The sequence below is a fragment of the Tyto alba genome, unplaced genomic scaffold, assembly GCF_018691265.1.
Source record: "Tyto alba isolate M040663 unplaced genomic scaffold, T.alba_DEE_v4.0 Super-Scaffold_2, whole genome shotgun sequence".
Lineage (NCBI taxonomy): Eukaryota > Metazoa > Chordata > Aves > Strigiformes > Tytonidae > Tyto > Tyto alba.
The window spans coordinates 86,466,228-86,610,406 of record NW_024881282.1 but is presented as its reverse complement, the minus strand read 5'-3'; the positions used below and the strand labels follow the sequence as shown (position 1 = coordinate 86,610,406).

Below are 144,179 nucleotides of genomic sequence, written 5' to 3'. Positions count from 1 at the left end.
ACAGCTTGTTTTCTCTGAATTCAGATGCTAACTAGACCTGGACCTGCTCAGTGCTTGCATATGAAGACATCACAAGCATAACTGAAGAAGTCAGGGCCAGGCATATCAGGATCCACCCAACAACAACAACATCTTTTCAGAAGCTTTGGGCTGGCAGAGGGGAAATGAGGAGAACTTTGCAGTGCTGACTCACAGGGTACAGACTGTGTGTAGTTGACTTTGCTCCCTGTTTGCAGGGATTTCCCTTCTATCAGCAAAGAAGCAGCTGGGCCTTAGCAAAAAGGAGAAACAGATATTTTTGTCACATGCCAGTGGTGAAGACAGGCTTCACAATGGGCTATTTTCTTCTTGCATTGAACAAGGAACTTCAGTCACAGAGAGAAAACAATATCATCTGAAAAACTCTCTGTTTCCTGGGCCAGCAGAGGCTATCAAGAGTCAGGGTGGCTGGGAAATGCCTAGACAGAATTACTTGCAACCCCAGAATATCAGATCAGATGTTTCTAGACTGTGGTGACCACAAAGTGCTGGGAGATGAAATGGGATGTGGATTTATAATAACCCCTATGTGACATACTGTCTTGCCATATCCCACTAAATTCCCAGGGGCTTTCAAAGTGCATGGTACCAATTCTCATGCCTCAGAACAGAGGAAAAACTCACTGGACTGATGTTGTTCAACAGGTATACAAGAAATGATGGAGATCTTCCTATTTTTGGGGTGAGAAGAGCAATTTCATAAGACAGGCTGGTTGTATGAACTTCCCTTTGAGGGCTTCTGGACTGGAGGACTTTCTACAAAATATATGAGCATCCTCAGGTACAGAAGGAGAGAATTCACTCTCTGCTGTCTTGTCCTGGCATGGGGTTAGGGGGCCAGGTGGCCCCCAACATATTTTCACTAGCTCCTTTGTAACACACAGGATAGGTATGAAGAAGAGTCTGCTCAAGGAACCTTTCCCTGGATATGTCATCAGGACTGTACATTGGCCAAAACTTCTTCCCTTGTAAAAATTCCTTCTGTTTAATTGATGACACATTATTAATTGAATCTGTTTAGGTCTCTATGTTTCTGCAAAACTGGTAACACTAAACAAGACTTAGCATTCCCTGCAAGAGGCTAATTCCCCCTTCCTCCCCAGGGCCTTTTGAAATGGGGAATGTAGCCATGTGTGTATAAAATGGAGTTCATGACAGATTTGCAGAGACGACTCAGCCTGCTGCTCATGCTCCAGGGCTGATGTGTTTGGCAGTCTCTTGGACTTGCTCCTTCACCAAGAGGGCACGTAGGATATGGTGAGGTTGGGGGAAGCTTTCACATTCTATGATTCCTCCAGGCTCCATGAAAGCAGTACTGTGTTCAGTCAGAGACAATTTGTGGGACACCTCGTCAAGAGGCAGTTCAGCAGAGAGCACCTTACAAGCTGTCTCCAGTGATGGTTTTGAAGAGCTGAGGTCTCAAAAGAAGTGGGCAGACACCTTTTATAGTCTGAGAGATAACTGCCTGGCTGGAAGTATTGAGCAAAGCAATCTTTTGGAGTAGATCTCAAGAAAAAAGCTCTGGCTCAGTAATGATCTCAAGTGGTAGCCACAGGGGTTCTCCTGCTGATGTTCATGGTCCATCCTAAGCTCCCAAAAGCCATAACGTAGTCAAGCCTTATCCCAGTAGAGAGACTGTGAATGCCCTGATATCTTGGTCATGGATGCATGCATGGCTGTGCTCTGATGAACTGGGTGAGTGGTTGGCAGATCCATTTCCCTGGAGGGGGCTGGGCCATACCAAGGGACAGAGAAGGTTGGTAATGTGTCACCACCTGGTGTTCATGCTCCTGGGGTCCATCTGGGGCCCTATGGACGTGTGTGTTAGTGCCCCCATCTAGTGGCTGTCCCCAAGTCTGCATCATGTCCCCTCCTCTTCCTCAGGTGTCATTCAGCTCAGTGAGGAGCACTTTGACTCTGCTGTTGATGATCTTGGGGTACTACCTGGCTTGGGACTGTGCCTTTTTAAAGCTGGGCCTTGTGGCACATTCCCTCTTGGTAAATTACTCAAGCACAAAATTCCTGGGGGGCAGAGAAACAAAATCTGATGGCAGTCATGCAAGCGCAACAGGACTGTGTTTCTTACTCCTGTCCTGGTTCCCAACATATGATCTGACATTGAAGAATATGTCCTTGCATGGAGCCCATCACCTCAGCTAAAGCTGCAAAAAGGGGGAAGAACATTTTGGTGTTGATACATCAGAATTCCCCTCACCCTCATGCTTATGGCTTGCTTTTGTGTAAGCAAAGTTTGTTTTGCAATGTGATTACAAAAAAAAAAAAAAAAAAAAAAAAAGAGTCCCCCCAAACCCACCACCAGTAGCAAAAGAAGAATGATTGGTTAAGATGTGAGCTGTTTCCCCAGGCACGTGATGAGCTTTCAGACAGAGATGACATTGTCTGAAACAAAAGTGGATCTGTGTATAAACATGTGGCTGTTCTGTCAAAGGCAAGGAAACAAAATGATGTGATTTGGGTGCCACATATAGCTGGAATACCCCAGTGAACCTGAGACACTACAACGGTCATCTGCCTTTTACACAAGCATGCATTACTCATTGACGCCAATGGTAATATAAAGGGGGCTCTATTTTCTGTAGGTATTTTTACAGCTCCTGTTACAGGTTATAGTGTTATCTCAACTCTTTACAACCTTTATTGTATTTCCCCCACAACTCTTCAGGCAAGGCATCAGAGTTATTCTTTGTTGACTGCTGGGAAAATTGAAGAACACAGAGAGACATACTGAAGAATCTATATGAAATAACCAGGAAAAAAAGTAGGGAATATCTGCTTATAATTGAGCTTCCTTACCTTAGATAAATCCTAAACAAAAGCCACAGTATCTCTTGAATTCAGCAAGTCACAAATGTCACCCCAGACATTCCCAGCATTGCTCAAATATTTCCTTGAAGCTGAGGATAACTGAGAGAGCAAAGCACTGCAACTGGTGCTCAGTGGGTTAAGAAGCACCACTCGCTTGGCACTTCAAAGATGCCCATTGCACTGGTTGGAAATCACCTCCACAAAAGATGGTGGTAGCCACTTGGAAGAGAGAAGAAAAAGTCCCTGCTGAGCATGACCTGAACTCAGCTGCTCCTGGGAGATTTCCTCAAGCAGTTACATAAATGGCTTCTGATAGTTACTTAAACCCACTGGAGAAAGACATAAATGAAAGGAAAAATGATACTTTGCCCTCTGCTCTTTTCTCCTTTGCTCACCACCCCAATCTGGCTAAGATGGGCTTCCCATGCTAGAGCAAGATCAAGTTCCTAAAGACCTTAAACTTGCTTAGTGAATAGATGTCCTTTAGGTACATCCCTAGGGCTTTCTGGTTCATTTTGCATAGCATGCCTTGGCTACTTTTGAAGGTATAAAATGATTTTCAACAGAAAACCCATTATATTTCTGCTATAGGCCTGATTGTGTTAGCAAGTTCCTTGTGAGGAAGGACCACTTGTCAGGACACACTTATCAGAGACTGACAGCTTTGTCAGTCAAATATGGTGGCAGGGCCAAGGATCAGGAGCTGAAGATGGGGTTAATATTTACCCTGGATTTTGGTCTTTTCCCAAATTTTGATTTTTTTTTTTTTTCCAAAGCATTGTTTTTAGCTCCCTGATGTACTCTTTTGGGCTGGTTTGAAGAAATCGGCTGGGCTCTCCAGGAATTTCTTCAATAGCTCCTCTGCTTTCTCTGTGTAGAACTTGGTGGACTTTATGTACCAGGAGTGCTTTGTGCAATGCCTATCACACATCACAATATAGTACAGGAGTGGTTGTGGTACGGAGGGCCAAGGGGCTCTCTGAGTACCCTGTACTTTCTCTGTTAATAGCAGGGATGGAGTATCAGTGATCAATCACTCCCTACTCACCTCTTTCAGGTCACTCATGATCTTCTAGACATCTTATTTCACTTGCAATACCCCATTTCTAGCTGAAATGCTTAATTTCTTGATGTGGAGAGTTAGATCCATATCTCAGTCTTCCGTATTGCTCTTCTCTGTATCTCTTCTTGTTTTGCTTGTCTATTTTGGAGAGCAAGAATTATGTTTCATACTCAAGATGTGGAGAAGGGCCTAGATGTCTATGGTTCTCTAGACTTTCTGTTTACATGCTGTCTTTCATTCCTGTTCTTCCAATGTTCTTCTTTACCATCCACCTTGAGTTCTCCCCACATTGATCCCCCATCTCTCCAGGCTCTAATGTGGGGAAATGGAGAGGTGGGTAGTTTCTGGTATACACCCTTCTCAGGCCTTTTTCTCCCAGAAAGAACAACAGCACTGAGTAAAGTCTCCCAGAGTTAAATCATGCAGTCAACATCTTTCTGTGGGCATGGCAGGTAGCAGGATGGCTCCGTGAATCTGTTTCACTGTCCTCCCAACCAGAGGTCACCAACTGGGGAGCTGTCTTGGCAAGAAAAGGCCATTTCAAAGACTAATAAACAAGCCCTCTTGGATTCAGGCAGGTTTACAGTTGGTCTGGAAGAGAAAAGAAGGATTGCTTTCCAAGACCTGCAGTGATCCCAGACTTGATAAACCCACTCTTTTCCTTTCCTCTCCTTCCCTCACCTCCCAGGGTACATAAATACTCAAGCATTTATGAATGCAAATGCTTCTTGGGTCAAAAGCAGGTCAGAAAATGCTGTTCAAGCAGGATAGTATGTCCTCTGTTCCACTAGGGCACATACTGAAACACAAAAAAATGCTGCCCATACCCCTTAAGTGCTCTGTTCTCACCCTCCCTCCTCCAACTAGAACCCTGTCCTGCCCTGTGGAGAGTTTGGTTTTCTGAAATCATGAAGACTGAAACAATCAATATCAGACTGATCTGCTAAGCAGCCCTGGGTCTGTGTTTCTAAAAATGGATGGGGTTATATAATTTTTTTTTTGTGGGGAAAGTAAAGGATGGAAAAACACCGCTGAAAGCTAAGGCTGTGCTCATTGACTGTGACTCGCAGCAAAGGCAGGGAGGTTTCTCAGGAAATACACAAACTTGAGCCCTCTGTGATAACATGCATTTAATGCCAATGGCTTTTGGAAGAGAAAATATGATCCTTGGCTCCCAAGGCACATCACCTTATTCAGACTGTGGCCTGGGTCAACACCTTGCTTTGGCTCCTTGTTCACCTGCCTAAAAGCCTCTTGAAGTCACTGGGGATTGTTTTGACCCTTATTCCTTGCTTTTGTCAACTGAGTGCAGAGGACCAAGGTCTTCTGCTCCTTGGCAGGGAACAGCCCGAGCCTTTTCTTTCCATCTCTCTTGGTTGCTGCAGCAGTCCTGGTGATTAAATGAGGTCCCTTTGCTGTGTGAATGGTGCTGCGGGCCCTAGGAGACACACTGATTTGGCTTTTGTTGAATCATGAACCCAGAGAAAGTCCTCCAGAACCATGTCAACATCTCTGCCTTCATAACACAGCCCGAGCCCGTCCCTGCATTGATTCATGTTTCTGCCTGCCTGGGGGACGTCAGTATCTTATTAATTGGTCCACATGACAGTCCTGTGCTGCATCTGTTCCAGGTCAGGGGGGAGGGAAAATCTGATTTCCATCATCGCTCAGGGAGTCAATGGCAAATGGGGAGTTCAGATCCACCCTCCTCAGCTGGCAAGCATCCAGCCCTCTCCTGTCTGTCCGTGGTGTCTTCAGAGATGCCTTGATGCTCATAACAAGGTCATTTATGAATGCTCATTATGCTCAGCCCTCTGCACAGATTGTGCAGGAAATACAAGTGGACTCTGAGCATGATCGTAGTATATTTATACAGTTGTTATTCTTTTAACCTTGGTCACCAGCAGTATCCTGATCTGTAACTACTGATCCTATTTATATACTGGCTGTCATGCTAAGCAGTATTGTACTGACCCATCTGCCCTCTGATTAGATAATCTAACTTATCATCTTGCTTCCTGCTTTTAAGACTCAGAAACGTATTTAAACACTGGCAGCTAGAAGGACAGGGTTAGTTGTAACTCTCACTGATGCTTTAAGAACCAGTTTGTAGGTAACCCAAGAAATCCAAACCTAGTCTGTAGGTAACCCAAGAGATCCAAATCCTTCCTTCCCTGTTTGTTTTCTGCTGAGCAATAGCTGACACAGGTCATTCTGCTTTGTGAACAAAGGAGGCCACACTCAGTGTAGAAGAAAGATGACTCCTGAGATTGTAAAGTCACCTCTGGACTAAATTCAACTATTGATGTCAGTGGAAAAGCATTTCCAGCCTGGACTGCACATGACACTGCCCTGCACTACAGTATCCCATGTGTAGATGAGCCTGGAATTGCACTGGTTTCTTAGAATAAAGTAACATGGAAAACCTTGTGGATCTGATTGAAATCATCCTATTCAGTGGTAAGGCTAGCAGAGGAAAGTCACCTTCCATATAAAGTAGTTGCTTTTGTCACTTTTGCTTCATTCATGGTTCTTCTTCCTTCCCCATCAAAAAACGAACTCATACTTGAAGAGTAGCTCATCCTGTGCATGGATTTGGGGGAGAAGAAGCTGAAGACCTTGTCCTGGTGTATGAGGAGGCCAAATTACAGTTCCCCAAACATCAATCATCTCCTAGCTTCCAACACTTTACCATTGCAACATGGAAGATCATTTATCTGATGGAAAAACATAAGAATGTAATCTGTACCTAGTTGCGCAGGCACAGATTAACTTTAGTTAGAACACTCATGGCCTTTATAAAGAAAAAGATAGCCAAATGCAATTCAGTGGATGTATTTCTATTAAAACTCATGTGCCTGCAACTGTCTGGGTTAGAACATGCACAGGCTGACTGTAATTCCACTCCAAATGAGGTCATTTGAAACGGTACAACAAACATTACTAATGCTGCTGCATCGTGTAGGGCTGTCAGAGAGATCCCAGGGCTTTAATGTAATGCTATATATGAATTTATACAGTTGTCCATACTTCTTTAATTAGGAGATGCAAATGTTAGTCAGAGACAAAGCAGAAAATGCCAACAAAGGCAGATCATGCTTCCGTTCACATCGAGGCGTTCACTGCTGACAAGATACAGCTGCATCAGCTGTTTCTTTCGGGGTTGTATTTGGCTCTGTTAAATCCTATTGATTAATAGTAAATTGTCTAGAGTGATGTCATTTTCCAGGGGAGGCAGAAGGGTAAGTTTGGAGGGTTGGGGCTGTACTTTCACTGCCAGATCTGTGGGGAGCTGTACTCCAGGCATAAGACACCACAGACTGGACTGGAAAAACTCACGATCTCAGATAAAGGTTGGGAAAAGCTGCCTGGCATGGGACAACATGGAAGTGACTCTTCCTCCTTGTTATGGGTCAAAAACTCCTGGTCCTGCAGCTGGGGATAAATAAAGGAATGAGGCTGGTGAACACATTGTCCTTTCCTAAGCACTGTGTGGACAAGTGTGATGGGACTACAACAAGAAGCCTGGATGAAATGTGCTTCAGAGCAGCTGAGCCCGATCTCCCTATCTTCTCTCGGCTGGTGTGCGTGGTCATCTGTACCATGTAGTGGTGGGAAATGTCCAAGATAAGGATAGGGAGTTGTTCATATTTTCATTGCTTGCTGTGAAAATGAGAAAGAAAGGAAGAACTGAATTGTGATACTTTGACAGGATATCCAGAGATCTACCTGCAGGCAGGCTCAACTCCAGCCCTGATAATGAGCAGCTATAAGCATGAAGATTGGGAGCAACCATAGCTCTCCTGGCAAAATCTCTGGTGCAGAGGCAATTAGGCTAGTAGTGCTTGTGTTAGCCTAGTTTAGATCACTGTACAGAGGTGGCAGAATTACCTCAGCAACTAAAAAGCCTTTGTCAGCATACGTTGCCTCTACAGGTCTGCATTTCCTGGGTTGGTGGGAGGTGAGGATGGTGTAACGGGTGGGCAGCAGTCCTCACGCCCGCTCTGCTGCTGCAGAGTGGTCATCTGAGTCCCTCTCTTGCAGCCCCTTGCTATGGCTTAGACCATCACACATCGTTCCTCTGTTCACAGCAGCTTGTGTCTGTCCCAGTCTGTACTGGGAGGCATTGTTCTCCCAGCAATGGCAATGTCCTCTGATGTGGACAGGTCCTGCAGGGACAGCGCCCAGAGGTGCAGGAGTGGCTTGATGGTCAAGATGGAGGTTGATATAAGATGACCTGATTAACCATTATGACACTCCCAGTGCTCCCATTTATGGTAGATTTCCCTAGAAAACTGTTCTCGTGCCATTAGGAGCAGAGTAGCCAAGGAGCAGAGTGACTGAGGTCGGGGACCAATTACAGGGCTGTGTACATATTTCAGACTATGGAAGTACACTGTAGGGAAAAAAGCCCATGGAATCAACCTGAGTCTAGTTTCATCCTGAACAAAAAATAAAACCATGGCCTATCAAAATCCTCATTTGGCATTGAAGTAGGATCTGGAGTGAGACCTTCACAATTAAAAATATCACCCCTCCATCCCTTGGCCTAGAAGGCTAACTTATTTCACATTTGTAGGATGCTTGTGTTCTTCTGTATGGGACAATTCAAAACAGAAAGACTCAATAGTCATGATTCTACTTTCCCAGGGCTGTGTCTTGATGGTAGTTAAAATAAATGTTGCTGACTAGCTACAGAAGTGCTTCTCCTACAAAAAACAGAGTGCAAAGTGTGGCTACAAGAGAATGTTGTTTAAACCAGAAGTCTAGTGTAGACAAGCCCTTGGTGTGGAGGCTTTAAACTAGGATTCAACCCTCGTTGAATTTTCAGAGAGCCTGAAGTTTTTAACTCCTTTATTTTTCTTATCAAATGTGTAAACCCTGAAGTTAATAAGCTTGCTTCTCTAATCTCAGAGAACTAGGTGTTATTCTATTGAAACAGATCCTAAAGTGTTTGTTTGTACTAAATCCCCAGTGAGTTTTACTTTGAAGCAATATTGCTGGGATAACATTTAGTACCCAGGAAAAGATTAGGAGAAGAGACATTCTTCTGCCAAATTTAAAGTTAATCAGAATTGCTACTATACAGATTTAGAACAGAATGAAGCTTTTTGCAAGATTTTGTTATGTTTCACTTTGGCAAGCCATTCTGTTTTGAGCTGCCTCCTATTCCCCAAAGAATCCTGAAAGTAAAAGAGAAAATTGTTTCCAAAGAAGAATAATTATAGCTTGCATAACAGTCTTGCATTCAGTTACAGAGTCAAAAAAACCAATCAGGGCATCTCACTTTTACAAACAATGTCATAAATTGCAAGAAGGAATGTGTCGTGATACCCCAAGTTTCACAAAATATCCGGCTTCACTTTGCTCTAAGTTTGAAAGTTCAAAAGATTCACAAAACTTAAACAATTCTTACACTTTTCCCCACTCCCTCTTGTCAGAGACCTGTCCTGAAAGTGAATTCTGAAAGTCTTGGGTAGAGAAAATATGAGTAAAAACATCACAGTTTTGTCCTTGAATTTACCTGTGCTGATCCAAAGTCTTTAAAAAGTAAGTAATTTTGCACTTTTTCTGCACTTCTTACTTCCCTCTATTTATCTCATCTTTTTTAGTCTGCGTATTCTCTGGGACATGGGTATCCATGCTTCAAGCTTTTTTTTTTTTTCCTGAATAGTGTCTAGGGAGACAGGGATCTCAAGTTCTCTTGGTGTAACTCAATAACCTCAATAAACAAATAATAACCAATTCAGCGGTAGTTAGTTCTTTAGTGCAGAACACTATAATATAGCCGATCCTAAATAACTCTGCCTAGACATGTTTTGGGAATAGGGCCTAATATGATAATTCTGGGGAATTTTCTTTTTCAATCAAAGGCTTGCGGAGAAATGCCCTCCTACTCTATAGTGTATCTGCCAATACCCTGGGATGCTGCACTGTGGTGGCCATTATTGAAAAGGCAGAATACATTTGCAGTAGTGCCAGCAAATTCCATCCTGTTGAGAAAGAAGGGTGGCAGTCTTGGTAAGAGATGGATCCAGATAAGCAGAACAACTGTTTTTCAGTAGCTGGCATCAGTGAACTGGTGCACCGTTATGCTGCCACTTGCACATACTAAAACTCAGCTGTCTACAAAGATTATTCTAATGATGGCAATCACAGAGGTCCTTGCCAGAAGTTTTGCAGCTGGGCAGGCCAGGACTCCAGGGCAGTGTGTGCAGTTAGGGATGAAATGCATTGCAGGTCCTTCTTCTTCAGATCTGAGATATGGTGTGATGTGACAACAGATCTGACAGCAGTTTCTGTGGTTGTCCACAATCTGGAATACCTGGAGGACCTGTCTTGTCCTCATTGCCTATTTAGAAACCAAGTCACCATTTCCAAATAACTGAACATCCCTGCGGAAAACCGTAGTTTCACCTCTCCAAACTTCACCTCCACTGACTTAAGTAGGAGAATATCAAGATATTTTTTCAGGTGCTGCCATTTCAAGGGAGAATAAATGCTGGGTTCTTGCATAGTCATGTTGGAATCCTGTAATGCAACCTACCATAAAGATAATCTAATCTGTTTAAAAACAACTTCTATTTTTTCAGTAGTGATGAACCTACCTGTTGTGTCCATGGAACAAATAAATCTGCAAATCGCAGGGCCATTTGCAAGGCAGGAGAAATTTCCATTTACCTTTTTTGTTTCCTTTCTGTGAAGGTCAGAGACCACAGGGGTCATGACCATGCTGTTCCTTCCACCTTGGAAAGCCAACATAGGGATCAGATTCGTCTTACTGATATAGACACCCAGGTAGGCATCTGGATGGAAGTGTCTCCATGTGATTTGGTAGCCCAATGGAGATTTAGTTAAAATAACTAACATAAACTTGGCAGGGATTCAGCTAGTCGTATGTAGATATAGAGTGAGTTATGTCACTCTCCAGACTACTGACTGTGTTGTCTAGATGTTTGATGCAGTTTTCTAATACAGATGTGTAGTGGATAAATTGTGTACTAGAAGCTAGAAGTGGTGGCTTCATTGTCTGTGGAGGCAACCTAACCCTGGTGTTTTTTATGCAGGAGTCATCTGTGGGTGGTTGATGAGCTCCATCACAGTGAGTAGGGTAACAGCTCAGTCTCTATAGAGCAAGCAGTCTCTGCTGCATTACTTTGACAAACATACAGAAGGACAGACAGACAGATGCTTGTCCCACTCTTCAGATTATGATAGCATCTTCATTCTGAGCCATTCATTGTCAGCCCAATGTCCGTGTGTGCTACTTAGATAATTAGGGATAAATATCTTTGTTTTTCTTGCCTGTTCCCTTTTACTCCAAATACAAGAAAAAAATGGAGTTTGAACATCCCCAGGGAATATTTTCTACAGACAAAGTGAGCTTTGGCAGGGAACTCTTCACTGCTAGTGTAATTTTCAGATAGTTTTATGAATTCCTGCAGTTCATTTTTATTTCCAGAGGAAGATGTTAAGGCCCTGACTTGTTCCAACATGAGTAAGACCCAGGTCCTGTAGATGCAGGTGACACCACATATAGTGCCCTTCATGATTTGCCTTGAAGCCCTGGTCACCACCAACACCCCTTTGCTCTATACTGGGACATGGGGCTCCCCTGTGTCCCGGCAGCTTCAGTGTGACACTGAGAGCATAAGACCATGGCCTGGGCAACTGGAGGACCAGGACTGTGGAGCACACATCCCATCAACACAGACAGGGATCCTTCTCAGTCCTTCTCATGACTATCTTAAACTCTCCACAGTCCTTCCCAGCCAGAGGGAGCTTTGTAGGCACAAGCTGGATAATTGGGGAGCCCAAAAGGGAGAATGACTGCTGGAAAGGGAACACCTTGCTGGCCCACCAGCCACGTTTGCCTCTTATATTTACAAGCTGTCTTAAAACTAAAGGCAAAACAACAGTGTGAACCCTACAGAATTCCCTCCTAATGGAGAGTGTATTGATGAAGACCACCTAAGGGCAGGAGAAGGCCTCTGCTACATCCAGGAGTGCCAATAAAAGCTAATGTGCGACAAGCCCTTGTCACTTATTTTCCATCAGTATTTTCTGCATCAGAAACATTTTAAATTGAAGGTTTCCTTAATTGCAGTGTACTCTATGTTCAGAGCCAGACACAGGAATCTGTTTTGCTTTTGGGCCATGTCCCAGCTTGAGAATAAAGTACCTTTTGGTGGACATAGGGAAGGAGAAGGGTACGTCGTGTCCTTCTGAATTACCCCTTGGCTTCCAGGTCAGACTCAGGCAAGAACAATAAATAAGACCAAGACCCAGTGCCCCTCCTGCCTGAATTCCCATGGCACATGCTGCTCTCATGCAGCTCCTGCCTGAGACCAGAGAGCTTCGGAGTGAGTTACAATAGCTTTAGTCAGTGCCTCCCTTCCGCCCTGCGCCGTTTGATCGTATCTGACTGCAAGAATGACAACAGAAAATTTTTTCTTGTGGAGGGGAAAATATCAGAGATGTTATGAAATATGTTCCTGGCACTTCCCTCACACTGCGGTGGGTGGAATGATTTAAAAACACAAGCACTTTCTTTCTTTTACCTGGCTCCTCTCTTCATGAGGCTCCTAAACGTTGCTGGAGGGGATTGAAGAGTCTCTGAGCTGGAAATGCCCAAGTGTCTTGCAGACTTGTGGCTCCTTCAAAATTGTCTCCATGCTTAGGCCCTGGGCCTACTCATCTGTCAACAGGGCAAAACACATGTCTGACAGCTTTTCCCACGAGCACAGTGAAGCTCGTTTCCCTCTGCCTGGCCCCAACTTGTTTCAGGTCAGTTTAAAAGCTACATAAGCCTGATGCTGCCCTTTTAATGCATAGATGTAAGTTGATTACCAGGGATCAATCACTTTGCCTCTGCTTTCTTGGTAGGGGATAAGGAAAGACAGGGAAGAATACACTGGAGAGGAACAATCTGCCCTGCAAGCACCTCTTCATCCACAAATAAAGAGCATTTCAGATATGCAAGGTGAATTGGAGACTAAAAAAACTGTTGCAATTAATGTCACAGGAAATCTAACTTTTTTTTCCTGGACTTTGTGAGGCCAGTAACTCTGACACATTAATGGGAACAACCTCATTTTTGAAGCACACCAAAATCCCAGATTTTGCCAGCTCCGTCCCTCGTTTCTGGGTGTCAGGATGCTGGACAGCTGAGGTGAGTCCTTCCACTCCAATAGCTTTGGGATGCTGCCAACTGTTTAAACTGAACTTGGCAGGGAGGTAAAAGCCACAAAAGTACTAATTCCAAGGAATTTAATGAATATAGGTAGCCAGAATAAAGACAGATAAAATAATAATATCCCTATTGCTGGAAGGACTGTGCCAGGAACTCAGTACTTACAAGGCCTAAAGAATTTAAATTAAAACCTGAGTTAGAGGAAAAGCCCCACTGGAGTTCACAGACACTGAAAGTCCAACCACGAACTTCAAAACAACAAATCCAGGCAGGTTCTGTCATCCAGAAACAGCTTGTTTAGCCCTGATTAGAATAAAATGGATTTAGAAATAATAAATAAGCTTTCCCTCCTACCCCACCCAGCTTAGGATCTGCTAGAGGCTGAGATAGTCTTACATTTTCATAGATGCCTTTCATAATAACCTAAAGGCTTTGGGCTGCAGCTGCTCAGTCTTGCAGAAACATTGCTGCTGCATTTGTGATGATAAGAACAGTATTATTAAAATGGCTTTCTGTGATTTGCCTACCCATAAATAATACCAAGGTGCTGTGCTTACACAATGACTCATTTTTAGACCACTTCAAGGAAGTAATATTCAAAATCATGACTTCTGCCAATGTGGGGAGAGGAAGCAGTCACTCTCTGTTCTTTTGGAGAGAATGCATGAAAACTTGGTAGTAGCAGGTGTAGAAGAGTATGCTGACGGAATTTATGGAAGCCTGGAGATGAAGCAAGATCATATTGCAGAAGAGGTTTTAACCTATATAAACTAAAAAGATATGCAGGAATTCAACAGTTGCATGGGAAAGGAGAAGAAGCCAAACAGCTCAAGGTCTATGGCAGAAGAAGGAGGGTGTTCTAGATCTGGACACTGAAGCTGCAGGGTAGTAAAGTAATTTAACAGGCAACTGTACAGGGAATCGCTGGAACTTAATGAAGAGCTTCAGCTCTCTCATTGAACAGAAGAGTGTAAAACAACTCTTGCAGAAGAGTGATGGTCTCAGGGCTGGATGCAGCTTATGGCGAGGTGCAAACACTTATATATGCAACTGCGAGTCCCATGTTACAGTGGGTGGTGTGAAAGAGCGTTGCATCTCCCTTAGTAAATGTCTTGTAAATAAAGTCCTTGGAGAAGTAGCTAATGTTCCCAGTCCTGGCATTTATTTATTTATTTCAACCCCTGCTTATTCATCTCCTTCGTCTACCCAGTCCCCTTCTGGATGAAGTTGCCAGGAGAAGCAATCAGCACAACCATCAAACGTCTTCTCCCGTTCTCCTGTTCGGAAAGGGATATTACTGAGGATGTAGCTCCATCTACTGTCATAAGGGGAAATGTCAGTTCTCCACCAGCATCGCTTTTGGGCCCTTTTCCTGATGCATTAAACAAATTAGACTCAACATAGAAATGACTCATTCACACCAGAAATTTTTCTTAAAAAAAAAAAAAACCAAAACAAACCCCAAACCCAAAACAAAACAAACAAAAAAACCCCCACCAAACCCCAAAACAATAAGGAGCCATTTATAATTTCTGGACATTTAAAATTCCAGTGAAAAAATTTATAGAAATGTAGAAAACAACAATATATAAAGTTTTTTGGTGCCCAGATTTCCAATTCACCCTAGAAAAGATATCTTACCTGTCATAATTATCCAAAATTGAAGAAAGTTCTGAAAAATCTGGCCCAAAACACTGTAGCTTAACCTTAAAGAAGAAATTTAAGATACATGGTTTGGTCATGGTCATGGGTTAACTTTCAGTGGGTTAGTTTTTACCTGGGTTCTGTCACTGAAAAAGTAAGAACTTAGTGTAAAATACTGCCTTAGTTCTTGTAGCCAATATGACGAAGATAACAACTCTAGAGGGCAAATCATTCTCCTTCTCTTGGATGCCTGACTCCGGGTTCCATGCTGTCCCTCTCTCTGAAGAGACACAGTGGGTGAAAACAAGAGCAAGAGATATCCAGAGATGGAAACAAGACTTTTTAACTGTGATAGTGGAAACAACTCACAGAAGATGAAGAAACGGAAACAAGATTTTTCCTTTTTAACTGTGATAGTGAGAACAACTCACACCAGACAGTGCCATTGGAAAGGAAATATGAATTAGGTCTCCCCCCCTTAAACACACAGTCTTTTGGACCTGAGTGTGAGGAAAGAGCTCTTGGCTGAGCCAAGAAGAGCTGTGAGGGTCTGGAGAAGGGAAAAAGCCATAAGCAGTGGGTCATGAGCAATAGGGCACTGCTGGTGGGCAGAGCATGCTGGATATAGATTATCACATCATTAATCTTGCCAAGAAAGCCAGCTGCATCTCTGAAGGCCTCAAATCCCTTGTGACATGTCCCTGGTAGCATGATGTTGCCCTACATCTTGGTGAAAGTTCTCCATCACTCAAAGTCCTCCAGGAAAGGACCAGCAGACATTGGCCAGTTGCAGGAATCACAGGGTAAAGTTCTTTGGCTTTGTGTGTTTGTTTGTTTGTTTGTTTTTGTTTGTTTGTTTGTTTGTTTGTTTGTTTTTCCCAGATCTGAGAATCATTCTAATCTTTATTGAGGACTACTTCATATCAGTGATATTATTAATGACACAAAGCCAGTGAAAGCAGAGGAGTATCCAACAGTCCAGGAGAAGAATCTTGCTCAAGGCTGTAACCCAAGGGACTTTGCTTCTAATGCTAAAACACATTCTAAAACAAGTAGCTGATGTTTGTTTGCCTAACCTCTCGTTTTCAAGTTCTTTCTTGCACTAAAAAGGTGTTGCTATACCTCAATAGTGTTTTCACATCACACCAGAAGCAATTTCCAGGAGATGCAAGCAAGCTTTGAAAAACGGTTATACAGGGGTAGGACAAGGAGTATGTGATCCAGGTGTGGCTGTAAGAAGTCCCTCTGAGGGTAAAAGACACCTAGACAATACTAAATAACTGATGGAAATCTAACCCTTTATTCTACATCCTCTAAAATGAGTGGAAAAAGATACCCACAGATTTCAGCATCACTGGGACTCCAGAGGGACACATGCTATGGTCCCATTTGGATTCAGCAGTGGTCACTGGTAATACTTGTATTGATTACAACAAAAGCAGAAGCCAGTCTAATTTTGCAGAATCCAGGGACAGTGCATTGGTCACCAGAGACAATGACAGCCTTTCTATTGACTTCATTGGGCTCAGGATACGGCTATGAAAGCTGGTCTTGTGTTGCATAGAAAGGGAAGGGCTTTGGGACTGCATAGCTCCAGAGATTAGTAATAAACAAAGAGCCTTTAACTTCTAGGTCACTGCTCCGAACCCCTGCCAAGCTTCTGGCAAGGGAATGCTACTACCATTTGTACAGAGGCAGCTGATGAATGAGTTTGACAGTTCTTGGTGTGGTCCTGGACAGACAATGTCCATATCATTGCAGAGTTAGTCTCCTGTGCCTTCCTTTAAGAGTCAGGGGGGCTTGTGAGGTAGATCATTTTGCTGCTGGCAGTATTCCCAGATGTATTGTACCTGCTGGTGGGGAGCACAGAAGTGCTTGACCTTTGAAGAGAGATGGCCATTTGGATGGCCACTGATATGGCCAGCACAACATATTCCTGCTTAGCATCTGGCCCAAAGGTTTCTAGTGATACAGCAGATTATAACTACCTAAAGAGGGCAGATTTAGATTAGATATAAGGAAGAAATTCCTCATTGTGATGGTGGTGAGACACTGGCACAGATTGTCCAGAAAAGCTGTGTCTGCCCCCTCCCTGGAAGGGTTCAAAGCCAGGTTGGATGGGACTTTGAGCAACGTGGTCTAGTGGAAGGTGTCCCTGCCTGTGGCAGGGGAGTTGGAACCAGATGATCTTTAAGGTCCCTTACAACGCAAACCATTCTATGATTCTATAAATGAGCAGCTGTACAGATCTGGATTTCTGACCAGTCCATGCTGAGAGCTGTGTCTTCTCCTGGACAATCCCTGTTGCTGTGTGCCTCTACCCCAACACATCATGTTCAACCTGAGCTATATGTAGGTCCTTTCAGGGCTAGGTGAGTCCTGGATCCCTAGGAGGCCAGGGAGCAGGCCAGCTCTATCGCTGATGATCTTAGAGTTGGTATTCATTTTTCCCTGCTCAGAATATTGTTAACTTCCATGCTTTAGCCCTATTTCATAAGATCATTGGATAATTCCTTCAGGTTTGTAGCCTGATCATTGGATAATTTGGGTTTGTAGCCCACTCATCCTCTTCACTGGGAAGGGTTGGATAGAGCAGTATGACATGAAGTGCAATTGTGGTATTGAGAGGAATCACAGCAGGTTGTTTGCCTGGTAGGGAATTGCTTTTTGGCAACTGAAAGTTCAAATGTGTATTTTTTGCAACCTCTCTTCTACTGGTTTCAATCTCATTCAGGATTTGGCCTTGCTGGTATAATTTCTTCTGTGTCACTAATAGGAACAAGATGGGCCATGCATAGAAAGAAGCATGACTATCACAGCTTGGGACTCAAACACAGTGTGCCTTATGTGCAACACTATATTGCAACACTATATAAAGGTCTTACCTTTCAGCATCAGCTTTCCTGTAATACCAGGACCTGACCCAAAATGCCGTGATATGGGACACTTCCAAGCATATTATCATCCTCTCCATCTTTCGTTGATGAGATAAAGTGGTACCAGTAGGTAGGCAAGAAAAGCAGATGTTCTCTCAGCCACCAGAAGTTCTCAGACTTGATGTGATTTGTACCCCAGCAGCTTTTCTTGGTCTACATTTTCCTTTCTAAAAGCTGGTCACCTACTTAACAATATTTTTAAAAATCCAGAGCTTAGAACTAGTGAGTTGTGTGAGTCTGCCTGTGAAGGGATTTTCTCACCACATCCCCACTCATGCTATATTTATTTTAAAAGTATAGGTTGTCACAGAAATAGGGACAGAAAGGAGGATTCTTGTGTGACAGTGGAAAAGTATCAGGTAATTGCAAGCAGCCTTTTCAGAAGGGGCGGGTCTTTCCAAACAAGCAACCATGAAGACAAACCAGCACAAAGAAGTAGATTGGCCACTACCAAAAGTCAAGGTAATGGCAGGGAAGGTATCTAAGTAAAGATCTAAAGAAGGATGAGGCTTTGGCCATAGTATTCAAGGTCCACTCACTGAATTGGGGCACATTTGATCCATACTGCAATTTTCTACTGACTGGTTTATTCAGTTTCAGCCACTCTGTTATTAACTTGATACATTATCAAATTGCAAGTGATTCTCAGAGCCTAGCCTAAAATTATAGGCATTTTCAGGGGAGGACGGACTTTTAGTAATGTGTGTATGTGCCTTGTAAAAGGAAATTTGAAGTGGAGACTTCTAGGAATAGAATCAAACCAGTTTGTGGGGGCTGAGAGGAGAAGATTGGTGTGGTTTAGGTTGTTGTGCAAATATCAATAACAGCTTGCTGGTTTTCCCTGTGTCACTAACGCCTGTTCAGATTGCAATTCAGATGCTACCAGGATGGCAACTTGAGGCACCTCCACTGATCCAATGGCATGGCCGAGTGAGGGGGAAGACATTCAGGTTTTGATGGGGAAAAAAACACCTGAGAAAATGTCAAAGCCACATCTCTGTAAGCCACAGCCCCTACTCCTGCCACAGCAAAGCCCCCATAAGAGTGGTAAAGATGCATGTGTTAATTATTTACTCTGCACTGGGAAGACAATAAATTAGGATCAGGAAAGGGCTAGTGCAGTGCTGGTCACTGTGAGCCTCAGAATCCAAAAACACAGAGCAGCCCTCTCCCTCTTCATGACAAGGGCATCTGCGTATGCTTTTTAAACGTGTCTCCCCAGTGAGGAGAGAGATCTCCCTTTAACCTTGTTTCCTTCGTAAAGAGGCTTATGCAATTCTGCATGTCCCACAAAGAACCATTGAACCAGTTGGCTGGTTTTAATCACACTCAACAGCAAGGGAGATGTCTACTGGGATATATTCCCATGGATTTTGCAAGCAAGTGGCTTGGTAGAAAGAAGAGTCTCTAAGGTCTTTTAAGAGCTCCTAATGATGGGAATGCCAAGTTACTGGGCACAAAGAAGCCCCATGCAAGAACAAAGGAAACAGTTGTGTGGTTCATAAAGGTGTAAGTCACCTGCCCACAGGGTTTAGACACAAAAGTCAGACAAGGAAGGTTTTTGAATCTATGAGGAATTGGATTTCAGTATTTTATTTAAAATTTGTTAGTCTGGCACATCTTTTTCCTAGTGAGTGTCACATAATCACATGACTCTGGGAGCTGTGAGTTGCTGTCTGCTCCATCTCCCTACTAGGTCACATCTCTTTTCCCCGTGCTCCTTTTGATGCTGGCTCAGCTTTGTCCAGTGGTTCAAGTCTCATAAACATCAGTCATTACCTTTTCCTTAGAGAGGGGCAAAGAGCTGGCCTGGGAGTTTGCATTGCATCCGCAGTGGATTGAGAAGTCTTTCCCGAACGCTGACTGCAGTGGGAACACTGCAAACACAGCAGATCTGAATTTGGTTACAGTATAATCCCGGACAGTGTATTTTTTGTTGCTAGTTTTTGCTCAGCTTGTATTGCATTTACCATCTGGCACTTTCTGCCTGGACTAACGAGGATTTTGCTGGGCATTGTGGCATTAACCCAGGTCATCTAGGCAAGGGATTGTAGTCATCATCTCCTACAGAGACTCATCACAGAAAATAACTGTGGTGGTCATTGTTCCCTGGGGAATTTTCTCCCCTGGATGAGAGCTGAGTCCTTGAGAAATATATCACGGCATCTTTGCTTGCAGCTCTCGTGCAACATGAGTTTAACCCTGCTTGTTTGAACCAGGCTGCCAGATAGATGTTTTAGTTTGTACTTCTCAGTATCCCAGAGACTTCTTGGCAACCTTCATCAACAGAGGATCCAAATTGTTTTAAACACCCCAAGAAGTAGAAACAGGGTAAAGCTACATGCGAGGCTGGCTATCGGTGGATGGCAGCACCATCTTGTGTTCATTTCTGGAGAAGGGACAGAGACTGTTTTCATCACTGAACAGGCTACAGATTCTCAAATCTCTTTGGCAGTTCTCCGAAGAAAAATAATAACTATTGGCAAACCAGGGATTGACAAAAGGCAGAGGCATAAAGTCTAGGCCAGACTCCAAGCCTCCATCGCACCCAGAGTCTCCAGCCAGCACTCTTCTATTGTTTGTACATCAGAATTGATTAAAAGTGTGTGCCACTTGTATCCCAGGAGATGCTTCAGTTTTGTGCTCATTCCTATCACATATGCTCTGGCAAGTCACTAGAACCAGCCTTTAGAATCAGGCATCTGAGAATTTTTCCCACCCTGTAAAGTTTCAATGCATAGAAACTTTGCATTATCTAGTCTGATGGGCTGTATCTGGACTTGATTATCACATCATAAAACCAACCAGCAACTGCCTCCCAGAAACAGCTCTTGGAACAATTAAAAACAGTTTCAGTCTGTTTTAAAAGAGACTTTGTACAAAAAACTTTTACTTCAGGCTGCTGATATGGTACAATAAGGTTAATTAATAACTCCTAATATTTCACATTTGAATATTTGAATAGATCTCCCAAGTCTCTTTCCCCAAGTTTGTAACCTCTGTGTAGAATCAAGTCTCAATCATTTATAGAGCAGTACCGAGACACATCAGTTTTGATATACCAAATCACATTGTAGGCATCTCTATGTGGTGACAGAGGGATGACAGGGAAAGGAAGGGATTGAAATGTGTGCAGGAGAACACAAGGAGGGAGAAGAGATCAAGTACCTCTTTGGTATGTGAGATTTCACCTATCTGGTCAAAGAGGTTCTCAATATCACCTACATGTTTTGATCACCAGGCTGTCAGAGAAGAGGACCTAGGGGAAATGGGGGTAGGAAAGGTGGATTCACCTTAATCACAGAGAAAGAATGCATAATTTTCTGGGTACCCAAAAAAAGTCTGCAGGAGAGCAGGTGTGCAAAGCTCTTTTGGGTATGTCCATGTAACACACCGGCTGCTGGTGTGAAGTGATGGGACCATGGCACAGCTCTACACCAGCTGGGCAGGGCTCACTACAAGGTCCTGAGCCTTTGGGGGTCCCTGCTCAAAGGGACTTTCCCAGGCTCAGCCTGGTGCTGGGACTCTGTTTTCCTACCCCCTGGCCTCACTGTCCAGTATCTTCTGCACTGGAAAAGTACCTCCAAAAGAAAGCCAAGTATGTACTAGTTGGCCAGAAAAATGGGGCACTGTCAGATTAAATCTTGCCCAGTGAACCTATATATGAAAAAGGTGCTCCTAACAATTTTTGTACATACCATTCTATGTAATTTTTACCATGCTGCCACCTAGGTGCCTGGTTTTTGACCTATATCTGCACTAGACATTTGCAAGAGAAACCAAGTGACATTTAGCCAGATTTGAAGCAATGACAAATTTGCTGCTGGTTACAAAATATATATGTCATAACTGTTGTTTGTGAAAACTGTGAGATTAGAGACCACGGTTTTGGAACAATGATAAGATTGACCATGTACTATTATTTCATTTGTTATGTGATCTGTTTTAAGGCATAACTAGGAATTTCCACTGTGGAAGAGATCCCCTTGGATGTACCTACACCAGTATATATATATACACTCCATGTTTAGCTATGTAGATAAAAAATTGGCAAGTGTGTTGGGAACATTGTTAGTCACTGTCTATGTTTGTGAAATATTATAACATTCCCTGGTACAAATTTGGCCTATTTCTACTAAGAGTTACCCTCTAAACTATTCCCACATTTGGCAATTAGTCCAGTCCAGGGACCATTCCCAGCTGGCACTGCTCACAGCCTTGCTTTGGTGGCTGGCAGGTCAGTAGCACAGAGCCAAGCCACAACATGCAGGGTGGTCCCAGTACATGGGAGAATCCCCTGGCATACTTTGATTGTTAGTGTGGATGGTTTTAACTCCAGTGCACTAGAAAGATGGGCAGTTTTATAATCCAGATGGAAAATAGGAGAGAAGAGGTTGATACAGGAACAGGGAAAATGCAAAAAATATAGCCAACCTGTTTTGGGAATGACCTCGTTTCCATCCTTATTTCTTTGGATAATTTCAGACTTTCTAACCTGTCTCATTCTTTGTCCAGAAATCTTATCCAATGCAAAACCTGTGACAAACTGATCTGTTTTCTTAACCAACCTTTTCCGCTGCAATCTGGTTTCACCACCACATCTGCAGGCAACTTTACTCATTGCAACCAGACAGAGTTTTGCCCTGCCTGCAGGCACCTTGCACGACAGGACGGTGCTGGGAAACCATGCTCACCTCTGCAGAGCTCACCCAGCAAGCAGCAAGGCAAAAATCCCCCCTCTGATGAGTGGGAAGGAGATTTTGCACTGATGTTACCAGACATGTTGCCCACCAGGCCATGCCAGCGTGGGAGAAGATAATGCAGCATTTGTAAAAGCCTCCCCACTCATTCCCAGCCCCATGGTTTGGGCACTGGGTTGGACCCTCAATTATTTCTAATCTAGGGACAGGGCAAGTTGCAATTACACCTCTTTTTTTTTTTTTTTTTTTTTAAAAAAAAAAAAAAAAAAAGCCTCTCTGATGGTTTTGCTTCAGTTGAGATTTTTCCAACCATCTTTGTTGAAAAGCTGTCACCAAATTCCCAGGACAGATTTAACAACTGTTACTGGATGGATTTGGGCTTAATGAGGTAGTTCAGGGTGAAGAGGCTGGGGCTGAACAGATATATCCATGAGGACAATCTATCAATCTGTAGCAAGGAAACAATTTCCATTGATGAAGGCGTTTGATGCCACAGGGCCCTCAAGGAGAGGAATAAAGGGGTTTGGAAAGATGTTGAGGGTAAGGTTATGTGAATTGAGGAAGATGAGCAGAAAGGGGACTGGATGCTGGACAAGGGCATGTCCAACACCTAATGCGGGTAGGGGCTGGGAGCCCTCTTAGGGCAGTATAGCAAAACTTAAAGGTTTTGCTTCCAACCTGCCACATATTCCTCATTTATCATGAGTTTTACCACTGGCTTTTGCTGAAACCAGGCTTTTTTTAGTCATTTTAAGTCTTCAGGACAGAGATGACTGCCTTTTGCTGTGCTGTGACCTCTGGTGTCGTGCTGACCTGTGATATTAGCAGCTAGGGAAAAGGAGGAAGAGGCAGTGTTTTATGGTCTGGGAGTGTGTGGTGTTATTAGATAGGGTTGTAATATAAATAAATTGTATTCCTCAGACACGCAGCTCTTGCGCAGGCAGCACAGAAGAGGTCCAGGGTGGGAAAAAGTCAGTTGTGGCCCTCCTGTATTAGAGTGAATCATCATGTAATAATTCAGAGGGGTGTGAGCATCCTGTTGTCCTGCCCTGATCAGGGGTGGCAGCTCTCGCTGCCCCTGAGCTGCCCCTAAGCTCAGAGGGGACCTGGGAAGATGGACGATGGGACTGAGGTGCAATCACCCTGCTCATCCAGCTTCAGGCTTCTCTGCAGGGAATGATGTTAGGGTTGGCAATTATTGTTATGGCCGCTCAGCAGCAGGAAATTAGCTATCATTGCCAGATCATTTTATTTAAGCCAACGAATGGATGTCAGATGGAAATTACTTTTCTTTCATGTCCAACCACAATTCAGCATCTGTACAAGTGTATGTATATAACGCTCCTACTTATTCAGTACTTAGGAATCATGTTTCCAAGTATAAAAATACCCCAGATTTACTACATCATGGCAATTACTGTCAGATAAGTACTGTGGATATTCACTCTAATTTCAAGTCACACTCACAAATTATATTCTTTTGCATTTACCTTCCATGTGTGTTTTAGCAAATGAGTTTGCTGGCAGAAAATTCCACTCAAATAGCTAATTAAAGCAGCTCATTAGGAAAGCAGGTTTCAAATTTGCAAGCACAAAATACAGCATGCTGGAAATATGCTCTAACAGTCACCCAGGTGGGCACAATAAAAACTGCTGTGACCTACCTCAGTTGGGCTCACAGTCTCAGAAGGATGGCCAGCAAGCAATTACAAATCAGCAGGTTTGGTTGCCTGGAGCAACAAAATATCCCCTTTACTTCCTTATTTTCTCAGCAAAAAGCTTTGCTGAAAAGCTTTATCAAGGTCATGAAGTTAGATCTATTTCCAACCAAATGGCATCAGATCACAATTCATGTGATCTACACCTACAGTCAGCCCAAGTTTGTGACAGAAAGTGCTGCTTGTGGAAGAACTATAAATGATTCAAGCAAATTAAGCAATAGCTGACCACCAGCTGGGTTTCAAGTTTGAAGAAAAATGCCCATCTGCTGATTCCAAGAACACAGAAAAACAGGGAAAGAAGCCATTTGAGAAGATTATTGGTCACATGTTCTCTGTGTAGCTGGTGCTGTCCTTCATGTTAGAGCAATTTGGTAAGGATGAGCATCTTTCAGAAAACTCTCCTCTTCCCTCTTCAGTATTCTCTGAACCTTTGAGGTTCTCATTGGCCAAAATCAGAGATAATGGAGTGATCTGGCAATATAAATATGCTTACTGACTTGCCAGCCCATATTTGCTAACTGTTCAGTTGGTTGCTACAAAGCAAAACTTGCAATGGTTCATTTACTGGAATGATCTTATTTTTAAATTTTTAAACCCTTCCTGGCTGGCATTCTTCCAGAGAACCTCCATTGTCCAAAACTTAGCACGGGTCAATGGGCAATTCAAAAGTCAGTTTTGCTTGGACCTTTCTTGAGAGTGAATGGATTGAGCTTGATGGAAATGACCAGATTGTTGCATGGGATCTCAGGACCGTAGGAAGGTCACCATGGTGACTTTCCTTCTAGGCACTCTTATTCTTCTATTATTTCTGTCTACTAATTTTCTTTTAAATAGACGCAGAAGTTGAATTGTAGCACAAAGAAAGAGAAGAAGATTGTAATTCTTATTTAGCTAGAAAAGAAAGAGGAAAATGAAGACTAAAATCCTTCCTTTGCTCAAATTGCTTTCAATATGGTATCCGGGGTGCTAATTTTATGGGCAGATTGTATTTCATGAAGTCTGCTGAATATTTCTGCAAAACCATCCTGTTGAATCTGAGGAGTCCTTAAGTCTGGACTACATCCTGACTTCAGCTCAGGTGCCTGAACTTTAATTACTGGTTTTCTCTTGTCTGTGGAGGATAGCAGAGTCTGTCAGATTTGTGTTTTAGGTGGCCTTAATCACTTATCAGTGCTTTCATACTGGAAGTATAGTAGTCATGTTGATAGAGTTAGATCACAATGTTTGACTTTAGGAAATATGTAATTATCCAAGTGACTGAAATTAGGCTTGGGAACAGGGTGCTGTCCTGAACTGGAGTCACAATCCCTGCAAGTTATCATGGCTTTAAGTCACAAGTCTAACTGGGATTTTCTTATTTTTCTCTGCCTTGCATGGGAGCTACTATGGGTCATGCTAGAAGGAGAGAATAAAAGTAGTAACTTGTCAAAGCTTCATCTTGCAGGTTTTTTCTGATAAAGGAGAAAAATCGGTCTTGAAATAGACTGAAAATGGAAAAAACCTCACAACCTTCCCTCTCCTTGTGAGTCAGAGAGCAACAGCTTTGAGGGAAAGGACATGATTTGTTTCCTTCGGAAGGTGTGACAGGAGTGCAAAGGGAAAGGTGACAAACTAAGTCAAGACATGCTCTTTTTCTGTGGGTGCATCCCTCAAACCACCAGGATCTGCTGGACTTGGCCTGTGTCCTCATATAATTTTAAGCACATATATTGTCTTCTCATCAAAGGACTCTATCCAGACATCCCAACATTATGTGTTATTTGTAATCACACCAGTGACCAAGGAGCTGCTTCTTCTCCAAACAGATGATTTTGTCAAACCCTCTGTGATTGGAGAGGTGTGATCACAAAGGCGTTATACTGGAATTGGTCTAATTTGACATCATGGGAAAAGAACCCTCACCACCTCTGTCCTGGCCACTATCTGTTGCCACCTTCTTTCCTTTGCCAAGAAGGCACTGACACAGAAGTGTTTTGAGCAGAAGAAAGTGACAGTAGGTGGGTATTGCTGGATCTATCCTTTAATATGCAAAGGGGTTAAGGAGGGAGCTATTTAGAGTCAGTACAGTAACATCAAATATGCTGAGATTAGATTAGTGTCCTTGAAGGCTTTATTTGAAATTGTGCTGGAAATGGATTGATTATGAGTCAGCCCTGTCTTGGAGAGTCTTCTTTCACGCCATTGTTTGGTTTTGAACTTGTCTGTTGTTCATTTTGAATCTGTCTCAACTATACATAAGGATGATCTACTTGCAATGTGTTTTATTTTTTTCCGTTTCAGAGAAAAAATATCTCTGTACTGTAAAAAAAAAAGAAAAAGGTCTGGTGCCACTGTCATGTGAATAAGTAGTTGTAGTTGCAAGGAAGAGGAGTTCTGAGAAGAGAGGACATTTCTCTGGTACACAAGAAATAGAAATTTCATAAGAAGTTATCTGCAAGACCAGACTTCAGTGCTGCAGGGACCTTCCACTGTTTACAAGCTCAGATCAACAATGAGCAAGTCTCTGCAATGTTAGCTTGTTTAATTACTTCTTTTAATTTCATTATTTTATCAATCTGAGGAGAATGACTTCAGGAGAGACAAAATTAATAAACAGAAGTACACCTGTACCAATTCTCAAACTATCATCCACCAGAACGCTATGGGGAAGCTTAGAGTGGACATGATCTTGGATTTAGGATTACCTCTGCACTCAGGCAGGGCTGTAAATGAAACCAGATTTTTTATAGCTGAACACATAGTTATTCCCGTAAATGGAGCATTCCTTTTAGCCAGAAGAGTTGTTAGTTCAAGTTGTTTGCCAAATAGGGATGCCTAGAAGTGAAGTGTGTTATGGACCAAGGATCAGTGGATGAAGGGAAGGTTTACAGTGAAAGCATCACCCAGGCAGGCTAACAAAGTGCAAATGAAGACAGCTTTTGCAAAAGATTAAGCTACAAAGATAAATGATGAGATGGCTGCACAAAGCACTCCTCACATAATGGTGACAGACAAATGAGTTGGTGACAATTAAAAGTCTGTGCACAGACAATTCTTGAACAGAAGATGCTGTGTTTTGTTTTGTTTCGTTTTGTTTTGTTTCATTTTGGTTTTTTTCCTCCCTAGTATTTTGATATTTTATCTGGCTCCAGAGCTCCAATGACCAGATGCTAGACATGCAGCTTTGGAGATTCTGTCCTTGCATGTGTTAGTTACCATGTGGTGAAAAGTAAAAAACATTATTTCTTAACTTCTAATTTTGTCTAGAGTCCATTCATGACTATTTTGAGTTTTTCTAGATATACAGAAATAGAGAGACTAGATCTGTGCTAGAGAACTTAGGGTAATCACATTTTGATGAATCATCTAAGGCGTCTTCATGTTTCCAGCTTCCACTTAAAGGAAATCAAGCATTTCAATATCCTGAAAGAAACAAGGCAGTGAGTTACAGTCTGGCACCTAAATTCTACCCAATTCCCCTCAACTAGTCTTTCTGACTAGATAGAATCTCTGAAGGCTTTGAAACACCACTGGCAAACACTAAACACATGGGATGAGAAAGACTTTAAGTTAATTCTGTCTTGAGTGACTTCAGTCCTCTTTTTACCTGGGGACCTGGGGATCTAGAGGATTCAGTGATGGGTTTGGGGGGGTCACAGTTTCTTCCATTGTCTGAGCACTCCTGGAAACAAAACTGCAACAAGCCAGCCATGCATGGAGAAGGCAAAAGGTACATGAGAAAGGCTGTGGTTCACAAGAATTCAGATGGCATTTTGAGGCCTCATGTACATTTTCTTGGTTGGTTTAAAATCTGGCTGTGGTCTTCTGTACATCTATATAGTGTCTGTCCTGCTGTTTTTCCATCACTGCACATGCTTTTTGCTAGTCTTTGATTTTCTCTGCATCTTCAGAATTTGTTTACAGACATCCACATTTAATGAGATTAAAAGAAAATACTGAATAATTCATTTGAATGAATAATTGAACTGCAGTGACCTTTATGTTAATAAAAGTGTCCCTTTCCTCTGTGCAAACACTTTAGCCTTTGCAAATCAGGGAATTCACTGCATCTGTTGAATTCACAAGTGGCTTTTTTTGTTTCTGTTTGTTTTGTTTTAAATAACAGCCTAATAGCTGGAACCAGCATTGTGTTCCTCCTGCTGACTCACTGGTTTCCAAAAGCTCTGCAATGAGTGTGACATCTTTAAACACCACAGAATATACTGTTTCCTTTCAACTGGACATAATCTGCAATGATTCAACTCACGTAAAAGAACCATGTGGGTAGAAGTATCCCAATTGAATACATCAGCCTCTATACTTCCAGCCTCTGTGCCTTGTGCCCAATGTGCTACGCCATTTAAATACTATTTACTATGGCAACCTATAAAAAGATTTTGCCTTTGTTTCAAAAATCATGTATTGAATGTGGAATTTGGCTAAGGCAAAATAGTCCATGCTTATTAAAGTGAGTAATGCCTGTTCTTGCCTCTACTAGGATATGAAGTGTATTGTCACTAACTGTAAAGTAGTTATGTAGGGTACCATTTATGGGGTAGCAAATTGCTTGGAGTTATGAAAGAGTGTAAGGTCAAAAAAAACATACACTAAAAAGTCCCTAAATCACTGCCTAGATTGTAGAAAGTATCTAGATCTGAACGTGGTGCAAGGATGGGAATTCAGAGAGAGTAGAGGTTAATTCTGTGATTCTAATCTAATTTAGGGCAAGTGTCTCCATTGTGGTCAACATCAGTTCCTTGTCTGTAAAAAGAGGACAGTATTGTGTCATTTTTTTGTGCACTTGGATGAAACTCTTCAGGAAAGAGGTAATTTTTCATCCATGCATCTAAAGAGTTGAACACAAGAGGGCTTTTCTTCTGGGTGAGATTTTAGATAGTGCTGCAAAATAAATAATCTGTGAACGTTCTTGTGTTTATGTGCAAAACCTTTTTATTTGCTTTTTTGAGACTGTTTGAATGTTTACTTGTAAGAATGTCTGCAGAAAGTTAAGTTGTCAGGAGAATTGGTGAGAATAAATATTCATGAGAATACTCTTGCTGCAAAGGCTTTTGTGGCCATCTGTAAAAGCTTTTTATTATTCAAACAATGCTGAGCTTTTTGCAGATAATTTGCCGACACAAAAAAAAAGGAAATGTTTTTTTCTCCTTTTTTTTTTTTTTTTTTTTTTTTTTTTTTTTTTTTTTAAGAGGCAGCTGATGCTGTAGTGGCACAGTCATCTCTGCTGTGTGATTTAATATCCAACATGTGTCATAAACATCCAGGAAGGAGTAATGAGAAAACTACTGTCCTGTTAGCAGAGACACTAAAATATGTTTACACCAACTATTTTGAATAAAGAACAAATTAGTAAAACTACCACCTGTTTGTGAATAATTAAGACGAACAAACAAAAGATTCTTAATTTATCAGATAACTTGTTTATAGCAGCAACTCCCTTTAATGTTGGTGTGATGCCTCAGTGTTGTTACACAGCATCCTTCTGCTCAAAAAGAAAATTCTTCATTGTGGGAATTACTTTCTTTTTTTGATGTGAATCAGGAGTAACATGACTTAACTTTTCCTTTTTTGGTCTTTTCATCTAATGTCTGTGTTTTTCATCACCATATTAGCAGAACATCTCCAAAGTGCTGTGGCTCTATACTTACCACTCTTCCTTTTAAAGAAGACTTGTTTTCTCTTTTTTATAGGAAAGGAGGTGTACAGAGGTAATATATGCCCTTTGTTAAGATCACCCTGGAAATCTCTGGCGAATCTGGGAAATGGAATTTTACCCAAATCCCTCCTGTATTGTCATTGTCACAAAACCAGCTTTTCTGTTGTTCATTCTGTTCCTTCTTTACTTTATGTTTGGAACTGAAACAGAGGAAAAATTGGGAGGATCCCTCTGTTCTTAGGCTATTTCCCTGCACAAGGACTTCTCACCATGGTTGGAGAGATGTTGGCGCACCATGAGGACTATCGATTTGACACAGCTGTTGGTTTTCTCATTATTTTTTTTGCCTATTCCACAAGCATTTCGCTAAAAATGACTAAAACATTTGGTGTGCTGTTAAACTCCATACTATCTTTCAGCAGCAAGTGCCACAAGTTAGTTATTCATTGCAAGCAAAGTGATTTAAAAATTTTTAACTGATTTTTTTTTTTTTTTTTTTTTTTGCTTATGAGTGTATGTAGGAATTTTTGCTTCACTGCACTGATCTGTATTCCAGCCTGTCCATATTTCACATTCCCAGGCTGTGGCTTCTGCTGAAAGTCCTGGGGCCAGATATTTATCTCTGCATTGGAAGGGCAAATCTGCTTGAAAAGACAGCCTTTGAGATGTCTAATTTTTTCTTTAAGTGGGGATTTTTCCAAAACACCCTGAATCTGTAAGAAAATTCAGCAGAAAACATCTCAACCAAAATCTGTTTATGATATTTCAGCTTCTCTGAAACCAGTCATTGAAAACTCTCAAAATGTCATAAAAACAAAGGAGAGTTTCCTTCTAGCTCATTACATCAGGGTGGGAAAAAAAGGCGGGGAGATACTTCATGGTGCCCAACCCCATGTCATGGATGAAAATCAGGGCAAATGGCTCATATTGTTCAGCAATTAAGGGAGCTCCATACTCCCTGAATTCCTGCTCTGTTCAGGCAGTTGTCTCTGGGGAGATGAATGTGGTATGATCCCAGCATATTTCCTTCTGCACCAGCAGTGATGAACACTTGAGGGAAGCAATGTCCTTCTGGAGGAGGCATCTGCAGCATTTCAGGGGAAAGGGCCAGCCTTGTCATCAGTGTGGGTGTCTCTGCATGGGTGCAGGTTCTTGTGAGCCTGCTTGAGTGTCTGCAAATGTGTTTGTGCTGCTGCACCGTCTCTTGGTTACTTAGCTGCAGTTAAAATAGGTTAATGTGGAAAAACCAGGGAATCGGTCCCCTGGAAAACTCTGTTTTCTCCCAAACAAATAGTTTGCAAGACCCCTTTTTTGTAAAAATATTCTGTTCTCCAGCTTGGGCTATCATTACAGCTTTGAACACTTCACACGGACTGACTCCGTCTCTGCTGCAGACTCTGTCCCAATTCTGATTGATCAACATAGACATAAATCAAGAAAGTATGACATTTACACCAGTGGTAATAGCAGCCCAAGCCCAAAACAATTTTTCTTTCTCCAAATTTCCTCTTTGTTGCTTAACCTTAAAATTTGAATCTATCCTTCTACCTGACATGACCATTCAGAGTCATGACCATTTGGAGTAGCCGGGTACTTTGTATTTAGTGGATGGAGGGACAAATGCATTTTGAGCATGCACTTCACAATACTTTCAGCTCAGAAGGGTTTTATACATATCAAACCTGAACCTAAATCAATAAGCAAACATTTCATCCATGTCTTTATACTGTGCCCTGCCTTAGACCCTAATTTGAATGTCACACACAACAGAGTGAGTTTGGGCCCAGCCTCTGAATTTATGATGAAAAATAAATTTCTCTCTCTACTCAGAACAAAACTGGCTTGCTCTCTGCAGCTCCTGTCCTCCTGCTCTCTCTCCCTCATCAATTCTCTTTCCCCTTTCACACATCAGCTGCAAACATCTCATTTGGCTGGGATGTTGAAGGCAGGCTCATCTCTTGCAGTTCCAGACTGTTAATTCAATCAACTCTTATATCAGCACTAACATAAGTAAGTGAAAAAGGCTCTTGAATTTCATCACCTTGTTAAAAACTCGGATAGATTTCTGTAAGGATTATTTGATTTGCTTCACTAGGTTTTATAAAGGTTTGTACATAGCATTTAAACCATTATTATTTACTTTTAACAAGCTATTTATGTCCTACTCTCAACTGTATAATCAATATTGCTCTTCCATCTGTTCAGAGATCCTGACATCAGCAAATTTCAATTCTCCGCTGACTGAGTAAAAAGGAAGGAATAATTTAAACACAGTGAGTGAATGAGAGAAAAAGAACCCAAGAGAGAATGATATGAACTAAATCTTCATGTCCAAGGATGACCAGGCATTCAGGAATTGTGGATCCAAGTCCTAAACTTGCTGAGAACATCGCTGAGAGCATTGAAGGAGGATGCTATGCCTGGGAGTAGATGAAAGTGACTTCTAACCCTGACAAAAAAAATACTTTGATAGCCATTAAATATGTTTGAATGTGTTTTCTTTCAAATTAATTTATTGAGTCTTCTGGAGGCTTTTTGACTAAACCCTAGAGCAGACCAAGGGGTTTCACCTGGGCATATCCTGCCCCTCCGCTGCATGGCTCACACAAAATAACTTTTGAAATCATTTTGGTTAGATGAAATCACCCATCTGTATGGTGAAAGGTGAGAGAAGGATGAACATCTTCATGTGCAGAGGGATGCAGAAGCACAGATGGGTGATACAAAGGCAAGAGATCCCAGTCCATTGCTGCCTTGCCATTATCAAGGCCTCAGGAGATACTTGAAATGATGGGAACTGAAGAATTCTGTATTAATTTACAGTGGTATAAATCTGGAATAAAAACACTGAGGTTTTTGGATAAAGCCACTTCAGGATTTGTTGATTTCTCCTTATTCAGAGATTGCAGGCTAAGGGAGTGAGGGACTGGGGTAATATCTGCAGCTTGTTGGGGTTATCACCAGAAACACAGCCAGAGAGAGCAGAGAGATCACAGGAGCTGGGTTTACTTCACAACATTTCTGGTGCTTGCTATCTAGCTAATAAATACTTAGCACTTTAGGGGGAGGCTTAGTCAACCCACACAGAATGCAAAGTCCATGCAGTCACTCTACTTCCAGTACAGCTTCCAGTTCAATTAGTGCAGGGTGTGAACTTCCTGTTCTGATCTCACCTGGAAGGGGACTCATCTCTCCTGATTTGAAGTGACTTGACTTTAGGTCCCTACATGGGTCTCAACTCTCCTGGTCCTGTGATAGTCAATGGAGATCTCGTCAAAGCAGCTGATGAAGTGTAGGGTATGAATTATGCAGGTATCTATTTAAAGGCAAATTGACTTACAAGTTTCTCTGACAGTAATATTTAGTCCTTAGTGACTACAGAGGGAGCTGAGGTTATAATTGTTCAGGCACAAACATCTATAGCATATACTCTAGTACATATATAAATCACATACTTGATTTCTATGGCGCTTATTTTCATGTTACCTGGACGGCAAGTGTGTTGCAGACACAGACAGTATTGTCTAAGTCTCAGTGTTTGAAAAGTTCTGTTAGTCTTACAGGCATCTGAAGAGTGTTTCATCCAAATTGTTTGCTGATCCCCCATTTGAGATAAACGTCCCTCTACATGTGCCTCCACTGACTTCATGGGGAACCTCCCTGACTTGCTAGACTAGAGCCTAGCATTCCAATAGCTGAAGTCAGATGAGAGAAATACGGCTTGTGCTACTATAAAAAATGGGTTCCAAGCACCTAATATTAAACTCAGATCTACAGACCCTGAAGAAAAGGGATCTTCGTCATATTAAGCATGATTTGCATTGCCTGCAGAGCCACACTCAAGTAAAAATATTTTCCAGACTGCTTTTCCACCCTTCTGTTTTAGTGTCCGGCCAAGGTCACTCTGTAGCAGCAGTCTCCATTGAAGAACAAGAAGATTAATCCGAAATCTCTAATCAAAGGAATAGGCAGATGTTTGGGTCTGGCTCCCTGATGTAAACTGGACATTATACTAGGGATGCTAAGAGTTATACCTGTGCTAGGACATGATAGAAAGTTGCCTCCATTTGAATGCTTAGCTATTTCTTCCAAAACCGAACTTGCTCTTAGCTTCACCACTATTCAACGTCAGTGTTTGGCTGAGCACTGATGGCAAGGAAGAAATGTATATTTCAGAGAGCTACACCATAGTGATCAGATTTTATTATTTCTTTGTACCAAGAACAAATGCATCTTTTCTCTTGTAGTGTTCCTCTGCAGCCCTTGCCTGTATCTTCTCTAGTCACATTCTCAGCTATGTCTAGACCTAAAATTTTGGCAGACTTTGGGGACAAGAGATCTTAATCTCCCATATGCTCCTGTGCTGATGAAGAACGACATCACATCTCATCTCCCAAGAGGTCCATTGAAGACCCTCCATCTGGAATATGGGAAGTGCCTCAAGGTGGCTGCTGCTGCTAAAAATAGTGTCTTGAGCTGATAATCTGTCTCTCTTTTAGTGGTTGGTCCAGATAAGTGTGTGAAAGTGTTTCTGCTTTTCAGACAAGGTATTTAATTGAAATCTTAAGACAATGGCTCATTTTAGCAGGTTCAAACCCTGCTTTTGGCGCAAAGATGGCTGTTTTTCAGCTAAACTTGTTGTAGTCTTTCGTGTAGACTTTCTATTTATTCCTTTCATTTCAGTCCACCCAAAGAAAGAGAAGCAAGTGTATGATTTGGTGTGGAGAAATCCCAGCACAAAGAAACATGTAACATTCCTCTTCCTATCTGAATTCCAGTGTCACTGGGTCTCCTGAAGAACTAAAATGCATTATTAAGTTTTAACATCATCTTTTCCAAGAAAGGCCACTTTGTGTCACTGCTCCTACCTTTCTATCTCAAAAAGGTTACTGCGCTCTGGGATTTATTATCCTTATGATAACAGCACGCTCCATATTCCCCATTTTGTCAGGTTTTCTTACCTTTTTTGTTATGCCTAGTATGACCAGAACTGAGCTGATTTTCTGGGTGGATTATTGTTTCTTTTGAATGAGGGTTGCTATTTTGTCCCCTTTTCTCCACTACTTTGGTCCCATGACATTTGAAGGGGGGGAGGAGGGAGGCAATGAGAGCTTGTATCTTGAAGAATTTCACCCTGGTGGAAAATACCAATGATTTAAAATAAATATACCCTCTGAGAGATCACATTACCCTGCTGAGCTCATGTACAGCAGAGATAAAATGTTTTTTTTAGAACTGATTTTTCTTTCTCCACCAGCTGAATGGAATATCAAAGTACACAATTTAAAGTAACTGTTAGAAAAAAAGGTTATACACAATGCTATCAACAGAAAGGAGCTGAAAATTAAATGGAAATGATTACCAGAGAAATCATTTCCTTTGCTACTAGGAGGCTAACAACAATAATAAAAAAGAATTTAGAAGTGAAAGCTGAGATTCTTCCTTTGATGTCTGAATATTTTCTGTTTAGGTTTCTTTAAAATAGAGGGCCACATCATAAATTAAATGTGATGCTTAATTTTTATTTTCTCTCCACTCAAACAGAATGTTTTCTTCTAGGTGATCATTAAAATAATGATTCTCCTCTTCAGCTATTGTATACTGGAAGGTTTTTGTTTAGGCAGCGGAGCAGCATGGGTTGAGTAATAGCTGGGTCCCAGACAAACTGAATCCAGTTGCCTCTTGGAACAGAGATTAAGGGGGCTTTAATTTAATATGTAAAAATGTAGATTGAGAAAAAGCCTTAAGCCTTTCTGTAGGTTCATCTTAACTGAGCATCTTGTATGATACCCAAGTTATTTAGACAAGCTTTCAGCTTACTTGAGCTTCGGAAGCAACATCATTGCTTTGATGAGAAATCTCAGGCTAAGTGATTGATCACACTCCGGGATGATACACTTCAGTTACACTGAGGTCGTGGATGGTTTTAAAGACCAGTGCATCACTCGCTGACCCACAGTCACCCTTGGGTGCAGCTGCAGGTTGAGCTGCACTGAAGCTGCGAGCACACCAACCACAGCATCGACCCAGGCTCTGCCCAGGCAAGGCACATATGGGCAGAGTCTTGCTAGATCCCAACCCACCAGTGGCTGTCCAAGGCCCTTACCAAATATTCCTAAAAGGACTTCAGTTTCTTTATGGCAATGAAATGTGGGAAATGTCTGTGGCTTAGTAGCTGGGGCTTTCTAAGCTAAGCTGCAGGCAGACTACAACCAGGATATATCCAGCCACATAGACAAACATGCAGGAGCTTTTTGTTTTGAAGTGATCAAGACCTATATCGTGAGCCTGGTCTTCAACTGGAGTGCAGAACAGAAGAAAGTAAATGTCACTCCTGTCTTCAAGGAGGGCAAGAATGAGGCTAAATGGTCTACAGGCTGGTAAGCCTCACCTCCATCCCTGAGAAACTGATGGAGAAAATCCTCTGGGAAGCAATTTCCAAACTTGTTATGGACAAGAAGGTGATTAGGAACAGTCAGCATGGGTTTACAAAGGTGTATTCACATCTGACCAACCTGCATAAAAGCCTTCTACGATGCAATTATTAGCTTGGTCAAAGAAAGGGGAGAGCAGTTGATGCTGTTTATCTTGAGTTTAACAAAACTTTCAGCAGAGTCCATAACAGTTTTATAGACAAACTGATGAAGTCTAGACTAGCTTGGTGGTCGGTGAGGTGGATCAACCCCCTGACTGTTCCTGACTGTAGTTACCAAACCAGGGTGTCACAACAGAGACCTGAGTACCATGACACTCACAGCATAGTCATTCAGCACCAGTCTTGGGAGAACCAAGCCTTATTCACAGTCAGCTGAGGCATTTTTATATTCTCCTTATTTATACAATGGTACTATTACATCTGCCTGAGAGTAGGGCCCCACAGAACACCAAAGTGATGCACAGAGTGATGTACAAATACATACAAGGCAGCACTTGCCTACTTTTCTAGAAAGTGGAGAGAGAGAAAGTTCAGTCGACAGCTCTGGTTATCTGTCTTAAAATTGGATGAATCATACTCTTAGACTCTTTCCACTGATAATAGAGGAAATGTGAATGATTACTTTGGATACAGTTAGTTAAATTTTAATGAACTTTAAGGATTACATACTTTTAGGCTACTCTGGTTAGTCAAGCTTGAATTCCATTCCATGAGCCTCTGTTCTGAACAACTTAGAGCAACAGAGTATGAACTATGTCCATTCAGAGGAAGAAAAATCAAAGCCTAGCAAGGTAAGTTGCACCAGGCCACAGGAGATATATATAGCAGAACTTGAAAAAAAATCTAGGTCAATAAAGACTGAGTAGCACCTTAACCACAGGATTGTCTTTCCCCTAAGACATGGCTCTCTTCAAAGTTGTGCTGAATATTTTCAGTTCAGTTTTGCTCTAACATAACCCCACTGAGAGATCAGCTAAACCTTGTTGACCTTTTGAGAAATCTCAAAAGTTGTTAAGTGTTTGTCCACTTCATGGAGGTGTCATGGAGGTAGACAAAGATTTTTGGAAGAGCTTTGCTTTGAATTTTTAACTCGCCAGATCCTCAGACTCAAAATGAAACTGAGTGTCCTTGTGGAGGTTTAAAGCAAAGACAGTTCTCAAAAGACCATAAATCCCGAGCTGTGTGCCTCTCTGGTTATCACTGCTTTAGTATGGGAGAAGGGAAGATACTTGTCAATGGGAACAGGAATGCAATGTCCTCTGGTCCCCCTTAACAGGGATGTACCAGGAAGATAGAAAATCTTCATACAGTTTATTTAGCAACTCCAGAAAACATGTTGATGACTAATTCTTGATGTTTCTCCTCACAAGGCTCTTCCTTGACAGGGTCAAACCATGATGACATTACCAGCCTCTAGTTCAGGCAGTTTCAATAGCTCAGTGCCAGCAAATGTCCCACAAGCAACTACCACACACATGTAGATCCAGTCTGCCTACCATGGGGCTCATGCTCTTCACTGCCAGCAGCTGCAGATTTCCTCTGGCTGGGAGGCTGGTGAGCACCATGGCAAAGGCTATTTGTTTCTGGTGCTTTTCAGGACAGGAGCCAAGGAGACGGTATTTTTGCAAGTCAGTGGCAAAAGTGAAAAAATCCCACCAAAACAATCGTATGTGTTGAGCAGTCACATGCTGCCCCCACCACGAGTGATTTAGCTGGGTGAGCCTAAGTGCTCGTTGTAGGGTGAACTCAAGCACGGGGCTTGATTCAGCTGCTTTTGCAGAGGTGTCCACTGTTTTTGGGGGTGCTTTGGGGTAATAGGGCTGTGGGATATGCCACAGGTTGTAGGAGAGACCCAAGTTCAATGGAATTCCTCCGGGATACCCCAGGGTGTCTCAGTGATGCTAGATGACTAAAGGTAAGCAGTTAAACTGCATTCCTATGCCATAGATAGATGAATTCAATTATTTGAATTGGGACCTGAATCCAGATTCAGGACAGAAATACTTGGATTTCTGGGGGAGATGTCAAGGTAGGAGTGGCTGCTCTGTGTTACCTGGGAGGCCAGGTTAAAGCCATTCATCTGTTCTAGTCTCAGGCTGTCCCATCCCTCAGAATCTCTGAAAATCCTGTGCTTCAGCTACAAAAGCAACTCTAGGATGGTAGTGGTGGCTTTGAAGAAAAACAATAGAGTTATAATTGAAACCATTGAATGAAGGGAGGTGTTGCATAAGATTATACCAACCTGTATCCTTCCTTTCCTACTTTCCTTTTATGTGCTTGTTTATTCTTCCACAGCTCAATGTTTCTTCTTTGTTTCACTTTCCTTTTATTTTTCAACAATTTCATAACCATGTGTAAATAAACGTTAAGGTAATATAGAGGATAAAGGACTTGGTTGCTCCTGTTACCAAACAGCAGACTGGACTCCAGCACGTCAGGTAGAGTTTCTGAGCAGTATGGGACCACTGGCTTGCAACTAGCACCTGTTACAGAAGAGCCAAAAATACATTGATTCCTGTATTTCACCAGCTCTGAATGTGCTTTCTTGGCTGCTGTGATACAGCAAAGATAAAACTTCTTTGTAAGCATGGAAGGTAGAAGAGCATCCTGTGGTCTGCACTGAGAACTCTGCTGGCTTCACAGCACTGTAAAGCACATTTTGGGCCACATATTGATTATGATCTTAGCTGCTGTATGTGATATCCTTGCTGAGCTCGTATGTCTTGGAGTGAGAGAGCAGTTTAGATTCCAGTTGTGATCTCTCACTTGGGTTTTAAGTATCTAAGGTACAAATTTAGTAGTAAAGGGATGAGCACACCTACTTGCATTACTCACTATTTGGAGCTATACTATCAGACTTTTGGTGATATCTCTCCACTGCAAGATGTGCCTGGTAACCACTGAGCAAAGCTGCCTCTCCTGTCTGCATGGGCAACAAAGGGCATGGTGGGGTGCAAGATGGTGCTTGGTCTGCTCTATAGGTTAGGGAATCATACCCCTGGGCTGTATGCTGAGGAGTTGTGAGATCAATCAGCCTACACTGGAAGAACCTTAGAGGCCTTTGCAGGAGGGTTGAAATCAGGGCTGTCACTCACTGGTGACTCCCACTCGTCCTGACCTGTTTATCAGCCTGAGGTTTGATTTGATGAATGCCAACAAGTAGGAATTTGTGCATCTGTGGAGTAAATCACCAAGACTGGGGAAGGGGAAGTTGGGTGGTGAGGATTCTCAAAACCTGAGCTGAAGTAGGTGGTGCTGGAGGTCAGACCCTGATGTTTGCAGGTGCCATGCTCCTACTACAGTGCTGTGATCCTATGGGGCTCCTGAACAGGATTGGGCCTTCAGCAAATGAATAACCAAACCTGGCAAACCCCATCTACTATGCTATAAAACGATCTTTTTATGGAGGAGGGGAAAGAAAAAAAAAAAAAAAAAGAAATAAAGAAGAAAGGACAAGATGGGTACAGAGGTGCCAGGTCTAGCCAAGTCAAGGGAGCTGGGATCCTGCTCGTTTCTGTGTTGGTGTTTGGCTTTCAGCCCTCACCTTCTCCTATCTCTCAATCTCTGCCACCACAGGAAAACGCTTGCTGCTTACCACGTCACTCTTTGCACACCACGGGCACAGCTGGGAGGGTTTTCAGGCTATGGCACCGGTGAAACACACAGCATGCATGTTCATGGTGGCTTGTACCCACTTCTCCCTGTCTCCCTTCCCCCCTCCTCAGTGGGTTTTTTTGGTTTTTAAACTGAAGACTCCTTGCAGAGAGAAGCAGGCACTTCTTGTGGTTTGCATCAAAAGCCCTACAGTAAGCCTAATGCCATGTCTGCTCTAGCAGTTACTAGAACGTGTTCCTTTACATGTCACTCTTACATTTGTCTGCTTTAGCTACACGGGACCGCAGCTGGAGTGCACAGAGCCCTGTCTCTGGTCAGAGAGGTGTTAAACCCTGTTGCTCCTCAGTTACTTAACCACAGGAGGTGATTCAGCACCCTCCTTCCTTAGTCTATGCTCTTGGGGTGTCCCCACATTGGTGTCAAGCACAAACCACCATGCCATTGCGAAGTAAACATCCCTAACAGTCATTTAGAGTGGGATACTGCCAGTCTTCAAATGCTTAGAAATGCAGTCTCTGGTCCAGATCAGGCCATCCAGACTCCATCCATAGCACGTGGACAAAGTCAGGGCCCCTGAGGACTTGGCTGATCCAGCCTCATTCAGGTGTCAGAGGAAGATGGCCCGAATCATCCTCTAATATTAACAATTTCTGCACATCTGGCTCTGAAACCCCTTTGAGGTACCAGACCCCATGTACAGCAGTGTCACCTTCTGGTAGTGAAAATGAACATTTTACTCTCTTCTTGGATATCTTTGTACAGTGCCAAATCTTTGTTTTAGATACAGATCAGTGGAGTAGTTACAGTTGTTCAAATGCTTGCTGAGCCTCTTTATTTATGGGTTAAAATTCCCCTGGGGAACATCCCCCAGAAACCTCAGAGACATTTTAATAGCTTTTCTAAGCACCTCTGTTCTTAGTCCCTATTAAGTACTTCAATGCCTGTTTTCCAATTGTACACAACGTTTTATTAAACTGTACAAACAGCACTGGCATTTAAAAAATTCATGTTAACCATTCTAATTAAATATGATGACCAGCGGCACAAACTGTGAGCACAGATGCTCCCTGCATTTCATACAGCACAAACAAGGATTTCATGAGAGTCACTGGACTGAAACCTTTTCCAGGGCACTCTGCTTTTCTTGTCAACGTTAGGGACCTCTGCTCTTGGCCCTACAGGATTCAGTGCCGGCAGCCACTGCCAGTGATGTCCCAGCATTGCCTGCAAGGCTGTATTTGTCCTGTTGGGAGGTCCAAGTTGACAGCCTGGTCCAGCAGAGCCAGGAAGACACCTCTGGAAGGAATCTGATTTTGGGATGACTCACCTTCTAGGGCTTTTCTTCTCCATGGACTGGAGAGGTTGATAAAATGAAGCTCCAAATGTGTACACTTCAATTAGAGCCTAACACCAGCTTGGGTGACTGCCTAAGTCTAACCTATTACAGAATCTTCTATTTGGGCTTTGACGTAATTTCGACCCAGTATTTAACTGGTATCTCAGTGACAAGCAGTAAGTGGGCAGTTCTATAACTCTCCAACCTCAGAAAACAGTGCAGCTTTATTTAAAAGGATCCCGTGATGAAAAGATCACAGAAAACACTTTTTTAAACCCGTCTACATTTCCACAGACTGCAAAGGGATAGAACACACAGCAAAATGTCAAGGTGAAGGAGAGGACTACCCTCACCTGATGTGATGTCCTGCCCTGTGACTGCTGAGTGCAGTTTGTTGACTTATGTCCACCACACGTGCAAAGAGTTGGGATGTCATTTAGAGCAACAGAGAGTATATCAGCCTTTGCAAGGACTGATTACTACCTTTCAAGTAAAAGATGCCAATGCTGTGACTGGAAGGCCAGTTTTACAATGCTTAAACAATGGTTTGAGGAAACCTCTTCCAACTTTCTCATGTGGTTTTAGGATAAAACTCCAGAAAGCCCAGTCCAGATTTTGCTCTGAGTCCGGTGGGTGTGAGGACAGTTAAAGCTTTAGAACAGGGGTTCTTGAGGCTTTCTGCTGGACTGCAATTTCCCATCCTTCCTGCTCAAGTGCTAAGCGTAAACCACTAGTTTTCTGTATTGAACTTGACACTTGCCATGGTAATGGTCCTCCTTTGGGGTTGAGTCCTTAGCTCCGGTGCCTCTGATTGAGATGTACGAATGCTGGAATGGGCACCTGCAAAGTCTTTGTCCCAGCAGAGCAAAATTATTTTTAAAGTGAGCATTATTTTTAAAGTGTGTAGGGAGTAAAATTGCTTCTCCAAAACTGTGCACACATACACAGTTCTGCACACGTACAAGTAGAGGTTACCACAGCATCCAGTCTGAAGTCTTCCCAGATACTCTCAGGCCTTGAGCAAACCACTTGTCCAGAAGAAGGTGGGCCTAGGTGAGAACTGAAGAAATGGGCACTGACATCACCAGAAGCTCATACTTGTTTTTTCTTACAAAGAAACCCATTGACTGTGTGTATAAGTAGTGGGAAAGAGCACCTTCTCATTTTCAGGTGCTCTCAACTTCAAGAACATTCGGAAAAGAGAGAAGAGAGACCAAAAAATACCACAAAGAAACTTCATCATTTCTGAAGAGTGGCTGGCATCTACTACGGACTGGAATAAGCTGGAAGCCTCCAGGAATGGTACAAACTTTCACTGAGGTGTTTTTCTGGAGGGTTCTTGATAAAAAAACCATGCACAGTCTTCAGTCGACAAAGTGTTACTCAAACCATTACAGCGAATTCCTTCAGTAAGGCAGATCTCAGGAAAATATTTTCTCCATTTTAGGGTTCACAAAAGAAAAGTTGCTGAACATATTTTGGTCCATGCTGTTAATCAGTGCTCTGTCAGCACAGGACAGTCTAGGTTTTTCATTTAGAAATTCCTTGTCGAAGTTGCTACAGTCACTTGGAGATTTCTTCAAGAAAAGGGGAAAAAAAAAATGGTGTCAAACCATGAATTTTCAGATCTTCATTACAATGGTACTGGCCCTATCAGGCTGCTTCCTATAGGCTCGGTTCCACTAGTTGGGAGCAAGCTCAGCACAGCCAGGGAATCTGCAATGCATTTGCTCTTAGCCTTTTGCTCAATGATTTGTTACGCCAGTCCAAATGATGCACAGTAATATGTCAAACTGCAGTAACCTTCTGCCTGAGCTGTTAATATCCAGCAACCAGTGTTAATCACTTGCTTATTACCATCCCACTGAAGTAATAATGGGAATAAATATTGTATAGGAGTCACTAAGCCTGTGATCCATGACTTCTGCCAGGCAGGGATGTTACAGCTTTGTAATATGGCAGACTGGACCCATCAATTAAATAACACTTGTGAAGGATTGTAAAATGAAAGTATGATGCACTTGTCAAATTAAATGATATTATCATTTTTAATAGGACTTTAATAGTTTAACAGGACTATTATTAAAATAGTCAGGACTATCCTGATTTAGCTGACCACCTGGTTACCTCAACTGCTTTTCCTTCTTTACGTTCTGCAGTGTAGTGAAAAACAATCCCTACAGAATAGACTGTACTTATGTTGTTAAGGGAAGGTGTTTTAAGTCACATCCAGACTCCTCTATGGTAACTGAGAAAGTGATGAGTATTTTATGGTTTCTCAAGTGTTGGCCTACCAAACCTGGGCTTATAGCCATCAAAAATTAGTAGTCATGATGATTAGGTCAGGTAGCCCAGCCAATAGACGTATATAGTTCACAATTATCTTTCCAACAACTGTACAATAAATGAGGCTGTGGTAGATCCAAATTATAGAAGGTTTCAGCTGCTTGTAGTTATCTAATCTATACAATATGTCAGACAGACCGTGAGCAATCTAATCTTCACTTGTACATTTAAGTAAGAGTCAACACTTTCCATTCTGACTGCCCAAGACCAAGGACCTCCATCTACTTTTAGACAGAGAGACTGCACGTGCAGAGAAACACCAGAAGATAACCATGAAAGTTTGAGGGCATTTTGAAAGCTGTCTTTTGGTACCTAAAGTTTTTAGTTCCTGTGCGAATCAGACATTTATCCACCTTTAAAATCCTGACTCTGTGAATCTAAACAGGATTTGAGGTCTTTGAAATTAAAGGCCCATGTCTGAAGATTTTGGACAGAGACCCTAAATATGTGGGTTTATAACATCACAGTGGGTCCTTGCTTTGGTTTACTGTTAGCATGTGCTGGACAGTTTAAATATTTGGGGAATTAATGAGTCAGAAAAGAAATACATGAGATGGGTGGAATGGAAAGAAGATGCATCCTTACCACTTTTGGTTTGAAAGGAGGTTCCATCCTTCTTTCTTCTAAAGCTTCCCAGTTTATGTCCCGGAAAAAAGCATGCTGGCGGATGTTCCCTTTTGCTCCTAGTCTCCTCTCAGGTTCTCTCACAAAAAGCTAGAATGTTGAAGAAAGAGAAATACCTTAGTCTTTTATCAATAACCATGTGTTCTTTAGGACAGTCCTACCAGATAGGGTCTCAGACTTCAAACTCAAGCATGGCTGGTGAGAATGTGAAGACTCTTCTACCTTACTAGATTTCTGAATGGGGAACCATTCTGGATTCTCAGCCTCAGATAGCAAAACTGAGAGACCCTGGTCATATTTTCCCTTTACAGGAGAGAGAGAACGATTTGCTACAGTGGCAACAACATATGTGCCTGAGCATGCAAATATGCAACTACATAGGTGAAATATCTGGATTGTACTTACGAGCTTTTTTCTGGACAATTTCTTGTTATCAGAAGTTTTTTTGCAGTTGAAATAGAAGCATAATTTGTGAAAATACTAGCCTAGTCTATGTGGGGGTTGCATTCATCTCCTATACCTTTGGATACTTGGAGTGTCAGTATTTGACCCTTTATAATTAATAAAGAACAAGAACAGTCATCTTAGGTGAAAAACACCTGACCTCCTTTACACATTTAAAGATGAGATAGAAGACACCCTGGAAGTGCTTGCTTCTCTCCACTGACTAGCTTACATGCTGACAACCATCTACCTTGTCAGAAGACTCCCTATTCAGATAGCTTGTGTTTGATGCATATTGCAGGCTATAACTGCTTTGGATGACTAATTCTGCTGAAGATAGGGAAAAGTTAGAAGTGGGGGCATATCTTTTCACCATCAGCTACATGCAGGTCTGAGCCCACACTTCAGTTTAGTGTAAACATTGCCTGTTTTGTCACAGATGTTTTTATAGTGATGCAGCAGCCATTTGGCTCTGGAAGAAGCTGAAGTGTTTCTGGGGGAGAGTTTCAGGAGTGCTAAATATTTCAGAGCTCCTCTCAGCGTTTGTGAGCAGGATGTAGTGCTGAAGTGTTGCTATAATGGTGGGTGTGAATAGTTTAAAATTCATCTTTATATCTGCAGTAAAATGTCTAGGGTCTCCAGGCCAGCTGGCCCATAGAGCACCAGATCCTAGATCCTAATCAGTGAAGAGGAATAGTGGCAACACTTGATAGCAGCTGACTTAAATATAGCCAATATGTCATACTTCAGTGGTCATCTCAAAATGGAACTTGGATTACATGTGGTAGAAGTTTCTTGCTACTCGATTTGGCATATAATAGATACTACTCAGCAAAGAACAAATAGAAATATCTAATGCCAAAAGTGGCAGCAAAAGAATCTAATGTATGGATCATTGAGGGCCTGTTTGAAAAAACACCCAGGCATTGGGTTTTGGTGAACATTGTGGACAAAGACATACCAAAACTGAAGTGTCCTACAGATAACTGATTACACAGCAGTTCAGATTTCATAGGTTAAATTCTGAGCTGATAACACAGGTATTAAGCAGGGTGGAATATGTAATTATCCGGAGTTGGTGACAATGAGAATAGCCCAGAATGGAGAATATGTTTTGTTTTCCTAAGAAAGGAAGTTTACTGATTGATATAAGGATGATTACTGTCTCTAATCTTGACAGAAGTACAGGCTATTTGTCCAGAAAGATGTCAGCATATGTCCCAGAAATAGACATTCAAAATCTCAGTCTGCTATGGTATATCTTCCTGAACAACTGCTTTTGATTGTCTTCATTATTATCATTTAATAGTGATACCTAAACATCTGATCCCTGCTGTGCACAGAACAGATGCCAAAATAATCTCCTGTTCTCCATGTTTTTTGGTAGTGGAATATTATATATTGTTCTGTCAGTTTGTAAATGTGAAAGTCAAGATAGGGACTGTAAGTCAAATATGACCAAAATCTTGTGCTGAACAAGTTTCCTCACATCAGCTGAGCCATTATAAGTCTTTGTACATGCTCTCTCATTATGCTCCATCTCAAGTTAAAATGCCTTAGCTTAGATCATGCTCAATATCAGTCCAAAGCCCAGGTGAGTAGAGGTAACTTGTTAGACTAGTTGTAATTTCATTGCATTTTGATCTTGCAACTCTAGAATAATTTGCATCCCAACCCAGAAAAGCTACAATGCTAAATGGCATGGGGCTGAGATGGAGGAAATGAAAAAAAAGGCGTATGAATGGAAGGGAACCTAAAAGATGAGGAGGATGCCCATTAGAGGGAAACAGAAGACTGCTCCACTGAGAAAGGACACTGAGTATTGCTATGTAGGAGATTCAAAGGGCCAAAAATCCAGATGACATGGTGCTACTAGCTTGAGTAGCTCCTCCACTTCAGGACACAGCCCAGGCTTTGTTTTCCTGCTCTGTAGTTCAATGCAAAGATGCAAAATATTCTATACTGAAAATCAAGATGAACACCAAAGCAATCTACTCTCGATGTCCTTATATCTCTGAGGCACAAGAACTGCTTCAAATCCATAATTATCAAGAGAGTCACTGTAACCCGTAGTTTGAAGCCTGGCAGAATATCTTCTCAAGGAGTTAACATGTCTTGCACCTTAGGGATTGCTCTGCAAGGAAACTGATCTCTGCTGGTATCTGATACCCTGTGACTCTACTTATGGGATGTGAGGAGCCATCATCACAACTTAGGAGAAAGAAGACACAACAATGGCCTTATGACTGAGGCAAGGTGTGCTTTGAGGTCCACAGACAAGAAAGTGGCGCTCTCTGGTCCTATCACACTAAATTTTTTTCTCTGAACAGTAGCTGAAGATGCACAAGTCAAAGATGACAGTTCTGGCAAAAAGACTTTCATTTGATGTGTGGTATTTCTTACCTTCACCAAAATGTCCTTTGCATCCTTGTCAAGCCAGCGAGGGTAGAATGGATTATCCATACGGATAGACTGGAAAAGCTCCTCTTCATCTTGGCCATGGAAAGGAGATTGTCCAATAAGCATCTCATACAGGAGGACACCAAAGGACCACCAGTCAACTGAGGTGTTGTACTTCTGCCCCAGCAGTATCTGCCCAAAGAGAGGAGTGACAGATGCAAAATATCTGACTTGAGTGTTTCAGCTTCAGAAGGGTGGCCAAACTGTGACGTTTCAACAGCCACTTTGCACTGAGTGGGATAGCAGAGGCACTTCTCCCTGCCTGCAGCATGAACCAGAGCATCTGCCCATGGTGCAGAGATTGTGGTTTGAGGGGCTCCAAGTCACAGCCGCACCTGGGTGCCAAAACAGTCCTTCACCCTACAGATAACAGGTTGCATGTAACTCTTCAGTTACTTGAACAAATCCTTGGCTACCAGAGAGATATCAAACATAAAAAGTTTATTTTTTGGAACCCCAAGTTATCCCAGGGTTTCAAATCATGCTCATGAAGTCCAAGAAGACAAATGGTTAAGCATTATCATTCTGCGACTGATTTAACTCCCAAAAGGTGTACTTTAAAATTACAAGTGTGGCAGTGTAAAGGTACTTCAGGACTATCAGTTAGTAGAAATGGTGTGAATCTATTCCAGCAAAATCTGCCCCAGGAAAAACATGAGAAAGTGGTTTCTGGTCTGTCCTCTTGAGACCAATTGAGTTACAGGTAGAGGAATGGGAATTTGTCCTCTGTCAGTTCATTGGTTTGTGCCTTTTTGTGTCAACTATAAAGTGATGCCTACATCCAGTGTGCGAGGGACAGGGAGGGTTGGCTGGAGTGACAACCTTCCCTAAGAAGGGATGTGCCATTTTTTTGTCCTACAAATTTTGTCAGACACCAACAAGTTCTCAAACTTCCCCTCTGGGGAAGTAAAATTAATCTCACCTGCCTTTAGGTATCTCTTATGGAGATACCTAGAGCTGAAACATTTATCATTAGCTCCTTCTACAGTCAAGGAAGAGAATTAGTTCCAATTTTAGACATCCATCTAAATATCTACCTGTTATAAAATATACCCCCCTGTTTTTCTCTCTTTGTTATCAAGGACCCTAGACAACTTGCTCATATATAGATATTTACTTTGCAGATGTCTAAAAGTACATGTGATGACTATGATGTCTAGGATCCTTATCAGGATTTTAGAGCTGGAGAGGGTAACAGTTAATTTTAAGGCATAATTTTTACTCTTGAACCCACAGCTTGTTTGCAGTGTGATCCCCTATACCATAGCTACAGTGTAGGTATCAATGACAAGCCCTGGAGATGGCTTAATACCAGTGAAAACAACTATCCAGATCAGTACATGTGAAACTGCTGATAGTTGAAAAATTATGATTTAGAGAAGTGATCTTTACTGCTGGCTCTGACGTACAGTGGAAGAGGGTGAGCAATTTCTTGACTGTTTTCATACCTTGTCTTCATTACTTGGAAATTGCCACTTGGTTCCAGATTCATCTTATCGCCTAAAAGTTGTGTCTTATTAATTTAGTTATCCAGAGTCTCTCTATAGTCAGTGGAGGGAAAACAGTGATTTAACTGACTTCCACGCCTAAGATAGGAAGGGATGACTTGGCTTTGGGGATACTTGTCCTTCTACAACACTATAAATTGCCACCTAATGCACTATTTTTAGATGAATTTCCTCACATTGGGTGAGAAGTATCCTACTCTGATGTACATGCAGCATTTAACAAAGAAAGACTTAATATCAGAAGTCTAAAGCCAAGCTGATGTAGAGTGTTCATGACTAGCACATCTGTCTCCAAAAACACTAAAAGAGGAGATGTAAAAAAGACAAAAAAGCTATTTGAATATAAGATGTAATATATCCATTGTGTTTCACTCAGAGACATAAAAAGGAATCAGCAAGACTCCCTAATATATTTCTGCTAGATTATTTATAAACAAAATCATCCCAACCTTTCCTTCTGAAAAGGCACATTATTTTTATAAGGCTTTAGCTTTTAAAGTATAAAATGTCTGGAAATTGAAATTAAATGTTTTATGGCAGTCAAAGAAAAGATTAATTAGCTTTGTAATTTTCTGGAAAAAATAAACTAAGAAATTTCATTTCAGGTTAAGTCTTTCTTTTTTTTTTTTTTTTTTTGTCAAATATTTTTTGAAATAAAAAAAAATTGCTTGTCTAGTGACCCAAAGCCCCTTATTTGCACGGCCTGTAGCTAAGGTGCTGGGTCTGTAACAAATTACAGTGCTAGCAGCTGCATTGAAATACTGACAAAAAGTCCAGTGCTCCTGCCTCTGGCGGGAGAGATGATCCATAAACTTTATCAGTGTTTTCAATTTAGAGGTAAAATGTTTTATATTCACTCGTTGAATGTCTAAAATAGATGATGATGCAGAAATAAAACTCTGAGCTATTTTAGTCTTTATCTTTTCCATGAAGTAAAATAACAGATAATGGATTATCACTTGGCTCTTTTTTAGGATCAGAAAATAGCTTTTTTTTTTTTTTTTTTTTTTTTTTTAAATAAAAGCATATTGAAGTGGAATAAAAGACAGTTGTAGCTTGGTTGGAGAGAACACTTACACCTGATCTTAGGCAATACAAATCCAATTGATTTGAAGAGACCAGCCCTTGTGGTGTAACCTAGATCAGAATCAAGCCCTTGGTGCACAGTAAAAAATCAATGAATTATAGTGGAGGGAAAAAAAACCCAAAAGCTTTAAAAGCTATTTGGAAAGTACTAATATCCATCACGAAAATACTAAAATCAGGAAATGGGATCTTGAAAAGCAAATAAATGGATTTCAGAGTGATGTCATACATGATGCATGCACGATTCGTAGGTTCTTCTCTGAGCTGAAAAATGTTTTCTTTGGCCCCAGTTTGCCACCTGATTAGTCAAAGCCTCTCCACAGTAAGATCTATCATTGTGTGAAGTCACAAGGTTAAGGGAGCTTTATCTTTTCTGGAGGGATCTAGTTGAAAATATCTAAATTTACTGGAAAACAAACAAAATAATAATTTTCTGTCAGTGAAAAAAATGGAAAAAAATAGAGGAAGAGCAAAGGATCTCACTATGGGCAATCTGGAGTCTGGTGTCTGTGACTACCTAGTTTTATTTCATGGGCACATGGAGGCCAGGTTTAGCTTTTCTCCACCAAGTATCAGTAGATATCAACTGCAGGAGAAGAGGAATTGTTGGTATGTTTTTTCATGGAGCTTGGAGACTGTCTTCATGAAAGGCCCAGACTTCCTGAGTCAAGTGGACAGAGGAGGACCTTAACACGAGTTACAAGCTGTGCCTTGCCCGTGTTAGCTCAAGCACATCCTGGCCCTGATACAACTCCATCATCTCTAGTTTTAAAGCCTCCTTCACCAGGAGGCAGGTAGTGGAGGCATGTCCTCCAGGGATGGATTCATTCCATCCCAGTGGCATGAGAGGTGCTCTGGCATCATGCAAAGCCGAAACAGAGAATCAGGTAGTCCAGAGCCCAGAGTTAGCAGATCAGGTGCCAGCTGTCCTCTAGACACCAACACCTCTCCCCTGACTGCTGCCATTTAGAGGGAAAAAATCAGGATGCATGACCACTCTCATGTTTATGCATTTCCACCCTTTTTACAAGCAGCTACTGGTTGTTTTTTATCTAGACAGACTTTCAAGCCTGTGCTCAGTTTTAAGGTTATACATCTGATGGCAGAACCTTTTCAGAGCATATAGTGCCTTATTCAGCTTTGGGAGGATGCTCATGATGCAGACTGTTTGCAGCCAGCTAAGAACCTGTCTGAGTAAGAGAGAAGTCCAAGTTATGGGTGCCATCCTTATTCACACATCACAGCATATCCCAGAGGGAAGGTGAATTCCAATCTCTGCTTTATTGTGGACCCAGCCTCTCTTCTGTATCTAAAAGGTGGTTAACTAATGAGAAGGGAGAATCAGCTCCAGGTGGGCATTTTCTCCCACCTTTCTATATTTTTTCTCTTAGGCTGAGATGAACATCATCCCTCAGTAGAGCCCATAGCTCCCTACCAGCTATCAAGGAGCCTGTACAGACATGGAAGCCTACTATTAGCTAGGTAGGGAACATGCTTCCCATTTCTCATGCTGTTTCTGTCCCTGAATTGCAGGATCTACCTCTTGGAGCTTCTTCTGCCACAGCCTACACTGGATTTCCATTAAACATTCCGTTTCTTGGTTTAAGCCAAGCACCACTTGCTTCCCAGGCCCATTTGCACAGAAAATTAATTAGCCACAAAAATATGCAATGCCAGACAATAATGCAGACTGTGAGTCAAATTGAAACTCAGTTTCTAGCCTGGAGCTCCTCAAAATAAAATTATTACTCTTTGCACCCTCCACTATTGACTGACAGTCAGACAGTCATGCCTTAAGACACATTCTCTGTACCACAGCAGCTTGCTGACCTCCCTGGACCCCACACCTACCTCAGGAGCAATGTAGTCAGGAGTCCCACAGAAAGTACTTGTCTTTGCATCTCCAAACATGTTCTCCTTGCACATCCCAAAGTCAGCAATTTTGATGTGCCCCTCATTGTCCAAGAGGACATTGTCTAGCTTCAAGTCTCTGTGGAGGAAGAGAAGAAAATGCTCCTTTAAAGTGTTACAGTGGCACAAAAGTTATTTTAGCAGGTTACACATTAACTTGTTATCTGCCTCTATGCAGTGCGTACATGTTGCAATTACAAAGGAAGGCTGAGGGCGGAATGAGGAGCTTCTCTCTTGGACTTCAATATCCCTCTTCCTCCTTCCTCCTGTCCCAGCATTGATTCATTTGCTAGAGGAGACTTTGCCCAAGACATCTGCTAAAAGCTGTCTCCTTCAAGGATGCAGAGTATTAAAGCTAAAAAGGGCTTTGTGCCAGCTGATTCTTTTGCCCTAACACAGTCTGGAGAAGGTGAGTGGGAAGGGACCAGCTAATGCTCACTTTCTTCTTCCCTGGGAGTCTCAGTACTCTGAAGCTACTGCCTGATCGCCCTCCCAGAGCAGGTTCTACAAATATTGGAAGATGTAAGGACACACAATCCCTTCATGGCTTGCAGAAGGTCAGAATAATCCCAGACATCAGCAGAACACCCACCACTTTTTCACTGCTGGGCTGCACTATCTGAGCCCTGGGGATTTACAAAGGTCTTCACACAGAACTGCCAAGCTGTTGTCAGACGTTTCAGGCTCTGAGGAAGGAAAGAGCCCAGAGAGGGAAAAAAAAAAAGAAATGCAGAGAAGGAAATAAAAGCAAGTGAGCTGATGAATCATGGCCATTGACAGAGAACAAAGAGGTCCTCACGTGGGAACAATATCTGAAAGGAGAGAGAAGCATGTAAAGAAAGAAAGAAAAAGGCAGGAAGAAAGGAAGGCTGGCATGGCTTCTATCTTAATTTTTTTTTTATATATTACCTAAAAGTTTTATTTTTCACTGAAAAAAATGATTCAGGGAGATGTTTGGACCAACGATGCTGCACTTCATCTGGGATGTACATAGAATTTGGGTTATATGGTCTCAGAGGACCCACATTCCTGCACTGCTTATCCTCTGCTAGCAATCACCGCTCCTTCTCAGAGCTCCCAAAGCACCCAGACACAACATTTGCTTGTGCCCACAGCTGAGGATACAACTGGTCTTTTGCAACCTCTGCTGTTTCACAGCCTACACACATTCTCCACATCTCAGGCAAGGGTCCTAACCATGAGGCTGCCTCTACCACTACTCTCTCGGTGACAATTGTTTTACGATGTTTTTGGTTTTTTTGGTTTTCCTTTTTTTGTCTTCAGAAATGGATTTGACTCCCTCAAGATAATTTCTAATGCGTGATACTCCTGAGATAATTGCTTACAATTGCAAGAAAGATGCGTGTTCAGCCTCCCTCTGTGCAAGGCTCCTCATTTTGCTTCAGCCAGGTCCCAGTCAGGGTGGGGGACCTTGTAGTGTCTACACACTAAATTGTTGTCATGGGGTAATTGTTCTTTGCTGCTAGAATATGGCCCAAGAAAAAGCAGGAGTCATCAATCAAAAAGAAATATAGAGACAACCAAGACATTTGCCTTCCAAGTGGCAGAGAGTCATGTTGTCACAATTTCCAGCTGGAATGACTTATTTTAGTTACACCATTGAGATCAATCTCTGGCTGCCAGCACTGCTTTTATTCATCTGGTAGATCGAAGCAAAACAAAAAACCCATCACCTACAGTTCGCTTTCATTATTTTGATGAGTTTCAAACTCACTGGCTCCAGGGATTGGAGTTTCTGCCAAAACCACCTCAGCTCATTCATTAAAATTTAAGACAACATTTCCAAACATGGGTGTGTGAGACACAGCAGCTGGGTTCATTATTCTTACTACATTGCAAGTGATGTAGTTTCAAAAATTATTTCTATTCACTTTCCTAAGTGCTTGGTTAGCTCTGACTGAGATACTGATGGCTGTGCATTCTCAACTGACCTCATTGTCATTGTCTTCAATGAAAAAAGGAAAAATGAGCAGGACTGGTTAAATCTTTTCTCTCAAAGCTTGATACCCAAAGCAATGATGCACGGGCTCCTGGGAATGAGTTATTTCTTCCTATCACCATGCTACCCATTATCTAGCTATCCCAATTGCCCACGTTTCCCAAGGCTCCAGACTCTAAACATCTCTCTCCTTTCATGAGGAAATGGGTCCCAAACTCTGACACACCACTGGCATAGCAATTCCAAATAAAAAATGTGAATCAGAAACAAAATGTCAGCATTAACAGTCCTGCCACAAACTCACAATATTCTGCAGATATTTTTAATCAACTTTTCTGAGAAGTCTGAGTAAAAATGACAGACGTAACTAAGCTATTTGGGCACTTCAGAAAATGTTTCCCTTCAGTCATCCAGAACAATAATTAGAGCCAGAAACTTGCTGAGACCCCAGAGATCATCTTAGCTTAATGCCATGTATATTGATCTCGTGTTTACACAATCACCATCATTGGTCAATAAAGACTATAAATGGCTCCCACATGAGTACTAATAAGAAATAATAAGGCAAGTTTATATGAATCAAAGCTTGCGTTTTAATGGGAGAGTGGATTGTAAACAAGTCGTTCACTTTTAGTATTTGTTCTAATGTTCACAGTACATGACAAACATTGAAATAAGCTCATTTTGGTTTCAGCAAACATCGTTGCTTTAGTAAGTTTTCCCATTTGTTTGTGACAAGCTATTTGCTTCCTTCTTTTACAGAAGGCTGCACTGTAGTAACTAACTTTTGTCATGAAGATGAGCTGGACTAGAGTTCCCCAGAAATTCAGTTACTCCTTTCAGCCATGGGAAGCAGACTGTGGCCCAATTTCTGTGGCCATTTTGCTCCCGTCTTGTCTCTGTCCTTTTATATAGGTCTGAAGCACAACACTTGTGCATTAGATCAAAGCATCCATGCATAACTTTGGAGCTCCTAGGGAAGTCGAGCAGAATTTGGAGTGGTCAATTTTGTAATAGAGGACTTCTCCTTGGGATCTGATAGATCGATGCATTGTGGACTAAGTTCATAACAGTAACTTTGGGAGAGGACTCTTCTGTCTGAGTGCAGCTGCCTGCAGTGTCCCACCTAGACCCCATCAGCTCTCTGTGGACCCCACTGGTAGAAACGGGCACTTCTCATACACACTCTACTACAGGTCTGATGAACCTAAAAAAGCCCACTCCTCTCTGCTTATTACAAGAGGAGTTGGGGTGGCTAGCTCAGATTCATGATGGTAGGTAAGATGAACCACATTTCCCCATGGAACTGTGCACAGCAGACTGGTTAATAACCCAAAAATTAAGGTATATCACTGCCTCCCTGCTGTTGTTACTTGAACTGAGCTTGTCACCACTGTCCCGGGGTAACCAGCACAGCAGATATACCAAATTTCTCATGGCTACCTTGACTTTATTTACCTTCATACACAGAAAGCTTAAACTGGCTGCCTATATGCTGGGTGCTATATGAATGACTCTGTAAATACATAAAAGGGCTTGTTTTAATGTTAACTGAAATAGGACTGGATTCTCAAGAAGGGCTCAAAACTGCCTTTTCTATGTTATCTCTTCAATGTAAAACAGTCAGACTCTGTAAAAAGGAAATCTGCATAGAAATGCAACACTAGTAAGTACATCCAAGCAGCAGTCTCTCAGTTACCATTAGTGCTTGCAGGCGGAGCAGAAAAGGTTTAACATATTAGACATTAAAGAGTAAAATTACCTGTATATTATGCCTTTGGAATGGAGGAACTGGAGCCCACATATGATTTCAGCAGCATAAAACCTGAGCAACAAAAGGCACATGTTAGAATCAATACTTCCCAATAGGTGCTTTCAATAGGACTCAAAAAGATAAAAACTTTGTCTCCACAGGCTCCAAAATTTCATTAAGTTCCCAGAAGGCTTGGAATATTTCCATAAGGCTTGGGGTAACTGTTTTTTACAGGTAGCTGATGGATGATGTGAGATTCCCAAAAGCATGACACACAGCTAGAAGCCCAACCCCCACTGAAACCACTTTGCGAAATGCCAGGGATTTGGAGCCTACTCATCTTCAGGGATTTGGGAGCCACACTGCATGGCTAGCTGCAATTTTTTTATACGTAACTGACTCTGAGGACATGTCCTTCAGTGCACAAGAATGTCTCCAGATGAGCTGTGGAGCAAAAACCCACCACCCAGCTCCTACAGCCTACCCTGCCTCGCCTCAAGATACAGTCCTTGCCACAAGGAAGGCAGGCTAGGTGGTGTCTCTGCCTCTCCCTTATTTACATATTTAAAGTAATTCAATGAGTTACAGTGATGCACCAGACTGCAAACTGCAAATTACAGTTAATGCCTCAGACCTTGGAAGAGCAGCTCTAATTTGCCATGTTCAGCAGCTGCTGCACAAACAGCGGAGTGGTCCCAGCAACAGGACAGGCAGGTGGGCATCCAGGTTTGGGGACCACAGGCAGGGTGCTTGGCTTGTCAAACAGACCTCTTCACTGCTCAGGTTTATGACGTGCTTTTGAAAATTTATCCAAGATATGACTAGCTAGCAGCCTGTTGACCTTCCTCCAGCATCCTTTCAAGTTTGAGATCTTTGTTCTCATCACATTCCAGCATAAAGGACAACACCAGATCCTGCTGCAAAGAGGCAGCATAAGACTGAAGCACCATTGCACAATGAAAGTGCTCTCCTGGAAGAGAATGTAACCACAGGATCGTATGCCCCTCCAGTGTTGTACAGCTCTGCTCCCTCAGTCTTCAGTGCATTGCCCCCTAATTCTGAAGTCAGATGCTTTTGAAAAAAATCATCAAATTAAACACTGATTTAAATGAGTTTTTTTTTTTTATTTATTAAATAAAAATTAATTCCTATAGTGGTTTCAATATTGACTTTCAAAATACCTTTTGCTTGCAGGAGAATTAAAAGCACCTTTCATTTATTATAATTCTTCTATTTACTTTAATCAAAGCTAAATAAGTTTTTAATTCTCTGTTGGTATATTAATTTTTTGTTTAAATTTACCTTTTGTACTTTTGATAGGTTTTATCTCTTTTCCCCCCCCCTTGAACCTGAAAGGGGTAAAGGGAAAATCCCATTACTTCTAACAAACAACAGCTTCACTTCTGATCACTGGACCATGAACCTCATCTTAAGCAATTCCTGCAGCTTGACTACAGGCCACCCAGTATTCTAAAGAACAAGATATTTGGTCCTACAGGTGGCTGAAAATGCATCTGTGGGATTTCTTTGATGGTGGTAAACCTGGGGTGGAGGTTGGGCCTCCAATTACGGACTGAGCAAGAACTCGATGAGTGCAGCAAAGAGCAGCCCCAGGGCTGCTGCAATTCAGAGCAGACACATGTAGGTTGCTTTAAAATTACCATCATCCACGGGCCATGTAAATAAGATCTCAGGCATGCCTGGGGCTGTTTATGGACAGTGGAGGCACTTCCAGAGGTAAGGTCTCAGCTGGATTGAATGGTCTCTCTGGAACCCCTCTTTGCTTCAGGGACTGAAATCCTGGGAAGGGGACTAATCCAGCAAGCAAGGCAGCCTAGAGGACAGCTTCTATCCAGCTCAGCTTTCACCTCTGAACAAACGTTTGAGGGACTATGCTGAGGTTAGTCTAAAATACAGAATCCAGGTCACAGGCTAGAAGGAAGTCCCTGGTTTGCAGGCTAAAGGATAAGCCTGTGGGCAGATGCAAAGCTGACAAGGGTGTAGTGGCGTCTGTAATGTTCCAGGGAGAAATAGCTTTCCTGGTTGACCAAGAATGCAAAGCAAGGTCATGTTGGACTGAAATCAACTGTGTGGATGGACTCTAAAAAGCCTTCTGTGGGAGGGGAAAGAGGACAGGGAGAGGAGGTGACTTGCTCCAAGTCCATCGTTGGGGCGGGGTGGGGTGATGACCCGCATGTCTGTTTTCTTCAGTTTGGAAAGAGGTGAAGTAGAGACTGGTTCTGCTTCCAGAACAAGCATTATCCCCACTTTGCAGTCAGGTAAGGTGCAGAGGTCAAATGATTTGCCCAAGGTTTTATCTACGGGACAATAGCAGAGCTGGGAATAAAATCCCTGGTGTCTGCAGCTTCTGTCTTTGCTTCTACCATGTGTGCAATCCGCAAGCCAAAAGATAATAATAACATCTTACGTTGCTCTGGGAAGGTCGAACTTATGACAACTCTGGATATGGAACATGAGGTCTCCTCCATTGAGGTATTCCATCACAAAAAAGAGGTTTTCCTAGAGAACAAAACAATATCACAATAAGGGGTGGAGAAAGGTGAGAAAAAAGTAAAAAGAAAAAAAAAAAAAGCAAAAAACCAACACAACTCACCCAGAAAACACTCAAAAAGAGGAAGGAAAATATTACAGAGAGGTTTTTGGAAAGAAAACAGTCTCTTTTTCAGATTCCTCATTTCTCCTCTTTGTTCTCTAAGCCCATACTCACCCTCTCTGCTCTGATTTGTATAAACAGCATTAGCAAACATTTCAAATCCACTTAATAACCAGCTGGTGTCATTGATTTTTACCAGCAGACCTCAAGGCTCACTAAAAGGGGATGAGTAACTCTACAGTGTCTGTATAACAGAAGGACAGAGGGACAAGCTTCCTCTGACTAATGGAAGAGGCAGAAGTAAATCCCAGGTCTCTTCTGGTTCCCAGCCCAGTGCATTATCCATCCAGTGGAGGGATCTCAAGATGGTGTTATCTACATTCCTGCGCATTTCTTGTGGAGACACATGGATCTGAACTTCCAAGTTATCAGAGACCCTGGCTAGATGCTGCAACCTGTTTTAAGCACACGCTTGACGTTAAGCCTGAGAGCTGCTCTATTAAAAAAAGGCAAGATGTAATTTGCTAGTGGGAAGGTTCATGAATTAATCATATTTCTGGATGTCCAGTGAGTACTTTCATGTCAGAGAAGCCTGGAAAAAGATCCAGTACTTATCCCCCATTACATACAACTGCCAGCCATTTGGCCAGGGTGGTGAAAAACTCTCTTCCTGGTACATAGGAATGATGGAAGGGAATCTCTGTATTGAATTAAAAGCAAAACTGATCACCCAGGTTCCCTTTCCAACCCTTGATGTATGCCACGCTGGTCCCATTGCTGCACCATCAGCCATAATTTCACCACCAGGCCCTCTCAGAAGCTGGAGGCTGATTCAGACCAATCCCTTCCACACTGAATTGTACCTACAGAAGAGGAGGGGCATCATTTTCTGGAAGAAGAGTATCTGTGAAATTAGTTATGCTCCCAGTTTAAACTTCTGTTTCAGGAATCTCAGTTTTTGTGCATAGATGCATGAATAAAATAAAATGGATGCAGTATTTTTTTTTTTTTTTCACGAAAACCTCTCTGTTCTGTATGCATCTGAATTTAGTCATCTCCAGGCTATGCTTAAGTTTATGATTATGTTCCCTTTGTTGCCTATTGCCCATCACATTTTTTTGAGGGGAAAATAGGGTTTTTTTCACTTATATTTTTAACAGTTGAAGGAAGATTTTTATCCATAAGTTCTAATGTAAGCGTGTCTGGCAGCAAGCCAAGAGCTGGCTATTTAAAAAACCAACAGTGTGTGTTCTTTTCAAATAACAGCTGTCTGCTCTAATTTGTGCAATTTCTTTAGCCAGATCCTTTTAATTACAGTACTCTTATTTAAATGGACGTCTGGCTGGAAAGCCCACCTGTCATCCAACAAGCACAGGGCCAGATCTGGCCTCCCAGTGAAAGAATACAAATTTTGCCAATAAACCAAATGGGTACAAGTTTTCAGTTTGAAGGTCTTTCATCTGTAGAGGTCTGTGCACACAAGTCAGTTTAAGCAAGTAAGAAGGCCAAGTGGGGATGGGCAATTTAGTCTGGGGATGCATACATCTTGGAAACAATGTGAGCTCAGGAGCCCATTCAGAAAAACACTTGAAGAGGTGATCCTTGTGAAGGTACACAGGGAGGTGATGAGGCTTAGTCAACAACAGGCCAGCAGCCACTTGTATCATACTGGAAGAGAAGAAACCTCATGGGTCTTCAAATAAGTCAGATTCAACTCCAGTGGACTGGGAAGGAGAAAACCCCTGGGTTTACCTGGTAAGTCCATTGAGTTGGCTACATTTTATCACACATCTTTAAGCATAACTTGAAGTCCATGTATATTCAGTAGAACAAGCAGTTGTGCTCTGTTTGCTCATAGATTTGAGCAAACATCTGATGCACCTATTTAATTGAACTGGGGGATCTAAGCCAAAACTGGGGACTTTGGCAGCATCCTTCTGCCAACTGAGGAAAGAAAAGGCGGGCAACCTCTTAGGTTAATTGGCATCCAAATATCATTATATGAACTCTGTTGCTCAACTGTCTAAAGCTATGAAGCTGAAGACTGCAAACTTGACTGAGGCATGATTAACTCTGAAGTTCATGTTCTACCAGGTGCTACAGAGTGGTACATAAATGCTGTTGAAAAGAAAGATGGCCTCAGCCTGAGTTTTCTGCTGAGACTTGGAAGTTCCCCTTGCTTCTTACAAAGGTCAGTTGTCTGGAACAGCCCATGGAGAAAAATTGCTTGAGATCAGCCCTAAGTACATCATTATGAGTAGCAACATGTAACCGAGCAGTGCAAGCTGCAACAAATCATTGGAGACAGCTTCCTAAGCCTGAGATCTACAGAGCCATAGAACATGTTAAAAATAGGAAGCAGCAAAACCCATGCTTGAAACCACCGACAATTCAACAGTGTGCTACAGGTTAAAGGGTTAGAAGAACGTGGAGGACACGTTTACAGAAAGTCTCTGACCTACACTTCCTCTTCTCCTGAGAAAGTTATCTGACAGCTCCTGTCTGCTACTGCCAGGTTCTGAACTCTGTCAGCACCTGGAGCAGGCAAGAGTGAGTTAAGTGGGTATTTCTCAAGATGTGGCAGCTGGAATGACATAACTTTATCATGCCCCTATGCCCTGTGATGGTCCTATCTCAGGGATGCTAAGCAAACAAACAGGAATGCTGTTCCCCAGTGATGAGACCTACACAGCTCTGAAGGAGGCTTGGGAAGAGCCCCTCACCTTCACCCTCACAGTCTGCCTTGCAGAGAGATGACAGACGACCTGCTGACCCCTTTGTGAGAGCATCCTTGGTAGAAAACACTCAAGGCAAACTTCTGGTCACTGTTCCAGACTCACAAAGCAGAACAGGTCTGGTCTCTTGGCAGAGCTGTGGGCCGTCTTTTACAACCACAGAGCTCAAGCAGAACTGTAAAGGCATTTTCTGCACTCAGTGATGGATGCTGCCCCAGGATAGTTGGCACTAGTTGTCTTGTGGATATCCATATATCAGTCATTTCCCTACTTCTAGATCATCTTCCATGGGCCTTTTCCATTGCATCAGAGGGAACAGGACAAACCCCTCTGCGGGAGGGCAAAGCACTGATCCTACAGCAGACAGAACCGTACAACATGATGTTGTACAACACACAGCTAGACACGTACTGGTGTGCATCCTGAACACAAAATAACATGGGGCCCTAGTCAACTCAATCCTGCCAGGTGCTGAAAGACTCAATTACTGCAAGAACTCAATTTCTTGCCCCATCAGTCCCTCAGTGCCTGTGCTGAGCTGAGCTCAGCTCTGCAGAGCCACCTGCTCCCTCTGCCTCTCCAGGATGTGGCAGGGATGGAGTTAAACCAACCTGCTCCTGTTCTGCTTGCAACTGCTGTGAGAATGAATAGTCACTATCAGAGATGCTTTCAACTTTATAAACAATGAGTATAAAGCAGGCAGCATTTAAATTGATCTTTTGAAGGTACATCCTATAACAGGCTCTTAAAATCCTCAAACCAGCTGGAAGCCCTCCAGAGCACTTTTCTGCAGAGATTTTCAGATTTTGTTTTCTTTGCATTTGAAAGCACTCGCATACATACAAATACACAATTTAACACCATTTACTGAAGAGCAAAAATTCTTCTTCCCAGGGCTTCCAGGATGATGAATGTCAAAACAATTAATGCTACAGGACAATGTGGCTTTATACTCTTATTTAGAGCAGTTACCCTAGCAAATGGCTCCACGTGGAGAAGGCTCTACAACACATATTAAGTGACCTAACCCCACTTCACGTCCATTGAATTAGGTTGGCCCTTGTCAGGAGAAAGGTTTTACACCATGTAATTCCTGCAGCTGATTCTTGTCTCACATTTTCATGTGGCTCAGGCCACCCCAGTCTTGGTGCTCATCCATGTTTCAGATCTATTTTATTTCATAGGATAGATGGGAGCCAAAGGCCTCTCAGTCCCCCTCTACCACACCTCTAACACACTGAGTGTTGCAGCCACATCACAGCATCTCACCCAGTGGGAAAGCAAGCAGTGCACATGCTCCTCACTGTGTCTACCCCCACGAGGAGCAGCTAAAACGGGGTCACTCCTTGTTAGTAGGTGACTGTAGGAGGATTAACATTGCTACCTGCACCATATGGGGATGAGCAAAGCCAGTCTGTTACAGATTAAAGCAACCCCAGGTTTAATTTTGTTCTCTGGTTTAAAGACTTTTTTTTTTTTAACTCCTGTGTAATATCAGTCTATTTTCTGGAGATGGCAGCATTTCTTACAGCTGTCACATAATTCAGTCCAGTCCCTGATCTCATGATTAATTTTTTGCTCTAGTCCTTGCACTGTCAGCATTTTTGACTGCATGTCAAACTGCTCATTTGGGATGCTTAGCTTTGTGTGCCCATCTAGTTGGTACAAAGCATATGAATATATTTATACACTTATATAAATATACATATGTATACATACAGGTGGAGACATGGCTGGCAATAGCTTCTTTCACTTGAGTTCTGAGATCCCAGGACCCCTCCTCACAGCTCAAAGAAGGCAGAGTACATCACTTACAGTGGTTAAACCAAGTTACCATCATTCTTGTCTTGCAATAGGAAGTGGCTTTCCTTATCAGTATTGGGTGGTATCTTGGACAGAGACTAATTTTCTAAATGCTAAAAAAAAAATTCTGTGAAGGGTTGGGGATTAAAAAAAATCACCAGACCCAAACTTAAACAAAAAGTAGTCAAATTTATGAAACAAATATTTTTTCAGCTGAAAAATAGGGGAGAAAAAGTAATGTTTTTATTTGAAGAAGTCAACTTTTTTTCAGGACAAAGAGCAGCTACACTTTAGACTTTCAGAAATCTCAGGCACAGCTAAATGCCCTTTGGGCTGATTTTCCTCAGAGCTGGACAGCAGGAAGGTAATGAGAATTTGTGCATTGAATATGTTGATCATCTATCAAAAAAAACATGTTTGTGAGCTGTCCCTCTCTTTTCCTTGCCAATACACTGTACCTCTTCACACCACACAGGCTGACACTACTCAGAAATGTCTTGTAAAGTCTTCATATTTTTGATGTTATAATTACAGCTTCTTCACACCTTCTCTGGCAGAATCTTACTGAAATCCCAAAGCTCTGTTGAGACACTGCTATTTCTACTGAACCATGTTGAAATTTTGGCCAGGATTGAATGAGACTTTGCCAGTTTTCCTGCCTGCTGGTTGCAAGAAGCAAAATCCTCAAAGCATCCCTTAACTTCCCAATTCTTCCCCAACTTTCCCAATTGCTGGTTCAAATTTGGCCAACTGGTCTTGAATCAGATGTTTCCAAGCTGACATACTCCCCCAAAAATACTAGGAGGATGGAGACGTATAAACCTCTTAGCTTCAAGGTCGCATCTCCCAAATGGCTGAACACTAAGGCATGGGATGGTTTATACAAGGGAAAAATCAGAGTTGTCTTCTACTCCCTTTCTGGTCAATACCAAAATTAGGATACCAAAACTAGAAAGATATCTGGTCTGACGTCACAGGACACTTCATTTTGTGACCAAGATTTTTGTTATGCTTTTAGTTTAGTCCATCCAATACTTTTCTGTGCTTCAGTGGCTCTGTGGTGCTGGAAGTCAAGGCTTGCAACCTCACCTTCCTGGAGTGTGAATTCTTCTGCAATGCATCAGCACCCTGCAGCCATGCTGTGGTCAGAGAGGGTCCTGCATTGCTTAGGGAGGGCATGTGGGCCTGATCCAGAGCTGCTCACAGGGTCCGTGGCAGAGCCAGGCAGTGGAGCTGAACATCAAATGGGTGTGAAACGCGCATGTGCCAACCTACATGCTCTGATTCAGGTCAAATAATTCAGCCCTGTCCTAATGGCAAGACAAAGACAGAAGAAAACTGGAATAGCCCTTGGAAAATTTTGCAGGAATTGCAATTTCCTTCAAGGAGATATTTTAATGAGAAACTTCCTGAAAATACTCATGGAAAACACTTCAGAGCCTAAGAATTTTTAAATTCATATCACATTCCTTACTTACAATCTTTTTCTCCTTCCTGACAATGCAAGAGATTTTAAAGTCAGTATTAAGCACATTAAAACAACAGAGCATGTGAAAATGGCTCACCACCAGGACTTTCAAAAGATATAATACCTTAGTAAAGCAGAAAATAAATGTTTCTGTAACTTTTGTTTTTAAATTGCAATGAAGATTACTTCTCTTTTGAGTTGAGATAGTCTTCTGTGTTGCTATTTTGTGCTGAAAACCAAAATGCCTCAAGACTTAATTTGCATTTAGGTAAAGGGTGTGAATAAGAACTTGGTCAATGAAGTAAAGAAACAGTAAGAAACAAAAGTGACTTTCAAAAAGGGAAAGCCTATTTTTATCACAGAAGATCAGTGAAATGCAAAAAGTAGAATAAAACATAAGCACTGGGATGCGAGTCACTGTTTTGGCATTACTAATTTTGGGATTTCACAGATTTATAAACATGTTTTTCTTCCTCTTTAACATAACAGTGTCCCTTTATATATAATCCAACAGAATAGCTCTCTGAGCTTGTTGTTAAAATTCACACCATATAATTATGTCAGCTGAATATCTGGATGCAAAAATTACTGCATTAAAATAAAACAGCCAAGTTCAAAAACAGATCAGAAAAAAAAAAACACATGTGTTTGAATTTATTCTCATGTAGCAAAACATGACAAGTATTCTGAGTTTCGAAAGCACTGATCATTTGTCCTCTTCAGGAATTAAAAGGAGCTGTAAGTGCCTGGTGCCTATAAAAACCTGTCTGAAGGGCTGTCAGGCTTTATATATTTCAGCATTCACTCATTACCTGGGTTGAGGCCAGGAAGAAACTCATACTAGAGCTGAGAGAACTGTCAACAGATTATATGACTCTTTTTCCCTCTGGAGACATAGGGACTATTGAGGATCTTGTTTTTGTGTGGGAATATTCCTATTTTCACTGTCCTTTGCAGAGGCACTCAGTACCTGAAGCAGCTCAGAAACCTTGAGAGTCAAAGTATTAGAGATTCAAAACAGCACTGACACATGCATTTCTACTCGAAACTGCTTATCTATCCAGTGAAACCTTAAAAATAATATGTAATTTTCTATTGTAAATTCAAGTTTTCAATATACAAGTCCAGAGAGGGACTACACAGCAGTGCCCTGGCTTCTAAAATGATTGTACCAAAAGACATTACGATTGAACCATGCTGTCCTTTGAGCCGTGAAAGACTGCCCATGGCTTGTCACAGCTCTCCTGCTCTCAATGACTTTCACATGTTGAGCGATTGCCGCTTGGCTTGCAAAGGTCAGAGGAGAAAAACATAAGCTAGAAATCAATCACGGCCCAGAGCAGTTTTGGCCTGGGCAGCCACATTCCAGCTTCTCTGTCTGTGAACTTGAGGGCAAAATGTAGAGATCAAATAACTTTAAAGTGGCAATGTTAACTTGGGATCAGATGGATGGAGATGTTTTATATATGTCAGGAGGGCAATACTGTGATGTTACCCATAAGACAGTGTAGGAAAAGATCACAAAACATGGCACCCATGTTATTTTCCAGCACTCATTGCTTTTTCCTCCTGCAGGTTTTCCTTGCCTCAGCCACAGCTGGAAGAACAGTCGCCCTCTAAAATGTCAGTAAATCCAATATGGCTCCTGACATGACTCCATTTGGTCTGTCATCTTTTTGTTGGGGCGTACTGGGTTTGCGTGGCAAGGTTTGGGTAGCGGGGGCTACCGGTGTGGCTTCTACATGGTGGGAGACCCACTCTGGAGCAGCCTGCTCCTGAAGGACTGCACCCTGTGGAAGGGACCCACGCTGGAGCAGCTTGTGAAGAGCTTCAGCCCATGGAAATGACTCACGTTGGAGAAGTTCGTGGAAGACTCTCTCCTGTGGGAGGCCCCCACATTGGAGCAGGGGAAGTATGTGAGGAGTCCTCCCCCTGAAGAGGAAGGAGTGGCAGAGACAGTGTGTGGTGAGCTGAATGCAACCTCCATTCCCTGTCCCCATGTGCTGCTGGTAGGGGGAAGGTAGAGAAATCAGGAGTAAAGTTGAGTCTGGGAAGAAGGGAGGGATGGGGGAAGGTATTAAGATTTGGGTTTATTTCTCATTATCCTACTCTGATTTGAGTGATAATAAATTAAACTAATTTCCCCAAGGCGTGTCTGTTTTGCCTGTGAAGGTAATTGCTGAGTGATCTCCTCATCCTTATCTCAACCCACTAGCCTCTTGTTATATTTTCTCTCATTCTATCCCCTGTCCAGCTAAGGAGGGAAGTGATAGAGAGGTTTTGGTGGGCACATGGTGTCCAGCCAGCATCAACCCACCACATGTGGTCTCATGAGGGAACAGGACAGTTGCATGCATGCACTGCCTGAAACCAGAGCTGCAGGCTGCCACTGCTGTATCCATCCCAAACCTGACCTCCAGCTTCCAGACGGGGCTAGACAACAGACAAGATGGTTCTGCTGCTCCATGCAAGTCAGCCACTGGCATCAGTCAATATCCCCTTGGGCACCTGGACTTAGAGGCAGCACAAGAAGCTCTCCATGGAGTATAAGCTCCTTTGTAGAGCTGTGATTGTGATCTTTTTAATTAAGTCTTGATTTTATTTGGTTTTGGACTTGGGTCATCTATATTTTCCTCTGAAATCTAGCCCCAAAAAAGGGAAATTAATTCCTTTCCTCTCCAGACAAGGATCCTTTCCCAAGACGTGATGTCCTCACTGACAGTCCTGAAGGGGTTAAACACGAATGCCTGGGCTTAGTGTCGCATAGCCTATGCCAGTTCCCTGACATTCCCTGTTATAAATTGAATCAGTCTTTAAACAGGTGCTGCATCCCAAGGGTGACTGGGATATACTGCAGAGGTTATATTTGTTCATCCTGACCCTGCAGAAGCAGCAAGCCTTTTGCTGAGCAGGTCCTAACCTCACACTGAGCAGCGTTTTGTGTCACTAAATCCTGGGGCTGAGCAGGGACTGGGAGCATCCTAACAGAACCCTGAGCAAACAGCCTTGAGAGAGTGATGCTGCTCTGAATTTGAGCACTTCTCAGGAGTGGTCTGAGTAGGTTGGACAGACTAGACAAACTCTCAAATTTCCTTCCATTGTTTTTTCCTATGCCTTATGTGTGCTTTAGTGTTAAGATGATAGGTTGTGGCTGTAGAAAAGGCTCTGGAAAGTTAATCAGTTGGTGGCTTGTTGCCATATAGGGCCATGAAGATATATACACTACTTAGATGTCACTTCAATTTTCATTTGGAGTCCTAAGCAGGATTTCAGGGGCAGATGTTTTGCGCCGCCCCTCTGAAGTGCAGTCTCCACCACCTACGTGGATTAGGAAGAGTCTGATGCAATTTATTAGTAACTAGGGGCAAAGAAGATTCCCAACGTGAATGACAGCATGCTTATTCTCCATAACCAGAGTTTCTTGAGTTAGCTCTGATCCAGGCTAGTCACTACAGCATACTGCTTCACGGTCCAGGAGGTTCCAATAACATCAGTGTGGGCACATCTTCACCCTGGATGTGGCCTTTTCATCCTCAGCCCAGGGTACCAGGATGCAGATACTAATAGCAGTTCTCTGCATAGTCACCTCAATCAGTCTTGGATGCCATAATCCTCAAATTCCCCACCCTGCCCTCAGGTTAATGTAGGGAAGGCAGATGAAATTTCAGTGCCACTTCCCAAGTAGCTAAGCTGAAGATCCCTTTCATCAGCACCACTTCATGTCCAAACTATTCCCTAACATCTAACAGACTTAAGCGCTTCACCGAGTATTTGTATTTCAGCTAAACATCTTCAGTCCAAGGAGGAAGGTGACAGATCCTTGTCTTACCTTGGTCTGGAACGTACAGAAGACATGAGTCAGAAATGGGTGCTCCCAAGCTAAGGAGAGGACTCTCTTCTCCACCATCGTACATTCAACATCATCATCCATCAACACCACATCCTTCTTCAGGGCTTTCACAGCAAAATACTGGTCTGTGCTCTTCAGCTCGGCGAGAAACACCTAAGGTGGAAACAGCAGCTCAGAAAAAGTGATGATCTTCTCTCAGAGCTAGCAACACAGCCATGTGAGGATAGGAGCTGAGACCTGGGGAATGCACTAGGGTAGACCTTAAAAAAGGTGATGTTTAAAGCCCATTTCTGCCATTAATACTTTGTAGACTTTGTGTTTGATCCCCACACCCAGAAGAGTTTTATGAAGTTGAACACCAGGGAAGGGTGAGACGGTCTTGGCAATTACAAGAGCAGGGGCTACATGCCCATATGAACATGACATGTCAGAGAGCCAAACACTTCTGATAACAGAAACCATCTTTATGCAAATGCTCATGAGATACATTTCCTGTTTTCTGACTTCAAATAACAAAACTTAGAATATTGCTTTGTCAATATGTGAAATGCAAATGCCCTGCACCAGAGCCTCTGCAGGTGTAAACTGATGTCCATCAGTAGTCAGACTGATCTACATCAGATGAGCCTTTCTCCCCTCTCTCCCAGTTAGCAGGAGGCCTGAGCAGAGAGACTGGGTCCACTGTGCTTCTGCAGGGCTTCTTCTCTGAGAATAGCAAAACACATCCCGGAGCAGTTAGGACCTCTATTTTTACAGACAGGGAAAATTAGACACAGAGAAGCAGAGAAGGGTTTTTTAGAGACCACAGAGCAAACAAGTCTCTGCTGGAAGGCAGTGCCAGTCCTGATATTTACGCTAACAGCCTGTCGACACTGTTTCCCATAGACTGAATAGATACGTAAGATTCATCAAAGAGGTCTTTGAAGTTCTCTACCAGACACTATTTACTGAGTAAGCTCAGACATGTTTTAGCCTTGACAAAAGTTTTATTTACCCTTTTGGCTACTGCTGCATTTCACTTTGTAGCGCTAGACAGAGAGTAGAGCCTAGAGCCTCCCTCTGTCTCTGCAGTGAATGACCAGAAATGCTAACAGTGCTGATGCTGCAGGGACCCTTTTTACCCCCGTTTTTGTGCAGGGCACTGCTCTCCTGGGGAAACTGCGGAACACAGTACATTTGTGACTCATGCTGTGACTTCCAAGGTGCAGGTGGACAGTGTTAGAGTTCATGCAGAGGGGGCTTCCTCATGAGTCTGGCCCTCAATCTCCCTGGTCCATGCAGAGCTGGAGAGACCCCTCAGGCACTGAGGTCTGCACACCCCGTCCCCTCTATGGGGAAGTGAATCTCACTCCAAGCAAATAAGGGCACCAGGAGCAACACCTACACAGGAAACTTGTGGGTGAGGTTTGTTGCAGAAGGACATTGAAATAGCCCATCCTCTCCACACCCACATGGTGCACTGCAGAGAGATACAGATGCCTGCAGGCTTAGAGAGCCCATGTTAACACAGGGGGCTGAAGCAAGGTACAGAATCTGCTTCAGTGGAGGTATTCAAGACTTGACAAACCCCTGAGGAACCTCATTCGATTAGTCCCGTTTTGAGCAGCATGTTGGATCAGATGACTTCCAGAGGTCCCTTTCTTCCAGTTTAAATGTTTCTATGCTCTTGATTCCAGGCTAGTCTGGGCTGTGGATTTTGGGGTATTCTGGCTTAGCTCTAACTCAGATGTCTCAGCTCCACTCCCCATGCAAATTGTAGACATGCCAAGTATTTTCAAGTATGGAAAGCCAACACAGCAAATATTTTATCCAGTTTAAGAACTGGCTGCAGCAATTGCTCCAGCTCACTTAGCAGGCAAAAAGCAGCCCTTCTTTAAGGCACAGTTTCCACTTTGGAAAGAGGTGGGATCTGAGCAATGCAATACATAATGATACTCATTCTCCTTATTGGCTGTGAAAATACAATGGTGAGTTCCTCTGAAATTGCTTCATGCAGCTTGGAACTGGCACTAAATAACATGAGTCCCCTTCCAGGGGACATCTGCAAGAAGGAGGAACAATCCACAATTCATCAAGATTAATGAATCCACTGAAAACAGGTGGCTCTTGCTTCAAAAGCACAGATTCTTGGCTGTTGCAAAATCTGCTTTATGCTCCAGCACAGATCGGAGCTGGGAAAGAGCAGTTAGCTTTCTCAGGTGGGAACCTGCTGCTCTGGAGAGGGGAAGTGATCCACGCTCAACTTTTCAGCTAGTGCTTCTGCCTCCCTCCGAGCTTGCTCAGCTAAATTAGCAGGAGTAGTTGTATGAAGGGGGACAGCACAGAGATCTTTCCCACCAGCTCTCTGTGGATGCCCAGACCCCATCAACCTGCACAGAGGGAAAGTTGCAGCTTTACTTGGCTGCTCTCCTCTTCTGTCATGGGCACTCATGAGACAGCAAACTAAGGGGCCAGTGGGAAGGGGAAGGAACATGTTTGTCTTCAGCAAGAAGATTAAGTTCAAGACTCAGCCATGCCAGAGCAAGGATTCTTTGAGGGCTTGGAGATGTTTTTTCCTAAGTGGTCTTCAAACCACATGCTATCTAGTGCCATAATAAGCAATATGCAGATCTATGCAGTGGCGCCTAGTTCCCTGATGCTTACCTTGCCAAAACTGCCCTTCCCCAGCATCTTGTGCAGGACAAAATCTTCGATGGTTAGTTTTAGCTGTACTTGGTGCTCTTCCTGCTCCTGGGGCTGTTCTCCCAAGTCTGACTCTATTAGAGGCTCCTCTTTCACTGTGTCCACCACTGGAGTCTCCCAGGAGATGCCCTGTGGCTCTGCAACACACATCAAAACATTGAAATAAACCCCTGTAAAATGAGTAGAAAATCCCCAGAACACTTACCTGTATCATGCTTGGAGTTTTAAAAGGCTATTTGAAATAAATGAAAATGTGGTGGCCACATCTAAGTAGATTGGCTCAGGTCCTACATTGTTTTCTCTCCAGAGGAAATTTTACTCCAGTGTAACTCCACCTTCTTCAGTGGCATTACTCCCACTTTACAAACTCTTTCACCTGTCGTTCTGTTTTATGGCATCAAAACATGACCAAACCCTTCAATTCTGGCCACCTGTGTTCTTCATTCCTTCTTGCTGGTTGCTGTCATGATGTGATCCTATTTTTCAAGGCCTTTTCAAGACCCTTGGCAAAGCTAGTGTGTGAAAAAGATGGGACAAGCATTTTCATATTTGGTCCCTGATTTGGATGTGAAGCTCTGACCAAGTACTCCAGCTGTCCTGGAGTGGAACTAATCAGAGTTTCTTCAATACTCCATGCATTTGTATGTACATGAATTTCTAAGAGATTCTGTCCGTTACTGGATTTATCCCATGTACTCAAGTGTACATTTGCTGTACTGTCCAAAACTGCTGAACAGCAAGGACACTAAGCAAACAAACAGATCCACAGGTAAACCAGATTTGAAACCATTTGGGTCTTCACTGATTCACAACAGCAGAGCCAGTTCTACATATGGAAAAGAAAGGAAATAAGCACAGATGGGCACATCATTTATATCCCCCTGGGGGCCAACGGGCACTGTCCCCTTAGTACAGATGGTACCAAAACCAACCTTTGAAGCTCTGTAACCTGGTGCTGCACAGTATCAAACCCAGAGCACTGGTGTAATGTGGCTCTGCTGTGCTTTAACTGGTGCCTTCTGACATTCTCCTCTAGGTCCAGCTTCCAGGATATTATCTCGACACAGGGCAGTGTGTTTAACTTGCATTGAGAAAGTGGATGATGGTAGAGCCTGGGCTCTCAGCTTGACCTTTGATTAAGGTTGGAGCTGGGGACCCACTATCCCAGTCCTTTCTAGGTTTAAGTACTGATTCACCTGTACTCTTCTTTTTTCCCCTCATTTTTTCCCTCCTCTTTCTGGTAAATGAATTTTAAAGCTTGTGGGAGGCAGAAAAGCATTGTCTCAGTGCCATCATAGGTCTGCTGCAGTTACAGAACAGTTCTTGGAGGGGTACCATAAACCATGAAGCTGAAGGGGTCCTGAAATGGCCTTTTACATGGGCCACATGGGTCTAATGAAAGATGGTGGCATTTTTGTTCTAGTATTCAGAGCTCTGCAACTAAAGCACGAAGCAGACAAATAAAGGATCTCCCTAGGAGACAGTAATTTTTGTTTTAGGCCACTGAGCACACAACAGCTTTGTCCAAGGTCTGTTAATCAATGCCATTCCCTGATCTCTCATTCACCTTCCTAAGCATCTGCTCTTGCAGCAGAGAGGGCTGTGACACCTAGGTCAGCTTCTGGGTGAATGAAATGGGGAGCTGGTCAATGGTTTTCAAAGGTACTGTATGTCAACTCCTCCCCCCCTTAAAAATATGAAATCAGGAAAAGAATTTGCCATGATGATCAGAAGGACTCCTGATCTCCTTCTTTAGAGCTTAGTTTCTCTTTAAAGTTCTCTGATTTTACAGTCTATGAATCCCAAGAAGGGAATAAACACATTACTGCCAGCGGAGGTATGAGATTTGCTTAAGTACTGGGTCAGTAAGGGAGTTTAGAGGTTAGCTGAATGAGTGGTGGTTGGTGTCTCATGTCACCAGAGGTTGGGAAGCCGTGGGGGAAGTGCAGGTTTATAGAAAGGAAAGGAACCAGGTTGAGATCTAGGGTATGTGGCATCCCCAAGTGATGTGGCTGGGAAGAGCTGTTGATATCCTGAGATGAGAAATGGTATGTCTTGCTCTAGGCTGGAAAGATGCATGAAAGATTCAGTAGCTAATAAGTTCCCTATTCTTATCACCTCCACTGAACCATGTACAAACCAAAAAATTAACAAAGCTTGCTGTCCCATATCACTAGGGGAAACTACCTTTTTTTCCTGTTGTAGATGCTGGCAATGCCTGAAGTGGTGTTACCTCCTTCACAGGAACTGGGAAGCCAATTTCAAGAGGTCCATCCCTGGAGATCTGTTCAGTGTCACGCTGAGAGCGAGCCTGGATTACAGAAAACAGCAAATTACTTTTGAGCCATATGTCATGTTCTGAGCTTATGGACACCGTGGCTTCTTGAGTGTGACTGTCACAGGAGCCAAGATCTAAAAGAGGTCTCTGCTTATGAGAAGAATATCTCTGTACCTAACTTTTAGGGGTTTGGAAACCTAGAGAAACACACAAGCTTCTGTGAGATGTGTGTGTGTGTTAACACGTCTTTGTACCACCAATACAGAGATCCCCTATTTTGCACAGGGAGCTGAGTCCCTGGCTATCCACACAAAGGACATATTAAGTAACAACTCCCTTCCCAATAGTTCTCTTTGAAGAGAAATTTGGAAAAATACTAGAGGCTGGAACATGCTTCAGCCTCATCCCTGTACAGTGTCTGGATGTCACTCTGAAGAACTCCTTGCACCAGGATGTTGCAAAAGGTAGAGTTTGTCTGAATTCAAGGGTGATGAGACAAAAGCATGAAAGGTAAATCCTCTGAGGGCTACTAAACACTACGACTGCACCTATGGCTCAAGAAGTCCCCAGATCTTGAATTTCTGGAGATTAGAAGAGTATTTTGGGGAAAGTATCTAGTGTTTGCCTCTCAAGTGGTGACACCAAGTATACAGTGCAAGGAGCCGTAGAGAGACAGCAGGTAGGAAATAGAGAAGCAACAGCAGAAAAAACTCTTTGGAGGTTTGGCAGCACTACCTATCACATAAAGGTGAGAAATATGCAGAGTTAAACCTGGTAGATAGCCCTTCAGGAAGGTATAGATGGTAAAACACCTGCTGTATGGACGAAGATGTTGCCTTAGGATACTTAAGTAACCTAAATATGGAGAACTAGGTACCTACGGATTTTGTCCCTCCCTGAGGTTACTCAAGACCTGAGAGGCATCCTAACAGTCCTGATTTTGGACTAGAATCTCTAAATTCTTTTATGGTTTTGGGCTCGAAACAAGTTTTTTTCCCTTCTTTTAATTCAATTTTCTGTTCTCATGCACTGTTGTTTATAGGACAGTAGTATCTAGATCCTCTCCTCAAGGCCCCGGTCTCTTCATGAGAGTCCGTGCTCCAGGGAGTTTAATTCCAAACAGATCAGAGAGTTGCAGGACAAATTGCTAAGTCACAAGCATGGAGCAAGGTAGCAACAGCAATAGGACCCAAACCAAATTCCTCTCACTCTGCCTTGGACCCTGCTACACAACCTCAGTTATGAACATAATGTAACTACAACTGTACTGAATGAGAGCAAGAATCCACCCACGTCATGTCCCATCTGCAATGGGGGCCAAGCAGACACCAGGTAAAGATATAAGAAGAGTGCAGGCGTACAAAGTCATCTCCTCAGAATATTCTCCCTACCTCCAGAGATAGGCAGCTCAGAAATTTCCTGATTCAAAGGCAGTGCTTTTCTATTAACATAATTAATCATTCTATTATTCCTGAATAGATTTCTCTTCTATGAGCACTAGAGATTGTCACCTGAACCCACAAAAACTTTTGGCCTCCACAAAGTGCTGAGATGAGCTTAATTACCTGTTCCATAAAGGACCCATTTCCTAGTCTTTACTTCGAACTTGTTACACACAAGTGTCAAAGTTGAGTGTTCTACTCAATGCCCTTGTTTCTTGCACTGAAATGAACATTGAACAATTGATCCTCCTTTCCCCAAGACACTCAAAGCTTAAAGTATTTACCTGCTGGGTGCTCTCTATCATTGCCAGAGCTTCAGCCATTAGTTTCTGGTTAACTCCACAAAGGTTTGCTACTTTTGTCTGGCACTTGTGATGGACATTCATGCCACATGCTGAAAGAAAGAACAAGAGGTGTCAGGGCAACAAAGGGTATCTAGGCTGTAAAGAGCTTGACATCAGGTTGGGCAGGAGCATGTGCTGCTGTTGGTCAAGGGCAGACATCAGACACATAAACAGTACAAAGTCTGGGCACTATTTATGTCTCATGAGATGACACTAAGGTCATTTTCTGGTTCTTTATGGAGATGGAGTTTTTTATATCTTCTTCTGGGCAAATGGTTGCATTTCCACATCCATCAATCTTTGCAGCTACAGGTTACCAAAACTCTACAGTCTATCAGCTCAAAGATAAACTGTAATCACAGAACAGGATCTCCCTGTTGATATAGGATTATGAAGATGGTGAAGTGTCTTGGTTCTGTCTGACAGTGGACACAGAGCATGCAAGTTGATACTGGGAGTGATTTTTGGAAAAGATTAGCAGTGTCACTGAGATTTTCTTTGCCTCTCTGGGAAGCAACTCTTCAGCCTTGTGGACCACATATCTTTCTATATACCAACAGTTGTCGTCCTTCTTGAAGAATGATCCTCCTTGAAGGATGGTCCTCTTGACCACTCCTTCACCACCCTGGCTGCCATCTCATTCAAGTCTTGTAGAGAAGTGTGATAGATGAGATTTGGCTCTTCAGGTTGCAACCCTCTGAAGACAACGATCCATTTCCATGCTCAGCTCGTGCCACACACATCAGGGACTCACCATCACACTTCAGCCCTTGTCGTGCAAGACCCCAGAGGAGTGTGCCGCAGTGCTCACAGAAAGTCGGGCTCTTGTAGTTGTAGACTTTGAAGCGGTGAGGCATGTCAATCTTGAACCGCTCTTTATGGAACTGCAAGAGAAAAGCCTTGTTGGCAATTCACTCCTCTCCACATCAGCTCTGCATGGAAAACTAACAGCCCCTCAGCTTGTACCCCCAATATTGGGATGTCTACTGTCCCTTTATCCTTGAGTATGACCACCAAGAAGAAACTATCTCTAACTATCATTCAGACATACAAAGCTATTTTTTGATACATGATATCAGTTCAACTCAGTGGGAATTGGGTAATTTAATCCCTGGGCTTGATTTATCAGACCAGATAACTTGCATCTCAGGTAGGCATCCAGAATCCTTTAATGCTCAATGGAAAAACAGGGGTACTTCTAAAAATTGTTCATCCTATCCTGAAACAGTTGTTTACACTTGTTGTCATGAATCACTCTTTGGAACAGCCTATTTTTCTTCTTTTAGCTTATAGGGAGTCAAAAGTGGTGACAAAGTTGGATACATCTACCCTGGAGATGTCAGAAGACAGGTGAGATAAATATCATTTATAAAGACTATAAAAAGAGAATAGGAGCCAAGTCCCCTGCCCAGGGTGGGACTTGAAGCAAAGAGAAGCTGTGGGGCACAGTTAAGAAAAAGGGAATAGTCCTAGCAAGACTTTAAATAAGTCCCACTTTAGCCCACCAAAAAAGATTTATTATAAACTGATATGAGAAAAATAAAATAAATAATAGTGGAGACACTAGATCTTCTGCTAACTGTTTGGAAATATCAGATAACACAGAGTGGGATGTTAAAGTACTGCTCTGAAAATTCTGTGTGATGTCCTGCCTAACATCATGTAGTGAAGAATTTACTCCAGTGCATCTCCACCTCATGTCCGTGACTTCCCTCTGAGCTGTATTTTATGCATTAGAAAAATGTCAGTCCCGATTCAGCAACTGCTTATTCAGCAGCTGCATTTGAGTAAATCAGAAGTAGGAGGTAATGAAACCACTGGGAATGTAAAACACAAAGGGCACAGATCAAATCACACAGCCTTTAGTTCAGTAGCACCTTTTGCTTCATCAGAAGTTGTTTTACAGCAGTGTAGGAGAGAACTGAATGACGCCCAAGTTTTTTAAAAGCAGCCAAATAATACTACATACCATTGTTTCTCTGCTATTGATTGCTGATCCTGTACACTTGGCTATTACTTTATCAATGCACTTCTTATGAATGGCAGCATTACATTCTGAAAGAACAAGTGAGTCATGGTGTTAATAAAAAAATTCCTTAAGAAGGGATCAAGTGAATAATGATTGTAACAAAACCAAAAAAGTTTCTTACGTCTGCATTGATAGCCTTGTTTATTCAGACCCCTGAAACAAACAGAGAAATGGTCAATTCTGAATTTTCCCAAAACCTCGACAGGAGAAAGCAGAGCAACATTTATGGAAGAAACAGAATAAAAGAGCTTTGCTTTTTATCAGCTTTTATAGAGTTTTTCTGATCTAAATATCTTCATTCAATCTATCTGTGTAGTGATTCTCTGTGGTTTTCACAGACTTTTCAGCACATATTCACATTCTGAATTTCACGATATCCAAATAGCATACTGGATGAGACATGTCTATGCATTTGGCCAACTTCAAAAATATTTATAAAAAATAGACTAAAAAATGAAAGGATTTTTCACAGTTGGAATTACAACTGTGAACTACATCCTTTAGGTGATGCAATAACTCCACAACTAAGATGACAACAGTTCAGTCCTGCTGCCTTTACTGACAGATCTTCACCAGAGAATCACAGAATTATTTAGGCTGGAAAAGACCTTTAGGATCGAGTTCAACCATAAACCTAACACTGTCAAGTCCATCAGTAAAGTGTGCCCATAAGCGCCACATCTATACAAGAACTGTTCCCTAGGGTTAAAAGGGGAAAAGGGATAGATCTGTTTTTATTTACCATACAAACTCATGACAGACAGAGCAGAAGGTAGGTTGTGGAAAGAAGGTGGCTGTGAATTCGTGACACTTGACATTATGGATTTTGGCCTGTTTGATGGCTCCCCTGCGCTGGTGCAAGGAGAAAAAACCTTCAGTCTCACAGTCAGCCATGTCCTTTGCATCTGGGGGAAAGGAAACAGAATATTTATTAGGGTACCCTGCGCTGATCATGCATCTTGAGAAAATGCAGCTGACAAAATACTAATTGACTGAAGGTAATGATTCACTCATGGAAACGAATATTTTTAATAAATATCGTTTTCTGAAACCCACACAAGGCTTGTTTGGATGTTTTTTTATCTACCATTTCTACAAGGACACCAAAATGACTTTAAACTTGGGACTCTGAGCTTCCTTGAATATTCATAATGCTGCCTTTGAAATGTAGACCAGAAATTTCCCAAGGAGAGATAATTTGCAGTTAAACATAAAATTTTAACTTTGTACAGCACTGAATAACCATGCCCTAAAAAAGGTGAAATTACCTAAATATTAATAATTATTTATCTATGCACACAAATACACATGTATGTTTGTATATATTTATGTGGGCATTTAACTGAATCCTTTAAGAGTGCGTGTACGTGTGTGTGAGTAAGCATGTATGCATGTACCTAGGATATTCTTTCATGTTATTTTTCCATGCCAGCAATTGCTTTGCTGTTTGCTGTGTCCATGTCATTGTTCACAGTTCACATTTAATCTTTTCAGAACAGCAAACAAACCAATTCTGATTACACATGCACATACACATGTGCACCTATATATGTGCCTGTGTCTACAAATCTGGATATGCACACAAAATCTCACTCTCAGTCTGTGTTTTGTTTTACTCATGCATTACACAGCAAGTTATATAGATATTCTGTGGAAAGCGGCCCCCTGTGTGATCTGATCCTGACCTTGGTATTTGTAATACAAACACAACTTGCATTTTCTATGCTTTGGCCTCTGATACCTTAATAACATACAAGGAGGCAACAATAATCTATTCTATATTAACGGCAGGATAGGATGAAGAAAATATCAGTATGGACATGCTATCAGCTGCTTTCAGTACTACTATATTTCTTTAAATGGAAAGTCCTTCTAGATATCTACACCTTATAGCTTCCCCCCAAATCTGTGAAAGCCAGCGAGAACTTTGGCATCAAAGACAGGAAAATAAGACTGAGCATTTGGACTGCAACCCACTTTCATCAACAAATCAAAATGCATTTCACATGGACATCGAACTCTGCAGGTGGGATTTGGTTCCTGGTGAAGACATGTAGATGATGGTGTGTCCCCTGCCCAGGGTGACTAAGCTGTTGCCATGTCCCTGGAGGTCTACCTGGAGCAGGCAATGGAGCCTGGTGAGCGATTCGTCTCACTTTCCAGCAGAAATCTGCACTTGATCAGATGAATCACTCTCTAGGTTCTTTTCCAGTTTTGCCTAGATTGCTCTTGATCTTAAAAATCCCAACTACTTAGGTGGTATCAACCGTAAATTGTATCCCAACATTTACAGCTGCACTATAATGCACACCACTGTAGATGTTATATGCATACATACAGGTAGAATGATTTCAGAGCAAGATGGCTCCTTATGTATCTATTCTGTCTTAGCGTAATGAGAAAATCTATCATTTTAGTGGTAAATGGGACAAAAATTTGCCTTGCAAATCACAGAGGAACAGTCAATCTTCATCCCCACCATACAATAAAAATTGTTTTTCTGGAGTGTTCATTTCAAATCATTATGATAGTTCCTATGAATAAATCAGTAATAACATAGGCACTGCTTTCAGTGAAAACACCATGTCTGCCCCACATAACCAGAAATCACATCTATCAATTAATAAAAAAAAAAAATCACTTGCCACTTATTTCCAGGAAGTATCTTGCATTCATCAGCATTCGCCCTTGAGGTTTCAGTTCTAGCTGGTTGAGATAAGTGAAAAACAAGGAAAAAAGACCAGTGTAATCATTAAAAAGTCATTCAAAGAAGCAACAAACATTTCAGATGACTCAAGCTATCTCCTTTTCCTAGTGAGAAATGATGAATACTAATGAACGCTAATTTTTGGGTTGCTCATACCTGTGTGGGGCAACAAGGTGGGATAGGGAGCAACTATAGCAAGAGGAGGCTAGATCACCTCTTATCAAACTCTTGGAGCAGCATAAAAGAAAAGGTAAATGTGACTAAACCACAGAAGCTCTAGGCAGGTTTTTAGACACCAGCTTAGGACCAGAATTATCTATACAGACATTTTGTCGTTCCCAGTGGATCTTGCAAGGAGAAAGCAGGAGCACTCCTAAAAAAATCAGCCAGCTTCAGTCAGGTAATTAAAAGATACTGAAATCTTTTAGAATTGGTTCTGCAAGTCTAACTTCCATTACAGGTAATGTGTAAGTGGTGCTACAAGCTATCTCAGGCATTTTTTGGGCCTTCCCACTGGACCTAGAAATTCTCACCTATATGAACCTCTGTCCATAGGTGCCTTTTTAAATCTGGATCCACTTGCCTAGGAATAAGAAGACCTACATTGAAGGATTTCTTCAGCCTGAGAACCACAGCATTGTCTTCCCCACCCACTTCCAGCACAGCCTGGGCAAGATTACCTGTCTGCCTTCCAGGTGAAACAGTGCCCATGCACAGAAAAGTGAGAAAAATGTTATTGTCTCCCCTCATGACCCTTGCAAAATGTGATATCTGGGACCACCCTCCCTAGGTCATGACTTGTATTGAGGAGTGAGTGGAGAGAAGATTTCAGGAGCTGTTACTAGGCTGGGACACAACAGGACCAGGGTCTCCCAACTCCAACTGACCTCAGGTCTGTGACTCTTGCTGCAAGCAAACAGCACCCCAACCTATGTGTTCCCTCTCCTTCTCACCAGGCTTCTGACTCCAATGGCTTTGAAGCCTGGGGTTGGAATGACGCTGAGCAGAGACTTTTCGTTTTCAATTCAGTCCCCAAGTATCTAAATTCCTTCCAAGTTATGCATTAAATGTGCAAATCGCTACCAAATCTTGCTCTTAGGTCTGCTAAGTGACCAAGGCTTTTTTGACTTTTCTACTCTCTGATTGACCCAAGCAGCTTAGTCTGAGAACTGGCATGAGAAATAAAACAAACAAACAAATCCAGGAAATCAGTTTCTCTCCAAATGTCTTTCCCAGCATAACTACTGAATATTACATGTTAAAGGCTATTATCAAGAGCTTTCTTGCTTTGACTACCAAGGAACACAACCTTACATTTAGCACCCTTATGAAGACTGTTACTTCTAATCTATTCCACTATAACTCCAGTGATTTTAAAGGAGTTTCTCTGACATAACTCTGAAGTCAGGTAGCTGTGAATCAGTTACTTGATATTAGATTAAATTTTTAAAGCTGTTTCCCTAGAGCACATAAAATAATTCACATTTAGCTACTCATATTACCATTTGTCCCCAATGGGTTTCCTAAGTGAAGATTAATACGTGGGCATGGCTCACCTGAACCAGAATCTTTGCTAGCAGAGGGCATCTGTTTTAATATAACAGCAGCAGGTACTATAAATGTGCCATGCTCTTTTTTTTTTTTGGTTGTAAAATGCATGGAAGTCTTTCTTTCAAGTCATACTCAAGTAGACTCAAAGCATTATTCGTTGGCTGGCAGCAAGTTCCAGCTGCCCTGCTGATTACAGTCCCAGTCTGGCATGGACACAAGGCATTCCCCTACCCCACAGCAGGTCCCCATCACGTCCTGCAAGAGGAGCTAGCAATGCTCACCCATATCTCCGTCTTCCCATTGCTCTTTTTGCACCTCTCCGCCAGCACCTTGAGTTCCACCGTAGTCTCTGAAACCATTTCGGCACTTTTGTCCTTGACAACGATGTGCATGACCCTGCCGTTGTTGATATGGGCATCAAAAGTGCTGTTCCAGGGTGGGTACATGGTGGGCTTCTTCTGCACGTACACTTGGCCATTTTCTGTTAACAAGAAGTGGTTTGGACTGGACTTGCTTCTCATCTGCACTAAGGCTACCACTTTACAGTCTCTGAGACAGCTCTGTGTTATTTACCCACTTTAAGGTCTCTCTCCCGGCATGGTGTTTAGTGGACCATGTTAGAGTGTCTTAGGAGGTTAATATGTGAAGTGAAACCTAGGATGGGATTCATCTCACTTAACGTTAGGTGTCTACAACACATATGCCCATATCTGAGCTGTCTGAACATTGGTTCCATTCAGAGCCAATGAAAAGAATACAATAAATATAAATCAATGGAGTTAGGGTGTGTTCATTTGACCAAATACAGACATCTACCTTAAAAAAGATGCTTTCCACCCTCGATTCCATTAGCTCTATTGAGCAGATCTCAAATGTAGACTCTGACACCACAGATACTCACATCTAATCAGGTGAATCTCATCACAGATAACCAGCTACGTGTATCACCTGTCCCACGGCAATGCAAAATAAAACAGGCTTGCTTCAATCCTCCCAAAAGCTTTGTGCACTTTGTGATTAAGGTTTAGCTGGAGCACATTTCCAGTCTGTCGCTACATCTCAGATAACTCCAGGATGTTAGTACATGAACTGTCTTGCAGACCCGCAGCCACGTCCACAGCAGTTTAGAGTTTTCAACCTAGTAAACTTTTCCTGCACCTTTTCCTCATGCATTAATTCCTCTTCCTTCACAGCAGACACATCTTAAAATGGTGAAGAGTATCTCTGAGACTTAACATTAGCTTGCAGAGAGTTATCTCTAGTTAGTTCTTTCTGAAAAGAGTCTCAGCCAGCTTTACGTATTTAATACAGCCCATTTTATTTAATATAGCCCTGTAAAAGACTCGGACACTTATTTAAGGTTAATTCCATTTCACAGTTACTCTCTGCAAATTTTCAACCCATTAAATGCCAAAGTTGGAGGCATAAGAGGATAAAAAGCAGTCATGTGAGCAGCAGACCTGAGACTTCTGTCTCCTAAAGACCCTGCTCCAATTTCCAATAATCCCAGCCTTTCCCTATCCCTACCCAGCTGGAAAAGCACATGTAGTTGATAGCCTGGAATGTGACACGTGCTGGAGAAAATCTTTTCCTAGATGGGAGGACTAATTCAGGTTTCTTCCCTCTACTCAGTTTTGATTTACACAGGTAGGAACTCAGGGATTTCTGAGGCTTGTACCACACCTTCAGGATGGATTAAAATTGGTAAACAAGGTCCAAAGTTATAGAGGCAGGAGAGAAGAAGAAAAGGAAACAGTGACTCCTGATTATGTAATATTCATCTCAAGAAATGAGAGAACGTTTATTGGGGAGAGAACAAATATCAGGGCTGTGAGGTTATAACAAAAATCTCCCTTCACCACCCTGTACACTGGTTTCCTATGAAAGGAGAAACAGCTGCCAGAGCCACTGATGTAAACTATACTCACTAGATAGATTTAGGTTGAGAAAGCTGCTTCCTGAGGAGAAACATGCAGGATCCTGCAACCAATACTGACTTGATGAAATTCACCCCATGACCCAACACCTGGCTCTCGTGAGCCATGTTTGATCATGTTTCGGTCACAAAAACTCAATTTGAGCTGCAGTCTACTCTGCACTGGTCTGCACTGCAAAACTGAGTGGAGATCATTCCTGCAGCCTAAATCACTTCTCATACGTGTCCTGCCCAGTATGACAAGTAGTTGGGCAGCTAAATCTTATGTCCTAATTCAGTTTTGCCAAAGTATAGAGCACCTCAATCTAAGGTAAATCTGTCTCTATCAGTTAAGTGAAGTTGACTTTTCATATATACATATTTAGGTAATTATATACTGAGCTCATTGTCTGTAGGCTTAATTCATTCACACCAGCCTTGCAAATATATATTCAACTCACTCTTTCAACAAAAGCAGATAAAATGAGACATAAAAAAGAGACATAAACTTCCCATCATCAGAGAGAAGAGAGATCTCAGTAAGGACCGTTATTTCTTTGCTACATCAGTGAAACCCCATGGACGTGAAACACAGCACTTACAAAACAAGTGCTTTTGTTTGCATTGCACTCCAAAATATACGGCTTAAATAAACAAACCCTGGAATGTGAATGAACTGGCCAATATATGAGATCAGACAGTCATCCCCGGTGCATCCCCGCTGACGTCTGTGGAATTCTTCCAGGGATTAATCTAACTGGGTTCCTGAAAAATAAAACAGCATCTGTCTTTCCCGGGCAGCAGCTTCCACTGTAGCTGGGGGCGCTTTTTCTGGAGGCTTGCTGAGTTCAAACATGGAGCAGGATTTTTTATGAAGCAAATGTCACCGAGACAGGTGGTATAATGGCACTGGGCCAGGTGGCTTGTGAAGGCAGAAGCCATTTTTAAAGGGCAGATTTTTTTATACCTCAGAGGTGCCTGTGATCTCTGAAATGGTTTTTCATCAGCAACAAATGTCTACTACACTTCTAACTACATGGAGGTGTTTGTTTTCTTTTTTTTTTTTTTTTTTGTTGCTTTGTTTGGCTTTTTTTTTTTGTTTTTTTTTTTTTTTAAAGACTATATCATAAAATATCAGGATCTGTTTTACAAATTGAACAAGTGGAAAAAGCAAAGAGGATGCCCAAGATCTTTCCTGAGCTTTCCTGAAATTTTTTAACGTGGCTTTGTTGTGACACTCCTGTGTCCACAGATGATATGATTACTTACAGACCCCTGGGGACCTCTATCCCAATGAACTATTCATCACAGCTGGTTGACAAGGAACAGCCTTTGGCATGAACCCAAAGTCAGACTTGAAATTCCTTTTTTTGGGAATCAAACACATTTATCATCTACCACTCCTCTGTTTGCAAAAAAACCCAAATGAACAAATCCCACAGATTTCCTCATGCTTTGCTAATGCTACACATGGTATATATCTGATCCATAATAAGATATTGCAAAAGTCAGAGCAGAGTCATCTACCAAACTAGCACAGAGTTCTAGCACAGAGCTTGCAGGGATTTGGGACTAGATCTATCCTGGATTCAGCTCTGGGTTTACGCACACGTCCTGCCCTGCACTCACCACTATATAGCAATCATTTGCCCTGAAGAAATCTTAATGGTCGTGTGTCAGAGCACAAGGCTGGGAGTCAGGATTGTTTGTGTCTCTTACCAGCTGTGCAGATGATCCAATCCTGCTCCTTGGACATGCCACTTTAGCCAAAATTTGCACATCAGGGCACCAGTATAAAGTATTTTTGAATCCCATTACCACCGAGTAGCAAGTGCTTTGTGAAACCCGGGAGATGGAGAGCAAACTATGATCAGTAAAATCACAAAGCAGGGATGCAGCTATTTCAGATATACTCAGCTAATGTTTGTCCTGAGACCTTCATTGCCTTTTGCCTTCTCTAAGCCTGTTTGAGCATGACAGCTCCTCGGGATAGTCATGCTGAGAGCATTTCTGACATTTAGAGTTGGGCTTATCTCACTGAACGTCAGACGTGTCCCTCTGAGTGGACTGTATAAACTGCCCTTGGAGTCAGTGGCGAGCACTGGCTTTTTCTAGGGTGTGATTCATCAAACCTATTACAGATGTCTCCAACCACGGAAATCCTTGTTTATTCCCCTGAGCTGTAATGCAATAGTAGTTGACTTGCTCAGGTGTCATTATCCTTGCAGAAGACTGGAATGGGTGGATCCCACCGTGGCCTCATCTTGGTTTAGTCACCTTAAGGCAAGGTTAGTCATTCTCACATTTAGACATTCCACCAGCAGCAGATTAACACTTCCCAAGGGTGGTTCAACCCACCCTAAGAAGGGAGTCTGAGGTGAATCAATCTCAGGAGGTTCCTGCTGCCATCACTGAACGATGAGAAGTCCTTCTGGCTGCCCCACCATGCTCTGAGCAACAGCTAGATGAGTGCAATTACACCCCAGCAAACATATCTTCTAATAGAAGGATGTCATTTTTCCAATATTCAATCCTCACTAATGGAGGAAAGTTCCCCCAAATACACTTTTTTATTTCTTGTTAATAGAGGTATTATTATTATATATAAAGGAGCACAAAAATTATATCCCTTAGTAAGTACATTTGTGTTAGATGCCAGAAAATACTCTCAGCTCTGTGTAAGACAAATATATGTCTGCTTGGAACAAACTGATTTTATTCACTTTTGAACTGACAGGGACTTCAATGTGAGTTATGGCTTTCAAAGGCCTCATTAAAGCAAACAGCCAAGCCCTGCACAGAGCTAAAATAGGACATATTTTCAGTAAAAAGTGAGATCTTAGAGATATCGTGTCATGCAGCATTTTCTTTCCTTTTGAATTTACCAGTCACCACATCTTCTAGAATAATTTAAAGTATAATTTAAGCCAAGCTAAAGTTCAGTGTGATAAATGCTGACTCTTAAAACAAACAACCAAACAAATATACAAACAACCAACCAAATAAACAAACAAACAAACAATACCCCTAGAGAAATACCGAATTATTTTAAAATTCTAAAATTTCTTTTTTGAAACTACTTTAATATCCTCTGGAGATTACAGTCATGGGAATTCTCAAGGTATAAAAAAGGATTTTTGAGTTGATTTAATTTTTTAAAGACCCATAACAGACAAGATAGGAATTTAGCAAAAATTTAATACAAATAACAGCCAGTATGAGTAATTCCCTAACACTGAAGGTCTTGATCTTCATGATTCTTAAAAAGCATAACTGAAGAACTTTTCATCTTCTCACTGGGACTGTTTTCATGCACAAGGCATATAAGAAATGTTTTCCCAGTGAGGATTCATCAGTGTTGTACGATCAGGAAAATTGTGCAACAATCCATATATCCAGACAGAGAAAACAGCTTAGCAGGAGGTTTCACTTTCAAGCATATTACATTGTACAGCAATTATGCAGATAAATTAACTCTCTCTGCAAGGACTGAGGCTGTTTGAGAGCTAGTTCTTTTTAAATGATGGAAGTTGCTGTACCTGTCAGTTCCCCCAGAAAAATGTGATAAACAAAGCTAGACCTCCCACAATATTTCTAGGACATCCAGATTTCATCTGTCTGGAGTCCAACTGACAAACCCACAACTGCTTATAGAAAAGTGAAACCGAATACAGCTCAGCTCCTCTGCTCTGCCACGTGCTGGGACATGTAGTTCAGTCGATAATAACCTCAAATTGAAGACATAGATTTGCTGGGCATCATCTTAAAATCAGATTGCTTTGCAGGCTATGGCAAACCCAAAGTTGTGCTGTGCTGAGACACAAAAAGTTCTTCACAAACCCTTATAAAGATTTACTAATTCCTACACACCAGAAATGACACAGTTAAGGCACACAAATGTCTTATAAAAGCTTACATGCATATTTAACACCTCCCCACTTACCTGACTCCACGGCTTCTTTAACCATCACAGCACAGTAAGGGTTAATCACTTCTCCCTGGGATGGCAGGTAAGGGCCACTGTCATAGTTGGATAAACCAATACGCAGAAAAGGAGACATGACAAGTCCTGTGTCAAACAAAAGACAGGCAATATTTGGGAAGAGTCTAAAAATTCCCTTGGTTTTAACCAGACTCTTATCTTGGTCAGACAGCGGTACGCTGGCCGTTAGTTATCCATCCAACTGGACACTCTCTAACTTCCTCCACTGTCGAGCAAGATGATGGACTGACCGAGTGCCACTTAACGTGCGTAAGGTAGCATAAGTCAGCTGTCAGCTTAACCATGTAGCTGAACTCATCGCAGGGCTGGGAAGACCCACAACAGCAGCTTTGAGCACTAGTGACTAGACGCCAGCCGTCAGGAACAAGGATGACAATATGCAGATGCCAAATTGGGACTTTCTTGGCTGGGATAACCTCTGCTGTAATTTATGTTGAGTCACGCGTTCAAGAACCCAAATGTTAGGAGACTAGGAAGAGTTTCGGGAATATAAGGCTGTTGGAAGCCTGCAAGCTGAACATGAAACTGTGAAATAGCTGCGGACTATTTATATATAGCATGAAAATGATCTCGGGCATTCAACTGCCTGGGTGCTGACCCATATTCATAAATGAAGCTATAAAGAGAAAATTCAGCTCATATGAACCACACTGTGTAGAAAGTGGAGAAAAAAAAAAAAAAAAGTGGATCTCAGGATAATTTTAAGCAGCTGAAAACAGAAACATAAAATCAAGACGCCAGGAAACACAACAAAGCCTTTGGGTTGGTCTTCTCTATAGGCTCTTTCAGAGCTTCCAGAAAGAAGATTTAGTGAAACCAGGAAACATTTACTGCTGTAGCTGGCGCTCATCATTGTGCCATCTGGGTCCAAGGACTGGGATTTACCACCCAACTTTTGTGTCAGCTTCTGAGCTTGTCATTCCTGGCTCCCCTTCTAGTCAATGTGGAGCAGGAGGAACTTTGAACTCAGCTGCAGATGTCTATGTCTTGGACCATCAAAGTTAAAAGACATGAGTCCTATCACCAGCTGTTACCTGTCAAATATATTGATAACAATATATTGTTCAACTACAAGAGCAAAAAGTTGAATGACTTATGGTGTAGGATGCAGACGAAGTCTCTTCTCCTTTTTACACACAAAGTGCTCTATACCAAGGGCAGCTTCTCTAGCCTCACAGAGAAGAAGATCTAGATTATTTGCTGGCAATGGCATTTTCTTACCTGTAAATAGTATTTTCCTGACAGACAAGTTCAGTCTCTGTCAAGAGGGGCTTCTCTTTTCATTACACTTGTGGACAACATGGAAAGGATTTTCTCAACGGAAAGAATGAGGATAACTGCTCCTCTGGCTGGGCTGACTTTAAAACTTGGACTCTCTGTTCAAGGAGACAGGAGGCAAGACCATCAAGGAAAGAGGAAAACTTGAGAAACCAAGACGTAGCCTTTTGCTTGAGTATCTTCTCTCTTACCCAGCAGTGTGGAGCGATGAGTTTCCATCAGCCCCCTGTGCAAAAGTCTAGGGCGACTGTAAAACTCAAAACAACTGTTAGTGCATGGCCAGGTCGCAGCAGGTTCTTGTTTTGTTTGTGTCCTGGATATGGTGAGATCTTCTCCTTCTTCCTGTTTTATAAAATAAAGACAAACATCCACAGTTAGTACTGGGACTGAAACACCAACTATTCTGGCCTGAATATTCCCAAGTACTGAGCACTCACACTGAAACACCTTCTGATACTTTGGCAAACAGATGGCCCTTGAAGCCAACAGCAGCTATTCTCTGATAGAAATTTCAGCAGGGGAGGCTTCTGATGAGGTTTGTCTAAATTTGTTACCCTACACAAGGCCAATCTATACAATGGACATCATAGCTCTCCTTCCCATTTGAGCTCCTGCATGGGTTAGTTAACAAACAGCCTGAGTTTTCAGCAAAACAGCAAAGACTCATAAACCCTCTTGGATACTGTGCTTAAAAGAGAAGAAGACCATCAGGTTTCTGGGGAAGACAGGATAGGACAGAAAGGAAGAAAATATTCCTATGACTCATGTCTACTGTGTATCCCTAGGAATGCACTGATCATGGGCCACCAGCAGCTATCAGACCTCCTTTGAAGGTCCAAGGACCTCTGCATGTGGCATTGTCCTCAACTGGGAAAACATTAGCACTTTTGCAATTTTACTAAAGCTAGTGGGAAAAGCAAAGCACCACCTGGGGCTGGATGCAGGATATTAGGACAATCCTGTTCTCTGGATGAGCGCAGCATCTCTCTGAAGGGTGTTTCAGAAACACATTAGCCAAATGTCTGATGAACTTGCTCTGGAAAGTCACTTGCATTTAGACATTCAAGCATAGGTAGCTCTGTAAGGAGGGGCAATTATAGGACTGCACAATAGTACAGTGAATGTTTTATGAGTCGTCCATAGCACAAAAAGGCTAAAATTTCTGCCTGGACTGACAGAAGCATAGAAATCCGATCAAATTGAAAAAAAATTTAAAAAAATGGGAAAAAAAAATTAAAAAAATCTCTAACAGGAGGAAATATATGTGTATATCTACCTACCCCTTCTGTTTGATGCAATTATTTAACCAATTCATTTGTTTCAGAAAATAAGAAGCCTACTTAGTCTAAAGACAAAAGGAAAAACAAATCAAAGGGTGTCTGGCAGCAGAAGGGAAATCCAAGTAGTTGAATGTTCTGTCTGTGCAATGTAGCATCAGTGTGGAAAGCTAACAAGTGCCAAAGACTAAGGCCAACAGCCAAAACATCTGCATCATGCCTCTTTATGTGAACAGAGATGTATCTTTGCCCTTACCATGCTCCTTTAATACTTCTCATGACTGCTGGGCAAGAGAAGATTGTGTATCCTCTTCCAAATCCCCATACCTTTGGAATTAAGAACCTATTTTTTCTGACAGAAGCAGAAGGAATTGCAGGGAGGGCTATTAAGCACTGCCTTACCAGGACTGTCAAAATTCACCTTTAAAAACTCAGAGTACTAGCCAGAATTATTAGTCAACATGTTAGGCATCTAAGAACATGAGTGTTGCTAAAGGAAGCCAAAGGATTTTTTGATGACTCCTCAGCACTAAAATGTAGTAACTCTCTTGGTTTGAGTACTAAAGAAACAAAATTAGAGCTAAAAGTTTAAGCCTGGCATTCATCACATTTCAATGAAATCAACGTAGTTACAACACAGAACAGTGAAAGCATCTTGTCATGCTAAATACTCACATCACTGCTCCAAAAATCACTGGTTGGATGTGCTACAAGATACCTGTTCAGATTTGTGGATCTGCTCCCTAAACAGTGATATTTAAAACTTTTCTTAGTCTTAAATGCTGGACACCCCTCCCTTCCCTCCAGTGCAATACTTCATTTTGGCTCTGTGCAATCAAGCACTTCATGAACAGGTTTCCCAGAAAGGTTGTGGAGTCTCTATCCTTGGAGATATTCAAAAGCCTTCTGGACATGGTCCTGGGCAACTGGCTCCAGGTGGCCCTGCTTGAGCAGGAGAGTTGGACAAGATGACTCCAGATGTCCCTTCCAAGCTCAACCAGCCTGTGATTCTGTGAAAACATGAGTGGAACAGATCTTGCATAATCCTAGATGTCTACAGCATCTGTGTCTCCATGTGAAGCAGTTACCTGGGATCCTGAGAGAGGAACAGAGAGAAACTGGCACTCTCAGATCATGAGACAGACCCATTTTAGACCCCTCCATTAGCATGTGATGAGCCTGTTTCTCACCTTTGAGAACAAAGGGGAATGCCTGGGGATGATCTGTTCATACAGGGCACCTCCACTGTAGAGGTCTGGTTTTCGTCAGATTCCTCAAACCATTAAATTTAAAAAATCCCCTGCATTGTATCAGATCTAAAGGACTTGTGCTGGGACTTCACATAAACCAGTCTATGGCGTAAGATGTTCTACAGCCACCAGCAAACAGGCCAGAATTTTCTACCCTGCTGCAAAGCATGTAGGTTTGGCACACCTAGTGTTAGCACTAGCAAGTCAATGGCTGCCCACGTAAGCCTTGCAAAGCCTGGCTAAAAGCTAGCTAAAATCAGAGTTTACTCTTGTACCAGCCTCATGTGAGCACCCTGCACTGGGGTGAATTTCTTCACCCTGTCCAATAAATCAGACAGGTAACTGGTTTCCTGCTTCTCTCTCACTGTCTTTCCTGAAACCACCTTGGCTTTGGCCCAAACATCTGTTTTCCAGGTCATATCTCCAGCATTTGCCACTACAGGACTGTTACTTGGCTTACATCCACAGCCATAAACAATTAGGAAACAACACAACTCAGCTGCAGCAACATCTCACTGTAATAGCAGCAGTATAATTTAACACTAGAAGCAGCTGAAATGGATATGGAGAGCGTCTGCTTAATTTCCCAGCGGAAAGAATACTACAAGGTATCTGAAAACTAAGATGAAATACATCTTTCTATAATGGGCCACCTACAACCTCTCCTCCAATAAAACTCTAAATACAGTGTAATTGGTATTCAGCAATACTGCACCCTGCTTTGCTGGCACAGGGGAGATTTGCCCAATCCGGAGAATAATGCAACATATGGAAATCATTCCCAGATGATATTAGGAAGTAATAAACTCACTAATATCCTTAATCAACTGTAGTTAAGGAGAGAGGAAGAAATGAGCTCCTGCTCCTAGTCAGTGAAGAACTGCATTGAGGACAGCTGCCTTTACAGGGATTTATGGTTTTGTGTTTCACTGAATGAAAATGGATGCATGCATGATGAAGTAAAGAAGGCAATTTACTGAATGGGGGCCAACTGAGAGGAGAGGGGAAGCATTTCTGGATTTGAGATGCTCTTTTCCTAATGTCATCAAACTCTCATTTTCTAGAAGTCAGAGGGAATATTTCCCTCTCCCCCCTTTTTGAGGCAAAACCGTGCATGCAAAATGAGTTCAGAATACGAGGATCAGCATCACCAAGAAGGAAAGGAACCAGGATTTATAGCTGAAGGGTATGAACTTTCCTTCACCCCCTGAAAGGCACCTCCCAGCCAAAAAGTCAGGTCCTGACCCTGCAAAGACCTGTTTATATAGCTGGTGGAGACTTGCACATGAGCATGACTCAACGCACCTCAGGGTCCTCCTGCAAATTTCAAGAGCAACACTGAACACCAGCAACAATGGCTAGAGTCCCTGTCTCTGCCCCCTGACTCCTCAGATCCCCCAGACCATACAGCTGGGAACAGGGATCTAAATAATTCCCTTGAGTGACTGTCATTTTGGGTGCCCCTATCACTTGTTATTTCAGTGGAGATTAAATCAGCCTGTTAATAAAGGAGGAACTTCAGAACACCCGACATTTCTCACACTTTCCTTTTACAAGAATGTGGATCCGAGGAGAGGGAGGAAGAGGGGAATTTGATTAGCCACTTAATTGTCCCTCTCTCCATAGTCAGCCACTCCACCTGCAGCGCCTCACAAAGGCAGTGGAGGGAGAGGGTGAGGAAAGGCAGGACCAGCAGTCTCTGATGGGACTGGTACAATACCAGACTCCATGCAACTAAATAGCCTTATGAAACTTCATGGAAAGACATGAATTCAAAACATAGGTAATGCTCTCCATACAAAATCTTCCCCATCAGTTGCAGACACAGAAGGGCAAGGCAAAGCGTTTTTTCTGTCATGTGGAAATGGCACTTGCAGACTTTTCTGGGGCCAATGGCAGGCACAGGAATGGGCATTTCTCTTTAGAATTCTCTGGGCCATCTTGTGATGCTGTGTTTAGAGCAAGTCACGTGTATTGGTAACAGGACCTGGTCTCATATATAGCCTACAAACACGTCTGTTTGGACTCTGATGAGTTCACGTGGTTTCTTCCCGTTGCATTTGTTGTGCACAAGATAAGAACAGAGCCTCAGATCTATTTTCAGATCTTGTAAGTGATTTTACTACAGTGGAGTTAACACAGGTGAATAAATTTTCATCCGTGAAAGGGTTGTTATTCATCTCACTGGGGAAATTACAGAAAATTGCTGCTGGGAATGCCAGTGGTCATTGCATACATTCACGGACTCTAGGATGGGACCTACAACCACTCTAGCAGATACATGTATATCTGAATCTTAAAAACAGGGAATTTGTTCTTTGCTGTCCTTAGGTCTCCACATAACAATTGCTTTAAGCTGACCTAAATGCAGGCTGTGTCCAAAGATATGGTTCAGCTTTCCACCCCATCTCAGATTGCAGGTTTCCAACCTCTTCCAGGAGTCTGGTGTCTATGTATGGATGGGATCAGGGAACAGAGTTCTGTAAAAGCAACCCTTCTTCTTTTCTTTACTTGCCAAGTGAGTTTGCAGCTGCATCCATTCCCCTGATTCGGCTGACCTGACACAGATGCAGGGGCCTGCACTGAGCAGGAATGATGACATGGGGGATGGCATGCAGCAACTGCATTTTGCTTGGGATAAAGGGCCTGGGAAATCATGGCCTCACTGTTGGTGAAGAGATTAAGGATGGAATCACATGAATATACACAGACAACTGCAACACATATATGACCAATCACCCCAGCTCCCGTTGTATCCTCTAAAGAGACATAAGTACTTGTAGGGTGTGCATTACCCCATCCTGAAGAAGACATCTAAAACAGGTTAAGCCAACCCCCTCCTGGAATTGTTATTTCTCCACTATGATTACGCCTACCCCAAAGATGACCAAAATCATGTAAGTCCTACCACTGATGTACTGACATCTAGTGAAAAGGACCCAGATTGTAGTGGTTGATCTGGGAGCAGATATCTTCATGTCTAACAGTTACAATAGCTTGAAAACACAATGAAATACAGTTGGGTGGAGAACCCACATGTCCTGCACGTTGAGGGCCATCTGCTCTGGAAGTTGCTCTAGAAAAGGAAAGAGGGTCCAGTGCCCAGGGATGTGCCTCAACACTTCTTAATTTGCTCATATAGAAGGAGCCAAAGTCTCTCATCAAAACAAGAACCTTTCAGATATGCCTTTTGTTTTCCAGTAAACAATGTGAAGTTACCTCCCTCTGGAGAGGCAAAATTTTGAAAGCTAAAACCCTTGTTATTTCTGCAAACTGGAAAGGAAAGCAAAGCAGAGCAGACTCACCAAATCTCTACTAGGAATAAATCCCTCCAAGTCCTGTCCCTGAAGCTAGATCATAACCCATTTTTGCCTCCTATATAACGAACATTTGTCATGTGTGGTCCTGAAACAAAGCAAATTTGCACCCTAACTTGTCCCACCTGAAACATGCACAACCATTCAGTCTACTCTCCTTTGTAAATCTTCACTTTTTTTGTGCACTTTATCCCCTTTCGGTTCAGATTATTATAAGCAGCTTGTTGGGTTTGCTTTCTTATTTTCCTAGAGACCTTCTGATTAATTTGAATTCCTGCATCACTGCATTTCTGCAACACTTGGGCCACGCAAACTCAAATTAAATGTTTTCAAAATAATTATCCCCATTGTATTTATTTTTAATTTTTAATATGGACTTCTCTTTTCAGGTTTTAGTTGCCTTATGAGAAACAGGACACACTTGAAGCAACAGCACTCAGTTTTTCAAATGCTGCACACAATGTTTTCAAAGAGCTTTTCAATGTATCAAGGGAAATAAAAATATCCTAACTGAGACGTAGCTACAATATCTCCTTTCCTTTGGCCTCTTGTTCGTTAGCCCAGCAGTTCCTGTATATCTGTTAGATTTTGGCACTGGTTCACAGACTTCTTGTTATATTTTTTTTTATGTTTAGGTGTGGGGATTTTTTTAAAAAAATTACACAGGTGGTCTCTGCCTGAAATACTTCATCATCTTGTAACTAGAGACCAGGGTGGTCATTATTTCACTGAACTTCCTGTCAGTGCCAGCATCTGCATCTATTTTTTACTTTATTTTCCTTAATAAAAATAATAAAAAAAAAAAAATTCCAAGGAGAGAGGCAGGACCATAATGGGACATACTAACATCCTTCCTTCTTCAGGTACAGTTTCATGCCTATAGTTAACCTTCTTCAGCAGTAGAGGTATTTAATCTATTCCATCTGGAAATCTGCTAAAGGTATTTGCACAGAATCACAGAAACGTTGGGCTCTAAAAGAGCGTTTTGCTCATCCCTCTGCCTCCTGACAGACTACGTCTACATCATCCTTGACATATGTGTCTAGCCATCTGTCAGGAATGAAGATTCTTTTGTGCTTGGTGTTACTACATACTCCTCAAAAATGTGGATGAATTTGTCATGAAGGCACCCCAGGTTGTAACTAGAATTCACTTTGGACATCCACACCTTACTTCTGTGTGACCCAAGGACTTTGGAGATGTATTTTAGGAATCCAATTTTGATCCAGGATTATCCCATGTTTCATAGAACCATGGAATGGTTTGAGTTGGCAGGGACCTTAAAGATCATCTAGTTTCAACCCCCCCTTCCACCTTCCACAGGTTGCTCATAGCCCGATACAACCTGGCCTTGAACCCTTCCAGCGAGTGGGCAGCCGCAGCTTCTCTGGGCACCCTGGGCCAGCGCCTCACCACCCTCACAGTAAAGAATTTCTTCCTTATATCTTATCTAAATCTGCCCTCTTCCAGTTTAAAACTGTTAGCCCTCATCCTATCCCTATACCGCCTGATAAAGAGTCCTTCTCCATCTTTCCTGTAGCCCCCTTTAAGTACTGGGAGGCAGCTCTAAGGTGTCCCCAGATCCTCCTCTTCTCCAGGCTGAACAAATCCACCTTTCTCAGCCTGTCCTCCTGGGGAGGTGTTCCAGCCCCCCGAGTATCTTCGTGGCCTCCTCTGGACCTGCTTAAGCTAGACACAGCACTGCAGAGGGGGTCTCACCAGAGCAGAGCAGAGGAGGAGAATCCCCTCCCTTGACCTGCTGGCCACACAGCTCTGGATGCAGCCCAGGGCACGGTTGGCTTTCTGGGCTGCGAGCGCACATTGACAGTTTATATTCAGTTTTCCATTCACTCATACCCCCAAGTCCTTCTCCTCAGGGCTGCTCTCAGCCTCGCCCAGCCTGGATTTGTGCTTGGGATTTCCCCAACCCATGGGCAGGACCTTGCACCTGGCCTTGTTGAACTTCATGAGATCTGTACAGGCCCACTTCTGCAGCCTGTCCTGGTCCCTCTGGATGGCATCCCTTCCCTCCAGAACGTCACTGCACCACACAGTTCAGTGTCGCCAGTGAACTCGCTGAGGGCACACTTGATCGAATGGTCTATGTCATCAACAAAGATGTTAAACAGCACCAGTCCCAACACCAACCCCCGAGGAACGTCACTTGCCACTGGTCTCCACGTGGACATCGAGCCACTGACTGCAACTCTTTGAGTGTGAGCATCCAGCCAATTCCTTATCCACCAAGTGGTCCATCTGTCAAATCCATGTCTCTCCAGTTTAGAGACAAGGATGGTGTGTGGAACAGTGTCAAATACTTTGCACAATTCCAAGTAGATGACATCAGTTGCTCTTCCCTTATCCACCAACGATGTAGCCCCATCATAGAAGGCCACTAAATTTGTCAGTCATGACTTGCCCTTAGTGAAGCCATGTTGTCTGTCAGCAATTACCTCCTTATTTTCCATCTGCACTATCATGGTTTCCATGAGGATCTGCTCCATGATCTTGCCGGGCACAGAGGTGAGACTGACTGGCCTGTAGTTCCCCAGGTCTTCCTATTTTCCCTTTTTAAAAATGGAGGTTATGTTTCTGCTTTTACAGTCTGTGGGAACTTCACTGGACTGCCACAACTTCTAAAATATGATGGATAGTGGCTTAGCCGCTTCATCCACACTCAGTTCCCTCAGGACCCGCAGATGCATCTCATCAGGTCCCACGGACTGATGCAGCTTCAGATTCCTTAGATGATCTCAAACCTGATCTTCTCCTACAGTGGGTGGTTCTATATTCTCCAAGTCTCTGCCTTTGTCTTCTGCGTCTTGAACAGTGTGGCTGGAGCACTTGCTGATGAAGACTGAGGCAAAAATGTCGTTGAGTACCTCAGCCTTCTCCATATCCCAGGTAACCAGGTCCCCCGTTTCTTTCTGGAGAGGACCAACATTTTCCCTAGTCTTCCTTTTATCACCAAGGTACTCATAAAAGCTTTTCTTGTTGCCCTCAACATCCCTGGCCATATTTAGTTCTATCAGGACTTTGGCCTTCCTAACCTGATCCCTGACTGCTTAGACAGTTTCTCTGTATTCTTCCCAGGCTACCTGTACTTGCTTCTACCCTCTGTAGGCTTCCATTTTGTGTTTGATGTCCTTACATTTTAGTGTCCTATTCTCAGCATCAGAGCCTCAGATGGGTTCCTGAGAGACCCTCTATCTCTATCTCTTCCTATCTTTCCACCCCACTTGCCATTTAGCTTACACCAACTCTCTGAGAGGTTATGTGTCCACCAGCTTCTTTCTACACTTCTGGCCTTAGTTATCTCCCTGAATGGGGGGATATAGGACACAGAGTGGGTGGAAGAATGAAATACAAAACACAGCCAAAATTCTTATTAGCCCAAAGTGCTGAAGATCCATTTTTTGGGTTGTTTTTGTTTTGTTGTTGTTTTTTGTTTTTATACCACCTCCTGGCTGCTTAAGCAAACCTTTCTGGGTTCAGCTTCACACTGTGTGAAGAACTAAGTCATGACCATGCAGACAACATCTGCCTCACTTCTCCCCAAAGATCGCAATGTTTTCCCTACTAATTAGCTCATGCTGTCCCCTGAGCTCAGGAGGTAGCACAGAGTCTCACGTAAAGCAAACAAATGTTCAGTCCATCCTACACTAGCTATCTTGGTACTACCACAGCTCACAATCCCCAGGAACATTGAAGGGTTCACCTCATTATCACTCTCCTAGCTCAGCTAAGCAACATAACATGCAAGGAAGATGCCTGTCCCTCCTGCACACACCACTAGCCAGTGAAAAGTTCAGTTACACACTCAGATATTCAGGTGAAATAGTGCAGGTAGTCCTGGTGCACTCACAAAATCCCAAAGAGGGGCTAGCTCAAAAGTTGTGTCACCTCTGTACGATGGTATGAGTTGCAGCCATAGCAGCATTTGCAAAGATGCAACTGATGATTGTTTATTTTAGATCAATAAGGTCCCTTTTACTATGACCAGAAAATGAATGATTGACCAAAGAAATCAAGGTAGTGCTTTGGTCTAGAGATGACAAAGGTTGTAATCAGTTACCACCCCTCCCTCACCACTCCCAAAAGGAAGAGGCTGCCTTTTTCTGAGGTGATAGCATAGCTTTTGTCTAATACAGAACTGCAGGACTCGATTTTTCAGAGGGGCTATGTAAATGGGAGCTGTACCATGAAGAGGTATATTGGTGTCTGCTAAGGCTTCAGTAAGCACATATGTCATTTCCCAAAACTATTGAATTCAGAGGCTCACATCACTACTGTGGTCCAAAGCTCATTCAAACAACACCACATCCTGCTTGTCTACCATGTCGCCACCCCCTGGTCTCTCCTCATCCACCACCATGGCTTCCCTCTGTGAGATTTGCAAGAGAAGTCTGTAAGCAGATGGGGCTGTAGTTGTTGATGCTTCTACTACTGGGTTCCTCTTCCCAAAAGGGCCCATAGCCCCCAGGAACCAGTCTATGGCCACCTCTCCCATGTTGATATAAGTCCATCTATTGATCCTGGCACACTGGAGGTGCCCTTTCCTCCTCTCTTTGCCTGAACAAACCAATATACAGCTGGGATTCCTGACACCTAACTTTAGATATTCATTCTACTACTTACTCCGTATACATCTGCATATGGAGTATTCATCCCAGGCTCTCTTCATAAATGACAGAAAGAAAGAGACCTGCTGGGTTTTCAATTTCCATTATTCCCATGTAGCTGACTAAAATGGGTCAAATGCCTGATGACCTCAAATGCCTCTTTCTCTCCACAGCCAACAGAGACCGGGAAGCTAGTTCAGGTGGAGATGTCTGTCTGGCATTTAGGTTTCCGAGATGAGAGCGGCCGGCTCCCAGACATGGAGTCTCACCAGCCAGCAGTTAAGCAGATTCAGAGATCAGCTTATGGGTGTCTGTCTGCAGCAAAACCCAAATGAACTAACACATGTAGTGTAGAGACAAGTAGGCTGAGGACATAATGATGGTCTATGGCTTTGCTTAAGTGCAATGGACTCTGAATCAAAACCCACTGAAAACTTTATTTAACTTGTTACGGTGTTTCAATCTGATCCATAAATATGGCAGAAGGACAGTGCTAATAACTAGGAACTGGAAAAACTGACATAAGCTGTATAACTTTTTTTCTAATGATGAGATTTGGTAAAATCACCATCCTTTCCAATTAGAAAATACATTACAAAGAACAACTTTGTTTTGATGAGAGAGGGACAGGGAGAAGCAGAGTCATTTTCAAGAGACTTTCTCTATCTAATTTACTCACATGTTTTAATAGCAATGTCTGTAGTTGCCCTGACAAATACCCTCCCCTTGTATGAGGGGGAGGAGGGGACAGAGGAGCTGAAAACGGAAGCTGGAGGATGCACGTTCTTTACTATTTCATCACTGTTATAAATCAAAACATAAATAACAAGTGTTACTGCAAGGGTGGGAGGGGAAAACCTGGGTAAATTCAGCTCTCAATATGCACACAGTCCTTCAAGACAAAAAGCAGTGACTCCTACATCAGCATTTGTCTCTCTGGTTTCCGTGGATAAGTAGGGTACGACCCTGTTTAAATCCCATTCACAAGCCAGAACAAATATCTGTAAGCCTCAGCTGTTCTTTCTGTTCTCAACATAACAGGCCCAAAATGCTGCCTCTTTCACTCAGACTGATTCTTCCCCCACTGCAGCTATTCCTGACTTGTACAGTTGATTTACATTAGAAGAGAAGCAGGCTCACCAGCACATAGAAACTCCACAGCAAAATCAAATGACCACATCAAAAACCTCCTCAGAAGAAAAGGCTTGAATCCAAGTGAAAAATTAATCATTTGCAAGTTTAGTTTTGAAACAAAATAGAAGTTAAGTTTCCGCTCCCAATGTACTTGCAGAAGCCTGAAGCAAGGTTCACAGGGATTTACAGTGATAGATGACCATAAAGCTTGGCCTCTTTGTTAATGTGGCAGCCATCCCATTGCTGCTTGTGGTGTCCCTGAACATCCCTGTAGGTTGTTATCTGCTATTTCACAAAATCATGGGGTCATTAGCACACCAAGCTGAATTAGTACTTCATTTTGTGTCAAGGCAAATCTGCAACAAGCCTACAGGTTTCACACAAGTTACCTCAGCCTTACATGTGTGTGCTTTCAAATAATCTTGCTGCAACTAGCATTTCTCTCTCCCTTTTTTTTTTTAATTAAAAAATAAAATTAAGGCCACATATTCAAATAGTTTATTTAAGTTGCAGGTTAAATTTGACCTCTCAGAGACATTTAGTTCACAGTGAGGTTACTGCTACTGCATGTTCAGTCCAAAGGACAGAACTGGGTCCAAAGTGTTGAGTTACTGCATCAATGAGGACAGATTGGGAAAAAATATACACCTACCAAACTTAGGAAAACCTTACTGTCAGTCCAAAGTTATGAGTGCTTTTGTTAGAGGGGTTCTTCTCCCACAAAACACCAGAATAATTTCACAAATCAATGAGTCAGCCAAAGCCCTACAGCCAGTCTGCTTTGAGAATACATCCTCTTTCATCCTTGATCCCTGTGTCCCTGAGATGAGCTACATTAAATCCATGTTCTCAGCAAATGCGGGCATTTACAGTGCTGCCAGAGACCTTCTGCTTATGGAGATGGACTGGGTTTATTTGCTTCTCCAGAGAACATGTGGTGCAATGACATATGAGGGAGGAATTGTCCTTCCTGGCCTGGGTGGTTGTCTGCTCTGTAATGAAATATTCAGGAGTGACGACAGAAGAGGAATCTGTGTTTGATTTAGAGCTATTGTTCGGGTTATAAGTTGTATGCTGTACTGTTACTGGATCTTTCAAATGCCTCGTATTTATCAAGGTAAGAAACAGAGGAGTCTGTGCCCTCATAGATGACTTTTTAGGGCTGTGATTTAGTTCCCAACACTTGGCACAGACAGAGCAGTGAGAAGTAGGTCCATGCTCTCTCTCCAAGGAGAACCATTTCTTCTCACCTCTGCTGAGGTCCAAAACTTGCTATATGCAGCATGCAAGGACAATTCATTAGGTCCTTTACCCCTTTCTGGCTACACACCCGTGCCCTTAGGAAGGAATATCTCCTTTCTGTCCTGTGATGGTCACGAAGGTCCCACTAAACCCAAACTAAGCAGTTTGGTCTTGTGAAGTGAAGCCAATACTGTTGGGATCAGCAGTGCAGGGACACACATGTCCCACATTGAGTGGGCCAAGATAACTCCTCTTGTTCCAAGAGCAGAAGTACAGCCATCCCTTAGGTATATCTCCCTTCCTTGAAAGGTCCTCATCCATCCTGCCTACAGGGAACAGCCCCTATTATGTGCCATCTCTCAAAGTGTGCCTGCCAGAGTGCTGCTCAAACAGGCCACAACCAGACCTGGGACTGTGCAGACACCTAAACAGTCTTGCTGACTGCAGCACAGTGCTCAGCCCCCCTGTTATTTTATTAGCACAGCCATTAACTCCAGACACACAATAAAGAATGGGATAGGCTTGCGTTCAGGAGCACACCCAGAGGGTCACACCAGTTATCAGGTGGAGCTGTGCAGCCTGGCCAGCAGGAAAGACTGGGCAGCAGATCCCAGTCCTTTGCTTAACACCACAGATGGCCCAGCAAGGAAAATAAATATCACTGGGGGAATGTTACCAGGTATCATTCCTTTAGTTTGGACTGGGACTTGGTTTGCTCTACATAAGATGAATATTTGGGTTCACCAAGTTCACCTGAATCACTAGAGACCTCACCTTCGCCTTGAAAGTAAACAGTGGGTCCATATTGCCCGTAAAATGGGAGTTTGAGGAAAAGGCATGCTTGCATTATTGCAAAGTCTGAGTGGATCCACTCTGGTTCTGGGGCTATCAGGCCTCCTTTCCTTGAAGAAGCAACAGGTAGAAAGATCTTGTGCCTCAAACATCACCTAACAGGAGTTTATCAGCTCACTCTGTCCCAGGCACATTTTCTGGAGATGTCTCTTTCTTTCTTACAAGAAGCAAAGAACAAGGATGCTCTTGTCTTAGCTGTTCTTGCGAGGTGTGTGAGCATGAATCCTCATGCCCAGGAGTGATGCTAGTGAAGCCCAGGAAAGAGCCAAAGCTTCCAGAAAACTGAAGAGCACTTCTGCACAGTGTGCTAGACCTAAACACAGGTGAATCTCTAGCTTAAACCTTCACCCTTCTGCAGTAGGAAGAAATGTACTAGCCGCCTTCAGCCCCACACCTACCTCTTGCCATATACCTATCTTCTACCCACCTTGTAACCAGCACCTTCTTCTCAGGCTGTCTGTCTACACAGGGTTTTTCCTGCCCCAGATTGCTGTCGTGATGAGTCTGAGGTCTATTCTACCTCCTCCACCCAGTCATCCACTGCTGCAGGCATGCTCATACCTTCTCCCATGTTACCACCAGTGCCTGGAGCAATCTTTTCAAAACAGTTTCAAACATCGTTTTCCTGCCTTGCTAAATGACAAAGCCCTCCATGAGCAGCAGGTGGTGACCTGGTGTTTTTTGTTGCCATAGAATATTCTGTCAAACATACTTGATACAGAACCACCTTTTCAACAACAACAACAAAAAATCTGAAGAGAAGTTATGGGTTTTGCTCTAGGAAACTGAGGTGCAAAGTCTGAAAGGTTTTGATTCAGCCAACCTATCAGAATGCCTCATGGAAACTATAGATAAGGTTCCCTCATATCCTTCTGCTTTCTGTCAACCAGGTTTATCCACAGGACCACATCTTCCATGAATACTATTGCCAGGGACACTGAGGATGGAGCCAACAACTTTCTGTACCACATCAAGAGGTCATGGTGCATCTTGGAAGCTCCAGGAAATCAACTGAATGGAAAAGTGCATGCCATCTCTAAGTTCCTATGACAAAGAACAACGGCATTCAGAATCAAAACATTTTTTTCTGTGGACCAAAATATTTCCACTAAAGAACTAAAAAGCCCTGAACATTTTCTGTGTTTTGGAAAGGAAACCACCTTTATTTCTCTTGTCCTCTAAAATCAACTGAATCTGTAACCCTGAAGCTTCCAACTTAGACCTGGCTCTTCTAACACCTTACCTGGGAGCATGTCACTATGTCCATGAAGAGATGTGATCTTTCAACACACAAGGTTGCAAGACTTCTTCATTTCACTATTTTTACTTCTATAAGTACAATGCTTTTGCTACCTTTGATATAATTCATTCTTATGTACCTTGTAAACTCCTTAGGATCAACTTTTTTAATGCGTTCATGCACTATTTCATCCTCAGCTCCTGGTCAGGGCAGTCATTAATTATGGAGACAGTTCTCTTACTGTCATGTTTTCTGATAATTATAACATACTAAGTATAGAAAAGTTTTTATTACCACTTTTTAATTCCTTTACATATCATGGAATATGTTCCAACCATCTTATATAGGCACCTCTCTCTGCCTCTCTCTCATGTCACATCTAATTCTTCCCTTTAACTGTTCATGGTCTGGCAACCCTGGATGAAAACTGTCTGAATTTTTCATCATTGTAGGTGCCTTGTCTATGCTAGGAGATGATTTCAATGCAGCAATATTTCTGTGAACTAATATGTATTTCTCATGGAAAATAATAAAAAAAAAAGACATATTTTTCTGTTTTTCTAGTTTGTAATCAGATTCAGGGTTTTTAAATTTTTCTAAACTCAGGTATTCATCAGGCCTTACTGATGAGATGCAAATAAAAAAATTATGCTGTGAAAGATACAGTTTCTCCATAAAGAGTCTTTTCTGCTCCTGGAGAAGTGGCAACATCTCCTGAAGGAAGGGCAAGAGTACCCTGACCCTGGGCGACAAAATGGGGCAGAATGATCTTTTCTGCTCTGTTTCATTTGAAGTCTACACACAGCCCCAGTGGCACTGCTCAGTGAAGTTCATGGCCTGGTTTGTGGATACCCTGAGGTTTTTCACACTGTTCTGCTGACTGAGATGCCTCTTTTTGTCTGCAAGCACCTCCCAGACAGTTCAGAGCCACTTTCTCCATTATCTTTATGCAAAGCATGGAGGTTTTATCCCTGTTTTATAGTCAGTCCTGACTGACATGCAGGTCAGGTCCTTGACAGCTTAGTGACAGAGCACCTGCCAAACACCTGTAGGTTAAAAGACTTGCCCATGCAGGAAAAGCATTGCAGAGGACACGGCACAAAGCACTCACATCATGAGCTGTACCCGTTGACCTGGCAGGGTGAGGATGCCCTAAATGATCTCAGCGTTAAGACTCCACTTCCCCGATGAAATGGCAAGTTCAATTGACGTAACAGAAGTCACAGGAGTAATAGAATCAGACTGAGTACGATATGCAGATGGCCACAAGATTCATAAAGTCCCTGTTTTCACTTGTTTATCCACTGGACATTTTTTTTGTCTTTCAGGGTTGGTATTTCCTATGCATATGCTCTGACTGTCTTGTATCTTCTGGAGATAAGTGGGATATTTGTACTTGGCAATGATAAGGAAAAGGGGATACACTTCTGAATGAATGAATGCCAAGCAAATTAGAAGACATAATAATCAAGGCAACTGATTACTGAGAAGCAATCCAGACCAAAACAGGTCAAACGTGATGTGGAAATGGCCATTCACAAAAAACAGACTAAAGTTATGTAGAGCTTATCATCTGTAATTCTCAGGGCTCTTTACATCTCAGATAAATATCAAGAAATTCACCTGAGAGATAACTGAACCTTACATCCGCACCACAGACATGACACCGCGGTAGGAGAGACAAGGTACAGTTATGTGAAAGCTGCACCATTTCCTTTTCATCCCACCCTGGGTACATCCTATACAACCGTACACTTCATTCAGCATTTCTGCCCGAAATGAGCAAAGGCAGGAAAATATTCTTACACACAGGTGGAACTAAAAATATCCCAAAATGGGATGGTACAATTCTACCTCAGCAAGCTGCTACAAAGCAATGGTGTTGCTACAAGGTATGATACAAATCAGGGGAATTATCTGTTGCTAAAACAGCTGTGCATAATTTGAAAAACAATCTGGGTTTGTTCCACACACATCATCAGATTTAATAAATGTTATCTCTACTGCTGGATGTGATCTGGCTGGTGGTGACAAATTAAAAAATCTCCAACAGGCCTGATAAATCACAAAATTAACACAAACAAGCGACAATACAAAAAGCACTTTGCAATTGGCTACAGAGAAGGGTTTGCAGTTTACGCTGCCTTTGCCAAGGTTTTCCTTCCAGTCAAGCCTACAGCCAGGAGTCAGATGCTCTGGTTAAGATGCAAGTGCAGGCAAACAGAGGACACCACCACAGAATGGAAACAAACTGTCATGGTGAGCTTGCAGGCTAACAGAGACTACTGTTTGATGACAATCATGATCTGTGAACATTTCTATGGGAGAACAGGCAGACAGCATGTGAGTAAACCTGCGACGCAGCTGTGCATCCACACTAAGCTGTAGGTACCTGTGATTACAGGATCAAGGCTCTGGTTAGTCCTATAGATAATTTCACACATAGAGGTTTGGGATGTTCATACTACTGTATTGACTTTCTCTGCCTTTTCTATTTCATGAATCCCTTTTTTGAAACTTAGGCAAAGAACAGCACTCTGCTTACACAAATCCTGGCTTCAGCAAAATAGGAAGCAACAGCATAATTTGCGGCTAAGTGTTTTAACATAAATCCACAAAGATATATGTAAAAAGCCAAGAGCAGCTCCTATAGAGCAGCCCTCCTGACAAAGCCCTGGGAGGTGGTTAGTACTTCACCTCCTTCCTAGGCTGTTGCAGAGCTCTTTGCACTTAAACCCAGGCAATAAGAGAAGAAAACAAAAAAATTGCCCTCAGAAGTTATATTCACCATATGGCCTTCTTCAGAACAAAGTGGGAGGATATAGAGACTAACCCGGAAAAGATCTCAAGGAAGACAAATAAAAAAGTGTGTCATGCTGGGAAGCTAAGCTTCTGAGGCTCTCCTTCCCTCCAGCCCTCCTTCCTCATCTCTCCCTCTAAGCCTTTCTTTGAGACCCTCCACCTCTGACGTGATGGTGAGGCACACGCTGCATCCGTGAGAAGTGCTGAGAGTCAACTGAGTGACTTTCTTTGAAAGGAAACACAACTGAGGCAGAAAAAAAAAATAATACTCAGCTCCACCCTGTCAGTGTAACAACTCTCTGCTTGTAGCTCTCCTTGGTGTGAAAAAAAATAAAACGTTTTACTCATTGTAGCAGCGTGATTACACAAACAGCCTAGGCACAGGGCGGCTACTGAGGTGCAGGATGGAGGTTCAGGAGGGCGATGTGAATCTTTCTTAGGGCTTTGAAAAAAATCCCAAAGGACACCTAGAAGTGGGGAGAAAGTCTACCTAAACTCTGCATTGCCTATGCCAGTGCAGCTGTGGCATCATCTTAAAGCAGGGAGGCTTTCAAGTCAGAAACCTCTGCACAGGCTGAGCATGCTTCATTCATCTTGTGTCCTCATAGGGTTTGGCCAAGTAGTTGTGCGAGGAAAATGAGGGGTTCAGTACGGCTCAGGGAGCTTTGGCAAGTGATGGCTGGGGGATATCAAAGTCTCATGCCCAGCCTAGACACAAAAAAAAAGAGACAGAGGCAACAACCCAGACCCCACACTGAGATCCAGATTCAACTCTACTGTCAGGCATTCAGCCAAGGGCAGCTCGGCGGGTCGGTGAGCTCCAGGAGAGCAGTTGTGTTAGGAGGCCATCGGGTGCTTCCAGCTGAAAGCAGCTAGGTGGGACAGGAGCTTCCCTGGAGCAAGGTGCTCCTGGCTGGTCCCTCAACTTGGCTGCTAAAGCATATTCCCCAGAAACTCAAAGATGCCTGGCGGCCTCAAGTGGGACATGGAGTCCTTCCTTCAATCAAAAAGAGGGAGAAAAAAATAAATATTTTTTGAGGTCCAGGACCTCAAGGATTTGACTGTTCAAAAATACAAAAGTCAGAACATTGCCCTATTCACCACAAATAATTCTGCTTCTCCTTCCCCTCCTGCTTTTTTTTTTTTTTTTTTTGTAATAGCAAATTCAGTGAAACTTTATCTCTTCCTGCCCTAGTAACCCTACTAAATAATCTGCTATTAACATGACTCAATTGAGTGGCTTTCAGCTGCCAAAGTAATTTTCTTTGCTACTGTTGTTTCATGAGTGGAAATTTAGAGCCCTTAAAAAGCTTTCCACCCCTGCGAAGTATCACACTACTGGAGATTAGAGAAAAGTACAGCCAAGAAGTTAGTTAGTTGCATTGTAATTACAATTAAAAAGGATCCGATTACACCCAAGAGTTTAACTTCATTAGCATTCGATGTGCATGCAGGGGACAGAGCCCAGGTCTCAAGACCGAGCAGCCAGGCTGGGTTTTTGAGTCCCCTCCTTCGAGAGGAAATGCAGCTCACAACACTGCGCAGAGGAGGAGGGATGGAGACAGTTCATTTCTCTTTACCGCTCAAATTTGCTTTCAAACTTATCGCAGCGCTGGTCTGTAGAATATTTCAAACTCGATCCAAAAATGATATACCCAGGCACTGAGATACAATTTCCCCCCTAAAACTAGGCTTCTATCTGTCTGTCTCATTACATACTGCTGTAACCAAGAAACACCTACAAAACATCACAGAACCTAGCAGGGGAAAGTATTTTCCTTCTATATTTTCCCCAGTTTGTTTACGGTGTTGAATAACACTTTAATTATAGTTGGGTTTCATTGTTTTTCTCATTTTCTCCTCTTCTTTGTATTGCATGAAGGTACATGGGAGAAAACAACACTTTTTTTAAAGGCAGGAAAATGTGATTATGAAACCACAAACACACGCAAAAGACATGAGGTGTAAACCTGAAAGTTATTTAAACTCTTATTTAAGGTAAAAAAAAATAAAATAATAATAAAAAAAAAAATCTTTGGCTCAATGTCGAGAGCTTTAAAAACCCATAACAGAGCAAGAACTGACAGCTGAAGCAGAGGGTCCTGAGCAGCATCCCAGGTAAAGGCAAAGCACCAAACAGTGCCCCAAACTTTCTTGCTGCTGCTGCCCCGCTGCGCACCGGTCCTCCCGCCTGCCCTGCGCGCACCGCGCAACCCTGCGCGCCTCCTGCGCCCGGGGGTCTCACCCGCTCCCCACCACATCCCGCGGCAGCGGCACTCCCTGCCCGCGCATCCCCCGCACCGCTCCGCGGGCAGTACCTGCCGCCCGCGCAGCTCGGCTCAGCCTGCTTCGGCTCAGTTCAGCTCGGAGCAGCCCGGCTCAGCTGAGCTCGGCTCGGTGCAGCTCGCTTCACTTGAGCTCGGCTCCGCGCAGCCCGGTTCAGTTGAGCTCGGCTCCGCGCAGCCCGGTTCAGTCGAGCTCGGCTCCGCGCAGCCCGGTTCAGTTAGTTGAGCTCGGCTCCGCGCAGCCCGGTTCAGTTAGTTGAGCTCGGCTCCGCGCAGCCCGGTTCAGTTAGTTGAGCTCGGCTCCGCGCAGCCCGGTTCAGTTAGTTGAGCTCGGCTCCGCGCAGCCCGGTTCAGTTAGTTGAGCTCGGCTCCGCGCAGCCCGGTTCAGCTGAGCTCGGCTCGGTGCAGCTCGCTTCAGTTGAGCTCGGCTCTGCGCAGCCCGGTTCAGTTGAGCTCGGCTCCGCGCAGCCCGGTTCAGTTGAGCTCGGCTCCGCGCAGCCCGGTTCAGCTCGGCGCGGCTCAGCTTGGCTTGGGCACGGCTTGAGCCCGGCTCAGCTCGGCTCTGCTGGACTCCACCCAATGCGGCTCGGCTCGGCTGGGCTCGGCTCGACTCGGCTGGGCTCGGCTCGACTCGGCTGGGCTCGGCTCAGCCCGGCCCGTGGCAGCGGCAGCCGCCCCCGCCCCGCCGCCGCGGCCCGCGGGGGAAGCGCGCTCCGGGCCTCCCGCCGCCACCGCCGGGGCTGGCCTGGCCTCGCCTCCGCCTCCTCCTCCTCCTCCTCCTCCTCCTTCTCCTCGGCACCACCCCCTCTCCGCCCCCCCCGCCCTCCCCTCCTCCTCCCGTGTCCGCGCCCAAAACGGCCCCACCCCCGGGGGCTCGGTGTGGGCTGGGAGGTGAGCATCCTGTCCGGCCCTGCCAAGGACCCTGCTTTGGGACTGGGTGCGTGTAAACCCCATTTGCAGACAGGGAAACCATGACTGCTTACCAAACAGAGTGAAATAATTAAGACAACATGACTTCTTTATTATTATTTTTATGTATGTATTTATTTATTTATTTATTTTAAGGCAGCAGAGCCTTGTTGTGGCTGGCAGGAGGGTTTTGCTGCGGGGTAGACAGCAGGGAAGTCTTTCCTCATTCATCCGTCCCATCCTAATATATTCTTGACCAGGGGTGTTTGAAACATCTCTCTTCCAGGTAGACCCAAGCTCAGGGCACGATGTTGTATGAAAGAAGGCCAGGTGGTACCTGCTCCGTGTACCCCTTTCACAGCTTGAGGGTGTCAGAGGTGGGTTTTGCCCAAAACATCCCCTGGGAGACCTCAGCTCCACTGGTCCTGTGGCTTCCACCTGTGCTGTAAGATTAGGTATGACGCTGGGGGGGTTGTGGACATACGGATCTGGAGGGGTAAACTGGCCTGAGAACCTGGGAGAGGAGCAACAAGAAGGAAAGGAAGCCCCAGAAATGTGGGTGCCAAGGATTTTGGAGAAGACAGTGTGAAATCCTCTCATCCTGCAGGAGCACACCAGCCCTGTGAGACGAGTGGGCTTCGCTCCTGACAGTCAAACAAATATGATTACCCCTATAGCAAGGAGACCTAGAGATGTTCTTCACACCCCTGATGTACCCACAGAAGACATGAGGCCACGCTCAGGTACCTTCTGTGGGTCTAAGGTTCTGGTGAAGAATCTCAAATGGTGTTTCCCTAAAAGGTCAATGCACCTGTAGAGCTGCCACCTGCCAGACCTGTAAAAGAGATGTTTTGTTTGAGATCATCCAAATGAGGTGTTTAGAATTTTTAGGACCTGTAAGTGTTCACTCTGAACTGGCTGGGATGGTTCTTTGAATACCACTGTGATTATTTTGCTCTTGCTGCTGATCCCTAAAATGTAAAGTATGCATTAAAACAAATAAAAGGAAGATGAGGCAAGGCAAAGGGAAAGACTGCTGGGATTTTGGAAACCAGGGAAAATTAATTGCTTTCAAAGAGTGATTCTCTCCTATTTTCTGGAACAATTTGAGCTGAGTATAATACCTAGTCCTGTTACGAGCAGGAGAGAAAAAGACATTTCATGAGGCAGATGATTTTGCATTTTAATTGCTCACACACCATTAACTTACATATTCATCCTTCCTGTCTGTATCAGACTCCATTATATTGAGAGGGCAAGAGATATGGTGTTGATACTGCAAACATGCAGAAGAGGTTCTTTCACCCCAAGTGAGGGTCAGCTGTAGATAATTAAAATCCCATGTACTCCCATCCCAAGCTTAAGTTTTCAGCTCCACTGGTTGCTGATGCTGTTGCTACGGTTTGCACAGGAGCATGGTGGTTGGAGGACCATCGAATCCACCTGCACTTAGACTGATGATCACAAGCTTCGGGCATCGTAGTGTCATATCCCCAGCTGCGATGCAGCTCCATGGTTTCTCTCCCATTCCCTGACCCCACTGATATTGCCCCCTACATATACCAGATCCCGCCCAGCGGACAGTGCATGACACAGCAGTTGGTTACACGAGGAACGCTTTGCCTACAGGAAATTTTGCAGATGTGCAAGTGTTTAGGCTCAGAACTCGTTTCTGTGTGTCACGCAGAAAACAGTGCATCAGGCCACTTAGCTCCAACATAGGGGCAGAAAAAGGCTTCAGTCGGCCTCCTCTCCCAGCAAACATTTAGCTGTGCAACAACAAGGTCTCAGAGCAGGAAAAATCCTTGGTGGGACATCTTCCAGCCCCTGACCTAAGATAAAACCAATACGAGCCCTTTCTAAGGGGGCATTCACCCATCTTGTCCCTCTAGACCTCTGGTGACACCTCCACGCCTGCCTGCCACAACCTGCCCCAAAGTTGTCCTTCCCTGCTGGAAAGTATTCCCTTAACGTGTAACCTAAATCTTCTTTGCTGGGATTTAAGCCCACTTTTTGTTATGGAATCATAGAATCATAGAGTGGTTTGGGTTGGAAATGACGTTTCAAGGTCATCTAGTCCAACCCCGCTGCAATGAGCAGGGACGTCTTCAACTAGATTCTATCCACCAGGGACATGGAGAACAGATTTTTCCCTCCTTTTTCACAGCAGTTTTTTGCATATTTAACACCGTCAGCGCTGTGGTCTGGGAGGCAGCTGCCATATTAATTACCCAGCTGACACAGAGCTTCCACTGAAACATGCATCAACTGCTGTATATTATTATTGTCATTTAACTTGACTTGTACGACTAATCAGGCATTGCCTTCTACAACAGATGAGGCCACTCCTGTGGGTGTAGGTTTGGAAACCAAAAGCCCTTAAAGCTGCATCTTTCTGGTGGAAAATATCACCACAAGCCATCGTGTTTTCTTTCCTGTATTTGAAAACCACCCACATTTTCAGTAAGAAAAAAAGAAAAAAATCAAACTGATTGAACGTTTTGCCTGGGCAGTGGGCATGTCTGAATAGTTTCATTCTCAAAATATTTTAACTCTGTTGCTTGGTTTTTAAGGATGATTATTTGCAATTTATTGATAATTTAAAGGAAGTGTGGGGAAAATAAAATAAGAGAACACATTTAGTAACTGCTGTGAAAGAAGGTAAAATATTCCTCTTTGCTTTGAATTAATTGAAACAGTTAATGAGTCATTGTGCCTGAAAAATAAAGAAGAAAATATAGCATGTTAGGTATTTTTCAATGTTAAAATAACACTAAAACTTTTTTTTTTTTTTCTTTCCCTCCCTAAAGGTTTCCATTTCTGCTCAAAGTGTGCATTGCATGTTAACACGACGTTTACATTTCAGTTTCTTCTAGCAGCCATAAAAAAAAAAAGGCTTGGAAAGGACCAGAGAGGTCACCTCATCTCTTCTACTCTACAACAGGTCCCGCATTCCCCAAAACACCCATTCTTGAGAGAGGTCTGTCCGCCCGGCTGTCACACACTTCCAGCCCGGGAGCTCCCTGGCCTCCGCAGAAGAGGACAGGAAATGCAGTGAGCAAATCAAACCACTTGCAAAATGCTGTGTGACGGTGCATATCTCCCAGGCTTCACCAGAAAAGGTTGAGTAATTATGGGAGAATCTTTCTACACGGTCCAGTCTGATTTTACTTCCTTGGAACTCCTTGACTGGAGAGATGTATTGCCCCTTTCAAACTATAAAGAGAAATAAATGAATTGTGATGATGCTCTTATCCCTGGTGTTGTTGATGTACCTTTCATGAATTGATAGTCTCATACCAAGGACCAACTGAGCATAGGAAGCAAAATGTATTCCCAGTCCATAAAGTTTGCTCAGCTGTGATTTTATAAAGGTTCAAAGCTTGTTCTCAGTCCCTGTTCATTTTGGGCTCAATACTACGGTTTCTCAGCAGCCATGAGCTGGTGGTATTCAAAATAGTCAACTTAAAGAGATGCATAAAATGCATTTTAGGGCACAGGTTGAGTGAGGGAAAGTTGCTGACTGCTCTCGCCTGCTGGGTCCCACACTCTGCCTCCCTCCTGCCTGTGTCCTGCCTCCTCACCCCAGGTTATGGCTTCATTTTGCTGACTCAACCAATTGCTTCACTGTGCTCTCACTCAGAGCAGCAAAACAGTTTGGATTTAAGAAAAACAAGCAAAGCAAAACTTACAAAAAAAAAAAAAAAGAAAAAGAAAAAAAGAAAAAAAAAAAAAAAGGGTTGCCCTTTGCCTGTAACAGACATTATTTTCACAGGACATGGCCACATGAAGGGCTGAGTGAACACAGCAGTGATGGGGAAGAAGTGGGGTGGGTGGCGGAGGGGTGGGAGTGGGTCAAAACCTCCCCAGCCAGCTCCAAAGGTTCATACGCTCTAGTTGACACTGCAGGAGAGCTGTGGTGCTTTGAAACAGTTAGAAAAACACAAGGTCATTTTTGAGCAAAAGGTCCTGTCCTTTCCAGGAGAACAGTCCCCTGTTGCTCATGTGACAGAAATACCCCTTTGCTGACACCTTCTCTAATAAATCTCCTTGAAATGGGGATCATTGAGAGCTGACTCCAAGCTTGGTCTATTCTTATGCCTGGGCATTAGCAGTAGCCATCCCTGGAGAGAAACTTCCCAGTTTGGGGTTTCCAGGACTACTGGCACACATACACTACCATTTCTAGCTTGTTTGATAACATTAATTAATGGCATGGGGAAACGTGAAGCAAAATCAACAGTCGTCATCTTTGAAATCACAGTCACAGAATGGTTGATGTTGGAAAGGACCTCTGGAAGTCATCTTGTCCAACTTGATTGCTCAAGCAAGGCCGCATAGAGCTGGTTGCCCAGGATCATGTCCAAACTGCTTTTGAAAATCTCCAAGGATGGAGACTCCACGACCTCTTGGGGCAACGAAATGGCATTGGGTTCTTTTTGTGATGTATTTACATACCCTCTGTATTTGCTGTCTTCCCAGTCAAAAGAACTTTCTTTTAAATTCAATTGGGATTAGCAGAAGTCACTGCCAGGGAGGTCACAGAGGTTAAGAGATCAGCAGGATTTCAAGTGTGCTCACATGTATCTTTTTAACTACATTGCTATTCAGCACAGAAATTTGCACCCCTCTAGAAGGTACTCTAAAGACTAGATGACTGGGAGGTTGATCAATCTTCTGCTGCCACTGTGCTAACAATACAGGGCTTTTTGTTTGGAACATGAGACATCTTTTCAGTTTTAGATATGGATGTTTGGGTTTTGAGCCTTGCTGCTGGACAACTCACACCATGGTGTCCTCCCATGACTGATATCTGTACCAAGATTTAAGCTGCAGCATAATTGAAATCTGAAATAATGGCTAGAAAATGCTTATGTTACTTGCTGAGGTGAGATGAGGCAGATGTTCTCCTTGGAGACATAGTCACCTCCTTCAAACTAATGGGCTCCAGCAGCCCAGCCAGTAAGGGTTCTTGCATTTGATCTAGTGATCATGCATTCATAATGGGTTTGAACCCTCCTTCCAGGAATCCAGAAATTTTGGTGTTTTTTTTTTAATGTTTGTATTGTTTTGTTTTGTATTTTTTTTTTTTTTAATCTGTGCAGTTTCAGCAGACAAACAGTCACAGATTCCTATTTTTCATATAAAATAATCTGTCAGAAGGAGCTGTCTGCCAATAAGATACCGTTATGTTAATACAAATTTGGATCTTAAATGAATGCTCTCTCATATAATGGCGAGGAGTTGAAAAATTTTACCTGATAACTTTGATTCTGGGTTATACACTGCAATAATTAAAAGATGTTTATCACTAGTATTTCAGAAGTGCTGACTGTCCAACACACAAACCCCTTGTGCTGGGTTCTGTACAAAATCCTAAAAGGGACAAACTCCTAGCAGCAGATAGCCTCCTTTATGCAGGGCAGTCTGGAGGAGTAAAGCCCAACAGAACAGGTTGTCTAAGACAGGACCAAAGTCTCTCTCACCCAGTATATTAGTATCTTCTAGTTTTTAATGTATTTATCCTTATTGTGACCTAAAAAGGAACAGCTTTCCCACTTTTATAGACAGGAGACTGAAGCCCAGGAAGCACAGAGGGGCAATGTGTAGCTCGTGAGTAACCAGTCACACATCACCACACTGTGAGTCCCCAGACGTCTTGCCTCAAGGTGTCTTTTGCACTTGGACTTGTCTGGAAAGCATGTGGTGAGAACTGACAAGACAGACCTGGCAGGGGAGACGATGGAGTTTTGTCCCATTGGCGAGTCTTTCCTGCAGCATGGAATGATAGAAGCAGCTCCAGCTGGTGAAGACTTAACCAAAGGAAGAGCTGATTTTGCATGGGAAAGGCTCCAGGAATCGCGGTTTTTGGTAGATGTGCACACAGCCACCGATGGAGATGTAAGCACCACATGGACTCTTTCACCAGAGGCATCTAAAGATACTCATTAGTAGTCTTCATGATCTCAGCAGTGCTTTTTCCAAGAAAGGCTTGGAGAAAATTCATCAGTGGTTGAGTGAACAGGGCTGTGGAACCGAGACACGGCTCAAAAGGCGTGGTGGGCTAAGCCTGCTGAACCCTGACTAAGCCCGCTCTGCCTCCCTCCCAACCCAACGCAGGGATGCCGAGCAGCCCCTCGCTCCGCTGCCGTCCTGCTACTCCACCGTGTGCCGAGGCCATGCTCTCACCTTCATGCTGCTGCAAAATGAGTGTTGATTTACCTCCTGCGCTTGGTTTGAAGCAGTGCCACCTCCTAGCTGGGAGCAGCCAGCCAAAAACCAGCCCTTTCTCTACTTTTTACCCCTCCTCTGTAACCTATCCATGAGCAGGTGTGAGCCAAAGATGACCTGTGGAGGTCTTTGTTTTATTTATCTGAACTCTCTGTGTTTCTCACGGGAACTGGCTGGCTAATTATTTTGAACTGGCCTATTCACAAGAAACAAGGATGCTAGCAGACAGTGTTTTTTTTCCCAGAGAAATTTTGCTAATAATATTTTTTTCAGTTGCGTGCTGTGGTGTGCACACTCCTTCTAAATTTCCCAGAAATCTATCTTCACTTCAGAGTTAACATAAGCTGAGTTAAGCAGAGGCTGCTAACGGTAACATTTCTGACCTGACCTCCTTGTGGTGAATATTTTGGGTGAGGAATGGGTTTGCTGGCTTGCTTTCTTTTAGTGGTTAAGGTGAAAGGTCAAAACTTTTTATTCTTGGTGCTATGAAAATGTTTGATGTGAGTGTATTTACAATCAGTGCTGGCTGATGTAAACATATCAGGCTCTGGTTAAGGGACCCATTGTCACATCCTTTCTATTAGGGCCACAAAATTCTCAAAATGATGACTTTATACAACAGCCTCTGTTCACCGGAGGATGCTGAATGCCCAGGATGCTTTTTCCATCAATGACCTCAGCTTTGGGACACCCAGCAAGAGATACGATGCACTCAATTTTCAGCAGCATGGAAGAGAACAAGATTAGATGACATTAAACATGTTAGCCTCCCTCTGAAAACCAAGTGTCCTCAGGCCAGCTCTGGCAGCCGGGAGATAGATGCTCAGAGATCTCAGCTAGGATTGGGAAGAGGTACTTGGAGCAATGTCCTGAGCAATTGCAATATTAGGACAGTACATGAAGGTACAGTAAGGTAAGGTAAAGTAAGGTAAGATAAGGTAAACCACACTGTCACTGGCCACAGTCAATGGGTTATAACCCACTTAGGCACCCAAGTGTTTGCAGCATTGCTAGCAGGAGCAGAAATGAGATTTGAGCAATGGAAGAAATAAAAGGGAGATCCCCAGGCATTTCATGGCTGTGGCTTGGCTGCGTGCTCACTGTTCATTACTACTTTCCTACGAAGGACCGAAGGTCACTCCATCAATCCCTTAGAAACATAACTCTCCTTTGTGTGATCCTTATGTCCACTGTGGTCAAGGGGTCTTACAGGGTAGAAAAAAGCACTGAAAACTCCAAACTCATGTCAAGAGACCAACGGAGAAAAAAGAGAAGGAAATTAGAGATGGATTAGTGCTGTAGGTGACCTCAGTACCCTGTCAAAACCATGAAGTGTGGGAAGATGAGAGGGCTGTGATGGAGGGACAGGAAGAGCAGACATACAGTGTGGTGATTTAGGGCAGCACACAGTGAAGACAATTGCTTTGGGTAGGTGTGAACACTGAGGATGTTGCCTCACTTGGGTTGGTTTCGGGGATGCCGGTGCTGCTGCCTGCCTTAGAGTACAGTGCAGTGCGGAAATACCTGAGCTCATCTGAAACAAGGTCTTGTAGCTATTTCAAGGAGTTGCTCTGTGACAGTACAGACGTGGGGGAGGAAGGGCTGATTGATCATATCAAGAAGTTGATATCCGTGCATTAGATCACAATCTTCTTCGGATACTGCCCTTGTCGCTATGGCAACGAAAATGCAACTTTGGGATAACCTAACAAATGACTGCAAGTCCTCTAGACTCCTCATATGCAAAAAAGCCTGTGCTGCTGCATCTTCAGTGCTCTTGTGCGTTGGTAAACAAATTAAAGCCATGGTAGTACTTCGTGATCTAGCCACGTCTCTGTTTAGAGGTCAGGATCTGAAGGGTGAAAAGACCCCAGAGCATCCTTTCCCATAGGATATCTCTTAGCCATGTTCCAGGGGCCTTACATGTTTACCCCAACCACCCAGACCTGGAATGTTTGCTTATTATTAAAAGTAGGTCATCACAGTAGCCGCTCAGGCTATTTTGTCTCTGGCGGATTTGGTTTGAACACTTTGCTTTCCAGACAATGATAAACATGACTGTATATGAATCATTTTTTACCTCCGGCTTCATCTGATTCTTAGAGAGAGCTCTTTGAAAGGATGAGATGGCTTGAAGCCTGCTCGGTAGTACCTGCTAATGAGAGGAAAAACAAAAGATGGAGAGGAAAAAGAAAACCACAATTGCTTTTCTGCTGTCTGATCCAAAGTAGTTTATCCTTTGATGCCCTTCAGGATATATAAGAAAAAGCTCAAGAATACCCTGAAATTAAATGACTGTTTCATAGAAGGTCCCTCATGCAGGAGACAAGTGCAGCACTCTAGTTGTACTTGACGTCTGTTTTGAAGGCTTAAGTGGGACTTAGGTAATAAATAGGCTTTGTGTTTTATCTTTCAGTACAGCTTTGCAGATTGGGACTTAATCCGCATGTTGTGTAAGGCGTCAAGGTGCTATAACACTAAATACCTCAGAAGTAACAATTGAAACCAACAGTTCTTTTCATTTGTGCCTCTGTTTTTTACTCAGACGCTCTTACAATTTCTGAGCACTCTTCCATGCACAGTAGCATTAGTCAGAAGTCCTTTCCCAGGTGAGGGAATCCAGGGCTCCATTTATTAGCAACAGAAGAGACTTAATTCTCTTGAAATCCCAGAATGAATAAGTCTCAAAAACCAGAGGAATCATGCAATGACAAAAATGATTTTAAAAGGTCACCGCACATAACCGAGAAAGGAAACTCCAGTCCTACCCACCAGCCCTAGGAAATGCAGGGGCTTGTTTAATATTCATGGTGGGCTTTCCCAAAAAGTCAGTGCACGTTTAAAAATGTCATTGCACAAACTCTCAATTCATGTTAATTCTTAGGCCATTGTGTGTTCAGTAATGGGGAATCAGCTTCGTATTTCAATTGGGAGGTCATGTGGTGCACAGGGCCCTGACTTCTTGTAACGTCGGCACACTTAGCACTGAAGACTAGGCATCTGGTTTTGTAATTTCATTCTAGTAGTGTCATTCTCTTCCCTCACTTCTTTTTGATTTGAATCTTCAAGCTCTTTGGGACAGCAATTGTTACTTCTACAGGTCTGGACACATTCTAGCATGATAGCTTTCCACCATGGTGCATATCAAGAGGCTAGTGAAATATGAATGCTAAATAATAACTTTGATGATAAGACAGTATATATCCCCTTTAGGAGTTATATCTTTAGCTTCTGAAATTCATGTAGAATTTCACTTTCATGAAAAACTGCCAGTCTAATTCAGATCCAACTTGTCATTTTATGGTAAATTCAAAGACACATCTCCTTGTAAAGCAGAAAAAGTTCATTAACTTGAGCATGGTTGTGCACATTTAGACCGCAGTAAACACAACTCCAATGATTTCAGAAGTCTGGATCAATAGAAATACTTTCATGATTTTAGTTCAGTGTCAGCGATAAGGATTGTTTCTTCTGAGTCTCAAGGGTCAGGAAGAATGTGCTTGTGGGAAAAAACAAGGTGGTGAAATGACTGGAATCAGAAGTTAAATGGACTGGTCTGTGTTTGGGGTTTTCTAAGAGAGTAATGTCAGACACAGGCTAAGAGCTTAGTTTAAGAGGAAAAACCATACTTTTGAAGAGCCAGAAAACTTTGAGTAGTAAAACCTTTGTGCATTAATCTAAAGACATACAAACAACAAAAGACAAGATACTCATGCATACAAATCCATATTCATACATATCCATGTGTAATCTGCAGAAATGTTTAGATACAGGTCTGTAGCAAGGGCATCATCTACATAGGGTATCAAAAGACCCTACATATATATACAACAGCCCCAGTCTCCTCCCCAGGATATTGCTACAGGTGTCTGCATCTAAGACCTTGTCATCTGCAGCAGCAGGTCAAACAGGAGGTGGCAGCAGCTTAGAGATATAAAAAGAGATGCCCAGATGACACAAGAGAGCTGCAGTAACAGAACAGTCTTGTGTCCCATCTGCCTGTGTGAGCATTTATAGATGTGTATATTTGTATTCTCTACCAGTCTTGGTACTGGTTTTGCAAATATTCTTATTGCACATGTCCAGATCTTGGAAGAGAGGGGACATACTTTACAATACCAGCAAGATGACTGAGCCAGGGAAGTTGCTTTAAGCTGTTATACCTGCACAGCCATTTCCCCCTCTCCAATGTGAAAGAAGTATGGAAGTAGACAGACTGACTTTTCCATGCTTGACTCTTTAATCCATCCTTCAGTGCCTCAGTACTCTGCCTGAGTCACCATCAGTCCCTCAACTGAGAAGACTTATGGACACAAGGGAAAAGAGAAGAATTGCAGAAATGAGTATGGATGTATGCAGCTAGAAACAATGTCAGAGACCTATCAGGAGGTGCATGTGTGTATTTGGGGAGATAGTCTGGAATATGTGGAGCAGGAGGTAGAGAAGAAGATTGGGAACTACAACACCAGCCCAGGCTGATGTTGCGCAGCCATTTACTTGCAACTTAAACAGAGTTGGTGCATTTTTTCTTTTGCTGTTTCTGCCAGGGACTGTGGGGCTGTTGAGGAGGTGGCTGCTCCTGTCTAACCTCCCCAAGTGTCCCTAAACCTTGTTATTCAGATGCCTTGCAGTCCAGATGACACTAGCTTTCCAGCTGACCAAGCAGAGGGCTGTCACCTATGTGTTGGAGGAGTTGTACCACCATCTAAGTTAAGCTTCCAATCCACTCACTAATCATGTCCTGGATCTGGCCTTCCTCCTGCAACTTGAACTTTGAGGCATCACTTTTATCATTGCACAAGTCTACTTACTTATTCCGCATCAGGCCGTTCTGCAGAGCCCATTAGCAAGCATTTGTACCCTTTGCTCAAGTAACGTGCTTTCCCTCCCTGCGACCAGTTTGTTCAGTCTGGGTATGGACTGGTTTTCTGTTTGTGCAATACTCTGCCGTGTAAAGGGAGAAAAGGGAAGCGATCACTTGCAACTGGGCACTGGGCACTATAATAAGCAGAGGATGACGATACATGTGAGGCTGAAAGGAAGGCAGGAAGTGCTCGTTGGTACACGAGTAGGTTTTATTCGAATTCATGTGACATATGATGGTGTTTGGGATCAGGTCGTGGCATCCTGGAGTGGTGAGCACACTAAGGGCCACAGGGGAATAGAGATGGATAACCAGGATATCTTCATCCAACCTGCCAGAGATGCAGTCAGGTGTCTATCAGTCTTCCAAGGCAGTTCGGTGATCAAACTGTAGACCACAGAAAAACCAAAGGGATCATTTTCATATGTGTATGTATGTGTGACTTTCGCTTTGAATCCTCCTGTGCTCAATTTGACACAAAGAGAAGAACAGAGCAGACACTACTCAGCCTAGCGGAGCAAGTGAATTGAAAAGTCAAGGTCCTCACCTGCAAATTAAAAGTGATTTAATGACTGCCTCCTAGGGAAGAGTGCATAAGCCAACTGTTTCATGGGTATTTTTGGAGTGCCACCCAACAACATAATATAGGACGTGCTTCCTTCTGGTAGGTGCCTCAGATTTTATAGTAATTCAGGCAACATCCTCGACATTAGAAGAAGTAGTTATCATGCAGGGAGTTTCAGTTTCACTGCGATCGCCTTATCTGAATACAAATCTGAACCCTCCGCACATCCTCAGACATCATGTTTTTCTAAGATATTTTTTCACTGGCAGGTTGTTGGTTTACTGCTTCCTAGGGTAGAAGAACAGTGATTTGGGTTTGCTTTTTGCTGCCATGGATTTGAGTGTCAACATAGTCATCAGAGTCACTGGGACATATGAACAGTCCCCAGTACAGCTCCAAGAAGGAATCTCAGACATCCTAAAAGAGCTTTGCCACTCTCAGCTGTTGTAAACAGAAAACAGAAATGCTATACTTTGTCCTAGTTGAGGCCACTCCTTTAAAGTTTATAAGCATTTCATTAGTGATGCGCTTCTCATTGTGGATTAGGAACCATTGTGCCTGGTGCTGTGAGTTACGGGACATTTCTGACTCCAAAATTTGAATGACAGACGTCTAACTTCAGCTAATCACCTAGGGTCAGTGGAGACAGACAGGTACACTATGTGTAGCCTCACATACAGTATGGGTTTGCAACTCAAAATCTTCTCTCTTTAGGTTAAACAGACCTTCATGTGTTTCCATAGCTGTTGATCTGAAGTGTACAATTCAGAACAGAGATCTTACAAGGTGGATGTTAACTCAACAACATCTGGAAAGTGACAGCTGTATCACAAGCTGGAAAGCTGTCAGCTGCTGAAGCTGAACATACAAATCTACAAGTTTCCTGGAAGTAGACTGGATCTGGAAATATTAATGCAATCACAGTGCTAGTAACATGGACTTGGTCACTCTGAGCAGCAGGTTAGCCTGCTGATGGAAAGAAATAATCTTCAAACCATTTCTACTGGATATAGTGGCATATGAATGGTTCCAGCAGGAGATCCCTGTTATACGTGAAGTTGAGCTCCAGTGTGGAATGAGGTCCTCCCAGCAGCTGCATAGGTGAAGCTGAATGATTCAGATTTCATTGCTGATGGAAAATTTATTGGGAGATTTTTGATCAAACCCTTGTTGTAAAGCCCTCACACTCTTACCCCCTGAAAGGTTTGAGTAGATGAGCTGCCTCTTCTCTGACCATGGAAGAACCAACATTTCCAAGGGCAATTTGTTACTGGAGCTTGTGGGCAGTTTTTTTTTTGATTTTATTCCCCCAAGACTGGAAAAAAAAAACAAAACAAAACAAAACAAAAAAAAAAAAAAAAAACAAAAAAAAAAACAGAATAAAGCTACTGAATTTTAAAATAATCCCTTATGTCAATATTGGTCAAGCAGGTTTTGACTTCAAACAACATATAGAGATTTGCACACTTCATTTCAAGTATCATACCACAATTTTGACTCCATGCTGCAATTTATTTAATTATCCACATTAATACACTAAATGATGGGAAAATGTTTAGTAATGATGTCTAACTGGGGCACTGTAAGGGAACTTTGTTGTTTAATTAGGAGATAATTGATGACAGTACAGAGAGTACCAGGTTATAAAAGGCTTTTGCATGTCAGTTGGGCTTGTGCTGAGCTCAATAAAATAGCTTTTAAACGGCCTGTTCAAATTAATTGCCATTATTATGGTACATGGATTTAAGAGGGGCCATTATTCATGAAAAAAGTTATTTTAGCATTCCTTTAGATCTGGCTAATTAGACATAGGGATAATGAAAGGTACCTGGAAGGAATGGAGAGGTGGTGAATTAGCCACCTGACATGGAATTAGCCATAGTGATTACACTCTATGAGGAGGGACCTTGGACATGGAACTGTTGAGGTTTCATCTTTCTACTGCTTTTATCATAGCTGTGATTTAGGAGCCCAAATAACTCATGTGGATCTGGACTGCAGAATCCAGGTAGGTTGCTGGTGCAGAGGATGGTTGTGTCTTGGCTGACATGGTGATACTTGTCAAAATCAAGGTCATCTTTTAGTCATTTCCACCATGGAAGTAATTTTGGGTGAGCTAAACCCTACCAAAATCTGTGGCTGTCCCTTCATGGACTTTCAGAGCTTCTGGCTTGGGGTGTCAGGAAGATCTGAAGGGCAAAACTCAGACAGAAAAGGTACTGAAGACAACTGGAAGAGGAGGTCAGTTGTGGATCCCTCAAGACCCTGGAAGTTTGGGACAAGAGGGAGCATCCTGGTGGGCAGAGCCATAGCATTAGACTGGTAATGGGAAAAATATCTGTTACAAGGCTCTGCTGAGCACAAGGAAACTCAAATGAACCTATCCTTTCCTACCACAGTTCATTGTCTTGGATTCACTTCTACTCCATGGCTTGGCAGAGTACAGTCACTGTTTCCAGCTTCACTACAGAGTTTGCAAAGTCAGAAGAATATATGAGAGTTGAATTGGTGTTATGTGTGCTTGGCATCAGAGAACACGTTGGAAAAGCAAGTATTTGAAGGCAATAACTCAAATCATTGTCATGGCATTTCAGTAGCTTCTAATGATTGCTACAGTTTTGCTAGAGATGGAAGTTTGGCAGTCCTGCTTTGCCTGGGTTGACTCAAATGGTTGAGATCCTTCTCTAACTTTAGTTATGTCCCTGTGAAGAGGCTGCTGAGGGTCCATGGTTGTCATTGGCGATCTGGTCAATAGTGGAATTTAAAGTGCAACTTAATTGACTGAACATGCACATTTACTTCAGAGTGGACTAAACTGCACCATGAACATCACTGATTGTCTGCCTTCTTGACACACGTGTAATCAAATTTAATCCTCTTACCATACAATCTATTTCAACATCTCATTCTCTTTACCACTAGAAAGATGATTTTTCATTAACATCCAACCCAAATCCATAACAACAAAGCTGAAGCCTCTGACTTCTTACCCTGTGATATGACATAGACCTATAAAATCACAAGTGCCTTTTCTAGCACGAGAACATCAAATTATCATCAAATTACATGAAAGAAATAGGTTCAAACAAGCATGAAGATGTAGTTCTTCATGCAGCATGCAAGACCTGTAATTAAGTTATGGAACCTCTCACTGGAGGATGTTGTGACCACTGATAGCTTAAGCAGGTTCAAAAAGCACTTAGACAAATACATAGATAAAAAATCCTTTAAGTGTTATTAAATTCCACCAGATACTCTCTGGTTTAGGAAGTGATGGAAATACAAGCAGTCTGCAAGTACCAAAGGAAGCATTACTATGTATTTGGCCTATTGTAATTTTCCTTTATTCATTTACCATTAATAACTCTCAGAGACCAGCTGCCCTCTCGTCTCCACTGAATTTGTCTTGTCATAATGCTAAAATGCTCCAGTTAAGCCTACTTCTCCTTGTAGATGATGTTTTCTTAGGCTCTGAGGTCTTTCTTGACACCCTCTTCTGTTTCACACTTTTCTTGACGTTTAGGCTCCAGGCTAGACCTCATCCTCCATTGGTACCAGGCCAACACCACATACAACAGGTTTACCTCACATTTTTTAGGTTTTTTTTTAAGTCTGTGCTGTCATTTCTACACCTCAAAGTGTTGTTTCCTTCGGGTATAAATATCTTTCGTGAACAGATGCAGGCTGGTGTAAATCTATGGTATGCAAATCAAGGTGATATAAGAACATCTGCTCTGCCAGCATGCTAATGGGGGAAGGAAAGGGAGGGATTTGAAGTCCAGTGAACTTTCCTGTGAAGATGTGACTATCCACCTCTAGTTGCCCTCACCATATACTACCCTGTGCCTGGTAAATGTGGCCGGCATACTGAACAGCTGGGACAGAATTTTCACTTATATGGTTAAAGGACCAGTAGACGGTATTAGTACATCTGCATTTAATTCTTATACCTGCTAGAGGATTGATGTATGATCTCCCACTCCTGATCACTGAGTTTATCTGATACCTGTGTTTCCCCGCCTGACTTGCCCACTGGGCTCATCAGAGACCCTGGGTGCTGGGACCTCTCTGTGCTGCTGTTAGTCTTATTTCTAATTTGTTCTGATGTTTTATTCAGCAAGATCCCAAGCCTTGAGCTCTTGACACTTCATGAGGTGTAAGATCTAGATCCAGACTCGAACTTTTAGGCTTGGGGCCATTTTCTAGTTATGAGACAGATGTTATTTGCATATATTTTCTTGCTTCAAAATGATACGATCCTCTGAATTAACATAGGTCTAATGAAGAACATTTTTTTCAGGACATTTTCTAATAATTCCCTAATACATTTTACAGTAGATACTATATTCTAACAAATACGCTCTATAGAAGCATTGTCTTCCGGTGCTTCTGAAATCCTTTAGTGGGTGGAATATGATTATAAGGAAAAAATATGTAAAATATGCAAAGGTTAAAGCAGACAGTTGTTTTGAGGTATTTTCAGATCTGAACATCTTGATCTTTGTGATAATTTGTATTCAGACATGCTATGTTTGCTAAAGAAAATCTTAAAATAAAAGTTAGTAAAATACTTTAGGGACTAGCTGGTTGGCTGTGAAGTGCCAGACTGCTCTTTAACTTCTCTCGGCATTTACAGGCTTATCACTTGCTGGATTGCACTTAAATGTCACATTCTCGTCAGAAAATGGAGCTGATTTTGTAGCAGGGTGCTTGGACGTTGTGAGTGCCAGACATTTGCTCTGTCGTAGGTATCTAGTGTAATTTTAGACATGCCTGAGTATCATGCTATCACGCTCGGCTTCTAGCCACACATCCAGAAAGACACGGGTCCTATGTAGCCAGCCTTATCTGAATGTCTCAGATACCCTGGGCATCTCAGGTGGCTCCAGGCATCTAAGTTTAAGTGGAACAAGCCCTGACTCTTTCTCATGAGAATTCAATTGATTAATGATTGCTTTAGCAGCAAGTCCACTGAAATACAGAAATAAAGAAGGTATTAAAACATGATCCAGTTCTTCATTGAAATGTTCATCTCCAGGTGTTCCCCCATACTTTTGGATTCTATCTTGCAATACTCTGTCATCATTAGTTTTCAGAGTTGACACTCTATGGAAAGGGATGATACAAACTCCCTCACTTAAAGGCTGCCTGATGTTCACTGAAAATGCAGGATATGGCTTGGGTCCATATGTCCCTCCCACTTTCCAGTCTTATACCTGCAGTTAGAAACAAGATAGTTTTCTCAGGTATAAACCAAAACCCTGCAGCACAATTCTCCTGGAAGGCAAGAAATTGGCCAATTCTCTGACATTCAAACCATGCTCTTAATTATGTCTGCTAGAGATAACATCCTGTCTTCTTTTGTGTTTTCACTGATGATTTCTACTGTGATCTTTCATGATTAGCCACCTCCCACATTCTAGCCAAGTACATTGGTTTCCTCCTCCCCCCCAAACATCAGCTGGCCTCTCTCCCCCTCAAGGAAATGAACATTTGATGTTGGTGGGGGAATTGTTTTAGACTGGGGAAGCTGTGGGCTGTGCAGATGCTGGCAGACTACACGAGAGCTGCCGAAAGGGATTTTTTGGGCTCATTCTCTGTAACCACCTCCTGCAGCCACCTGCCCCATGAAAGCAAAGCTGACAATTGTATGTCTGAAATTGCTGCACAGCAAAGTGACGTGGGGAATAAAGCACCCAGCTCAGGAAATCTGGAGTCTTCTTCCCTTCAGCAGCACAGAGCAAGTGGTCTGCCTCAGTTTCCCCCTTTCCCACAGAAGGAGAACGCAGCGCTGGGGTGAGTAATTTCCAAGTTGACAGTTTAAGGAAGAAAGAAGTCATTCCATGAATTACCTGTGGATTTCTTGCAGGGGCTTGGTTTCTTTCACCCACTTGAAGGGCCCAAGTAGCAGCACAGAGATTTTTCCTGTGTGGATTCTCCAAGGTCTAATAAGGGTTGTGTTTACAACTTCAGCCTTTGTATGTGGGGATGGCTTTCCATCTTCTACCATCTGCACCTTTCTGTGAACTGTGAAATACTCAGAGCCCTCACTCTGATTTTCTTCAAACTGTCACAAAGGTGTGGAGCAAGTAACAGACACTGGACATGGCTCCAGAAACCCTATTGCTATGTGAAATGAGGCTGATACGTGGCACCGAGAATGTGCTCCAGAGGAAGTAAGGCTGGGAGACAGCAGAGTTACCTCCCTCAGCCACGTGCAACATTGCAATAAATCCCATAGGTTCCCTTGCAGGCCAACAGTCAGGCAAAATCAGATCATACTGAGAAATGAAACACTGATTTAATTACTTTAATTAATTGTTTCCATTGCTGCAGGATTACAGGTCCCCTTAAGTCACTGGGAACAGTGTACCTGGAACTGAAAGAAAAGTCAGCTACACAGGTCCATTGGCCTGTCCCAAGGAACCAGTGTTGGCATGGCCAAAATGTTTTAGCACAGCCAGAAGTGACTAGAAACACAGGAGAATAATGTTCAAAAAATTGAGTAACTTGTAAGAAGGAACTGGGAGTCAACTTCAGCATCCAAAGGGAATTTTAGGACCACAGTTGGGGCAAGGAATAAAAGCTAGTTTTCTGCTGTAGGCTGCCCTTACTTGGGCTTTATATGAAGGGTGTTTCCTGACCAGAATCTGATCCCTTCTGGCCTTTGATCTCACTAAGGTTGTTGCTGTGTGGAGAAACACTTAAAAATGTTTATTAATCCCTGGCCCTGCACCAATGGCTGTATCTGGACTGCTAAATCAAAACAGGTACCATCTGCCTGTCCTGGCACTGGTTCCTGGTTACATCCACACTACCTTGCACTTGGCCTTGGCTCTTCTCCATGACATATCTTACGTTCCTGCGGTCCTGAGACAGGTCTGTTGTATGAATTGTCTTTATTATCTCCATACCTTTATTATCTTGTTTTCAGGTCAATGTCACAACAACAAAGCTGCAGTGGAGTCTGCTAGAGTTGTGCTTCATAGCAGGAACCTGACAGCAAATGTTTTATACCTTGGGATGTAGCATGAGGGTATATTGGTAGGTGTGAAGCCTGCAAGCAGCAGCCCACCTCTTGAGCTTATTCCCTGTCCCTCTTTCATTTTATAACATTTGCAGAACCAGGAGAGTCTCTATGGGAATGCTCCTTGAAGTCTGTTGGTTTGATGTCAAACAACAGAAAACCACTTAGGAGAGGGATATAAGTGTGATAGACCTTTCTCATACTCCCTCAGCCATCTCTTCAGACTGGAAATGAGTCCAAGGTTATTTAACTGTTCCTCCTCAGGCTGCTATTCCACACTTTTTTATCATCTTTGTCATCATTCTCTGCACCTTTCTTGAGCCGTAAAGTAAAGCTTTGTCTTTCATGTTTTTTTACAAGTAAGTAAACACAAGACATGAAAGACATGTTTACAGAGAAATCCTTCTTAATGTATTATTCATTTGACTTTTTAATAGGAGTGTTTCTGTAGCCCTGATGTCCTGAGGATATAAGTAACACAAGGTTTGTAGAGAGAGGTAATATTTTTATTAGAGAAATGGATAGATTTAGGGAGAAAAAAAAAAATCACCATGTTGTGGACATAGAAGCCCAACTTAAAATTCTTCTGGAGAAAGGTTTTTGTAAGTAGAAACTTATCTGTGTTCCAGCTGCTATCTGGACTCATACAAGATTTGACATCTTTCTCCAACATTGCTTTTTCTTTTTTAAGAGAGAAAAGAACATGACTGAGAAGCTCAGTGCAAAGGTTAAAGTGTGTGCAATTCTGTTGACTATCAAGCTAATTAACCTAATATAAGCTTGTCAATACAAATTACTGGGAAGATGCATTTCTTTCATTGACAGGCTGATATATTTTGCTTTGCCTTTAACCTGCTTTTGTGGACTTACTCTGCAAGAGAAGATTACTTGCATCAAAATAAAAGTGTCCATTTGAAAATTTATACTAGTTTTATTCTGTTGATTCCACTTTGCACCTTCAGCAATATCGTAGTCGTGTCCTCATGCTGACAAACTTTAGGCCAGTGGATCAGAACTACAAACATTTCAGAAGTTAACAATTCTGTCCGGTTTCACCAAAGCTTTCACTGCAGAGATTGCTAGAATAGTTTAAAGCAGTGCAGAGGACTGATTTCACAGGGCCAGGTCCAGTCTTGCTATTCATTCTGACAACTCTGCTCCAGGGATGGGAATATCTGGTGAAAACGGAGCAACAGACAGGAAGAAATGGCAAGATCTGAAACACGGTACAACACACAGCTTGATGATTTGTGCCACTTCCAGGGATGCTACAGTAAACAAATCTTGGTGGCTGAAATCCCCTTGGGTTCCTGTGAGTTTCTGAATCATCCTGAGATGTTAAATTAGACAAAACAAAACAAGGGGACAGGATCTGAAGAGGAAGCCGAAGTATTAGAGAAATGCTTTCAACCAAAGCTTAGTTTGTTGATTGAACTGAAAAAACACAGCCAGACTAGATACAATGGACAAGTCCCACTGAACACAGAGTCCATGTGAAGGGAAAAGCTGACGTTTTAAAGATCATCTTCTCATTGACTGTAATGACTGCCAGGTGGGCTCCAAAGTTTTTTGAAAAGGAGGCCAGAGGATGGTAACAAGTCTCAGGGTGTAGGGAACATGGCTGTGGCAAAGGATGAAGCCGTAGAGGATGTTTAGATCAAGAGAAGTGAGCTGCAAAGCAGGATATGACAACAGCTTTTAAATAAGCCAACAGTGGCAAAGAAAGAGGTGTATCTCTTCTCTGTGTCTGCTGAGGACATGACATTTTGGCCTGAAATTGCAGGAAGGACTGGTTGTGTTAGAAATTTGGGCATATTTTCTAATCCCTCTCTGAAACACTGATTTTAAGAAAGGTATCCCTAGTGATTTCCAAGGCTGACCTTGCCTTTGTCTGTGTAGGGTGTCCCAAGGAGATCAGATTGTTTTGGTTTGGTTGATGGCTGTGGTTTGACTGGTAGTTTTGACTGATGGTTTGAACTGATGGCTTGCTTCAGTTTTGTCATGACCCTAACTGAGATCTTCAGGCTGCACTGCAATTGAAATAGTTCTAGTAGCATTAAAATAATTTTTATAAAAATGATACTTTGGTGACAATACTTAGAATCATAGAATTGTAGAGTGGTTTGGGTTGGAAGGTACCTTAAAGATCATCTAGTTTCAACCCCCCTGCCATGGGATGGGACACCTTCCACTAGACCGGGTTGCTCAAAGCTCCTTCCAACCTGGCCTTGAACCCTTCCAGCGAGGGGGCAGCCACAGCTTCTCTGGGCAACCTGTGCCAGCGCCTCACCACCCTCACAGTAAAGAATTTCTTCCTTATATCTTATCTAAATCTACCGTCTTTCAGTTTAAAACCATTACCCCTCATCCTATCCTTATACCTCCAGATATAAAGTCCTTCTTCATCTTTCCTGTACCCTTTAAGGGTAGAAGACCACGCTAAGGTGTCCTTGGAACCTTTTCTTATCTAGGCTGAACAAATCCACCTATCTCTGCCTGTCTTCATAGGGGAGGTGCTCCAGCCCCCTGATCACCTTCGTGGCCTCCTCCGGACCCACTCAAGCAGGTCCATATCCTTCTGATATTGGGGACCCCAGAGTTGGACACAGTGCTTCAGGTGGGGTCTCATGAAAGCAGAGTAGAGGGGGAGAATCCCCTCCCTTGACCTGCTGTCTTTGGTTGGCTTTCTGGGCTGCGAGGGCACATTTCTGATTCACAGTCAGTTTTACATCCACTCATACACCCAAGTCCCTCTGCTCAGGGCTGCTCTCCATCCACCCTCACCCAGCCTGTGTTTGTGCTTGGGATTGCCATGACCCATGAGCAGGACCTTGCACTTGGCCTTGTTGCTCTTCATGATGTTTGCACAGGCACCTCTCCAGCCTGTCCAGGTCCCTCTGGCATCCCCTTCTCTCCAGCATGTCAACCACACCACACAGCTTGGTGTCAGCAACAAACTTGCTGAGAGTGCACTCAATCCCACAGTCCATGTGTCCAACAGAGATGTTAAACAGAGAAACATCTGTAGAGATTAATGACTGAGAAATCATGTTGAACTTTTAATCTCGTGTTATTAGTTTAGACACTGAAAAAGGTTTTTAATGCTAAGACTAGTGATGCATTGGAATGGCTTTCATGGAGAAGGGATGGGAACTCCAATATTTCTTTCTCTTTTCAAAATAACTTAGACAAACCTTTACTGAAAAGGTCTTAGGTAGGGCTTATCTTTCCTTGTAATAGAGGGATGGAGATGATAATCTATTAGGATCCTGCTAACTTTGTCTCTTGTAAGGGTGTCTCCTCTTTCCAGTCTTTCAGATATCACAATTCTAATGACGAGTTGTCTTTTTGGACTGCTAAAATGAAACTAAAGATCCATTTATGTTTTGATTTGTGTTATTGGGTAGCTATTTCCTGTGTCTGTTGTGCAACATATCTGAACTGAAATGAGGTGGAAGGGCTGCAGCTGGCCAGCCCAAGCTCCCCCATCAGCTTGGCTTAGCCCAGACACTTGTCCCAAGAGTGAGCTCCTGAGGAGCACCAACCGCCAGATATGTCAACAAAGGTCGACAAAAGATTTTTTAATTTTATCCACCAGTCAAGCCTGACTTGCAGTGCTGGATGTACTAAGGCCTCCTAAGCCCCTCTTTCCACTTTTGTTTTGCAAATAATATCAGCTGGTCCATATATTGATTGTGATGGGTAACTGAAGATAGAGTAAAAGATGATAGAGGCACCATGACACCAATAAAGCCAACCCAATGTGAGTGCTAGAAGTGTCTCTGCAGGTACACAGCAAAGGTTTGTGCAACATCTGTCCTCCCTGAGATTTCCTTATGTGGTGCTGCATACAGTCCGCACAGTGGACATATCTCAGTCACATAAGAGAAGCCTTAAATGATGCAGGGATGTAACTGGAGGGTGGTGATAGTGGTCATTTGGGGGACTGCTAATGTACAACATAAAAATATGGTGTTCAGTGTGAGCCGAGCTCTGGATATCTGCTGGCAGCTTGGGCTACCATGGCGATGCATTGGATCCAAACAAGCTAGATAAATCAGAGCTGGGCTTATAGAAAAGCCATGTAGATGTGGCTCCCAGATCCTGCAGGATTTGAGGCCAATGAGCCCGTAAAATTGATCTTATGGGCAAACAGCCATAGATTCTTAGAGCAAATGCAAATCATGCAATTTAATTTATTTGGGTTTTTTAATGCCTCAGGTGATAATATTAGGTCAATGTCACTTATATTTCCTGTCACACAAAATGTAATCAAGTTAAAAACCAATCTCAAATCAATCACTATTTGAAGAAGTCTTTGAGGAATGCATTTTCCATGAGAGAGTCAAGAGTTACAGATGCTACAAAGGAAGAAGGAAGTCTGACTTTCAAAAGAGTAGAGTTTCACCCTCAAATTACACCATATGAAGTTAAAAAAAAAAAAAAAAAAAAAAAAAAAAGTGTTCCCAGCTGTAAAGCCTGGGAATAAATGAAACTAAAATAAACCTCTTCAGCTTCAAGCACAGAGGAATATTATTCTTCTCTCAGTTGCTCTACTTTCATGCTGGTGTAAATCCAAATAATTCACTTGGGTTGCTTCTGTTTGTGCCGCGTTTGGGGAGAAGAGATTCAGGCCCAAGCACTAGGTTAGTGATTGAGTCATCTTTTCCATTACAGAGAGAAAAACAGTGAATAGAGTTTGTATGGTTGAATCTGGCTTTCTAACTGAGAGAAATGTATATATATTTATACACATACACACACACACATTATGTGTGCATGCATGTATATGTATGTGTATATTCTTTTGAATTTCACTAGAATACTGTGGACGCTGATTTTTTTGGCAGGCTCCTAAAATGCACCACTTTAAGAGAATTTATGTTTGAGGCAGATCTCAAAAGTGAAATTTTTGAAGAGAGTTTGACAGCATGACGTCAAAATAAAACAGATGATGCAATCTCTAAAATTGACTGGACAATGGCACATTCTGGTAACCTATTACTCATGTAGGTTTTTGAATAAGTGTACATATTCTTCTTTTTTTTTTTTTTTTTTTTTTTTTTTTTTTATGCAATAATTCTAGGAAAGGCTATTTTCCACCATATTTCTACATAAATATGAGGATCAATTCAGACTTTAGCTGTTTGGGCTTATAAATCAGGTCTAGAGCCCATGAACAGCCTATAATCTTTAAAAAGAAAGAAAGATGTTTCCGTGAATGAATGCTGGCAATATTTATGTGTCCACACGCTTACTGGAATAAAATTGTCCAAGTGTTTGCAGGATGAAGCTATTAACTAAATAAGAAGAAATATGGGGTAGTATTAGTAGACTATGCTGCTGTCTTTCAGTGTTATGTCATTCTTGGAGTATCCCTTTCTCTCTTCTTCCTTTCCCTTTTTAATAGTAATCACTTATAGGTAAAAAGTGGTGCCTTATTATATATTATATATTCTTCATCTGTAAAAAAAGATTCACACTGAATGCAATTATAAGCCTAAAATACTAAAGGGCGTTTGCTGTGACATATGTTCATTGGTTCCAATGATAGGAACAGGACTGGCAATAATGGGTTAACCTGCAACAAGGGGAGAATTGGGGCAGACATTGGGGATAATGTTTCATGTGACTGAGAAACTCTGACCAGGCTGCTGCAGGCGCATTACAGTCTCCATCACTTGAGGTTTTAGAACAAGTCAGGTGAACTTGCATGTGTGTGAAAACTTGTGGGAGATTTTAATGAGGAATTAAGCAAGCTTACACAAAGAACTGAAATAGGTAGTGTTGATCCCACCCTGGGACAGCTGATGGAGGAGGTAGTCTCTTGAGATCCTATTTTACTACGAATCTATGATTTCTCTGAACACAAACACACACACACACACACACACACTCGTGCGTGCATAGAGCACCTATGAGTCTAGCTTTGTATTTTGCTGTACCTATTTTTGTACAGCACAAATAAGAGCATTGCCTCAGATGAGAAACAGTGAATTTCAGTGGGCTATGTAAGATTTCAGCCCACGTTGCATTTAATGGAAATCATGCATCTGAGTCACAGACTGAACAACAGCATAGAAAACAAAAGGTATTAGAAGACTGTCTGTACGTTAGGATGTTTTAGAAAAAAGATTTTAATTATAGATAGCTTAGCAAAAGTTTGCTGTTAGTCTGTAAACAGTTAGTCCTGAGTCCAAAATCCCCAAACTGGTTAAAATATGTATTTGCAACAGGGCAATGGGAAGAAGGGGCAGTGCATGAAAAATCTTTCAGTATGTGAACGACTCATTTGCTTACTGAACTTTATAAAGTTTCTCTCCTGATGATAAGAAGGACTTTCTCCTTTTTGATCTTAAAATCATAGGTGATGTTCTGTTTCAGAAAGATGGGTGCTAGAGAGGAAGTAGAAACATTAAATAGACATGATCACCAGCACTGAGGTCATGTTTAAATTGACATTGAAATAGATTGGCAATGAAATGTCAGAAACATGTTCACCTGAAGTCAAAGTAATTAATGCTGAACGTGTCTGTAGAGCCAGAGTTCAAACCCTGGAAATTTAAGACAAGAAGTAGGAAACCCAAGCAGTCCTCTTAGGACAGGATTTCCAGAAATCCTCTGGAGCTAATGATGAGTTTTTGTTCCCACATGGAAAGCGTATGATATGGACAAACTTCAAAAAAAGGCTGAGTGTCATCCCCTGAAGGTGAGGCTTTCTTAAAATTCTTGTGCTGAGTACCCAAAAATGAAGCTTCCCAAAGTGCTGGCAGCTTATCAGATCTTGGGCAATGTGCTGGAGATGATTCCTTGTGAAGATTAAGTCTGCAGGAACTGAGAAACTGGAAGATGTCTGAAGGAATAAAACTCTCCTCAGTTCTGCAAACTTTCTAGAGCTTTTCAGGCCTTGATTTATTGGCTGACAGGGTTGACAGGCAACTTAAATATCATTCCAGTGGCAATGTCATGTACATGTGTATTATAGATAGCAACAGAAGTCAGGTCATGAATCTCATTTCACAAAACAGTAATAAGCCAATCAACATGCCAAGTGACTTTTACACATTTTTTCACCAACAATAGGAGTTGTTATCCTGGAAGCAATATTCTTCGCATACTAGGATGAACACGGAGATGTAGCCACATCACATTTACTGAAAACCACCAGATACGAGCAAGACACCTCAGGTAGTTTCAATTAGTTTATCCCTCAATAAAGGGAACAAATAGGTTTGCATTTGGCAAGCTCTTTTATGACAAGCTACCATGAGCTGAAAAAAATAGAAACACAGACGATTAATCGGGAGCAGCTATGTATGATAACATGCTACTGCACAGTAATCCTCATGTGTGAAAGTACCTTAGTTGCACAATATGAAATAATTGAAACTCTGGCCCTGAAGAAAGTGGGGCCCGGGCACATTCCTTGAGAGTGATTAATCAACATTTCATGGTATAAGGAGTAAACTAAACTAATGAAAAATAGTAATACACTGCCTGGAAGATGATCATGGTTATAAACCCTAAATGAACAGCACCTTTAGGGAGAGAGGAGAGCCACTGTTTCATATTTTATCACCACATTCAATGTGCCTCAGAAAGGAGAACAGTCAGAACGTTGCTTTATTTCTGACAGCAGCTGGCTGTAAAACATTTTATGCTTTTAATGTTTTTCAGCTAACTCAAGCAGAGGAAGTTAACTGTGAAAGTGTGCAGGAGGAATGGAAGGAGTACTGCACTCCACATCAAGACGAGACATGTGAGAGTGATGCTTTAAAACAGCTATTATCAAAAGAATCTGAAAACTTAGAAGACTTTATGACCGATCTAAAATTGAAGAGAAAATCTTTCTTTGTGGGAGGCTAGATCCTTTGATAGGAGATCAGAGTGTGATGGTAACTAAACTAAAAACTAAAAAGTCAGAAAGAGAAAGTATTGGCAGATTAAGAATTAACCCTTGACAATGTGGTTAAGATGCATTAAGGAAAAACTGGGAGATATTTCCCTCAGAGCACAGCTGGAACTATGACACCTGGACTTGACATCATGAAGCTCCTTACACAGCTGTGGATGTAGTAACAGCGTTTCCAGTGTCATCAGCACTGGTGGCAACTGGTGTTTCCATGCCTGCCTGCAGTTTTGGGTTGTCTCTGGGGCCAAATACTACCTAGAAGCATCCCATGTAAGTGTACCACAGAGTTTATGTGGATGGCTATTTGATTTCAAAAGTATAGCATATGCCTACATAAATCCTGTGGAGCAGTAATATTAGATTAGGTGAACACATGTGAAAAATAAGCATGTAGGTAAATCACCTCATTCTCAAGCCCATATCCAAATGTCTCCACAAACATGCTCTGGCAGCTAGAATAACCAACTGGAGTGTTACCCTGTAGTGGTATCTAACCAACATGGGATGCAAGCCTTTGCAAAACTTTTCAGAACCTGAAAAGGTTGATTACAAAGTCCTGGTATTACCTGTCCAGAAGTAATATAGTTAAGGCACCCATAAATACTTCCAGGAAGGTGCATGGAAACAAGAGTTCAAGTCAAACTAGTAGTAGGTCAGAGCACAACTTGCTGTTCGTAGACTTCCTGCAGTTGTGGCTTTATATTCAATATCTCTTCATGGATTTTTCTTTCACCTGTTTATCTCTTTGCTTTTTTCCTGGCAATAACCTTTCAATATTCACCGCATCCCACAAGGAGAACTACATGCATTAGCTTCCTGCAATACAAGCATTTACCAATATCACCACCACCAACAGTGTAGTTTTTGCATGGGAGATCTGAAAGGTCAGAGACTCCAGAGTCTCACTGAACTGTTTAATCCAACCTCAATAGTTAATGAATACTTCACGTAATTTAAAGTTCTGCTTTCTGTTAGTGTTGACTATTGTTACTTTCATCACTCTACTATTGTTATTATGGACATATGGGTCTGGAAAAGGAATATATGCAGAACTGTGTTTTTAAGAGGTTTTGTTATGAGCCTGGTGGATCCAGGAGTACAGCTGTAACCACGACCTGAAGTGGATAGGTCTTTGCTGGATTACTTAGCTCCAAGTCACGACTGAACAAACATCTTCCAAGGACCTCTCAGAGCTGTTTCATCCCTGATTCTTTCTGATTGCCACAGATAAGTCATATCTCTTTTGCACAATAACCGGTTTTCCAAAGTCATGACCTTTTCCAAAGCATCCTGGACTAACTCGGTGACACTCTGAAGCATCGCCTCATGGCATGGCTCGCGCTGACATGGTGCAGCAGTGAGGAGCAGGTCTCTGCACCATACTGAATGAAACCACAACCAACCCCAGCCCTCCCTCCATTCAAGCAAGTGGGATGCCATGATGGTGGTCCTGGGGTTGAGTTGAGTTAAGATGTGGACAGAGCTAGGACAGTCATTAACTTCTGGCCTCAGTATCTAAAATTAATAAAATAAAAATATGGGAGGGGGGTGAGAGAGGATTTCAGAGGAAGAAGGTATCAGGGGGCATTCTTTGGAAATAAGAAAAACAACTCAGAGGAGGTTGCTTTAAGTCAGGCTGAAATGTTTTGTTCCTCCCCACGTTCAGTGGTTTCTTTTATTTCCCCTGTATTTAACCCCATGTCTATTGTGTTCACAGCAAGCTCCACTTCTCAGAGGAAACAGGCTGCTTGAAGTCCCAACGATTCATTTTGGAAAAGCAGAACTACAACAACATAACATTTTTACTCCTCCTTTTTGAGGGGTCAGTTTCTTTGTTGAATTCTGCCCAAGTTGCTAAGTACTTCTGGCCATCCCAGTTTTTCCTTCCATTCTCTTCCTCATACACTCCCACTCATCAGACAGACCTCATCTCCATGTCTTCTGCTAGCCCACTCCACTAGGCTCAGTCACCACTTCTCACCCTACTCGGCATTAGGCTGAACTGGTATCACCGGGCATGGTGGCTGCTAAGGTCTGGAGGGACCTTGGCCAGAGAGTCAATGTCCCTCCTGTGACGGTGATCTCTCATTTCTGCTCTGCAAGACTCCCTTGGGAACATGGTTCCCAGAGCCAGGTGAAATACCTGAAATCTTTGTGCAAGAAGCATGCAAGAGCTGGTTGTTTGGTATGACCACAGCCAATTTGGGCATGACAGCTTAGTGGCTGCTGAGTCCTTTCAGGCTTTAAATGATCTGAGCTGCTTTGGTAACTAGAGAGAGTTTAAACTACTGCTTCTCTCCATGGAAGAGTTTAAAATGGGATGCTGTGATGTGGTCCAGCACATATATTGCTTGTAGTCTAATGGGCCAGTGCCTCTCCTGGACATCTGGAGAAATGGATTTGGATCTCCTCAGGTCTGAGGAAAGCTCTGAATCATAGACTTTTCCACAGGGTTGAAATCCTCTGACCAGGCCTCCATGAGGGTCGTTCTTCTTTAGCTTCCTCATAAACAAGTACCATAAACTTTGATTTTCCTTCTAGGAAAAGCAAAAGATCATGAATCACAAAGTGAATTGGTTATGAGAGCAGCTCTGTTTCACCTTTCACTCTGTGTGCCTCAGAACAACCCTTTGATGACTATTTCCTGTGGCAAGTGAAAAAAAAAAAAAAACAACAACAGATATATGGGTACACATTTTTATTGTTTTTTCTCTTACTCTGTTTTTGATGATTCAGTAGCACCTGTCAGACCCCAATAGCTTTCCCTGCTCTACGTTACCTTTCCCTGGGGTGAAGGCATGTGGGGAAAGATGGGAACCAGCAGATAGAGCCCAACTGTGGGTTCACTGGGACTTGGGGCAGCTGCGCCTGGGAAAACTGCAAAGCCCCATGGACCAAGGCCCCAAGATATCACTAGGAGTGGTTGGGAGACCACAGACGAACTGCTCAGGAAGTTTCTGCTCTATTTTATTTTCCTGTTGCTCGGGTATCTCTGAGGGTGAATGAGTCAGGGGACATGAGGGAAGAATGAGAAACCCTCCAGCCTCTGCCTCCCCACGGAGCCCAAAGGAAGAAGATATTGTCTCTGTGGTTAGAAAACCAGACACGTGTCAAACGTTTACATTCGAGTCTTCAGAAGAAAAAATTGTCACACGAGATGTATCGTAGCTTGTGGCAAAGATTTATCTGCCAGGCCCACCGAGGGTTGGTTTGAGGTGGAAAAATGTAACAAGCAAATGCAGTTATTTGCCACCTGCAGAAGGACACTTGCAAGCTTTTCCATCTTGGGGGTTTCAGGGGTCTCCACTTGATCGCAGCAGAGCAGAGGCTGAGCATCAACCCTCCCTGATGTGTGTGGCCTGCAGCTCTGGAGGAGCAAGGCAGACAACAGGAGCAAAAGAAGTCCCTGAAAATCAGGATTTCTGCTTGTGCTTTTCAGGAAAAGGAGTGTTCAGTCTTTTTTTTTTTTTTTTTTTTTTTTTTAGCAACTGAAAGTCAACTCCTTGGTGAACCAAATCAAAGTGATAACTAAGCATGGTCTGTCATACAATCACTTTTCATCATGGGGAAGAGACACATGGGCACGCTCTTTCTGTAATTATTTTGGTACATAGACTAGAAGAGCACCCTTCCCACCATGATTCATAACTGACAGTTCTGTGTAGACCTGTTCACTGTCCCAAATATACCTTCTCCACACTGGCCTAGCATGTGAGACATTGGTCTGTCTTTGTCTGTCTGTGTTGGCTTAGACACCACACAGGCCATGCCAGTGGGCTTGGGGACAGAGAAGGTGACCTGACCCATTTAATTCATTACTACAAGTATAATACTGCATGTCTTCTTGGCTTTCTAGGACATCTTTTACGTCATTGCCTGTACGTAGTTCCATTATTGGGGCTCTACATTACCCAGGACACAGAGGAAAGTTCCTATCTATCTTCAAAGTTTTCTTTAGACAGCAAATGGTGGTAACTTGTTGAGATGCCTGATATGTAGACAAGGTTTGCTCCTAAATATGACAATGAAAACAAAATTAGCACTTTAAAAAATATTATTTCCACCCGACTTACTGTTGGGTCTCTGAAACAAAAGCTGCAGGACGGAGCATGCAGTGTTTGACGTGGGCATAAATTGTCATGTTTTGCCTCAGCAGACAGTTCCTTTACAGGAAGCAGACACAATTTTTCTTCTCTACCTGAACAGATCATGAAAACCCTCCCTGCTGTCACCTCTGTCATCCACATCAGTGAGTGAAGTTAAAAAAAACATTTTCTTCACCCTTTGGGGGCTTGAAATTTCGGCAGGGACCATTTTGTAAGTCCCTGTCACATTTCCCTCTTTCTGTGCTTGCACATTGTGAAGCCAACGGCAAACGTACTTGAGATACTAGTATTTATGATGCTGGGGGTTCGCACCAGCAGTGCAAGACACAACAAAGAAGCAAATCCATTCTGGCCATTTATGAGTGAAACATCAACTTTTTTAGTGGCTGGACGGTCAGTGACTCTCCAAAGTCACTGAGTCAGTTTGCAAATTATTTTCCTTTGGGTCAAATGACACCAGATGTCCAAACCATCTGGTTAGTTTTGTATCATCTTTCTACCAAACTGTGGTTGTCACAATGTCATGGTGTGAGACTTAAGCTGCAAGGCTGAGCAGTGACAGTTGGAGGGTATTAGTACTATTTCTTTTATTTTTCTTCTATGAGGGAACTAATCTAAATGGTTCTGTGGTAACAGCTGCTCAAATAGAAAAAGTTATACAAAATTGAACAATCGCAACAGCTCAGACCATATGACCAGACCTGGCAATTGCTTCCCACAGGTCAATAACTTGTGTTTATAGGGAAGGAAGCAGTTCACTGTGCAGACATTTCCAATCTCAGGCCAGCCTCAATGTATGCATTACACAGCATGGCTCAGCACAGCACTGCTGATGTGGGGTGCAACAAATGCTTCTCCAATTCAGCATCCCACATCCAACCCAGACAGACCTTTCTGTGGCTTCTTGGGAAGTCTAGGATGCTAACTCTAGTTCTGTTTGAGATTTTCTTCTGAGCTTTACCAGACAGGAATAACTGAAGTGAAAGTATGAACATGAGCTACCTTGAACTTTTGGCAACAGCCCAGAGCAACCTAAAATCTGTGATGCACTTGTCATCTTAGTTTAACAAATAGGATCAAACACAGATAAAGAAATATTATATAACTTTTAAGTGACGGGTATTGTGGTCAGAGTGTAGTAGGTTAACCATTATCAAGATAATGTAAGTGAAATCAGCATTTCTCAAACACACAAATCTCTTCAAGACCATGCATAATAGAAGATAATGTAGGAATGGACTGTGCATTGCTTACAGATGTTCCAGATGTGGCTCCATCAGAGCCAAAAGACACAAATGAAAGAGTTAGACACTTACTGAAGTTAATGGAAAATATAAGTGTCCTGTTAATGGCCACCATGATAGTTTAGAGATGAGTAAGAGGAATTTTTTTTCTTCCAATTAAAAGATTTCTAAGAAAACTCTTAATTGTTAAATGTCAGTCTCATTGTTATACAGATGTATGAAGAACTCATGCTGATTCAGGTGTGTAGGTTGAACGCATGTGTTGGATATGTTGATAAGGCTAAATTACAAACAAAAATGTAATGACGTATGGGATCATCATTTCCATCTGGACATCCATTAGAAGAAGGCAATGTGTGCAAAAGAAACACAAAATCTGATCAAGTCACTGTTAAGCTGAGGAGACACACTGGGATGTTTATGGAAATAAATTAACATATGTTATGTGTGAAGGGTGCAGTCATTCTTTAAAAGACCCAGTGACAAAAAGCTAATCAAATGACAGTTATAATGACTTGAGCCCAAAGGGAGCTGTTATAATAATTATACAACATGCGGAGGATTGTAATAGCAGGGCCTCACCCGCTAAAAGATGAAAGGATGGTGTCAAATGGAAGCATTTGAATTCTAAAAGATGCTGGAAAGGCACAAAGAGAAGAGCAGAGGAAAGCTGCATCAGGAATCAATTTACCTTAAGTAGTTTTGGCCCTGGGGGCTGCAGAGCTTCAGCTGTTATTTGAGTTGAACATGGATTGATTGGTGCAGTGTGTGAACAGCAAAACAGCTCCAAAAATACTTTTGGAGGGTGATCAAGGTCTGCAGTTGGGGTGGCTGGTGGTCTGAGTCACCGTCTCTGATCTTCTGGGTAGAAGACTGCAGTTTCTTTGAACATTATTCAGTGAATGACATTTCCTTTTATCCTCACATAAATCATCTTTGTCTTGCCTGAGGTGGTGTTTGCAATGTCCCTGCGTGATGTTCCCAAAGAAAAGGAGTCTCGAAGTGCACAGTGGAGTGTGGAACTAACCTGAGTATTAGCATAAAGAGTTTTTTCCTAATATAATATATATTTATTAACTTAAAACAAGCTTCTTGATTTTTCTCCATCTATTTAACTCTGTTGCATGAACTCACTGTTGCAGCAAAAAATAGGTGTCATGGCAAGACTGCATAGGTAAATTCCTTGATTCACAGTCATGTTTTCTTATATAAATGGAAACAAAAGTAGTTAGCATGAACTAGTGATCCGTGCACTTCAAGCAAGGCCTGTGATAGGTTTAAATGCCCCTTGTATTGCCATGTATTTAATTACAATATGAACAAGCCTATGGAAAATTAGTGATCAAAATGTAAAATGAGAAATTTGTAGGGAAAGCTGCACTACAAATCTGATGTGCTGCACTTCATGGATTAAAAAATTCTACTATCAAAATCTGAAGTCACATGCTCTTCAGATTGGGAAAAAGAGAACACATTCTTCCTAGGTGCTGTCTAATTTTCTTAAAAACATGTTAGCTTTATTTTTCTTTAACTGAATACTAATAAAATGTGTGCTTTGCTTTCCCTTAATGACTGATTTTCCTGGTAGTCAATAGGAACACTTTATTCCAAAGCTTTTTCTCCTTTAGGCTGTCGTCTTCATCTTAATCTGGAAGGACGATCCTTCCGAACAGCTGAGGCATTAGGAAGTATTATTCCTAGATTTCTAAGAAGAGATGAAATAGCTGTTGGAGAGCCAACAGATAATGGAAATAAGTCTGAGATGTGGACTTGAAGATTAAGCAAGATGGAAAAGGACAATTTCACTCCTGAACATCAGTGATGTTGGAGCCAGAACCACATGCTGGATCTGTGTATTGTTTAAGGTGTATGTGCACTTATATTATTGTCGTCCATAATAAATATGTAACAATTTAACCTAATTCTATGAGTAACACATCTGTTTTTCCCTCCATAGCTCGCAATTGTTGAAAAACCCTTCTACTGAATGAGTCTGACTCACTGCTAACTAGTACTGTGTCAGAACTAGACTGGAGTATATATATTAAAGTGGATAAGATCCAATGGCTCGAGGTTGGCTCAGGGATGGATTGATTTGTCCTTCTTTCAGCCGGGATAGAGTTGTTTTTTTTTTTTTTTCTAGTAGCTGGTACAGTGTTGTGCTTTGAATTTAGTATGAGAATAATGTTAATAACACACAGATGATTTTAGTTGTTGCTAAGTAGTGTTTATACTAAGTCAAGGATTTTTCAGCTTCCCGTGCCCTGCCAGCAAGGAGGCTGGAGGGGCACAAAAGTTCAGGGAGGACACAGCCAGGACAGATGACCCCAGCTGACCAAAGGGGTATTCCATACCATATGACATCATGCCCAGTATATAAACTGAGCGGAGATGGCCAGGAGGGGCAGATTGCTGCTCAGGCACTTGTTGAGCATTGGTCAGCAGGAGGTGAGCAATTGTACTGTGCATTACTTGTCTTCCTTGGGTTTTATTTCAGTTATTTTTTCTGTTGGATTTCTTTTCATATTATCATCATCATCATCACTGTTGTAGTTTGAGCTCAGAGTGGAACTGAGTACCACAAAGCTGCTCATTTCCCCTTCCTCCCCTCAGCGCTGAGAAGGAGAAAATAAACAAAGTCTTGGGATTCCAGATAAGGACAGGGAGGGATAAATCAGCCATTACAATCATGGGCAGAAGATGGACTTGTTAGGGAAAGAAAAAAAAAGAACATGAATTTAATACAAACACTAACAACAACAATTAACAGAGTAGGACAGTCAGAAGCATTACCACATTTTGAAATGACCTTCTCCCCACCCCTCCCTTCTTCCCGAGATCAGATCTGCTCCCAATATCTCTACTTCCTCCCCATAGTGGCGCAAGGGGAAGAGGATGGAGGGGTGCAGTCAGTGCTGCTGCTTCCATCTTGGAGCGGGGGGAACTTCTGTGACTTGTTCCCCCTGCTCCAGCATGGTCCCCCTCTCACAGGAGACAAACTTTCTCTAACTTGAGTCCCTTCCACATGCCACAGCCCTTCCAGAGCTGCTCCAGCATGGGAAACCCCCGCATGCTGCAATCCTCCCAGAGCTCCGATACAACAGTGGGGGCTGCTTCTTCCTACAGGGACCCAGCCTCCTTTGGGCTAGCCACCTTAAATGTCCATGTAGGGATCCCCACAGGCTGTGTATCAGTGTCTGCTCCACTGTAGATCTCCATGGGTGGTGGGGGGTACTGCCCTGCCATCTCACCACAGGATACAAGGGGGTCTCTGCTCTGGCACACCTCCCCTCCCTTTCCTCTTCTGTTCCTCCACTGACCTTGGTGTTCACATAAATGTTGTAACT

At 42.6% G+C, this 144,179-nt stretch overlaps 1 protein-coding gene across 4 annotated transcripts; it reads right to left on the bottom strand.

Moving 5' to 3' along the window:
• Nucleotides 1–40,626: 40,626 nt before the first annotated feature.
• Nucleotides 40,627–108,685, bottom strand: PRKCQ (protein kinase C theta). Of its 4 annotated transcripts, XM_042793057.1 has the most exons (20): nt 108,008–108,685; nt 88,145–88,295; nt 87,897–88,051; nt 86,616–86,741; nt 81,039–81,238; nt 79,145–79,205; nt 77,242–77,404; nt 76,621–76,652; nt 76,440–76,525; nt 75,225–75,354; nt 74,411–74,520; nt 72,594–72,717; nt 70,368–70,543; nt 67,704–67,877; nt 57,683–57,774; nt 55,264–55,326; nt 51,482–51,620; nt 46,980–47,168; nt 44,094–44,222; nt 40,627–42,739 (listed from the first exon to the last, which is right to left on the bottom strand). In XM_042793057.1, the coding sequence occupies exons 4-20, from the start codon at nt 86,731–86,733 to the stop codon at nt 42,584–42,586; spliced, it is 2,142 nt and encodes a 713-aa protein (XP_042648991.1). In that variant the 5' UTR covers nt 86,734–86,741; nt 87,897–88,051; nt 88,145–88,295; nt 108,008–108,685; the 3' UTR covers nt 40,627–42,583. The 4 variants fall into 4 exon arrangements, with proteins under 4 accessions (XP_042648991.1, XP_042648992.1, XP_042648994.1 ...); XM_042793058.1 differs by having other exon boundaries at nt 87,897–88,295; XM_042793060.1 differs by lacking the exons at nt 81,039–81,238; nt 87,897–88,051; nt 88,145–88,295; nt 108,008–108,685 and having other exon boundaries at nt 86,616–86,704.
• Between the last annotated feature and the right edge of the window lie 35,494 nt (nt 108,686–144,179).

Coding starts and splice junctions, on each gene's coding strand:
- PRKCQ (XM_042793058.1), bottom strand. CDS start 86,733: ATGTCTCCTTTTCTGCGTATTGGTTTATCCAACTATGACAGTGGCCCT. Junction 76,526..76,620: donor ACAAGGCTATCAATGCAGAC/GTAAGAAACTTT, acceptor TTGTTCTTTCAG/AATGTAATGCTGCCATTCAT. Junction 70,544..72,593: donor ATCTACAACAGGAAAAAAAG/GTAGTTTCCCCT, acceptor TGTGTGTTGCAG/AGCCACAGGGCATCTCCTGG.